Source organism: Monodelphis domestica, chromosome 4 (genome assembly GCF_027887165.1).
Source record: "Monodelphis domestica isolate mMonDom1 chromosome 4, mMonDom1.pri, whole genome shotgun sequence".
Classification (NCBI taxonomy): domain Eukaryota; kingdom Metazoa; phylum Chordata; class Mammalia; order Didelphimorphia; family Didelphidae; genus Monodelphis; species Monodelphis domestica.
This window is the reverse complement of record NC_077230.1, coordinates 427,952,773-428,094,196: the sequence shown is the minus strand read 5'-3', so window position 1 is coordinate 428,094,196 and position 141,424 is coordinate 427,952,773. Positions and strand designations below refer to the sequence as shown.

At 38.8% G+C, this 141,424-nt stretch overlaps 2 protein-coding genes across 2 annotated transcripts; both read left to right on the top strand.

Annotated features, from left to right (window-relative positions):
* The first annotated feature begins 36,674 nt into the window (after positions 1-36,674).
* Positions 36,675-57,630, top strand: LOC103092857 (carcinoembryonic antigen-related cell adhesion molecule 5-like). Its single transcript, XM_056825367.1, has 4 exons — positions 36,675-36,920; positions 43,970-44,245; positions 44,616-44,867; positions 57,332-57,630. Exons 1-4 carry the CDS (start codon positions 36,716-36,718, stop codon positions 57,613-57,615), a joined length of 1,017 nt encoding a protein of 338 aa, XP_056681345.1. The 5' UTR covers positions 36,675-36,715; the 3' UTR covers positions 57,616-57,630.
* A 19,008-nt stretch (positions 57,631-76,638) lies between these two features.
* Positions 76,639-140,821, top strand: LOC103102789 (carcinoembryonic antigen-related cell adhesion molecule 5-like). Its single transcript, XM_056826231.1, has 6 exons — positions 76,639-76,908; positions 83,955-84,230; positions 84,601-84,852; positions 104,394-104,669; positions 105,049-105,300; positions 140,622-140,821. The coding sequence occupies exons 1-6, from the start codon at positions 76,899-76,901 to the stop codon at positions 140,819-140,821; spliced, it is 1,266 nt and encodes a 421-aa protein (XP_056682209.1). The 5' UTR covers positions 76,639-76,898.
* Positions 140,822-141,424: the final 603 nt, after the last annotated feature.

Sequence of the window (141,424 nt, the reverse complement as noted above, 5' to 3'; positions counted from 1 at the left end):
CAAAGAGATTCACCATTGGACATATATTTTCCTCTTTGTGGCATTAAATGCCACATGGAAGCATGTCTCTTGTGAGGCCTGGTTCTGATCTATTGCCTTTAGCATTCAGTAGCTGGATCCACTGTAGAATTCCTGCTGCCCAATTAATTCACTGGCCTGACTTTCCTATGTACAGATGACAGACCCTCCATTCCCATAATCACATTAATGTACAGCAGGACCAGAGAGAGATCATCTCTGGCCTTAGTTTCCTTTTATTTCATGTAGTTTTATTGTTACAAAACTTAGGGGTATCCCAACTTCCTGTCCCTGCCTCTAGGAATGTTCTGAATGGAGAGCAGGGGGGAGAGATAGAATTGTGAAGTGGGGAAGTGACCTTGGGGAAGTCAGACACCAACAGGATATACTTTAGAGCTGGAATGATTTTTTATTGGCCTCAATCTGTACATGGGGATGATGAAAGCACACATTTTAAATGATCATATAATTATCTGTTTGTCATTTTCTTTTGTTAACTATTTTCCAATTACCTTTTCCCCTGGTTCATACAGCACCTGAGAATGTTGCAGGCTATGTATTTGACACCCATGGTTGAAAAGAGCTTTTTCTTAATTTATTTCTTTCCAATTAACTAAAATCTATTTTCCGTCCCCCTTCTGCCTTCTACCAGTAATGAAAACTAAAATCTTTGGGACAGAGATGAGTTGTGTCTGCCTGTAGCCACAAATTAATATATTCCTAGGTGGACACCTGAGAAGGAGAGTTAGAAACTGAGAGAAAATGGGTGAAGGGGATATAGAGAAAGAGGAAATAGAACAAAGGAAGAGAGACTCAGAGACAAGGCTTCAAGAGCTTGGGATCCAGCCTGTGTGCTCCTCTGATGGTGGTAGAGAGAAAGAGAGAGTGAACTATATATGTCCTCAATCTTTTATTGGAGGATCAAGGAATGGGGAATGGAGGTAGCTAATGATCATTTTACAAGGCACAAGACTTAACATTGGTTCAACTGACTACCACAAGATCAAATAGGAGGGGTTTATTCAAACATGTGACCTGGTATGGAATCTGGTCAGACAAGGTGTGAACTAGGACCCTATGGCAGCTTACCCGGGAATTCTTCTTATTTTTGGACTGTAGATTTGGAGAGTAGTCAGAATTAATACAGTACCTATTAAATGCAATGATCAAGACTAATAAGCCTATGAATCCGGTACATGAGCACATAAGTTGCAATATTTACATATTAATAATTGTTTCAAGATTAAAATACATGTATGATGCCGCATGGACAATCAAGGAAAACTAATTTCAGAGCTCAAAAAATATGTGTTGCAACTTACACCCTCAGTCCATCCCATTTCTGAAGAGAGGCAGCTGATTTCATAGGAAGTCTATAGCTTTTTGTAGAAACTGAGTAACTTATTTCATCATGGGTCTTCTGCAGTCCTGGTTGGTCAGTGCAGTGATGAGAGGTCCCATGGGTTTCCAAGTTGTTTGCCTTCAGAACAATGTTGGTATTGTATATATTATCTCTTGGTTCTACTCACTTCATTCTGTATCAGTTCAGATAAATCTTCTGAAGTTTCTTTTCTTGAACTCATTCTGTTCAATGTTTCTATGAGTGACTTGGATCAAATGCAATAATATCTGTAAAGAGTTTTGTAAATCATGACCATTAATGTTCTACTAATTCTACAGACAAGCAGAAGGCATAATTTTGAAACTGGAAAGAAAAAAAGAAATAATGAGAAAATTGGCAGGATAGGGATTGTTGAAACAGGTAGGATGCAGAAGTAGTTTAGGATGCTGGCACAGTAGACATAATGTGATAAGATGAATGTCATTGGGGATTGATATCAGGTCCTATCCTTGAGTAGAAAAAGTCCAAAACACAAAAAAGCATTGGCCTCGATGGGACAGTGACTGGTACCTATGCCATAGAAAAGAGTTGAAGTAATGGGGTATGGTTGATTTAAAAAAGGGGAAATTGGAGACAGACTATTAATGCCAATTTGGATTGCATAAAGAGATGTTGGGGATTATTGAGAGATCCACAAACTTATTATAAGTGGGAAAGGTAACAGGGTAGTTGAAAAAGCATAATGCATACTTTTTTTAACCCTTCCCTTTTAGCCTTAGAATCCATACTGTGCAATGGAGGTTAAATGAGTGGCCTAGGGTTATATATCTTTGAATTATTTGAGGTCAGATTTCATCCCAGAACCTCTGATCTCTAGGCCTGGCTCTTAATCCACTGAGCTACACAACTACCACAACCACCAATGCAGTCTTAAGAGAAGCATGTCCATTTCCAAGAATAAGGAGAAAGCTGCCCTTCTGTACTATCAGATGGCACTTGGATTATTGTATTTGGTTCTAGATGACTATTTACAAGTGGCAACAGTGAACTGGGGAATGTTCAGCCAGATTGGTGAGGAGTCTGGAGTCTCTGAAGATCAATTGAGGGAACTACATATTAGAAAAATGCCTGGGACTTCTACTGAGTCACAATAGGGGGCTGCTAAAGAGTTGTAAGAAAGAAAGACTGCAACATTATCAAAGCAGGGATAATTAACATTTATTTTATGTAGCACACAAGGTTATCCTCAAGAAAAAGGTTGGGGATGTAATATGGAGGCCTCGAAGGAGCAGAAGTTCAGACCTCTGAATACCCTTCCTAATGGATCACAAACTGAATGCTCCCAGGGGATTGAAAATCAAACTTAACAACAAGTCTGAGCCAAGGAACCATCCTGCTGGACTTAATTCAAAAGGTACACCCCCCTCCCCCCATAAAGCCAGAATCAGAGAACACTCAGGGTTAAGGGGAAGACTGAAGGAAGGTCCCAGGACCCATCCCCCCACCCACCCAGAGTGCTGAGATTCCAATGGCAGTGGGAACTTCTGGGTGGTCAAAGGTGCTGGTCTGAAAGGCATAACTTGCAAGCAGAGCTGTGCCAAGTTCAGAGTGTCCAACACAGATGTCGGGGAAGGAGCTAGAGAGGGAGCATAGACCTGGCAGCCTTGTCAGAGTGGTGGAGATCCTCCATATTTGCTCCAGCCCTCCAGAAAGTTTTGGACTCAGAGCACACCCATCCCAACTAAGCTGAACTTAATCTCATCAAAAGACTCCAGAGTTCAGGGAAACCCAAGCTCCATATCCATCCTCATTGACTGCTGGACTTTAATGCAATCAAAAGCCTCCAGAGGTCAGGGAAGCTCAAACCCCACCAGAGGCTACACTGAGAGATCTCCTATTAAAGCTCCAAGAGGGGAGACTGACTGAAGCCCCCAAAACCAAAAAAAAAAAATGAGAGGAGTAAGAGCACAGACAAATATGGGGAGTAAAGAAGGGGTGAATTTCAGCAAACAACAGATAAAGAAGAAAGAAACTACAATAGACAGCTTCTACTCAGCAAATGGAACAGAGGGGGAGAGATCAGCAAACGATAAATCAGAAATCCCAGTGAATTGGATACAGGCTGTGGAAGAATTCAAAACAAAATCAAAAGAAGCTGAAGACAACTGGGAAAATAACTTAAAAATTAAGATAAGTCATCTGGAAACAGAGGCACTTGAACTAAAATGAGAAAATAGTGTCTTGAAAGCCAAAATCAACCAGCTGGAAAATGAGGCAAAGGAGATGAAAGATGAGGCAAAGAAGATGAAAGATGGGACAAAGGAGAAGAAAGACAAGGTAAAGAGGATGAAAGAAGACCTTCAAAGAAAATCAGATCAGAAGGAAAAGGAGGACCAAAAAGCTAGGGATGAAATTCAGTCTTTAAGAATCAGAATACAACAACTGGATTTAAGTGACCTCACAAGGCAACAGGACACTATAAAACTAAACAAAAAGAATGAAAAAATTGAGGAAAATATGAAGCCTCTCATTCACAAAACAGACAATTTAGAAAATCGTTTGAGAAGAGATAATTTAAGAATCATTGGTCTACCAGAAGACCATGAGAAAAGAAAAAGCCTGGACATAATACTACAGGAAATTATTCAGGAAAACTGTCACAATATCCTAGAACAAGAGGGGAAAGTGGAGACTGAAAGAATCCACAGATCACCTCCTGTATTTAATCCCAAACTGATAACACCCAGGAATGTTATAGCCAAATTTAAAAACTATCAATCAGACTAAAGAAAAGATATTACAAGCTGTAAAGATGATGCCATTCAGGTACAATGGAAACACAGTGAGGATAACACAAGATCTGGTTACATCCACACTGAAGGACTGAAAGGCATGGAATATGATATTCTGGAAAGCAAAGAACTCTGGAACTAGGTCTACAACCAAGAATCAAATACCCATCAAAACTGACTATATTCTTACAGCGGAAAGTATGGTCATTCAACACAATAGAAGAATTCCAAGCATTTGTAAAGAAATGATCAGACCTGAACAGAAAATTTTATGTCCAAGCATAGAACTCAAGAGAATCATCAAAAGGTAATTAAAAAAGAGGGGGAAAAGAAAAACAAAAAAAAGAAGAAAAACATGTTTAAGAGACTCAATAAGTTAAAATTATATGTATCCCTATAAGAAAGAGAGGTCATTGGTAACTCTTAAAAACTGTTGCTATCACCTGGGCAGCTAGTAGAATTACACTTAGAGGGAACAGTGACAAACTGTATAGGATGAAAGGACAAGACACAATAGGTATATAGATATATGCATGCATAAATACATATACGTGTGTGTGTGTGTGTGTATACAACCAGACCTAAAAAAAAGAGGTTAATACTAAAATAAACAGGAAAAGAAACAAATGGGGGTAAATTTATATGTCACAAAGAAGCTCATGGGAGGAGGGGAGAGAACATCGATACACTGGAAGGGTAAAGAGGGTGGAGATAGGAATTACTCACCACTTATGTGCTTTGAAACTGACCTAAAGAGGGAAGAATAATCCAATTCATTGAGGCAGAGAATAGATTTGCACCCTATATGGAAATAGAAGGGTAAAAAGTGGACTGGTGGTGAGGGAAAGAAATACAAGGGAGGGAGAGGGTGAGGGGGAAATTTATAAAAAGATTACAGGGGAAAATAAGGGGGGGGATAAAAAGGGAAGGGGGGTAGAAAGGGAAGTAAAATAAGGGTGGTAACTATGGGGACTGATTATAAATAAACATTAGTGTAGAAGGAAATAGTGAAAGAAGAAAAGACAGGACCAGGAGTAGAAATCAAAATACTGGGAAATACACAGCTAGTAATCATAACTCTGAATGTGAATGGAATGAATTCACCCAGAAAATGCAAGTGGATAGCAGAGTGGATTAGAATCCAAAACCCTAACATATGCTGTCTGCAAGAAACACACATGAGGAAGATAGATACGCATAGGGTGAAAGTTAGAGGATGGTCCAAATCTATTGGGCATCTACTGATAAAAAGAAGGCAGGAGTCACAATCATGATATCTGACAAAGCCAAAGTAAAAATAAATCTAGTTAAAAGAGATAGGGAAGGTAATTACATCCTGATAAAAGGCAGTATAGACAACAAGGAAATATTTGTACTCAACATGTATGCACCAAATGGCATAGTATCCAAATTTCTAAAGGAGGAACTAGAGGAGCTCAAGGATGAAATAGATAGAAAAAGTATATTAGTGGGAGACCTGAACCTTCCTCTATCTGTACTAGATAAATCAAACCAAAAAATAAATAAGAAAGAGGTGATAGAAGCGAATGAAATCTTAGAAAAATTAGAGTTAGTAGACATGTGGAGAAAAATAAATAGGGACAAAAAGGAATACACCTTATTTTCAGCAGCACATCGTACACTCACAAAAATTGACTATGTATTAGGGCACAAAAACATTGCAAACAAATGCAAAAGGGTAGAAATAATAAATGCAAACTTCTCAGACCACAATGCAATGAAAATAAAAATTACTAAGGGTACATGGAGATGTAAACCAAAAATTAATTGGAAATTATACAATATGATTCTCCAAAACCAGCTAGTTAAAGAACAAATCATAGAAACAATTAATAACTTCATTGAAGAAAAAGACATTGGTGAGACATCCTTTCAAAACCTATGGGATGCAGCCAAAGCAGTACTCAGGGGGAAATTTATATCCTTGAGTTTATATATAACAAATTAAGAAGGACAGAGGTCAATGAATTGGACATGCAAATTAAAAAACTAGAAATTGAACAAATTAAAAATCCTCAGAAGAAGACTAAATTAGAGATCCTAAAAATCAAAGGAGAAATCAATAAAATTGAAAGCCAAAGAACTATTGATTTAATAAATAAGACTAGAAGCTGGTACATTGAAAAAAAAACAAATAAAATAGACAAAGTACTAATCAGTCTAATTAAAAAAAGGAAAGAAAAAAAGAAATTGACAGTATCCAAGATGAAAAGGCAGACCTCACCTCTAATGAAGAGGAAATTAAGGTAATCATGAAAAACTACTATGCCCAATTATATGGCAAAAATATGGCAATCTAGGTGATATGGATGAATACTTAGAAAAATATAAATTGCCTAGACTAAAAGAAGAAGAAATAAATTACCTAAACAACCCCATATCAGAAAAAGAAATTGAAAAAGCCATCAAAGAACTCCCTAAGAAAAAATCCCCAGGTCCAGATGGATTCACAAATGAATTCTATCAAACATTCAAAGAACAACTAATCCCAATGTTATACAAAGTATTTTACAGAATAAGCCAAGAAGGGGTTCTACCAAGTTCTTTTTACGCCACAAACATGGTACTGATCCCAAAGCCAAGCAGGTTAAAAACAGAGAAAGAAAATTATAGGCCAATCTCCCTAATGAATATAGATGCAAAAATATTAAATAGGATACTAGCAAAAAGACTCCAGCAAGTCATCACAAGGGTTAGCTACTACAGGTAGAATTCATACCAGGAATGCAAGAATGGTTCAATATTAGGAAAACCATCTACATAATTGATCATATTAAGAAGCAAACCAACAAAAATCACATGATTATCTCAAAAGATGCAGAAAACAAGCCTTTGATAAAATTCAGCACCCATTCCTATTGAAAACACCAGAAAGTATAGGAATAGAAGGGCCTTTCATAAAAATAATAAACTGTACATATCTAAAACCTTCAGCAAACATCATCTGTAATGGGGATAAACTCGAAGCCTTCCCAATAAGATCAGGAGTCAAACAAGGATGCCCATTATCACCTTTATTATTTAATATTGTACTAGAAACACTAGCAGTAGCAATTAGAGAAGAAAAAGAAATTGAAGGTATTAAAATTGGCAATGAGGATACCAAGCTGTAACTCTTTGCAAATGATATGATGGTCTATTTAAAGTATCCTAGAGAATCAACTAAAAAGCTAGTGGAAATAATCAACAACTTTACCAAAGTTTCAGGATACAAAATAAACCCACATAAGTCATCAGCATTTCTATATCTTTTCAACACATCTCAACAGCAAGAATTAGAAAGAGAAATTTCATTTAAAATCACTCTAGACAATATAAAATACTTAGGAATCTATCTCCCGAGACAAACACGGGAACTATATGAACACAACTACGAAACACTCTCCACACCATTAAAACTAGATCTAAACAATTGGAAAAACATTGATTCCTCATGGGTGGGATGGGATAACATAATAAAAATGATCATCCTATCCAAACTTATCTATCTATTTAGTGTCATACCCATGGAACTTCCAAAAACCTTTTTTTTACCGAATTAGAGAAAACCATAACAAAGTTCATTTGGAAGAACAAAGGATCAAGGATATCCAGGGAAATAATGAAAAAAAAAATACATAGGAAAGTGGCCTTGCCGTCCCCAATCTCAAACTATATTACAAAGCAGTGGTCATCAAAACAATTTGGTACTGGCTAAGAGACAGAAAGGAGTATCAGTGGAATAGACTTGGGGTAAATGACCTCAGCAAGACAGTCTATGACAAACCCAAAGACCCCTGTTTTTGGGACAAAAATCCACTATTTGATAAAAACTGCTGGGGAAATTAGAAGACAGTGTGGGTAAGATTAGGTTTGGATCAACAAATCACACCCTACACCAAGATAAATTCAGAATGGGTGAATGACTTGAATATAAAGAAGGAAACTATTAGTAAATTAGGTGAACACAGAATGGTATACATGTCAAATCTTTGAGAAGGGAAAGATTTTAAAACCAAGCAAGACTTATAAATAGTCACAAAATGTAAAACAAATACTTTTGACTAAATCAAATTAAAAAGATTTTGTACAAACAAAACCAATGTAACTAAAATTAGAAGAGAAGCAACAAATTGGGAAACAATCTTCATAACATAAAGCTCTGACAAAGGTCTAATTACTCAAATTTATAAAGAGCTAAACCAATTGTAGAAAAAGTCAAGCCATTATCCAATTGAAAAATGGGCAAGGGACATGAATCGGCAATTTTCAGTTAAAGAAATCAAAACTATTCATAAGCACGTGAAAAATTGTTCTAAATCTCTTATAATCAGAGAGATGCAAATCAAAACAACTCTGAGGTATCACCTTACACCTAGCAGATTGGCCAACATGACAGCAAAGGAAAGTAATGAATGCTGGAGGGGATGTCGCAAAATTTGGGACATTAATGCATTGCTGGTGGGGCTGTGAACTGATCCAACCATTCTGGAAGGTAATTTGGAACTATGTCCAAAGGGCACTAAAAGATTGTCTGCCCTTTGATCCCGCTATAGCACTTCTGGGTTTGTACCCCAAATAAGGAAAAAGACATGTACAAGAATATTCATAGCTGTGCTCTTTGTGCTGGCAAAAAAAAATGGAAAATGAGGGGATGCTCTTCAATTGGGGAACGGCTAAACAAATTGTGGTATATGTTAGTGATGGAATACTATTGTGCTAAAAGGAATAATAAAGTGCAGGAATTCCATGGAGACTGGAACGACCTCCAGGAAGTGATGCAGAGTGATAGGAGCAGAGCCAGGAGAACATTGTACACAGAGACTGAGACACTGTGGCACAATTGAATGTAATGGATTTCTCCATTAATGGTAATGCAATGTCCCTGAACAATCTGCAGGGATCTATGAGTAAAAACGGTATCCTTAGGCAGAAGACAAAGTGTGGGAGTAAAAACACGGAGGAAAGGCAACTGCTTGACTACAGTTGTTGAGGGGATATGATTGGGGAGAAATGCTAAATGAGCACCCTAATGCAAATACCAACAGCAAGGAATAGGGTTCGGAGCAAGGGCACATGTGATACCCAGTGGAATCACACGTTGACTTGGGGAGGGTTGGTGGAAGGGGAGGTGAGGAAAAGAAAATGATCTCTGATTCCAATGAATAATGTATGAAAATGACCAAATAAAGTAATGTTTAAAAACTAAAAACTAAAAAAAAAAAAGAGAGAAATTGGATACAGACTATTAATGCCATGTTGGATTGCATAAAGAGATGTTGGGGATGATTGAGAGATCCACAAACTTATTATCAGTGGGAAGGTAACAGGGTAGTTGAAAAAACATAATGTATACTTTTTTTAATCCTTCCCTATTAGCATTAGAATCCATGCTGTGCAATGGAGGTTAAATGAGTGGCCCAAGGTCATATATCTTTGAATTATTTGAGGTCAGATTTGATCCCAGAACTTCTGATCTCTAGGCCTGGCTCTCAATCCACTGAGCTACACAACTACCCCAACCACCAATGCAGTCTTAAGAGAAGCATGTCCAATTCGAAGAATAAGGAGATAGCTGTCCTTCTGTACAATCAGATGGCACTTGGATTATTGTATTTGGTTCTAGATGACACAATTAACAAGTGGCAACAGTGAACTGGGGAATGTTCAGCCAGATTGGTGAGGGGTCTGGAGTCTCTGAAGATCAATTGAGGGAACTGCGTATTAGAAAACTGCCTGGGACTTCTAAGGAGTTGCAATAGGGGACTGCTAAAAAGTTTCAAGAAAGAAAGACTGCAACATTATCAAAGCAGGGATAATGAACGTTTATTGTATGCAGCACGCAAGATTTAAAGTTCTCCTCAAGAGAAACAATCTATTCTCCCCAATCCTCCCCAGAATGTGAACAGGGGAGTTAACCCGTTCTCAGGAGATCTTGGAATTGTTTATGCAGCCTTGAACTGAGATTTCTATGTTTTGGTGTACTCAGCAGGAATAGTTTGTGTCAAACACCTGGGAAGAGGAATTTTTTCTCATGGGTTCCTGGAAGGTTCACTGCAATTCCCCATTTATTTTTAAGACATCAAATTCCTTTTGGTACAGGATCCCATTAATAGTTTTTTTGCAATTCAGCAAAACTAGTAATTAAAGCTTTTAGCAAACAAGGCAAGCATAAGCAGATAAACAAAATCACAAGTGCACCAACTACAAGAAGAGTCATATCATGAAATAAGGAGGAAAACAATCCTTTTTATGTTTCAATCCAATTATACAAAGAATCTGCGATATGCTGTGGTTAGAGATCCTCCTGAAAGGATGAATCAATATTCTGAATTAATATACTGAGATTGTTAATATATTTGGTGATGTTTTCATGGTCCCATAATTCCTGTAATTGTAATTTAATTTTTTTCCAATGTTTTTGTGTCATTATTTACTCTTATATAGTAAGCAAAATGCAGTATATCTATAATCACATTTCATGTGTGTTTTCAATGACACATTCTACTTCATTTGTTACATCAGTCATATTTTTCTGTAACATCATAATACTTTTGTAAAAACTTGTATCAATTTCTTTTTCTCTTTCTAATGCTGAGGTTACATTTGTAGCCAATGCTTTCAAATGATTGGCGTCATTCTCCAGAGAATGTAAGTTAGATACTGATTGTGCTAAAGATACAGAATCTATTATAGTAGAAGCCAATGAAGAAACTAATGCTACTATGCCTAATGCAATACAAGTAATACATCGTTTATGTTGTGGTCTTATTTTTTGTTGTAATACATAAAGAATTTGATCCCCTGGGCTACCATACCATGAATCTTTATGTTCAGTGGCAAAAAGGGCCATGCGTGGTCACTTAATGATTAAGACAGGCCCATCCACCTGTGATCCTACACAGTAACTGACCCTACAGTTGCTACAGGTTACATTCCAATATTCAAATATCTAACTCTTTTGCTTGTTATTTCAGTAATGTTCAGCTTCAGGATGATTATTTACTGTAAGTATAAAAGCATATCCCCCTGTTAGGCAAGTCTGAATGTCTAATGTAACACTTGTATTTACTGGTTTTTGGACTTTTCCATTATTAGAAACATTAACATAGTGATACATATTTACTTTATCCAATGCCAGGGCTGTCTTTCCATAATCAATCAAAATCTGTATGAAATTAGCAGAACGTAACCAATTAGCTCTGGGGGCATCACCCACAAAGGCAAGCTGTATCCTCCTATAAAACTATGATGAAATTTATAAGAATCCAGTTTCTTTCCAATACACCTTGTGTCGTTATGCCAAGATACGCAAATCATATTTTTCCAATGAATACATGGCACCCTTTTAGATCTACACAATAGCAAGGGAGGAAACATATTAACAGTGTCTCTTTGTTCATATTCCATCACAGAAGGACAAATAGGTATTTCTTGTCCCCAAGTACCATCACAAGATTCCCCTAGCCAAACTAAATATTGCAGTTGGCTGTACCCTTTGTATTTTATCCCTTTGTCTACACGATAAGATCCTATCCAGAAAGAGTCTGACAGGTCAGGATGACCATAATAATGCGCCTGCAGAGATCTGAGGGGCAGGCATTCAGGATGGTCTCGTGTGAGGCACACTGGGGGTGCCTCAACTAGTCCAGTCCAATTGAAAGACACAAACAATTATTGGCCTGATTATTGTCCTTAGCTTGTCTCTCAAAATGGTAAATGCCAGGAATATCAGAATTAGTTTTTGTATATAAGATGACTTACGGTAAAGTGTGTCCCATGCCGACATACTCTACCCAAGGTGGTTGTTCCCAAAAAACCCATCTCTTTATTCCAGGAGCTGTACTTAAATTCTGGAATAGAAGTAGAAGAGTCAGTATCTTATTGAGACGTAGTCGAGTCTCCTTGTGAGGCTTCCGGAGTCCTCTTCTCGTCCTTCTCTTTATGGTCAGTCAGTCTCTTGAACTCAGCAGGAAGGGAGCCATACACTGTCTTTACCTGTGGAGCCACAAACAAAGCCTTGGCCTTGCAGGACCACTGGGTGAGGTCCTTGCCAGGATTGATCATCATCTTTCCATATGACAAATTTTTCTTCTGTAGCAGGGAATACAGGAGTAGTGGTACCTCAATTTCGTTCATAAGAAAATGCAGAGAAAACATTTTCAGCTCTGGATATATTATTGGAAGTAAAGATCAAATTATTTATAGTATATACAGTTATTGCCGATCGTTGATGTGGGGTGCTGTCTCCCCCTTTTTGTTTTAAAAGAAACATTTTTAGTATTTGATTACTATGCTCCACAATAGCTTGTCCTTGTGGAATGTATGGGATACCTGTGAGGTGTTGAATATCCCAAGTTTTACAAAAAAGAAAAAGTTGTTTGGAAGTATAAGCAGGTCCATTATCTGTTTTAAATGTTCTGGGGGGACCAGGCATCTGAAAAGTAAGCCCATAAAAACCCTGAATAAGTATCCACAGTGACATGGATATATTTAAGTCGTCCAAAGGACGGTTTGTGAGTCACATCCATTTGCCGTATATCTGTACTACTTAAGCCTCTGGGATTCACACCAATATACATTGGGGGATGGTTTGGAACACAATTAGGACACTTTTTCACAATACTCCTGGCTTGATCTTTAGTGAGTTGCAACATTTGGCCTAAAGCAGTACTATTTTGGTGAAATCTATGATGGATTCCTCAGCTAATTGCATATCAGTTAGATAACATTGAGCAATCAAAGCTTGATCTATGATATCATTTCCTTTAAAAATAGGTCCAGGTAAATTGGTATGACTGCGTACATGCATGGCATACACTGGATGTGTCCTTTGTCATATGACAGTTTGTAATTTACAGAATAACATTTGTACATTGCTTTGAGTAGATCTGATGACAGCTTGTTCTACACCTTGCAAAGACTGAAAAACATATTTAAAGTCCATTATGAGGTTGAAAGGCTCCTGAAATAACCAAAATTCTAGCAAAACAGCTGTTAATTCATTTTGTTGGGTAGAAGAAAAAGGAGTGGTAAAAATGACAGGTAGCTACCTTCCTTGTATACTCCTGCCTTATAACTAGCATTCGCATCAACATAAACATTAGGTCCTGATACTGGAAGATCTCTTAGAACACTAGGAAAAACAACAGGATGTTGGGACAAAAAAGAAAATTAACCTTGTGGAGTGTAGGTGGTAATAGTAATGGGGTATGCTAATAGTAAAGACTAAATATTTCTGTAGTATATCTTTAGCAATGGGTACCCAGATTTCATGAGGATACCATCCTAAACCTGAAACCACATATTCTATGCCTTTCCATATTAATTGAGCCATAAGACAATCCACAATTATAACTTTGTAAAGCCTTTCCCGATTTGCTTTTTAGATGTAACCCTTCAATGACTCTTTGTTTCTGAGTTATGGCTGGTACATAATTGCTCAAAATAATTGCTCAGAATTTCCTTAATTTCAACTTCATTGCTAACTCATTCATCCTTTTCATTTTTGCTTTTGGTAATTATGTTTTCCTCTTTCTTTAATGAAATTAACCAATGGGTCATCTATTTAGTTGTATTTTTATTAAAAAAAGAAAAAAACAGATCCTAGATTTATTTAATTCTGCATTTTTTCTTTTGATTTTATTAAATTCTCTTTGGATTTTCAGGATTTTCTGTTTAATTGGACATTTCCTGATCTTTCCAGGGAACTGAAGTCAGTTGTATCCACAGACAGCCCTAGAGAGGTTAAGATGCCCTAGATCACATTAGGTGTCAACTGCTACTCTGAAACTTTTTTTGAGCCAGAGTTCTTCCTGTCCTGTGTAAACCTCAAAATTTCTTAGACTTATAAATGTTGGAAATTTCACCATTGGGAAATTTCATACTTGAAAAATTCCCTATTGATAGTGGGTCTTGGCTATTGGAATGTGAACCCCATTGGCATGGGAGTTTCCTCCTCTTCCCTTCTTAAGATTACTTTAGGACAGAAACCTTTTGCTGAACAATGGAAAGGACTTTGACCTATGCTTAAAGCATAGAACAGGAATTTCTTTGAGTCATGATTGATTTTAGAATTGATACAATGGAGATACTTGGAATCAATCTCCACCCTATTCAGTCCTAACAGGATTGAGTAAGGGCTGCAGCCTAGATCAAAATTAATTATTCCAATCTCTATCCTCCTCAGGTTAACAGGATTTAGAAAGGGCTGTAGCAAAGGATCAAAGATTTAATTATTTGAAAATATGACCTTCAACAGACATGTGCAAAGGCCAGAGACCTCTGGGTGGTCCTGGGTTAAGCTAGAGCCTCCATTGGCACAGGGAAATTGATGGACAGGTGATTGGGAGATGTGGGGACTGAGGGGAGGGAACTTGGAGGGTTTTCCTGAAGGATAGGAGGATCTGAAGACTGGGGGTGATTGAGGAGTTTGTCGGAGTGGTTGTGGTGTGCTCTGAGAAGCTTGCACTGAAGGAAGCTAAAGGTGGGGGCCCCCGGAGACTGTTTCTCCATATTTGGTCACGTGAGTAATAGGGACTGATCTCCTTTCATTGCCCCAGCTATCTAAGGGCTTGGGCCTGTTGGCCCAGCCTAAACAGAAGGGGTATTCAAGCCCTATTCCCTTCTCTCCCCTTTCTCTCTCCCTCTATCTCTCTATCTCTAATTCCTTTCTTCCTCCTGTTTGTAATTAAAACTCCATAAAAGGTTGAAGACTGACTTGAGTTTTCATTAAGGAATTACATAGCTGAATTCCTTGGCGACCTTAAATTAATATATATCAGTCTTTTAAAAGTGATTTCCTTGTCACACCTGGTAGTTCCACCTAGTGGACAGAAGGAGACCAATAGCAAGAGAGGAATATCTGAGGCCAGGGATGATTGAGCCAGCCTGATTTGCATCTGATGATAGAGGGGCAAATGTTGGAGTCCATCCTCACCCATGAAGGGATTGTGTTGGATGTGGACCTGTTTATTGGTCTCAGCACTGTTGCAGAGTCAGGCCAGGAATCCTGCTCAGTTAGTTCCCCAAGGCATCCCAAATCATTTTTGGAAGAGAAATGATCAGGGAGTCAAGTCCATTAAAACTGGATCCTGTTTGGCTCTGTGACCTTGAGCTAGTTACTTAACCCCCATTGCCTGGCCCTTTTGCTCTGGAAACAATACATAGTATTGATTCTAATGCAGAAGGTAAGGGTTAAAAAAAGGGTTGTTCTGTGATAGACAAGAGATAAAAGGCTACCTGAATGTTGCTGTAAGGAGAAAGGAAAATAGTCCCCGCCTGATCAATGTAAGCCACTGAACATCCCCTGGCAGGGGCACAGAACCCATTATAACTCCACAATCCATGGAGACACGTCCCCTCTCCCACTCAAGTCTTCTCTTCTTTGGGCTAAGCATCTCTAGTGCCCTCAATTGGTCCTTCAATTAAATATGTGTGTGCTCTAGTCTCTTCTCTGCTCATGACTCTCTATTGCCTACAGACTATCCTTGAGTGTTCTTGGTCTGTCATTAAACCTTAGCCATTCACAAAAGGGCATCAGGCCTTTCAGATACTTCTGGCCATGCATTGTGTGCTCAGACAGCATGAGTCTACATTTGGTACTCAGACTCACACTCTGTACTTTCCTTCCTCTGAACCGTTGTTTGGGCTATTTTCAGGATTTATACAGAACTTCTATATATGTTCTCATTTGGTCCAATAACACTAGGACTGAGAGATTATTTTACCCATTTAACAGATCAGGAGACTGAGACACAGATAGGGACTTGCTAGTAAGACACACAGCCAGTAACATTTTGAGACAGAATTTGAACATAGGTCTTTCTCCCACTTAGGCTACCACTAGTCACTATGTCATGTCAGGCACTGTATCCATTGATGCTGCCAAAACACCTTCCAAAAAGTCCTACCATGGCCTTCATGCCCAGGAGAATGCTCACTGTTCCTTCATATTCTCCCCCCACTACAAAAGGTAGCTAGCTGACCTCAGATTTGTCACTGTCCTGGCCAGTGTCACTTGGCTTTACTGGATACAAATGGGAGGCTCACTCTTCCTCACATTAAACTTCCCAATGGAGACCCAGGGATGGAGTGCAAGCTCTACCAAAATAACAAGGAGAAAGGTCAAGGAAGCTGAAATATTTCTAACTTATGACTATCAATTTGGAAATTATTTTTAAGACAGCTGGCCATGGATGACCCAGGACAGAGGCCTGACGATCCTCATGCATGTGCCCCAGAGATTCCTCTGGCATACATATCTCTCTCAGTGGCAAGGCCTTACTTCCAACTAGAGATAAGGAAAGGTCTCTCCTTGGGCCATGAAGACTCTGGGAAAATTATTCCCTATTAGTTTAGATTCCCAGCATAAAACCATATCTGAGCTTGAAGATCACCTTCAACATTCTCATTCTTATCTTATAGGGTAGGAAACACCTAAGGAAAAGGGAGAGGCCAAAGCAGGGAATTCCAGAATCTTCTGTAAAGGGTAGGAACTACTTCCTGTGGACAAATCATGTCCTAGGCACCAGAGATGTTATTGTGGGTTTGAAATCTCCAGACTTGAACCAGGTCTGACCTGACTCCCAGCCTGAGGCTCTTCCTTTTGTTCCCTGATACTAACTGATCTATTTCCACTCTCTGCCTTTCCTTTTCTTTTCTCTTCAGAATTAAAGTAATGTTTCCCTTTCTGAGCACAGTCTCCCTGTGGCCTGTCCCTAGTCTATCCACACCAACCTCTCCCAATATCCTTATCAAGCTGTCAAGGTAAGGAACACTGGCTTCCGAAAGCCCAGGCCAAGGAATCATAAACTCTTGGTGGTTCTGCCAAGCTATAAAGGCCTCAAATCCAAGCCCAGGTGCTGGATGAAGGGGTCTGTCATCCCCAGTCCTGCTTGCCTCAGCCCAGAAAGACTGAGCACCCGGGGCTTGGACCCCATGTGAATGTCTTTGTCAGTCACAGGAACTGAAGCTGAACTTTTCCTAAGGCCTGGAGGAGATGAGATCTGCACCAGAGAAAGGGGGGAGCTTTGCTATTGAAATCACAGGTTCTTGGTGTCTGGCCTCCAGCCTGCCAAGGTCTTAGACAGGCCACTTCCAAACCACTTATTTGGTTATAAGGTAAGAAAAAGAACCAACACAGTCATTTTCTGTCTATTCTCTGCGCAGCGCCACTGTCCAAACCTACCATTTTCACCTCCAACATTACTGCAGTGGAGACCAAGGACTTCTCATTGACATGCCAGGCTACAGGTCAAAATCACACTTACCAGTGGTTAATAAACAGAGTTGCCACAGCTGGTAGCAGGATACAGCTGTCGCCAGATAAGAGGACACTCACTCTCAGCAGGCTCACAAGAAGAGATAACAAAGGGCCATATGAGTGTGAAATCCGGAATCCATTATATAGCAATAGGAGTGATCCATTCACACTGGATGTTGCCTGTAAGTATATTGCTTCTTCCTATATGTTGCATGCTTATAGCCTGGTGGTGTGTTCCCAGAGGCCAGGCTAATTCAGTCCCTTCTCTGAGAACTAAAGAGCTAGGCTCTGATGTTCCCAAAACCCTTCATCTTTAGGGAGCCCAGATTGGCCTTGTCATGTGTTCTGGTGGAGGGTGGCCATCCAGGGTGCTAAACTGGAGAAAGCCCTAAGATCTTCCAAGTTCAGATCCAAACTGTAAAAGTAGAGGAGGAGCTGTGAATTTCCCAGCTCAAAGGAGCATCACAGTGGTCCCTGGTGATGGGTTACAGACTAGGAGATGCCCTTCTTTTCTGCCATAATCTAAATATGGAATCCTTCTTTTTCCCCCAGATGGCCCAGATATTGCCACAATTGACCATATAAGCGATCAGTTCGCAACGGGGATAAATGTTACCTTGAGCTGTGTTGCTGATTCTAACCCACCAGCACAATTCACTTGGTTACAGAATGGACAACCTGTCAGCAACTCAGCCTCATTTTCTATTATTACATCCCTGAATGATATCGGAAACTATACCTGTATAGCAACTAACTCATTTACTGGCTTGACGCGCACTGCAAACAAGACTCTTATGATCTATGGTGAGTAGCTTGATTGGGCCCCCAACTTTGTGTTGGGCTCTCTCTTTCCCTGGCAGAAATAGACATGGAGAGAAATAGACATAAGTGACATTCTGCCTCCGTGGTCCCATGGCACATTGCATTGTGGTAGAAGGAACCTTCTACTCAGAATCATGAAACTTGGATTTAATCATTCCTCCTCTGTCTATTATCTGTGTGGTAAGTGTGTCTCCTCCTTTCACATCCTCAGCTTCTTCATCTGGAAAAGTGAATAATATTTGCTCTGTATATAATAGGATTTTATGTGGGGAAAGTACTTTTTACATGTTAGGCACAAAAACATGTGAATTGTCATCATCATCCTTGTTATTGATATTGTATTATTCTCTTCTGTCCTAGTAGCATACAACCTTCTTTTTCTCCCAACTTCTAGGACTGCAGGTTCAATGACTGCTCCATAATCTTTCCTTCCATCCCTTTCCCTTGGTGCTATGGACCCACAGAATGTTTTTAATTCTTGGTTGGTGTATAAGCTATGGTCATGCAACAGGGCTGGCCTTGATCCTGTTTGGCAGGGATATTCTGGAGATGGAAAGGAGGATGTAAACTTTGTCTCCTTTCACACACAGAGATTCACCATTGCACCTATATTTTTCCTCTTTGTGGCATAAAAAGTCACATGAAAGTATGGCTGCTATGAAACCTGATTCTTATCCATGTAAAGGGATGATTGGCTTTAGCCTCCAGTAACTGGGTCCACAGTAGAATTCCTGATGCCCAATTAATTCACTGGTCTGACTTTCCTATGTATCGATGACAAAACCTTCAGTCTCATAATCACACTAATGGGCAGCAGGTTCATAGAGAGATCATCTCTGGCCTTAGTTTCCTTTTATTTCATGCAATTTTATTGTTACAAACCTTAGGGGTATCCCAACTTCCTCTCCTAGACTATGGGGATGTTCTGAATGGAGAGCAGCGGGGAGACATAGAATTGTGAAGTGGGGAAGTGATCTTGGGGAAGTCAGACACCAACAGCATATACTTTAGACGAGGGATGATTTTTTATTCGCCTCAATCTGTACATGAGGATGCCTAAAGCTCACATTTTAAAATATCATATAATTATTTGTTTGTCATTTTTTTTTGTTAACTATTTTCCAATTACCTTTTCCCCTGGTTCATGCAGCACCTGAGAATGTTGCAGGCTATGTATTTGACACCCGTGGTTGAAAAGAGCTTTTTCTTAATTTATTTTTTTCCAATTAACTAAAATCTATTTTCTGTCCCCCTTCTACCTTCTACCAGTAATGAAAACTAAAATCTTTGGGACAGGTATGAGTTGTGCCTGCCTGTAGCCACAAATTAATATATTCCTAGGTGGACACCTGAGAAGGCGAGTTAGAAACTGAGAGAAAATGGGTGAAGTGGATATAGAGAAAGAGGAAATAGAACAAAGGAAGAGAGACTCAGAGACAAGGCTTCAAGAGCTTGGGATCCAGCCTGTGTGCTCCTCTGATGGTGGTAGAGAGAAAGAGAGAGTGAACTATATATGTCCTCAATCTTTTATTGGAGGATCAAGGAAAGGGGAATGGAGGTAGCTAAAGATCATTTTACAAGGCACAAGACTTAACATTGGTTCAACTGACTACCACAAGATCAAATAGGAGGGGTTTATTCAAACATGTGACCTGGTATGGAATCTGGTCAGACAAGGTGTGAACTAGGACCCTATGGCAGCTTACCCGGGAATTCTTCTTATTTTTGGACTGTAGATTTGGAGAGTAGTCAGAATTAATACAGTACCTATTAAATGCAATGATCAAGACTAATAAGCCTATGAATCCGGTACATGAGCACATAAGTTGCAATATTTACATATTAATAATTGTTTCAAGATTAAAATACATGTATTATGCCGCATGGACAATCAAGGAAAACTAATTTCAGAGCTCAAAAAATATGTGTTGCAACATACACCCTCAGTCCATCCAATTTCTGAAGAGAGGCAGCTGATTTCATAGGAAGTCTATAGCTTTTTGTAGAAAGTGAGTAACTTATTTCATCATGGGTCTTCTGCAGTCCTGGTTGGTCAGTGCAGTGATGAGAGGTCCCATGGGTTTCCAAGTTGTTTGCCTTCAGAACAATGTTGGTATTGTATATATTATCTCTTGGTTCTACTCACTTCATTCTGTATCAGTTCAGATAAATCTTCTGAAGTTTCTTTTCTTGAACTCATTCTGTTCAATGTTTCTATGAGTGACTTGGATCAAATGAAATAATATCTGTAAAGAGTTTTGTAAATCATGACCATTAATGTTCTACTAATTCTACAGACAAGCAGAAGGCATAATTTTGAAACTGGAAAGAAAAAAAGAAATAATGAGAAAATTGGCAGGATAGGGATTGTTGAAACAGGTAGGATGCAGAAGTAGTTTAGGATGCTGGCACAGTAGACATAATGTGATAAGATGAATGTCATTGGGGATTGATATCAGGTCCTATCCTTGAGTAGAAAAAGTCCAAAACACAAAAAAGCATCGGCCTCGATGGGACAGTGACTGGTACCTATGCCATAGAAAAGAGTTGAAGTAATGGGGTATGGTTGATTTAAAAAAGGGGAAATTGGAGACAGACTATTAATGCCAATTTGGATTGCATAAAGAGATGTTGGGGATTATTGAGAGATCCACAAACTTATTATAAGTGGGAAAGGTAACAGGGTAGTTGAAAAAGCATAATGCATACTTTTTTTAACCCTTCCCTTTTAGCCTTAGAATCCATACTGTGCAATGGAGGTTAAATGAGTGGCCTAGGGTTATATATCTTTGAATTATTTGAGGTCAGATTTCATCCCAGAACCTCTGATCTCTAGGCCTGGCTCTTAATGCACTGAGGTAAACAACTACCCCAACCAATGCAGTCTTAAGAGAAGCATGCCCATTTCCAAGAATAAGGAGAAAGCTGCCCTTCTGTACTATCAGATGGCACTTGGATTATTGTATTTGGTTCTAGATGACTATTTACAAGTGGCAACAGTGAACTGGGGAATGTTCAGCCAGATTGGTGAGGAGTCTGGAGTCTCTGAAGATCAATTAAGGGAACTACATATTAGAAAAATGCCTGGGACTTCTACTGAGTCACAATAGGGGGCTGCTAAAGAGTTGTAAGAAAGAAAGACTGCAACATTATCAAAGCAGGGATAATTAACATTTATTTTATGTAGCACACAAGGTTATCCTCAAGAAAAAGGTTGGGGATGTAATATGGAGGCCTCGAAGGAGAAGAAGTTCAGACCTCTGAATACCCTTCCTAATGGATCACAAACTGAATGCTCCCAGGGGATTGAAAATCAAACTTAACAACAAGTCTGAGCCAAGGAACCATCCTGCTAGACTTAATTCAAAAGGTACGCCCCCTTCCCCCATAAATCCAGATTCTGAGAACACTCAGGGTTAAGGGGAAGACTGAAGGAAAGTCCCAGGACCCATCCGCCCACCCACCCAGAGTGCTGAGATTCCAATGGCAGCAGGAACTTCTGGTTGGTCAAAGGTGCTGGTCTGAAAGGCATAACTTGCAAGCAGAGCTGTGCCAAGTTCAGAGTGTCCAACACAGGTGTCGGGGAAGGAGCTAGAGAGGGAGCATAGACCTGGCAGCCTTGTCAGAGTGGTGGAGATCCTCCATATTTGCTCCAGCCTTCCAGGAAGTTTTGGACTCAGAGCACATCCAGCCCAACTAAGCTGAACTTAATCTCATCAAAAGACTCCAGAGTTCAGGGAAACCCAAGCTCCATATCCATCCTCATTGACTGCTGGACTTTAATGCAATCAAAAGCCTCCAGAGGTCAGGGAAGCTCAAACCCCACCAGAGGCTACACTGAGAGATCTCCTATTAAAGCTCCAAGAGGGGAGACTGACAGAAGCCCCCAAAACCAAAAAAAAAATGAGAGGAGTAAGAGCACAGAGAAATATGGGGAGTAAAGAAGGGGTGAATTTCAGCAAACAACAGATAAAGAAGAAAGAAACTACAATAGACAGCTTCTACTCAGCAAATGGAACAGAGGGGGAGAGAACAGCAAACGATAAATCAGAAATCCCAGTGAATTGGATACAGGCTGTGGAAGAATTCAAAACATAATCAAAAGAAGCTGAAGACAACTGGGAAAATAACTTAAAAATTAAGATAAGTCATCTGGAAACAGAGGCACTTGAACTAAAATGAGAAAATAGTGTCTTGAAAGCCAAAATCAACCAGCTGGAAAATGAGGCAAAGGAGATGAAAGATGAGGCAAAGAAGATGAAAGATGGGACAAAGGAGAAGAAAGATAGGTAAAGAGGATGAAAGAAGACCTTCAAAGAAAATCAGATCAGAAGGAAAAGGAGGACCAAAAAGCCAGGGATGAAATTCAGTCTTTAAGAATCAGAATACAACAACTGGAATTAAGTGACCTCACAAGGCAACAGGACACTATAAAACTAAACAAAAAGAATGAAAAAATTGAGGAAAATATGAAGCCTCTCATTCACAAAACAGACAATTTAGAAAATCGTTTGAGAAGAGATAACTTAAGAATCATTGGTCTACCAGAAGACCATGAGAAAAGAAAAAGCCTGGACATAATACTACAGGAAATTATTCAGGAAAACTGTCACAATATCCTAGAACAAGAGGGGAAAGTGGAGAATGAAAGAATCCACAGATCACCTCCTGTATTTAATCCCCAACTGATAACACCCAGGAATGTTATAGCCAAATTTAAAAACTATCAGACCAAAGAAAAGATATTACAAGCTGCCAAGATGACGCCATTCAGATACAATGGATACACAGTGTGGATAACACAAGATCTGGCTACATCCACACTGAAGGACTGAAAGGCATGGAATATGATATTCTGGAAAGCAAGGAACTCTGGAACTAGGTCTACAACCAAGAATCAAATACCCATCAAAACTGACTATATTCTAACAGCAGAAAGTATGGTCATTCAACACAATAGAGGAATTCCAAGCATTTGTAAAGAAAAGATCAGACCTGAACAGAAAATTTTATGTCCAAACATAGAACTCAAGAGAATCATCAAAAGGTAATTAAAAAAGAGGGGGAAAAGAAAAACAAAAAAAGAAGAAAAACATGTTTAAGAGACTCAATAAGTTAAAATTATATGTATCCCTATAAGAAAGAGAGGTCATTGGTAACTCTTAAAAACTGTTGCTATCACCTGGGCAGCTAGTAGAATTACACTTAGAGGGAACTGTGACAAACTGTATAGGATGAAAGGACAAGACACAATAGGTATATAGATATATGCATGCATAAATACATATACGTGTGTGTGTGTGTGTGTGTGTGTATACAACCAGACCTAAAAAAAGAGGTTAATACTAAAAGAAACAAGGAAAGAAACAAATGGGGGTAAATTTATATGTCACAAAGAAGCTCATGGCAGGAGGGGAGAGAACATCGATACACTGGAAGGGTAAAGAGGGTGGAGATAGGAATTACTCATCGCTTATGTGCTTTGAAACTGACCTAAAGAGGGAAGAATAATCCAATTCATTGAGGCAGAGAATAGATTTGCACCCTATATGGAAATAGAAGGGTAAAAAATGGACTGGTGGTGAGGGAAAGAAATACAAGGGAGGCAGAGGGTGGGGGGCGAATTTAAAAAGATTACAGGGGAAAATAAGGGGGGGATAAAAAGGGAAGGGGGGTAGAAAGGGAAGTAAAATAAGGGTGGTAACTATGTGGACTGATTATAAATAAACATTAGTGTAGGAGGAAATAGTGAAAGAAGAAAAGACAGGACCAGGAGTAGAAATCACACACGAGGAAGGTAGATAGGCATAGGGTGAAAGTTAGAGGATGGATCCAAATCTATTGGGCATCTACTGATAAAAAGAAGGCAGGAGTCACAATCATGATATCTGACAAAGCCAAAGTAAAAATAAATCTAGTTAAAAGAGATAGGGAATGTAATTACATCCTGATAAAAGGCAGTATAGACAACAAGGAAATATTTGTACTCAACATGTATGCACCAAATGGCATAGTATCCAAATTTCTAAAGGAGGAACTAGAGGAGCTCAAGGATGAAATAGATAGAAAAAGTATATTAGTGGGAGACCTGAACCTTCCTCTATCTGTACTAGATAAATCAAACCAAAAAATAAATAAGAAAGAGGTGATAGAAGCGAATGAAATCTTAGAAAAATTAGAGTTAGTAGACATGTGGAGAAAAATAAATAGGGACAAAAAGGAATACACCTTATTTTCAGCAGCACATGGTACATTTACAAAAATTGACTATGTATTAGGGCACAAAAACATTGCAAACAAATGCAAAAGGGTAGAAATAATAAATGCAAACTTCTCAGACCATAATGCAATGAAAATAAAAATTAGTAAGGGAAAATGGAGAAGTAAACCAAAATTTAATTGGAAATTATACAGTATGATTCTCCAAAACCAGCTAGTTAAAGAACAAATCATAGAAACAATTAATAACTTCATTGAAGAAAAAGACATTGGTGAGACATCCTTTCAAAACCTATGGGATGCAGCCAAAGCAGTACTCAGGGGGAAATTTATATCCTTGAGTTTATATATAACAAATTAAGAAGGACAGAGGTCAATGAATTGGACATGCAAATTAAAAAACTAGAAAGTGAACAAATTAAAAATCCTCAGAAGAAGACTAAATTAGAGATCCTAAAAATCAAAGGAGAAATCAATAAAATTGAAAGCCAAAGAACTATTGATTTAATAAATAAGACTAGAAGCTGGTACATTAAAAAAAAACAAATAAAATAGACAAAGTACTAATCAGTCTAATTAAAAAAAGGAAAGAAAAAAACAAATTGACAGTATCCAAGATGAAAAGGCAGACCTCACCTCTAATGAAGAGGAAATTAAGGTAATCATGAAAAACTACTATGCCCAATTATATGGCAAAAATATGGCTATCTAGGTGATATGGATGAATACTTAGAAAAATATAAATTGCCTAGACTAAAAGAAGCAGAAATAAATTACCTAAACAACCCCATATCAGAAAAAGAAATTGAAAAAGCCATCAAAGAACTCCCTAAGAAAAAATCCCCAGGTCCAGATGGATTCACAAATGAATTCTATCAAACATTCAAAGAACAACTAATCCCAATGTTATACAAAGTATTTTACAGAATAAGCCAAGAAGGGGTTCTACCAAGTTCTTTTTACACCACAAACATGGTACTGATCCCAAAGCCAGGCAGGTTAAAAACAGAGAAAGAAAATTATAGGCCAATCTCCCTAATGAATATAGATGCAAAAATATTAAATAGGATACTAGCAAAAAGACTCCAGCAAGTCATCACCAGGGTTAGCTACTACAGGTAGAATTCATACCAGGAATGCAAGGATGGTTCAATATTAGGAAAACTATCTACATAATTGATCATATTAACAAGCAAACCAACAAAATCACATAATTATCTCAAAAGATGCAGAAAAAAAGCCTTTGATAAAATTCAGCACCCATTCCTATTGAAAACACCAGAAAATATAGGAATAGAAGGGCCTTTCATAAAAATAATAAACTGTATATATCTAAAACCTTCAGCAAACGTCATCTGTAATGGGGATAAACTCGAAGCCTTCCCAATAAGATCAGGAGTCAAACAAGGATGCCAATTATCACCTTTATTATTTAATATTGTACTAGAAACACTAGCAGTAGCAATTAGAGAAGAAAGAGAAATTGAAGGTATTAAAATTGGCAATGAGGATACCAAGCTGTAACTCTTTGCAAATGATATGATGGTCTATTTAAAGTATCCTAGAGAATCAACTAAAAAGCTAGTGGAAATAATCAACAACTTTACCAAAGTTTCAGGATACAAAATAAACCCACATAAGTCATCAGCATTTCTATATCTTTTCAACACATCTCAACAGCAAGAATTAGAAAGAGAAATTTCATTTAAAATCACTCTAGACAATATAAAATACTTAGGAATCTATCTCCCGAGACAAACACGGGAACTATATGAACACAACTACGAAACACTATCCACACCATTAAAACTAGATCTAAACAATTGGAAAAACATTGATTCCTCATGGGTGGGATGTGATAACATAATAAAAATGATCATCCTATCCAAACTTATCTATCTATTTAGTGTCATACCCATGGAACTTCCAAAAAACTTTTTTTTACCGAATTAGAGAAAACCATAACAAAGTTCATTTGGAAGAACAAAGGTTCAAGGATATCCAGGGAAATAATGAAAAAAAAATACATAGGAAAGTGGCCTTGCCTTCCCCAATCTCAAACTATATTACAAAGCAGTGGTCATCAAAACAATTTGGTACTGGCTAAGAGACAGAAAGGAGTATAAGTGGAATAGACTTGGGGTAAATGACCTCAGCAAGACAGTCTATGACAAACACAAAGGCCCCTGTTTTTGGGACAAAAATCAGCTATTTAATAAAAACTGCTGGGGAAATTAGAAGAGAGTGTGGGTAAGATTAGGTTTGAATCAACAAATCACACCCTACACCAAGATAAATTTAGAATGGGTGAATGACTTGAATATAAAGAAGGAAACTATTAGTAAATTAGGTGAACACAGAATGGTATACATGTCAAACCTTTGAGAAGGGAAAGAATTTAAAACCAAGCAAGACTTATAAATAGTAACAAAATGTAAAACAAATATTTTTGACTACATCAAATTAAAAAGATTTTGTATAAACAAAACCAATGTAACTAAAATTAGAAGAGAAGCAACAAATTGGGAAACAATCTTCATAACATAAAGCTCTGACAAAGGTCTAATTACTCAAATTTATAAAGAGCTAAACCAATTGTAGAAAAAGTCAAGTCATTATCCAATTGAAAAATGGGCAAGGGACATGAATCGGCAATTTTCAGTTAAAGAAATCAAAACTATTCATAAGCACGTGAAAAATTGTTCTAAATCTCTTATAATCAGAGAGATGCAAATCAAAACAACTCTGAGGTATCACCTTACACCTAGCAGATTGGCCAACATGACAGCAAAGGAAAGTAATGAATGCTGGAGGGGATGTCGCAAAATTTGGGACATTAATGCATTGCTGATGGGGCTGTGTACTGATCCAACCATTCTGGAAGGTAATTTGGAACTATGTCCAAAGAGCACTAAAAGATTGTCTGCCCTATGATCCCGCTATAGCACTTCTGGGTTTGTACCCCAAATAAGGAAAAAGACATGTACAAGAATATTCATAGCTGTGCTCTTTGTGCTGGCAAAAAAAAAAAAAAATTGGAAAATGAGGGGATGCCCTTCCATTGGGGAATGACTAAACAAATTGTGGTATATGTTGGTGATGGAATACTATTGTGCTAATAGGAATAATAAAGTGGAGGAATTCCATGGAGACTGGAACGACCTCCAGGAAGTGATGCAGAGTGATAGGAGCAGAGCCAGGAGAACATTGTACACAGAGACTGAGACACTGTGGCACAATTGAATGTAATGGATTTCTCCATTAATGGTAATGCAATGTCCCTGAACAATCTGAAGGGATCTATGAGAAAAAAAAACGGTATCCTTAAGCAGAAGAGAAAGTGTGGGAGTAAAAACACGGAGGAAAGGCAACTACTTGACTACAGTTGTTGAGGGGATATGATTGAGGAGAAATGCTAAATGAGCACCCTAATGCAAATACCAACTTCAAGGAATAGGGTTCGGAGCAAGGGCACATGTGATACCCAGTGGAATCACAAGTTGACTTGGGGAGGGTTGGTGGAAGGGGAGGTGAGGAAAAGAAAATGATCTCTGATTCCAATGAATAATGTATGAAAATGACCAAATAAAGTAATGTTTAAAAACTAAAAACTTAAAAAAAAAGGGAAATTGGATACAGACTATTAATGCCATGTTGGATTGCATAAAGAGATGTTGGGTATGATTGAGAGGTCCACAAACTTATTATCAGTGGGAAGGTAACAGGGTAGTTGAAAAAACATAATGTATACTTTTTTTTATCCTTCACTATTAGCATTAGAATCCATGCTGTGCAATGGAAGTTAAATGAGTGGCCCAAGGTCATATATCTTTGAATTATTTGAGGTCAGATTTGATCCCAGAACTTCTGATCTCTAGGCCTGGCTCTCAATCCACTGAGCTACACAACTACCCCAACCACTAATGCAGTCTTAAGAGAAGCATGTCCACTTCGAAGAATAAGGAGATAGCTGTCTTTCTGTACAATCAGATGGCACTTGGATTATTGTATTTGGTTCTAGATGACACAATTTACAAGTGGCAACAGTGAACTGGGGAATGTTCAGCCAGATTGGTGAGGGTTCTGGAGTCTCTGAAGATCAATTGAGGGAACTGCATATTAGAAAACTGCCTGGGGCTCCTAAGGAGTTGCAATAGGGGACTGCTAAAAAGTTTCAAGAAAGAAAGACTGCAACATTATCAAAGCAGGGATAATGAACGTTTATTGTATGCAGCACGCAAGATTTAAAGTTCTCCTCAAGAGAAACAATCTATTCTCCCCAATCCTCCCCAGAATGTGAACAGGGGAGTTAACCCGTTCTCAGGAGATCTTGGAATTGTTTATGCAGCCTTGAACTGAGATTTCTATGTTTTGGTGTACTCAGCAGGAATAGTTTGTGTCAAACACCTGGGAAGAGGAATTTTTTCTCATGGGTTCCTGGAAGGTTCACTGCAATTCCCCATTTATTTTTAAGACATCAAATTCCTTTTGGTACAGGATCCCATTAATAGTTTTTTTGCAATTTAGGAAAACTAGTAATTAAAGCTTTTAGCAAACAAGGCAAGCATAAGCAGATAAACAAAATCACAAGTGCACCAACTACAAGAAGAGTCATATCATGAAATAAGGAGGAAAACAATCCTTTTTATGTTTCAATCCAATTATACAAAGAATCTGCAATATGCTGTGGTTAGAGATCCTCCTGAAAGGATGAATCAATATTCTGAATTAATATACTGAGATTGTTAATATATTTGGTGATGTTTTCATGGTCCCATAATTCCTGTAATTGTAATTTAATTTTTTTCCAATGTTTTTGTGTCATTATTTACTCTTATATAGTAAGCAAAATGCAGTATATCTATAATCACATTTCATGTGTGTTTTCAATGACACATTCTACTTCATTTGTTAGATCAGTCATATTTTTCTGTAACATCATAATACTTTTGTAAAAACTTGTATCAATTTCTTTTTCTCTTTCTAATGCTGAGGTTACATTTGTAGCCAATGCTTTCAAATGATTGGCGTCATTCTCAAGAGAATGTAAGTTAGATACTGATTGTGCTAAAGATACAGAATCTATTATAGTAGAAGCCAATGAAGAAACTAATTCTACTATGCCTAATGCAATACAAGTAATACATCGTTTATGTTGTGGTCTTATTTTTTGTTGTAATACATAAAGAATTTGATCCCCTGGGCTACCATACCATGAATCTTTATGTTCAGTGGCAAAAAGGGCCATGCGTGGTCACTTAATGATTAAGACAGGCCCATCCACCTGTGATCCTACACAGTAACTGACCTTACAGTTGCTACAGGTTACATTCCAATATTCAAATATCTAACTCTTTTGCTTGTTATTTCAGTAATGTTCAAAGCTTAAGGATGATTATTTACTGTAGGTATAAAAGCATATCCCCCTGTTAGGCAAGTCTGAATGTCTAATGTAACACTTGTATTTACTGGTTTTTGGACTTTTCCATTATTAGAAACATTAACATAGTGATACATATTTACTTTATCCAATGCCAGGGCTGTCTTTCCATAATCAATCAAAATCTGTATGAAATTAGCAGAACGTAACCAATTAGCTCTGGGGGCATCACCCACAAAGGCAAGCTGTATCCTCCTATAAAACTATGATGAAATTTATAAGAATCCAGTTTCTTTCCAATACACCTTGTGTCGTTATGCCAAGATACCCAAATCATATTTTTCCAATGAATACATGGTGCCCTTTTAGATCTACACAATAGCAAGGGAGGAAACATATTAACAGTGTCTCTTTGTTCATATTCCATCACAGAAGGACAAATAGGTATTTCTTGTCCCCAAGTACCATCACAAGATTCCCCTAGCCAAACTAAATATTGCAGTTGGCTGTACCCTTTATATTTTACCCCTTTGTCTACACGATAAGATCCTATCCAGAAAGAGTCTGACAGGTCAGGATGACCATAATAATGCACCTGCAGAGATCTGAGGGGCAGGCATTCAGGATGGTCTCGTGTGAGGCACACTGGGGGTGCCTCAACTAGTCCAGTCCAATTGAAAGACACAAACAATTATTGGCCTGATTATTGTCCTTAGCTTGTCTCTCAAAATGGTAAATGCCAGGAATATCTGAATTAGTTTTTGTATATAAGATGACTTACGGTAAAGTGTGTCCCATGCCGACATACTCTACCCAAGGTGGTTGTTCCCAAAAAACCCATCTCTTTATTCCAGGAGCTGTACTTAAATTCTGGAATAGAAGTAGAAGAGTCAGTATCTTATTGAGACGTAGTCGAGTCTCCTTGTGAGGCTTCCGGAGTCCCCTTCTCGTCCTTCTCTTTATGGTCAGTCAGTCTCTTGAACTCAGCAGGAAGGGAGCCATACACTGTCTTTACCTGTGGAGCCACAAACAAAGCCTTGGCCTTGCAGGACCACTGGGTGAGGTCCTTGCCAGGATTGATCATCATCTTTCCATATGACAAATTTTTCTTCTGTAGCAGGGAATACAGGAGTAGTGGTACCTCAATTTCATTCATAAGAAAATGCAGAGAAAACATTTTCAGCTCTGGATATATTATTGGAAGTAAAGATCAAATTATTTATAGTATATACAGTTATTGCCGATCGTTGATGTGGGGTGCTGTCTCCCCCTTTTTGTTTTAAAAGAAACATTTTTAGTATTTGATTACTATGCTCCACAATAGCTTGTCCTTGTGGAATGTATGGGATACCTGTGAGGTGTTGAATATCCCAAGTTTTACAAAAAAGAAAAAGTTGTTTGGAAGTATAAGCAGGTCCATTATCTGTTTTAAATGTTCTGGGGGGACCAGGCATCTGAAAAGTAAGCCCATAAAAACCCTGAATAAGTATCCACAGTGACATGGATATATTTAAGTCGTCCAAAGGACGTTTTGTGAGTCACATCCATTTGCCTTATATCTGTACTACTTAAGCCTCTGGGATTCACACCAATATACATTGGGGGATGGTTTGGAACACAATTAGGACACTTTTTAACAATACTCCTGGCTTGATCTTTAGTGAGTTGCAACATTTGGCCTAAAGCAGTACTATTTTGGTGAAATCTATGATGGATTCCTCAGCTAATTGCATATCAGTTAGATAACATTGAGCAATCAAAGCTTGATCTATGATATCATTTCCTTTAAAAATAGGTCCAGGTAAATTGGTATGACTGCGTACATGCATGGCATACACTGGATGTGTCCTTTGTCATATGACAGTTTGTAATTTACAGAATAACATTTGTACATTGCTTTGAGTAGATCTGATGACAGCTTGTTCTACACCTTGCAAAGACTGAAAAACATATTTAAAGTCCATTATGAGGTTGAAAGGCTCCTGAAATAACCAAAATTCTAGCAAAACAGCTGTTAATTCATTTTGTTGGGTAGAAGAAAAAGGAGTGGTAAAAATGACAGGTAGCTACCTTCCTTGTATACTCCTGCCTTATAACTAGCATTCGCATCAACATAAACATTAGGTCCTGATACTGGAAGATCTCTTAGAACACTAGGAAAAACAACAGGATGTTGGGACAAAAAAGAAAATTAACCTTGTGGAGTGTAGGTGGTAATAGTAATGGGGTATGCTAATAGTAAAGACTAAATATTTCTGTAGTATATCTTTAGCAATGGGTACCCAGATTTCATGAGGATACCATCCTAAACCTGAAACCACATATTCTATGCCTTTCCATATTAATTGAGCCATAAGACAATCCACAATTATAACTTTGTAAAGCCTTTCCCGATTTGCTTTTTAGATGTAACCCTTCAATGACTCTTTGTTTCTGAGTTATGGCTGGTACATAATTGCTCAAAATAATTGCTCAGAATTTCCTTAATTTCAACTTCATTGCTAACTCATTCATCCTTTTCATTTTTGCTTTTGGTAATTATGTTTTCCTCTTTCTTTAATGAAATTAACCAATGGGTCATCTATTTAGTTGTATTTTTATTAAAAAATGAAAAAAAAAGATCCTAGATTTATTTAATTCTGCATTTTTTCTTTTGATTTTATTAAATTCTCTTTGGATTTTCAGGATTTTCTGTTTAATTGGACATTTCCTGATCTTTCCAGGGAACTGAAGTCAGTTGTATCCACAGACAGCCCTAGAGAGGTTAAGATGCCCTAGATCACATTAGGTGTCAACTGCTACTCTGAAACTTTTTATGAGCCAGAGTTCTTCCTGTCCTGTGTAAACCTCAAAATTTCTTAGACTTATAAATGTTGGAAATTTCACCATTGGGAAATTTCATACTTGAAAAATTCCCTATTGATAGTGGGTCTTGGCTATTGGAATGTGAACCCCATTGGCATGGGATTTTCCTCCTCTTCCCTTCTTAAGATTACTTTAGGACAGAAACCTTTTGCTGAACAATGGAAAGGACTTTGACCTATGCTTAAAGCATAGAACAGGAATTTCTTTGAGTCATGATTGATTTTAGAATTGATACAATGGAGATACTTGGAATCAATCTCCACCCTATTCAGTCCTAACAGGATTGAGTAAGGGCTGCAGCCTAGATCAAAATTTAATTATTCCAATCTCTATCCTCCTCAGGTTAACAGGATTTAGAAAGGGCTGTAGCAAAGGATCAAAGATTTAATTATTTGAAAATATGACCTTCAACAGACATGTGCAAAGGCCAGAGACCTCTGGGTGGTCCTGGGTTAAGCTAGAGCCTCCATTGGCACAGGGAAATTGATGGACAGGTGATTGCGAGATGTGAGGACTGAGGGGAGGGAACTTGGAGGGTTTTCCTGAAGGATAGGAGGGTCTGAAGACTGGGGGTGATTGAGGAGTTTGTCTGAGTGGTTGCAGTGTGCTCTGAGAAGCTTGCACTGAAGGAAGCTGAAGGTGGGGGCCCCGGAGACTGTTTCTCCATATTTGGTCATGTGAGTAATAGGGACTGATCTCCTTTCATTGCCCCAGCTATCTAAGGGCTTGGGCCTTTTGGCCCAGCCTAAACAGAAGGGGTATTCAAGCCCTATTCCCTTCTCTCCCCTTTCTCTCTCCCTCTATCTCTCTATCTCTAATTCCTTTCTTCCTCCTGTTTGTAATTAAAACTCCATAAAAGGTTGACAACTGACGAGTTTTCATTAAGGAATTACATAGCTGAATTCCTTGGCGACCTTAAATTAATATATATCAGTCTTTTAAAAGTGATTTCCTTGTCACACCTGGTAGTTCCACCTAGTGGACAGAAGGAGACCAATAGCAAGAGAGGAATATCTTAGGCCAGGGATGATTGAGCCAGCCTGATTTGCATCTGATGATAGAGGGGCAAATGTTGGAGTCCATCCTCACCCATGAAGGGATTGTGTTGGATGTGAACCTGTTTATGGGTCTCAGCACTGTTGCAGAGTCAGGCCAGGAATCCTGCTCAGTTAGTTCCCCAAGGCATCCCAAATCATTTTTGGAAGAGAAATGATCAGGGAGTCAAGTCCATTAAAACTGGATCCTCTTTGGCTCTGTGACCTTGAGCTAGTTACTTAACCCCCATTGCCTGGCCCTTTTGCTCTGGAAACAATACATAGTATTGATTCTAATGCAGAAGGTAAGGGTTAAAAAAAGGGTTGTTCTGTGATAGACAAGAGATAAAAGGGTACCTGAATGTTGCTGTAAGGAGAAAGGAAAATAGTCCCCACCTGATCAATGTAAGCCACTGAACATCCCCTGGCAGGGGCACAGAACCCATTATAACTCCACCAGTCCATGGAGACACGTCTCCTCTCCCACACAAGTCTTCTCTTCTTTGGGCTAAGCATCTCTAGTGCCCTCAATTGGTCCTTCAATTAAATATGTGTGTGCTCTAGTCTCTTCTCTGCTCATGACTCTCTATTGCCTACAGACTATCCTTGAGTGTTCTTGGTCTGTCATTAAACCTTAGCCATTCACAAAAGGGCATCAGGCCTTTCAGATACTTCTGGCCATGCATTGTGTGCTCAGACAGCATGAGTCTACATTTGGTACTCAGACTCACACTCTGTACTTTCCTTCCTCTGAACCGTTGTTTGGGCTATTTTCAGGATTTATACAGAACTTCTATATATGTTCTCATTTGGTCCAATAACACTTGGACTGAGAGATTATTTTACCCATTTAACAGATCAGGAGACTGAGACACAGATAGGGACTTGCTAGTAAGACACACAGCCAGTAACATTTTGAGACAGAATTTGAACATAGGTCTTTCTCCCACTTAGGCTACCACTAGTCACTATGTCATGTCAGTCACTGTATCCATTGATGCTGCCAAAACACCTTCCAAAAAGTCCTACCATGGCCTTCATGGCAGGAGAATGCTCACTGTTCCTTCATATTCTCCCCCCACTACAAAAGGTAGCTAGCTGACCTCAGATTTGTCACTGTCCTGGCCAGTGTCACTTGGCTTTACTGGATACAAATGGGAGGCTCACTCTTCCTCACATTAAACTTCCCAATGGAGACCCAGGGATGGAGTGCAAGCTCTACCAAAATAACAAGGAGAAAGGTCAAGGAAGCTGAAATATTTCTAACTTATGACTATCAATTTGGAAATTATTTTTAAGACAGCTGGCCATGGATAACCCAGGACAGAAGCCTGACGATCCTCATGCATGTGCCCCAGAGATTGCTCTGGCATACATATCTCTCTCAGTGGCAAGGCCTTACTTCCAACTAGAGATAAGGAAAGGTCTCTCCTTGGGCCATGAAGACTCTGGGAAAATTATTCCCCATTAGTTTAGATTCCCAGCATAAAACCATATCTGAGCTTGAAGATCACCTTCAACATTCTCATTCTTATCTTATAGGGTAGGAAACACCTAAGGAAAAGGGAGAGGCCAAAGCAGGGAATTCCAGAATCTTCTGTAAAGGGTAGGAACTACTTCCTGTGGACAAATCATGTCCTAGGCACCAGAGATGTTATTGTGGGTTTGAAATCTCCAGACTTGAACCAGGTCTGACCTGACTCCCAGCCTGAGGCTCTTCCTTTTGTTCCCTGATACTAACTGATCTATTTCCACTCTCTGCCTTTCCTTTTCTTTCCTCTTCAGAATTAAAGTAATGTTTCCCTTTCTGAGCACAGTCTCCCTGTGGCCTGTCCCTGGTCTATCCACACCAACCTCTCCCAATATCCTTATCAAGCTGTCAAGGTAAGGAACACTGGCTTCCGAAAGCCCAGGCCAAGGAATCATAAACTCTTGGTGGTTCTGCCAAGCTATAAAGGCCTCAAATCCAAGCCCAGGTGCTGGATGAAGGGGTCTGTCATCCCCAGTCCTGCTTGCCTCAGCCCAGAAAGAATGAGCACCCGGGGCTTGGACTCCATCTGAATGTCTTTGTCAGTCACAGGAACTGAAGCTGAACTTTTCCTAAGGCCTGGAGGAGATGAGATCTGCACCAGAGAAAGGGGGGAGCTTTGTTATTGAAATCACAGGTTCTTGGTGTCTGGCCTCCAGCCTGCCAAGGTCTTAGACAGGCCACTTCCAAACCACTTATTTGGTTATAAGGTAAGAAAAAGAACCAACACAGTCATTTTCTGTCTATTCTCTGCACAGCGCCAGTGTCCAAACCTACCATTGTCACCTCCAACATTACTGCAGTGGAGACCAAGGACTTCTCATTGACATGCCAGGCTACAGGTCAAATTCACGCTTACCAGTGGCTCATAAACGGAGTTGCCCCAGCTGGTAGCAGGATACAGCTGTCGCCAGATAAGAGGACACTCACTGTCAGCAGGCTCACAAGAAGAGATAACAAAGGGCCATATGAGTGTGAAATCCGGAATCCATTTTATAGCAATAGGAGTGATCCATTCACACTGGATGTTGCCTGTAAGTATATTGCTTCTTCCTATATGGTGCATGCTTATGGCCTGGTGGTGTGTTCCCAGAGGCCAGGCTAATTCAGTCCCTTCTCTGAGAACTAAAGAGCTAGGCTCTGAGGTTCCCAAACCCCTTCATCTTTAGGGAGCCCAGATTGGCCTTGTCATGTGTTCTGGTGGAGGGTGGCCATCCAGGGTGCTGAACTGGAGAAAGCCCTAAGATCTTCCAAGTTCAGATCCAAACTGTAAAAGTAGAGGAGGAGCTGTGAATTTCCCAGCTCAAAGGAGCATCACAGTGGTCCCTGGTGATGGGTTACAGACTAGGAGAAGCCCTTCTTTTCTGCCATAATCTAAATATGGAATCCTTCTTTTTCCCCCAGATGGCCCAGATATTGCCACAATTGACCATATAAGTGATCAGTTCGCAATGGGGATAAATGTTACCTTGAGCTGTGTTGCTGATTCTAACCCACCAGCACAATTCACTTGGTTACATAATGGACAATCTGTCAGCAACTCAGCCTCATTTTCTATTATTACATCCCTGAATCATATCGGAAACTATACCTGTATTGCAACTAACTCATTTACTGGCTTGACGCGCACTGCAAACAAGACTCTTATGATCTATGGTGAGTAGCTTGATTGGGCCCCCAACTTTGTGTTGGGCTCTCTCTTTCCCTGGCAGAAATAGACATGGAGAGAAATAGACATAAGTGGCATTCTGCCTCCGTGGTCCCATGGCACAATGCATTGTGGTAGAAGGACCTTCTACTCAGAATCATGAAACTTGGATTTAATCATTCCTCCTCTGTCTATTATCTGTGTGGTAAGTGTGTCTCCTCCTTTCACATCCTCAGCTTCTTCATCTGGAAAAATGAATAATATTTGCTCTGTATATAATAGGATTTTAGGATATATAGGAATGTTTTTGTGTCATTATTTACTCTTATATAGTAAGCAAAATGCAGTATATCTATAATCACATTTCATGTGTGTTTTCAATGATATATTCTACTTCATTTGTTAGATCAGTCATATTTTTCTGTAACATCATAATACTTTTGTAAAAACTTGTATCAATTTCTTTTTCTCTTTCTAATGCTGAGGTTACATTTGTAGCCAATGCTTTCAAATGATTGGCGTCATTCTCAAGAGAATGTAAGTTAGATACTGATTGTGCTAAAGATACAGAATCTATTATAGTAGAAGCCAATGAAGAAACTAATGCTACTATGCCTAATGCAATACAAGTAATACATCATTTATGTTGTGGTCTTATTTTTTGTTGTAATACATAAAGAATTTGATCCCCTGGGCTACCATACTATGAATCTTCATGTTCAGTGGCAAAAAGGGCCATGCGTGTTCACTTAATGATTAAGACAGGCCCATCCACCTGTGATCCTACACAGTAACTGACCCTACAGTTGCTACAGGTTACATTCCAATATTCAAATATTTAACTCTTTTGCTTGTTATTTCAGTAATGTTCAAAGCTTAAGGATGATTATTTACTGTAGGTATAAAAGCATATCCCCCTGTTAGGCAAGTCTGAATGTCTAATGTAACACTTGTATTTACTGGTTTTTGGACTTTTCCATTATTAGAAACATTAACATAGTGATACATATTTACTTTATCCAATGCCAGGGCTGTCTTTCCATAATCAATCAAAATCTGTATGAAATTAGCAGAACGTAACCAATTAGCTCTGGGGGCATCACCCACAAAGGCAAGCTGTATCCTCCTATAAAACTATGATGAAATTTATAAGAATCCAGTTTCTTTCCAATACACCTTGTGTCGTTATGCCAAGATACCCAAATCATATTTTTCCAATGAATACATGGTGCCCTTTTAGATCTACACAATAGCAAGGGAGGAAACATATTAACAGTGTCTCTTTGTTCATATTCCATCACAGAAGGACAAATAGGTATTTCTTGTCCCCAAGTACCATCACAAGATTCCCCTAGCCAAACTAAATATTGCAGTTGGCTGTACCCTTTATATTTTACCCCTTTGTCTACACGATAAGATCCTATCCAGAAAGAGTCTGACAGGTCAGGATGACCATAATAATCCGCCTGCAGAGATCTGAGGGGCAGGCATTCAGGATGGTCTTGTGTGAGGCACACTGGGGGTGCCTCAACTAGTCCAGTCCAATTGAAAGACACAAACAATTATTGGCCTGATTATTGTCCTTAGCTTGTCTCTCAAAATGGTAAATGCCAGGAATATCTGAATTAGTTTTTGTATATAAGATGACTTACGGTAAAGTGTGTCCCATGCCGACATACTCTACCCAAGGTGGTTGTTCCCAAAAAACCCATCTCTTTATTCCAGGAGCTGTACTTAAATTCTGGAATAGAAGTAGAAGAGTCAGTATCTTATTGAGACGTAGTCGAGTCTCCTTGTGAGGCTTCCGGAGTCCCCTTCTCGTCCTTCTCTTTATGGTCAGTCAGTCTCTTGAACTCAGCAGGAAGGGAGCCATACACTGTCTTTACCTGTGGAGCCACAAACAAAGCCTTGGCCTTGCAGGACCACTGGGTGAGGTCCTTGCCAGGATTGATCATCATCTTTCCATATGACAAATTTTTCTTCTGTAGCAGGGAATACAGGAGTAGTGGTACCTCAATTTCGTTCATAAGAAAATGCAGAGAAAACATTTTCAGCTCTGGATATATTATTGGAAGTAAAGATCAAATTATTTATAGTATATACAGTTATTGCCGATCGTTGATGTGGGGTGCTGTCTCCCCCTTTTTGTTTTAAAAGAAACATTTTTAGTATTTGATTACTATGCTCCACAATAGCTTGTCCTTGTGGAATGTATGGGATACCTGTGAGGTGTTGAATATCCCAAGTTTTACAAAAAAGAAAAAGTTGTTTGGAAGTATAAGCAGGTCCATTATCTGTTTTAAATGTTCTGGGAGGACCAGGCATCTGAAAAGTAAGCCCATAAAAACCCTGAATAAGTATCCACAGTGACATGGATATATTTAAGTCGTCCAAAGGACGGTTTGTGAGTCACATCCATTTGCCTTATATCTGTACTACTTAAGCCTCTGGGATTCACACCAATATACATTGGGGGATGGTTTGGAACACAATTAGGACACTTTTTAACAATACTCCTGGCTTGATCTTTAGTGAGTTGCAACATTTGGCCTAAAGCAGTACTATTTTGGTGAAATCTATGATGGATTCCTCAGCTAATTGCATATCAGTTAGATAACATTGAGCAATCAAAGCTTGATCTATGATATCATTTCCTTTAAAAATAGGTCCAGGTAAATTGGTATGACTGCGTACATGCATGGCATACACTGGATGTGTCCTTTGTCATATGACAGTTTGTAATTTACAGAATAACATTTGTACATTGCTTTGAGTAGATCTGATGACAGCTTGTTCTACACCTTGCAAAGACTGAAAAACATATTTAAAGTCCATTATGAGGTTGAAAGTCTCCTGAAATAACCAAAATTCTAGCAAAACAGCTGTTAATTCATTTTGTTGGGTAGAAGAAAAAGGAGTGGTAAAAATGACAGGTAGCTACCTTCCTTGTATACTCCTGCCTTATAACTAGCATTCGCATCAACATAAACATTAGGTCCTGATACTGGAAGATCTCTTAGAACACTAGGAAAAACAACAGGATGTTGGGACAAAAAAGAAAATTAACCTTGTGGAGTGTAGGTGGTAATAGTAATGGGGTATGCTAATAGTAAAGACTAAATATTTCTGTAGTATATCTTTAGCAATGGGTACCCAGATTTCATGAGGATACCATCCTAAACCTGAAACCACATATTCTATGCCTTTCCATATTAATTGAGCCATAAGACAATCCACAATTATAACTTTGTAAAGCCTTTCCCGATTTGCTTTTTAGATGTAACCCTTCTATTACTCTTTGTTTCTGAGTTATGGCTGGTACATAATTGCTTAAAATAATTGCTCAGAATTTCCTTAATTTCAACTTCATTGCTAACTCATTCATCCTTTTCATTTTTGCTTTTGGTAATTATGTTTTCCTCTTTCTTTAATGAAATTAACCAATGGGTCATCTATTTAGTTGTATTTTTATTAAAAAAAGAAAAAAAAAGATCCTAGATTTATTTAATTCTGCATTTTTTCTTTTGATTTTATTAAATTCTCTTTGGATTTTCAGGATTTTCTGTTTAATTGGACATTTCCTGATCTTTCCAGGGAACTGAAGTCAGTTGTATCCACAGACAGCCCTAGAGAGGTTAAGATGCCCTAGATCACATTAGGTGTCAACTGCTACTCTGAAACTTTTTATGAGCCAGAGTTCTTCCTGTCCTGTGTAAACCTCAAAATTTCTTAGACTTATAAATGTTGGAAATTTCACCATTGGGAAATTTCATACTTGAAAAATTCCCTATTGATAGTGGGTCTTGGCTATTGGAATGTGAACCCCATTGGCATGGGAGTTTCCTCCTCTTCCCTTCTTAAGATTACTTTAGGACAGAAACCTTTTGCTGAACAATGGAAAGGACTTTGACCTATGCTTAAAGCATAGAACAGGTATTACTTTGAGTCATGATTGATTTTAGAATTGATTCAATGGAGATACTTTGAATCAATCTCCACCCTATTCAGTCCTAACAGGATTGAGTAAGGGCTGCAGCCTAGATCAAAATTTAATTATTCCAATCTCTATCCTCCTCAGGTTAACAGGATTTAGAAAGGGCTGTAGCAAAGGATCAAAGATTTAATTATTTGAAAATATGACCTTCAACAGACATGTGCAAAGGCCAGAGACCTCTGGGTGGTCCTGGGTTAAGCTAGAGCCTCCATTGGCAAAGGGAAATTGATGGACAGGTGATTGGGAGATGTGAGGACTGAGGGGAGGGAACTTGGAGGGTTTTCCTGAAGGATAGGAGGGTCTGAAGACTGGGGGTGATTGAGGAGTTTGTCTGAGTGGTTGAGGTGTGCTCTGAGAAGCTTGCACTGAAGGAAGCTGAAGGTGTGGGCCCAGGAGACTGTTTCTCCATATTTGGTCACGTGAGTAATAGGGACTGATCTCCTTTCATTGCCCCAGCTATCTAAGGGCTTGGGCCTTTTGGCCCAGCCTAAACAGAAGGGGTATTCAAGCCCTATTCCCTTCTCTCCCCTTTCTCTCTCCCTCTATCTCTCTATCTCTAATTCCTTTCTTCCTCCTGTTTGTAATTAAAACTCCATAAAAGGTTGACAACTGACGAGTTTTCATTAAGGAATTACATAGCTGAATTCCTTGGCGACCTTAAATTAATATATATCAGTCTTTTAAAAGTGATTTCCTTGTCACACCTGGTAGTTCCACCTAGTGGACAGAAGGAGACCAATAGCAAGAGAGGAATATCTGAGGCCAGGGATGATTGAGCCAGCCTGATTTGCATCTGATGATAGAGGGGCAAATGTTGGAGTCCATCCTCACCCATGAAGGGATTGTGTTGGATGTGAACCTGTTTATGGGTCTCAGCACTGTTGCAGAGTCAGGCCAGGAATCCTGCTCAGTTAGTTCCCCAAGGCATCCCAAATCATTTTTGGAAGAGAAATGATCAGGGAGTCAAGTCCATTAAAACTGGATCCTCTTTGGCTCTGTGACCTTGAGCTAGTTACTTAACCCCCATTGCCTGGCCCTTTTGCTCTGGAAACAATACATAGTATTGATTCTAATGCAGAAGGTAAGGGTTAAAAAAAGGGTTGTTCTGTGTTAGACAAGAGATAAAAGGGTACCTGAATGTTGCTGTAAGGAGAAAGGAAAATAGTCCCCACCTGATCAATGTAAGCCACTGAACATCCCCTGGCATGGGCACAGAACCCATTATAACTCTACCAGTCCATGGAGACACGTCTCCTCTCCCACTCAAGTCTTCTCTTCTTTGGGCTAAGCATCTCAAGTGCCCTCAATTGGTCCTTCAATTAAATATGTGTGTGCTCTAGTCTCTTCTCTGCTCATGACTCTCTATTGCCTACAGACTATCCTTGAGTGTTCTTGGTCTGTCATTAAACCTTAGCCATTCACAAAAGGGCATCAGGCCTTTCAGATACTTCTGGCCATGCATTGTGTGCTCAGACAGCATGAGTCTACATTTGGTACTCAGACTCACACTCTGTACTTTCCTTCCTCTGAACCGTTGTTTGGTCTATTTTCAGGATTTATACAGAACTTCTATATATGTTCTCTTTTGGTCCAATAACACTTGGACTGAGAGATTATTTTACCCATTTAACAGATCAGGAGACTGAGACACAGATAGGGACTTGCTAGTAAGACACACAGCCAGTAACATTTTGAGACAGAATTTGAACATAGGTCTTTCTCCCTCTTAGGCTACCACTAGTCATTATGTCATGTCAGTCACTGTATCCATTGATGCTGCCAAAACACCTTCCAAAAAGTCCTACCATGGCCTTCATGGCAGGAGAATGCTCACTGTTCCTTCATATTCTCCCCCCACTACAAAAGGTAGCTAGCTGACCTCAGATTTGTCACTGTCCTGGCCAGTGTCACTTGGCTTTACTGGATACAAATGGGAGGCTCACTCTTCCTCACATTAAACTTCCCAATGGAGACCCAGGGATGGAGTGCAAGCTCTACCAAAATAACAAGGAGAAAGGTCAAGGAAGCTGAAATATTTCTAACTTATGACTATCAATTTAGAAATTATTTTTAAGACAGCTGGCCATGGATGACCCAGGACAGAGGCCTGACGATCCTCATGCATGTGCCCCAGAGATTGCTCTGGCATACATATCTCTCTCAGTGGCAAGGCCTTACTTCCAACTAGAGATAAAGAAAGGGCTCTCCTTGGGTCCATGAAGACTCTCGGAAAATTATTCCCCATTAGTTTAGATTCCCACCATAAAACCATATCTGAGCTTGAAGATCACCTTCAACATTCTCATTCTTATCTTATAGGGTAGGAAACACCTAAGGAAAAGGGAGAGGCCAAAGCAGGGAATTCCAGAATCTTCTGTAAAGGGTAGGCACTACTTCCTGTGGACAAATCATGTCCTAGGCACCAGAGATGTTATTGTGGGTTTGAAATCTCCAGACTTGAACCAGGTCTGACCTGACTCCAAACCTGAGGCTCTTCCTTTTGTTCCCTGATACTAACTGATCTATTTCCACTCTCTGCCTTTCCTTTTCTTTCCTCTTCAGAATTAAAGTAATGTTTCCCTTTCTGAGCACAGTCTCCCTGTGGCCTGTCCCTGGTCTATCCACACCAACCTCTCCCAATATCCTTATCAAGCTGTCAAGGTAAGGAACACTGGCTTCCGAAAGCCCAGGCCAAGGAATCATAAACTCTTGTTGGTTCTGCCAAGCTATAAAGGCCTCAAATCCAAGCCCAGGTGCTGGATGAAGGGGTCTGTCATCCCCAGTCCTGCTTGCCTCAGCCCAGAAAGACTGAGCACCCGGGGCTTGGACTCCATCTGAATGTCTTTGTCAGTCACAGGAACTGAAGCTGAACTTTTCCTAAGGCCTGGAGGAGATGAGATCTGCACCAGAGAAAGGGGGGAGCTTTGCTATTGAAATCACAGGTTCTTGGTGTCTGGCCTCCAGCCTGCCAAGGTCTTAGACAGGCCACTTCCAAACCACTTATTTGGTTATAAGGTAAGAAAAAGAACCAACACAGTCATTTTCTGTCTATTCTCTGCGCAGCGCCAGTGTCCAAACCGACCATTGTCAACTCCAACATTACTGCAGTGGAGACCAAGGACTTCTCATTGACATGCCAGGCTACAGGCCAAATTCACGCTTACCAGTGGTTCATAAACGGAGTTGCCCCAGCTGGTAGCAGGATACAGCTGTCGCCAGATAAGAGGACACTCACTCTCAGCAGGCTCACAAGAAGAGATAACAAAGGGCCATATGAGTGTGAAATCCGGAATCCATTTTCTAGCAATAGGAGTGATCCATTCACACTGGATGTTGCCTGTAAGTATATTGCTTCTTCCTATATGGTGCCTGCTTATAGCCTGGTGGTGTGTTCCCAGAGGCCAGGCTAATTCAGTCCCTTCTCTGAGAACTAAAGAGCTAGGCTCTGAGGTTCCCAAACCCCTTCATCTTTAGGGAGCCCAGATTGGCCTTGTCATGTGTTCTGGTGGAGGGTGGCCATCCAGGGTGCTGAACTGGAGAAAGCCCTAAGATCTTCCAAGTTCAGATCCAAACTGTAAAAGTAGAGGAGGAGCTGTGAATTTCCCAGCTCAAAGGAGCATCACAGTGGTCCCTGGTGATGGGTTACAGACTAGGAGATGCCCTTCTTTTCTGCCATAATCTAAATATGGAATCCTTCTTTTTCCCCCAGATGGCCCAGATATTGCCACAATTGACCATATAAGTGATCAGTTCGCAACTGGGATAAATGTTACCTTGAGCTGTGTTGCTGATTCTAACCCACCAGCACAATTCACTTGGTTACATAATGGACAATCTGTCAGCAACTCAGCCTCATTTTCTATTATTACATCCCTGAATCATATCGGAAACTATACCTGTATTGCAACTAACTCATTTACTGGCTTGACGCGCACTGCAAACAAGACTCTTATGATCTATGGTGAGTAGCTTGATTGGGCCCCCAACTTTGTGTTGGGCTCTCTCTTTCCCTGGCAGAAATAGACATGGAGAGAAATAGACATAAGTGACATTCTGCCTCCGTGGTCCCTGGCACATTGCATTGTGGTAGAAGGAACTTTGTACTCAGAATCATGAAACTTGGATTTAATCTTTCCTTCTCTGTCTATTATCTGTGTGGTAAGTGTCTCCTCCTTTCACATCCTCAGCTTCTTCATCTGGAAAAGTGCATAATGTTTGCTCTGTATATAATAGGATTTTATGTGGGGAAAGTACTTTTTACATGTTAGGCACAAATCATGTGAATTGTCATCATCATCCTTGTTATTGATAATGTATTATTCTCTTCTGTCCCAGTAGCATACAACCTTCTTTGTGTCCCACCTTCTAGGACTGCAGTTTCAATGACTGCCCCATACTCTTTCCTTCAGTCCCTTTCCCTTGGTGCTGTGAAACCACAGAATATTTCTAGTCTTGGTTGGAGTATAAGCTCTGGTCATGCAACGGGGTTGGTCTTGGTCCTCTTTGGCAGGGAAATTCTGGAGATGGAAAGGAGAATGTAAACTTTGTCTCCTTTCACACACAGAGATTCACTATTGCACCTATATTTTTCCTCTTTGTGGCATAAAAAGTCACATGAAAGTATGGCTGCTATGAAACCTGATTCTTATCCATGTAAAGGGATGATTGGCTTTAGCCTCCAGTAACTGGGTCCACAGTAGAATTCCTGATGCCCAATTAATTCACTGGTCTGACTTTCCTATGTATCGATGACAAAACCTTCAGTCTCATAATCACACTAATGGGCAGCAGGTTCATAGAGAGATCATCTCTGGCCTTAGTTTCCTTTTATTTCATGCAATTTTATTGTTACAAACCTTAGGGGTATCCCAACTTCCTCTCCTAGACTATGGGGATGTTCTGAATGGAGAGCAGCGGGGAGAGATAGAATTGTGAAGTGGGGAACTGACCTTGGGGAAGTCAGACACCAACAGCATATACTTTAGAGGAGGGATGATTTTTTATTCGCCTCAATCTGTACATGAGGATGCCTAAAGCTCACATTTTAAAATATCATATAATTATCTGTTTGTCATTTTCTTTTGTTAACTATTTTCCAATTACCTTTTCCCCTGGTTCATGCAGCACCTGGGAATGTTGCAGGCTATGTATTTGACACCTGTGGTTGAAAAGATCTTTTTCTTAATTTATTTATTTTTCCAATTAACTAATATCTATCTTCTGTCCCCCTTCTACCTTCTACCACTAATGAAAACTAAAATCTTTGGGACAGGTATGAGTTGTGCCTGCCTGTAGCCATGAATTAATCTATTCCTAGGTGGACACCTGAGAAAGAGAGTTAGGATCTGAGGGAAAATGGGTGAAGGGGATATAGAGAAAGAGGGAATATAATAAAAGAAGAAAGACTCAGAGACAGTGCTTAAAAAGCCTTAATGTGTGCTCCTCTGATTCTAGTAGAGAGAGAGAAAGAGTAAACTACATATTTCCTCAATCTTTTATTGGAGGATCAAGGAATGGGGAATGGAGGTAGCTAATGATCATGTAACATGGCATAAGAGTTAACATTGGCTCAACTGACAACCATTAGATCAAGGAGGAGGAGTTTATTCAAACATGTGACCTGGTATGGAATCTGGTCTGACAAGGGGGGAACCAGGTCCCTGTGGCAGCCTACCCAGGAATTCTTCTGACTTTTGGACTGTAGATTTGGAGAGTGGTCAGAATTAATCCAGTACCTATTAAATACAATGATCAAGAACTACTTGCCCATGAATCTGGTATATAATAATATAGGTTGCACTATTGATATATTAATAATTGTTTCAAGATTAAAATACACCTATGATGCCACATGGACAATCAAGGAAAACAAATTCTGATGCTCAAAAAATATCTGTTGCAACATACACCCTGACTGCATCCCATTTCTGAAGTGAGGCAGCTGATTTCATAGGAAGTCTGTAGGTTTTTGTAAGAAGTGAGTAACCCATTATCATGGGTTTTCTGCAATCCTTGTTAGCCACTGCATTGATCAGAGGTCCCAAGTTTTTCAAAGTTCTTTGACTTCGGAACACTGTTGTTATTGTATAAATCACCCTCTTGGTTCTACTCACTTCATTCTGCATTAATTCAGAGAAATCTGAAGTTTCTTTTTTTGAACTCATTCTGTTCAGTGTTTCTTTAAGTGACTTGGGATCAAATGGAATAATATCTGTAAAGAGCTTGGTAAATCATGACCATTAATGTTCTACTAATTCTTTTTTCCTTAATTTTTCTTTTGTATTTTTATTTTGTACAAAACACTCCATTTGGGACATTGTAGTAAGAGCACATTTATACGTAACCAAATTCCAAAATAAAACCACAAATATACTAATATGAAAGGAAACTCCAATAGTTTTTTTCTCTGGAAGTGGATAACATTCCCTGTCATAAATCTTTCAGGATTGTCCCAGATTATTACATTACTGAGAGTAGCCAAGTTTTCACAGATGATCCTTGTACAATATTGCTGTTACTGTGTATATTTCTTCCAGATTTGAACCCAGGACCTCCCATCTCTAGTCCTAGTTCTCAATGCACTGAGCTACCCAGCTGCCCCTTGTTTATCGTTTCTTTTTTTATTAATTTAATTTTTTTTTGGTTACAATAATCTCTTTATTTCCCTCCCTCCCCTCTACCTACCCTTCCCACAGCTGATGTGAAATTTCATTGGGTCTTACTTGTGTCCTTGATCAGAACCTATTTCCATGTTGTTGTTTGCACAAGGATGTTAATTTAGAGTCTACATCCCCAACCATATCCCTTCATCCCATGTATTCAAGCAGTTGTTTTTCTTGGGTGTTTTTACTCCCATAGTGTTTCCTCTGAATGTGGATAGTGTTTTTTTCTCGTAGATTCCTCCAAGTTGTTCAGAATCACTGCTGACTGTTCTTTAATGCCCTTTGGGCATAGTTCCAAATTGCCCTCTAGAATGGTTGGATCAATTCACAACTCCATCAGCAATGCATTAATGCCCCAACTTTGCCACACCCCCACCAGCATTCATTACTTTGCTTTGCTGTCATATGAGCCAATCTGCTAGGTGTGAGTTGATAACTCAGAGTTGTTTTGATTTGCATTTCTCTGATTGTAAGTGATATAGAAAACTTTTTCATGTGCTTAATAATAGTTTTGATTTCTTCATATGGAAGATGCTTACTCATGTTCCTTGCCCATTTATCAATTGGAGAATGGCTTGATTTTTTGTACAATTGATTTAGCTCTTTATAAATTTGAGTAATTAGTCCTTTGTCAGAGGTTTTTGTAATGAAGATTTTTTCCCAATTTGTTGCTTCCATTATAATTTTGGATGCATAAGTTTTGTTTGTACAAAAACTTTTTAACTTGATGTAATCAAAATTATTGATTTTACATTTTGTGATTTTTTCTAGCTCTTACTTGGTTTTAAAGTCTTTCCTTTCCCAAAAATCTGACAAATATACTATTCTGTGTGCACCTAATTTACTTATAGTTTCCTTCTTTATATTCAGGTCATTCACCCATTCTGAGTTTACCTTGGTGTAGAGTGTGAGATGTTGATCTAAACCTAATCTCTCCCATACAGTCTTCCAATTTTGCCAGCAGTTTTTTTATCAAATAGTGGGTTTTGGTCCCCAAAACTGGGACCTTTGGACTTATCATAGACTGTCTTGCTGAGGTCATTTACCCCTAGTCTATTCCATTGATCCTACTTTCTGTCTCTTAGCCAGTACCAACTTGTTTTGATGACCCCTGCTTTATAATATAGTTTTAGATCTACGACTGCAAATGCTCCTTTCTTTGCATTTTTTTTCATGATTTCCCTGGATATCTTTGATCTTTTGTTCTTCCAAATGAATTTTATGTTTTTTTTTCTAACTCAGTAAAAATTTTTTTTGGGTATGGAACTAAATAAGTAAATTAATTTGGGCAGAATTGTCATTTTGATTATGTTAGCTTATCCTACCCATGAGCAACCAATGATTTTCCAATTGTTTAGATCTATTTTTAATTGTGTGGAGAGTGTGTTTTAGTTGTGTTCATAAAGTTCCTGTGTTTATCTCAGCAGATAGATTCCTAAGTATTTTATATTGTCTAAGGTGATTTTAAATGGTATTTCTCTTTCTAATTCTTGCTGCTGAGATGTGTTGGAGATATATAGAGAAATGTTGATGACTTATGTGGGTTTATTTTGTATCCTGCAACTTTGGTAAAGTTGTTGATTATTTCCACTAGCTTTTTGGTTGATTCTCTAGGATACTTAAGGTAGACCATCATATCATCTGCAAAGAGTGATAGCTTGGTCTCCTCATTGCCAATTTTAATACCTTCAATTTCTTTTTCTTCTCTAATTGCTACTGTTAGTGTTTCTAGTATAATGTTAAATAATAGAAGTGATAATGGGCATCCATGTTTCACTCCTGATCTTATTGGGAATGCTTCTAGTTTATCTCCATTGCAGATGATGTTGCTGATGATTTTAGATCTATACTGTTTTTTATTTTTAGGAAAGGCCCTTCTATCCTATACTTTCTAGTGTTTTCAATAGAAATGGGTGCTGTATTTTATCAAAGGCTTTTTCTGCATCTTTTGAGATAACCATGTGATTTTTATTGGTTTGCTTGTTAACGTGGTCAGTTATGTGGATGGTTTTTGTTACCATCAAAATGTGGGTTCAAGACTGTGAATTGCCAAAACTGTAGAAATAATTTTAGTGTCTTGATTTTATATCAAAAATAAGTTGTTGCCATGGGAAAAACCCCAAATATGAAATACCCAAGTCAATTGGGTTTTATAGAGATTTTAATTAAAATGAATGAAGGAATTAAGGGAAAGGAGAGACAGAGTAAGAGGAAATAGTAGGAAAAGGCCTAGGGCCTAGGCCAAATGGCCTCGGCCTTTCTCTTTTAGAGAGAAAACTAAGTCAGTCTTTTATCCACTCACCACAAGATTTTGTTCCAAGCAAGATTCCAACTAAGTTCAGAGACCCAGCTACTCCAACGAGTCTGAGATCCAACTAACTCCTAAGTTGAGAGAACCATCTCCTTTTAAAGAAAAATTTCTCTTATGTCAGCTCCCCTAAATTTTCACATCTACTAATCACAGTAGATGCTTTCCACAGGACTTACCATTCTTAATTCACATATTCTTTTGTTATCACCTTCTCTGAGTAGACTAAAACTTCACACCTCTTTTGTTATGCTTTCCTTTTGTAAGTTGCTTGACCTTTTACTGATTAATTTAACCTTTATAGGAACTTAGTACCTTTTTGTATTAGATCTAAAAATAGACCTAGCTTAAGGTTTTGGACTCACTGTAAGTATGAATTAGGGACTTTTTCATTGTTCCAGTAAGGAGTTTTACAACTTTATCTTCCCCTAAAGTATGCCTAAGTATGGGTGGAGTAATGTTAAAATTCCCAGTACATTCCTGATCAAGTACCTCCATTTTTAAATGGGGAATAGCCTTAACCAAATGTTCCAAGGTAGAGTCTGAGCAGTTTTAAGATTCATATTTTCCTAATATTGAACCATTCTTGCATTCCTGGTATGAATCCTACCTGGTCATAGTGAATAACCCTTGTGATGACTGGATGGAGTATTTTTGCTAGGATCCTATTTAAGAGTTTTGCATCTATATTCATTAGCGAGATTCATCTATATGTTTCTTTCTCTGTTTTTGACCTGCCTGGTTTTGGGATCAGTACCATATTTGTGTCGTAAAATGAATTTGGTAGAACTCCTTCTTTGCTTATTCTGCCAATTAGTTTGTATAATATTGGGATACGTTGTTTTTTGAATGTTTGATAGAATTCATTTGTGAATCCTTCTGGACCTGGGGATTTTACTTAGGAAATTATTTGATGGCTTGTTCAATATTTTTCTGATGTGGGGTTGTCTAGGTAACCAATTTCTTCCTCTGTTAGTCTAGGTAATTTATATTTTTCTAAGTATTCATCCATATCACCTAGATTGCCACATTTGCTGCCATATAATTGGGCATAATGATTCTTTTAATGATTGCCTTAATTTCCTCTTCATTAGAGGTGAGGTCTCCCTTTTCATCTTGGATGCTGTCAATTTGGTTTTCTTCTTTCCTTTTTTAAATTAGATGGTCTAGTACTTTGTGTATTTTGTTTTTTCAAAGTATCAGCGTCTAGTCTTATTTATTAAATCAACAGTTCTTTGACTTTCAATTTTACTAATTTCTCCTTTGATTTTTAGGATCTCTAATTTAGTCTTCATCTGAGGATTTTTAATTTGTTCACTTTCTAGTTTTTTTAATTTGCATGCCCAATTCATTGACCTCTGCCCTCCCTAATTTGTTAATATATGAACTCAAGGATATAAATTTCCCCCTGAGTATTGCTTTGGCTGCATCCCATAGGTTTTGAAAGGATGTCTCATCATTGTCATTTTCTTCAATGAAATTAATTGTTTCTATGATTTGTTCTTTGACTAACCAGTTTTGGAGACTCGTATTGTTTAATTTCCAATTAATTTTTGATTTACCTCTCCATGTACCCTTACTAATTATTATTTTCATTGCATTGTGATCTGAGAAGGTTGCATTTATTATTTCTGCTCTTTTGTACTTGTTTGCAATGTTTTTGTGCCCTAATACATAGTCAATTTTTGTGAATGTATCATGTGCTGCTGAAAAGAATGTGTATTCCTTTTTGCCCCCATTTATTTTTCTCCACATGTCTACTAACTCTAATTTTTCTAGGATTTCATTCACTTTTCTTACCTCTTTCTCATTTATTTTTTGTTTTGATTTATCTAGTTCAGATAGAGGAAGGTTCAGGTCTCCCACTAGTATAGTTTTCCTATCTATTTCATCCTTGAGCTCCACTAGTTTCTGCTTTAGAAATTTGGATACTATGCCATTTGGTGCATATATGTTGAGTACTGAAATTTCCTCGTTGTCTATACTGCCTTTCATCTGGATGTAATTACCTTCCCTATCTCTTTTAACTAGATTTATTTTTGCTTTGGCTTTGTCAGATATCATGATTGCGACTCCTGCCTTCTTTTTATCAGTTGATGCCCAATAGATTTGGCTCCATCCTCTTACTTTCACCCTATGCGTATCTATCTTCCTCATGTGTGTTTCTTGTAGACAGCATATGGTAGGGTTTTGGATTCTAATCCACTCTACTATTTGCTTCTGTTTTATGGATTTGTTCATTCCATTCACATTCAGAGTTATGATTGCCAGATATGTATTTCCCAACATTTTGCTTTCTACTTGTAGTTCTGCATTTTCTTCGTTCACTATTTCCTTCTATAATCTACTTTTAATCAGCCCTCCTAGTTTCCACCCTTATTTCACTACCCTTTCTACCCCATCCCTTCTTATTTCCCTCCTTATTTTTTGAAGTCTTTTAAAACTACCTCCCAACCCTCTCCATCCCTTATACTGCTTCCCTCCCCACCAGTCCATTTTGTAATATAAGAGATAATCTGTGTAAATATTTCTGGTTGTGGTAACTGGATATTCTGGCTTGTGACTAGAGAGCTGCTACAAGGGGACACCTGAGGTTGCCTAGTTATAATGGAGATAGATGAGAGATAAGGCTAGAGAGATAGATACTGCTAGAGGGGATTACTCTGGAGCTGCCTAAAGATCACTAAAGGCTAATAAATCAAACTATTTTCTACTCTCCACCCTTCACCTCCCAGTCTTCCACCTGAAGCCCTCCCGCTACCCTTTCCACTCCCCTGGTCTTAGTCAGCCACCTTCTAAGTAACCCAGGGGAACTATGCGATTTCAGAGAAATATTCTTTACTCTTCTTTTCTCAGGTAAAGGGTTTATTGGTAACAAACAGAATGTGGATTGAGGTGAGAGGGATGAAGTTTGTCCCTAACCTACAAGGAGAATTAAGAAGGGTTTAGGAAATGTCAGTCTAGTCACAATTGTGACACTCTGGCTACAGCCAGAGAGATGGAAGATAACTGTTAAATCTTCCTTCTCCAGTCAGATAATCTCTGCTTGAGTAATTCAAGTCCAGACTCTTTCAAAAAACCACAAAGGTCTTTCTCTCTGCCTGTCAGGAAAAGCCAGGCTCTCTTGATCAGGAATCCAGAGAAGAGATTTCTCTCTTGGTCAGTCACTCCCAGAGAGAACCCCAAAGTCCCAGTTTCTCTCCTCTGTCCAGGCTCCCAACTGCCTCCTCCTGGGAACATTCCTTTTGGAATCTTCACCTTGATTTTGCAGATCATGTCCCCAGTTTGGTCTGCATGCTTGGCTTGTCCTGCAAATCCTCTCTTTCTTCATGCCTCTTCCACAATCCCCCCTTTTATTCTCCAAAAAAATCAACTTGCATTTTTCAATGATACTTACACTTATTAATTCTATCTATCTATTCTTCACCCTGTGCTATCTTAAGTATTCCCTTAGCCACCCCCAGATAAAAAAATCCTAACTTAACTATTCTATCTACATAGATGTTAAGCTAAGAATCGTATAGGAAAATGGTTTAGGTAAGGGATTTACATGAATATAGTTTCACATAACAAATCCTGTAACATTTGTCAAATCAATCCAACAATTTCACTAACATTAAGAATATGCAAATGTCCTAATTCCTAATGTCTATACAGTCACTAAGAAAAGTTTACTATCATTAACAAATGCTAACCTACAATCATAATGCAATGTAAATTCTATACTTCAGAACTTCTATGTCTACTTTCCTAAGACTTAAACAAATTCACTAGGCTGTCACTAATGTTAGTAGTTAGAATATTAATAAATTACTCAAATAAAGTTAGCTCATTAGTCAATAGTAATTTACATGTGTACATAGGATCCATACACATTGACATATGTACATCATACTATATTTCTGTGCAAACTCATACAGAAAAGAAATCTTTGAATTTTCCACAGAAATTTGTATCAATGTGTCTTTTGTTATGCCACTATGCATGTTTTGTACTTACCCATTCTATGAGATATCTTACTAAAGTGTATTCTATGTAGGATGTGTGCATATATGTGCATATATGTGAGGTAACATGTATTATGCATTCTTACATACCCTCATGATCAAAAGTTCCAAAATTCCAAAGTTCCAAAGTCCTACCATGTCCTTTAACGATGTTTGCATAAAATCTTTCTTACGCTCTGGTCCTCTGTCTGGTCTGCATGCCAGTTGCCATCTTCCAGTCTTGATTGAAGATGTGGTCTTCAAATCAGGATCCACTGGAATAATCAATCAGGAACCCAGAACACACGAACAAACCACAAACATGTATGCATGTGACATTTTTATGTGTGTACAAATAAGAGTGAAAAGTATATTTGCATGGAAGTAAGTTGAAATCTTCATGAATGTTTGTCAGAATTTATCAATCTTTATGTCTGCAGGTAAGATTTACATGTATTCTCTTCGTGCATGGAGGTAAGCTTTGCATATGTATACCTTCGTGAAAAGCAAGTAAGGTCTACATATGTTTTTTCACAGATGGGTGTGACCATTATGCATAGGGTCTCAGGATTTTGTTAAAAATAGTGATTTCAAGTTTGCTAATTCTTGTTCTTTCACTTTTCACTAGAAGATTTATTGATTATCTACCGTAGCAGTGTCACTTTTCTTGGATGGACATGCCTCAACCCATCTAGTCAATTTATCCATAATCACCAATGCATATTTGTATCCCTTGTCTCTAGGCATGTTGATATAATCAATTTGAATACACTGAAAAAGCATATAGCTGAGTGGTCTGCTTCCCAATGCACCACTCTTAAAATGTCCTTGATTATATCTCTTGCATGTTTCACATGCCTGACAAGTTCTAATGGTATTTTTTGTAATTCCTGGTGCTGTCCAATATCTCTTTATGGTATCCAGAATCCCTTGCACTCCATAATGTCCTTCTGCATGACTTACAGTGCATAGATGTTGATATAACTTTTTAGGGAGAATAGGTTTACCCCCTTGAGCAATCCAGACACCCTTGATTAGTTTAGTACCTAGCTGCTCTTTCCATGACTGCATCTCTTCTCCATCCTAGGCTTCAGTGAGATCCTGCCTTTTGATCAGAGAGAAATTCAGCACATGGTGAGGATCGAACCTAGCAGCGTACTTTGATGTTGTGCCTGCTCAGTCATTCCCTAGGGGTATTCTGTCCTTCCCATGAGTGTGTGCCTTAAAATGGATTATGGCCACCTCTTTAGGAAAGTCTACAGCACTTATGATATGATCTATCAGATTGCGATATGCAATTGGTTTCCCAGCTGAAGTTTTATGCCCTCTGTTTTACCATATGTATGATGACCAATGCACCGTGGAGAAAGCATATTGTGAATCCAGAAAAATATTAACTCTTTTCCCTCTAGCTAATTCTAGGGCCATGATCCTCCCTAAGCGCCGACATGGCTTGGCAGTGATGCATGCCAAAGAGTTTTGTCATTGTCAACAACTGCTGCCCCTGTGAATTTTCTCCCATCATGAACATAAGAGGATTCATCCATGTATAACTCTATTTCTGGATCCATAAGAGGTGTATCTTTAAGGCATTCATTTGGCCTATGCATGAGTTCCACTATCTGATCCCAATCATGCAATACTTCTCCATCCATTGGCAAATCAGGGATCAGAGATTCTGGGTTCGATGGTGCATATCTATGAATTGTGATGTTATAATTGCCTAACAAAATGACTTCATACTGGGATATTCTTGCATCGGTGAATGAATGCATATTCTGCGACCACAACAGTTTTTCAATTTGATGTGCGGAATACACATGCAATTTACATCCTAGTACTATATCATATGACTTCTTGACCATTAGAGCTGTAGCTACTAAGCTCCTGAGGCAATGAACCATTCCTTGTGCAACCGTGTCAAGGATAGGACTGTAAAATGCAATAGCCCTCAGATTTAACCCAAAATACTGTGCTAATATTCCAGAAGCAACACCTTTTGCTTCATGGACATACAAGTGGAATTCTTTCATATAATCAAATATTCCCAAAATTGGAACTGATAAAATAGCTCCTCTCAACTGTGACAAAGCATGTAAATGTTCTTTATTTAATTGCAATGGTTCTTTAATATCTTTCTTTGTCATATCAATCAAGCACTTGGAAATATGAGAATATCCTACTATGTACTGCCTTGAGAAACCAGCAACCGCCAGAAAAGCTCTTAAGTTCTTTCTTAGTTCTAGGGGTGCCTAGCTTCTGTATGTCTGCCCTCCTTTTATTAGATATTTTCCTGGTGTCCCCCTCCAGGACTAATCCTAAATATTCAACTGTTGGTAGGACCCATTGAATCTTCTTTTTAGAAACTTTATGTCCCCTCTTATAAGGTTCTATCAATTATTTCTTTGAATCTTCCAAACATGTTTTAGGGTCAGGAGATGCTAGCAACAAATCATCCACATAGTGTATCAATCTGCTATGTTTGAAAGTTATGGTACCTAGATCTCTCTGCAACAGTTGACAAAATATTGAAGCAGACTCGCAACATCCTTGCACTAATCTTGCATAGCACAGCTGGGTTTGTCTCCATTGGAAAGCAAAAATATTTTGAGAATCAAGGTGCAATAGTATAGTGAAGCAAGTGTTGCTCAGGTCCAACATTGTGTACCACCTAGACTCTGCAGGTATTTGAGTTGTGATATTGTCTGGAGATGGTGTTATAGTGTGTTTTTTTTTCATATAAAATTATTCACAGCCCTTAAATCCATCACAAATCTCCAGGCAGGAGTTCCATCTTCATTTAGCTTATTCTTTTTAATAGCTAATATTGGGTAAATGTATTCAGATACCATAGGTCTCAATATACCTTGCTCAAGCAAACTATTTATGATAGGTGTTATCTCTTCTCTCGCTTCTCTACTCAATTTGTATTGTGGTATCTTAGATGGTATTCCTTCCCTGACCTCAGTCCTAACAGGAGTAATAGATTTAATCTAACTCATATCATTTTGATATTTTGCAAACACCCCTTGTGGTATATCTGTGGGTATGTCACACATAGAAGTTACAACTTGAATCTTTTCAGGTTCTTCTTCAAGTTGTTCTAATAGTGATAGTGCTTCAGTGAATTCCTGGATAGATGCAATTAAATCTCCCCAGATTTTTCTGTCTGGGGTCTGTCATCCCCAGTCCTACTTGCCTCAGCCCAGAAAGACTGAGCACCCGGGGCTTGGGCTCCATGTGAATGTCTTTGTCAGCCACAGGAACTGAAGCTGAACTTTTCCTAAGGCCTGGAGGAGTTGTGATCTGCACCAGAGAAAGGGGTGTCCTTGCCATTGAAATCACAGGTTTTTGGTCTCTGGCCTCCTGCCTTGCCAAGGTCTTAAACAGGCCACTTCCAAACCACTTATTTGGTTATAAGGTAAGAAAAAGAACCAACACAGTCATTTTCTGTCTATTCTCTGCACAGCGCCACTGTCCAAACCTACCATTCTCACCTCCAACAATACTGCAGTGGAGACCAAAGACTTCTCATTGACCTGCAATGCTACAGGTCAAATTCACGCTTACAAGTGGTTCATAAACGGAGTTGCCCCAGCTGGTCGCAGGATACAGCTGTCGCCAGATAGGAGGACACTGACTCTCCGCAGTCTCACAAGAAGAGATAACAAAGGGCCCTATGTGTGTGAAATCGAGAACCCATTTTATCGCAATAGGAGTGATCCATTCACACTGGATGTTGCCTGTGAGTAAATTTGTTCATCCTATATCGTGCCTGCTTATAGCTTGGTGGTGTGTTCCTAGAGGCCAGGCTAATTCCATCCCTCCTCAGAGAGCTAAAGAGCTAGGCTCTGAGGCTCCCAACCCCTTTCATCTTTAGGGAGCCCAAATTGGCCTTGTCATGTGTTCTGGTGGAGGGTGGCCATCCAGGGTGCTGAACTGGAGAAAGCCCTAAGATCTTCCAAGTTCAGATCCACACTGGAAAAGTAGAAGATGAGTTGTGAATTTCCCAGCTCAAAGGAGGATCAGGGAGACACAGTGGTCCTTGGTGATGGGTTACAGACTAGGAGATGCCCCCTTATTTCTGCCATAATCTCAATATGGAATCCTTCTCTTTCTTCCAGATGGCCCAGATATCGCCACAATTGTACATTCCCCCGATGAGTACCCTACTGGGGCAAATATTACCTTGATCTGTGTTGCTGATTCTAACCCTGCAGCACAATTCACTTGGTTACACAATGGACAACCAGTCAGCAACTCAGCCACATTTTCTATTATTGCATCCCTGAGTGATGCTGGCACTTATACCTGTACTGCATCTAACTCATTCACTGGTTTGACGCGTACTGCAACCAAGAATATTATAATCTATGGTGAGTATCTGGATTGGGCCCCCAACTTTGTGTGGGGCTCTCTCTTTCCCTGGCATGACAGAAATAGACAAAAGTGACTCTCTCCCCCCCCCTGGTCCCATGGCACAGTGCATTGTGGTAGAAAGAGCCCTGAGCTCAGAATCATAAAACTTGGATAGAATCCTTTCTTTTCTGTCTACTCTCCGTGTAGTAAATGACTCCTCCTTTTGAGGCCTCAGTTTCTTTATCTGGAAAAATGAATTACATTTTCTCTGTATATAATAGCATTCTATGAGTAAAGGTCCTTTTTATATGGTAGGTATAAAAAGCATGTGAGTTGTCTTCATCATCCTTGTTATTGATATTGTATTATTCTCTTCTGTCCTAGTGATATACAACCTTCTTCATCTCCCAAATTCTAGGACCGCAGGTTCAATGACTGCCCAATACTCTTTCCTTCAATCCCTTTCCCTTGGTGCTGTGGAACCACGGAATATTTCTAGTCTTGGTTGGAGTATAAGCTATGGTCATGCAATGGGGCTGGCCTTGATTCCCCTTGGTAGGGAAATTCTGGAGATGGAAAGGAAGATATAAACTTTGTCTCCTTTCACACAAAGAGATTCACCATTGGACATATATTTTCCTCTTTGTGGCATTAAATGCCACATGGAAGCATGTCTCTTGTTAAGCCTGGTTCTGATCTATTGGCTTTAGCATTCAGTAGCTGGATCCACTGTAGAATTCCTGCTGCCCAATTAATTCACTGGTCTGACTTTCCTATGTACAGATGACAGACCCTCCATTCCCATAATCACATTAATGTACAGCAGGACCATAGAGAGATCATCTCTGGCCTTAGTTTCCTTTTATTTCATGTAGTTTTATTGTTACAAACCTTAGGGGTATCCCAACTTCCTGTCCCTGCCTCTAGGAATGTTCTGAATGGAGAGCAGGGGGGAGAGATAGAATTGTGAAGTGGGGAACTGACCTTGGGGAAGTCAGACACCAACAGGATATACTTTAGAGGTGGAATGATTTTTTATTGGCCTCAATCTGTACATGAGGATGATGAAAGCACACATTTTAAATGATCATATAATTATCTGTTTGTCATTTTCTTTTGTTAACTATTTTCCAATTACCTTTTCCCCTGGTTCATGCAGCACCTGAGAATGTTGCAGGCTATGTATTTGACTCCCGTGGTTGAAAAGAGCTTTTTCTTAATTTATTTTTTTCCAATTAACTAAAATCTATTTTCTGTCACCCTTCTACCTTCTACCAGTGATGAAAACTAAAATCTTTGGGACAGAGATGAGTTGTGTCTGCCTGTAGCCACAAATTAATATATTCCTAGGTGGACACCTGAGAAGGAGAGTTAGAAACTGAGAGAAAATGGGTGAAGGGGATATAGAGAAAGAGGAAATAGAACAAAGGAAGAGAGACTCAGAGACCTGGCTTCAAGAGCTTGGGATCCAGCCTGTGTGCTCCTCTGATGGTGGTAGAGAGAAAGAGAGAGTGAACTATATATGTCCTCAATCTTTTATTGGAGGATCAAGGAATGGGGAATGGAGGTAGCTAATGATCATTTTACAAGGCACAAGACTTAACATTGGTTCAACTGACTACCACAAGATCAAATAGGAGGGGTTTATTCAAACATGTGACCTGGTATGGAATCTGGTCAGACAAGGTGTGAACTAGGACCCTATGGCAGCTTACCCGGGAATTCTTCTTATTTTTGGACTGTAGATTTGGAGAGTAGTCAGAATTAATACAGTACCTATTAAATGCAATGATCAAGACTAATAAGCCTATGAATCCGGTACATGAGCACATAAGTTGCAATATTTACATATTAATAATTGTTTCAATATTAAAATACATGTATGATGCCGCATGGAAAATCAAGGAAAACTAATTTCAGAGCTCAAAAAATATGTGTTGCAACATACACCCTCAGTCCATCCCATTTCTGAAGAGAGGCAGCTGATTTCATAGGAAGTCTATAGCTTTTTGTAGAAAGTGAGTAACTTATTTCATCATGGGTCTTCTGCAGTCCTGGTTGGTCAGTGCAGTGATGAGAGGTCCCATGGGTTTCCAAGTTGTTTGCCTTCAGAACAATGTTGGTATTGTATATATTATCTCTTGGTTCTACTCACTTCATTCTGTATCAGTTCAGATAAATCTTCTGAAGTTTCTTTTCTTGAACTCATTCTGTTCAATGTTTCTATGAGTGACTTGGATCAAATGAAATAATATCTGTAAAGAGTTTTGTAAATCATGACCATTAATGTTCTACTAATTCTACAGACAAGCAGAAGGCATAATTTTGAAACTGGAAAGAAAAAAAGAAATAATGAGAAAATTGGCAGGATAGGGATTGTTGAAACAGGTAGGATGCAGAAGTAGTTTAGGATGCTGGCACAGTAGACATAATGTGATAAGATGAATGTCATTGGGGATTGATATCAGGTCCTATCCTTGAGTAGAAAAAGTCCAAAACACAAAAAAGCATCGGCCTCGATGGGACAGTGACTGGTACCTATGCCATAGAAAAGAGTTGAAGTAATGGGGTATGGTTGATTTAAAAAAGGGGAAATTGGAGACAGACTATTAATGCCAATTTGGATTGCATAAAGAGATGTTGGGGATTATTGAGAGATCCACAAACTTATTATAAGTGGGAAAGGTAACAGGGTAGTTGAAAAAGCATAATGCATACTTTTTTTAACCCTTCCCTTTTAGCCTTAGAATCCATACTGTGCAATGGAGGTTAAATGAGTGGCCTAGGGTTATATATCTTTGAATTATTTGAGGTCAGATTTCATCCCAGAACCTCTGATCTCTAGGCCTGGCTCTTAATGCACTGAGGTAAACAACTACCCCAACCAATGCAGTCTTAAGAGAAGCATGCCCATTTCCAAGAATAAGGAGAAAGCTGCCCTTCTGTACTATCAGATGGCACTTGGATTATTGTATTTGGTTCTAGATGACTATTTACAAGTGGCAACAGTGAACTGGGGAATGTTCAGCCAGATTGGTGAGGAGTCTGGAGTCTCTGAAGATCAATTGAGGGAACTACATATTAGAAAAATGCCTGGGACTTCTACTGAGTCACAATAGGGGGCTGCTAAAGAGTTGTAAGAAAGAAAGACTGCAACATTATCAAAGCAGGGATAATTAACATTTATTTTATGTAGCACACAAGGTTATCCTCAAGAAAAAGGTTGGGGATGTAATATGGAGGCCTCGAAGGAGCAGAAGTTCAGACCTCTGAATACCCTTCCTAATGGATCACAAACTGAATGATCCCAGGGGATTGAAAATCAAACTTAACAACAAGTCTGAGCCAAGGAACCATCCTGCTAGACTTAATTCAAAAGGTACGCCCCCCTCCCCCATAAAGCCAGATTCTGAGAACACTCAGGGTTAAGGGGAAGACTGAAGGAAGGTCCCAGGACCCATCCGCCCACCCACCCAGAGTGCTGAGATTCCAATGGCAGCAGGAACTTCTGGTTGGTCAAAGGTACTGGTCTGAAAGGCATAACTTGCAAGCAGAGCTGTGCCAAGTTCAGAGTGTCCAACACAGGTGTCGGGGAAGGAGCTAGAGAGGGAGTATAGACCTGGCAGCCTTGTCAGAGTGGTGGAGATCCTCCATATTTGCTCCAGCCTTCCAGGAAGTTTTGGACTCAGAGCACATCCAGCCCAACTAAGCTGAACTTAATCTCATCAAAAGACTCCAGAGTTCAGGGAAACCCAAGCTCCATATCCATCCTCATTGACTGCTGGACTTTAATGCAATCAAAAGCCTCCAGAGGTCAGGGAAGCTCAAACCCCACCAGAGGCTACACTGAGAGATCTCCTATTAAAGCTGCAAGAGGGGAGACTGACAGAAGCCCCCAAAACCAAAAAAAAATGAGAGGAGTAAGAGCACAGACAAATATGGGGAGTAAAGAAGGGGTGAATTTCAGCAAACAACAGATAAAGAAGAAAGAAACTACAATAGACAGCTTCTACTCAGCAAATGGAACAGAGGGGGAGAGAACAGCAAACGATAAATCAGAAATCCCAGTGAATTGGATACAGGCTGTGGAAGAATTCAAAACATAATCAAAAGAAGCTGAAGACAACTGGGAAAATAACTTAAAAATTAAGATAAGTCATCTGGAAACAGAGGCACTTGAACTAAAATGAGAAAATAGTGTCTTGAAAGCCAAAATCAACCAGCTGGAAAATGAGGCAAAGGAGATGAAAGATGAGGCAAAGAAGATGAAAGATGGGACAAAGGAGAAGAAAGACAAGGTAAAGAGGATGAAAGAAGACCTTCAAAGAAAATCAGATCAGAAGGAAAAGGAGGACCAAAAAGCCAGGGATGAAATTCAGTCTTTAAGAATCAGAATACAACAACTGGAATTAAGTGACCTCACAAGGAAACAGGACACTATAAAACTAAACAAAAAGAATGAAAAAATTGAGGAAAATATGAAGCCTCTCATTCACAAAACAGACAATTTAGAAAATCGTTTGAGAAGAGATAACTTAAGAATCATTGGTCTACCAGAAGACCATGAGAAAAGAAAAAGCCTGGACATAATACTACAGGAAATTATTCAGGAAAACTGTCACAATATCCTAGAACAAGAGGGGAAAGTGGAGATTGAAAGAATCCACAGATCACCTCCTGTATTTAATCCCCAACTGATAACACCCTGGAATGTTATAGCCAAATTTAAAAACTATCAGACCAAAGAAAAGATATTACAAGCTGCCAAGATGACGCCATTCAGATACAATGGATACACAGTGTGGATAACACAAGATCTGGCTACATCCACACTGAAGGACTGAAAGGCATGGAATATGATATTCTGGAAAGCAAGGAACTCTGGAACTAGGTCTACAACCAAGAATCAAATACCCATCAAAACTGACTATATTCTAACAGCTGAAAGTATGGTCATTCAACACAATAGAGGAATTCCAAGCATTTGTAAAGAAAAGATCAGACCTGAACAGAAAATTTTATGTCCAAACATAGAACTCAAGAGAATCATCAAAAGGTAATTAAAAAAGAGGGGGAAAAGAAAAACAAAAAAGAAGAAAAACATGTTTAAGAGACTCAATAAGTTAAAATTATATGTATCCCTATAAGAAAGAGAGGTCATTGGTAACTCTTAAAAACTGTTGCTATCACCTGGGCAGCTAGTAGAATTACACTTAGAGGGAACTGTGACAAACTGTATAGGATGAAAGGACAAGACACAATAGGTATATAGATATATGCATGCATAAATACATATACGTGTGTGTGTGTGTGTGTGTATACAACCAGACCTAAAAAAAGAGGTTAATACTAAAAGAAACAAGGAAAGAAACAAATGGGGGTAAATTTATATGTCACAAAGAAGCTCATGGCAGGAGGGGAGAGAACATCGATACACTGGAAGGGTAAAGAGGGTGGAGATAGGAATTACTCATCGCTTATGTGCTTTGAAACTGACCTAAAGAGGGAAGAATAATCCAATTCATTGAGGCAGAGAATAGATTTGCACCCTATATGGAAATAGAAGGGTAAAAAATGGACTGGTGGTGAGGGAAAGAAATACAAGGGAGGGAGAGGGTGGGGGGGGGAATTTAAAAAGATTACAGGGGAAAATAAGGGGGGGATAAAAAGGGAAGGGGGGTAGAAAGGGAAGTAAAATAAGGGTGGTAACTATGTGGACTGATTATAAATAAACATTACTGTAGGAGGAAATAGTGAAAGAAGAAAAGACAGGACCAGGAGTAGAAATCACACACGAGGAAGGTAGATAGACATAGGGTGAAAGTTAGAGGATGGATCCAAATCTATTGGGCATCTACTGACAAAAAGAAGGCAGGAGTCACAATCATGATATCTGACAAAGCCAAAGTAAAAATAAATCTAGTTAAAAGAGATAGGGAAGGTAATTACATCCTGATAAAAGGCAGTATAGACAACAAGGAAATATTTGTACTCAACATGTATGCACCAAATGGCATAGTATCCAAATTTCTAAAGGAGGAACTAGAGGAGCTCAAGGATGAAATTGATAGAAAAAGTATATTAGTGGGAGACCTGAACCTTCCTCTATCTGTACTAGATAAATCAAACCAAAAAATAAATAAGAAAGAGGTGATAGAAGCGAATGAAATCTTAGAAAAATTAGAGTTAGTAGACATGTGGAGAAAAATAAATAGGGACAAAAAGGAATACACCTTATTTTCAGCAGCACATGGTACATTCACAAAAATTGACTATGTATTAGGGCACAAAAACATTGCAAACAAATGCAAAAGGGTAGAAATAATAAATGCAAACTTCTCAGACCATAATGCAATGAAAATAAAAATTAGTAAGGGAAAATGGAGAAGTAAACCAAAAATTAATTGGAAATTATACAGTATGATTCTCCAAAACCAGCTAGTTAAAGAACAAATCATAGAAACAATTAATAACTTCATTGAAGAAAAAGACATTGGTGAGACATCCTTTCAAAACCTATGGGATGCAGCCAAAGCAGTACTCAGGGGGAAATTTATATCCTTGAGTTTATATATAACAAATTAAGAAGGACAGAGGTCAATGAATTGGACATGCAAATTAAAAAACTAGAAAGTGAACAAATTAAAAATCCTCAGAAGAAGACTAAATTAGAGATCCTAAAAATCAAAGGAGAAATCAATAAAATTGAAAGGCAAAGAACTATTGATTTAATAAATAAGACTAGAAGCTGGTACATTAAAAAAAAACAAATAAAATAGACAAAGTACTAATCAGTCTAATTAAAAAAAGGAAAGAAAAAAACAAATTGACAGTATCCAAGATGAAAAGGCAGACCTCACCTCTAATGAAGAGGAAATTAAGGTAATCATGAAAAACTACTATGCCCAATTATATGGCAAAAATATGGCTATCTAGGTGATATGGATGAATACTTAGAAAAATATAAATTGCCTAGACTAAAAGAAGAAGAAATAAATTACCTAAACAACCCCATATCAGAAAAAGAAATTGAAAAAGCCATCAAAGAACTCCCTAAGAAAAAATCCCCAGGTCCAGATGGATTCACAAATGAATTCTATCAAACATTCAAAGAACAACTAATCCCAATGTTATACAAAGTATTTTACAGAATAAGCCAAGAAGGGGTTCTACCAAGTTCTTTTTACACCACAAACATGGTACTGATCCCAAAGCCAGGCAGGTTAAAAACAGAGAAAGAAAATTATAGGCCAATCTCCCTAATGAATATAGATGCAAAAATATTAAATAGGATACTAGCAAAAAGACTCCAGCAAGTCATCACCAGGGTTAGCTACTACAGGTAGAAATCATACCAGGAATGCAAGGATGGTTCAATATTAGGAAAACCATCTACATAATTGATCATATTAACAAGCAAACAACAAAATCACATGATTATCTCAAAAGATGCAGAAAAAAAAGCCTTTGATAAAATTCAGCACCCATTCCTATTGAAAACACCAGAAAATATAGGAATACAAGGGCCTTTCATAAAAATAATAAACTGTATATATCTAAAACCTTCAGCAAATGTCATCTGTAATGGGGATAAACTCGAAGCCTTCCCAATAAGATCAGGAGTCAAACAAGGATGCCCATTATCACCTTTATTATTTAATATTGTACTAGAAACACTAGCAGTAGCAATTAGAGAAGAAAGAGAAATTGAAGGTATTAAAATTGGCAATGAGGATACCAAGCTGTCACTCTTTGCAAATGATATGATGGTCTATTTAAAGTATCCTAGAGAATCAACTAAAAAGCTAGTGGAAATAATCAACAACTTTACCAAAGTTTCAGGATACAAAATAAACCCACATAAGTCATCAGCATTTCTATATCTTTTCAACACATCTCAACAGCAAGAATTAGAAAGAGAAATTTCATTTAAAAATCACTCTAGACAATATAAAATACTTAGGAATCTATCTCCCGAGACAAACACGGGAACTATATGAACACAACTACGAAACACTATCCACACCATTAAAACTAGATCTAAACAATTGGAAAAACATTGATTCCTCATGGGTGGGATGGGATAACATAATAAAAATGATCATCCTATCCAAACTTATCTATCTATTTAGTGTCATACCCATGGAACTTCCAAAAAACTTTTTTTTACCGAATTAGAGAAAACCATAACAAAGTTCATTTGGAAGAACAAAGGTTCAAGGATATCCAGGGAAATAATGAAAAAAAAATACATAGGAAAGTGGCCTTGCCTTCCCCAATCTCAAACTATATTACAAAGCAGTGGTCATCAAAACAATTTGGTACTGGCTAAGAGACAGAAAGGAGTATAAGTGGAATAGACTTGGGCTAAATGACCTCAGCAAGACAGTCTATGACAAACACAAAGGCCCCTGTTTTTGGGACAAAAATCAGCTATTTAATAAAAACTGCTGGGGAAATTAGAAGAGAGTGTGGGTAAGATTAGGTTTGGATCAACAAATCACACCCTACACCAAGATAAATTTAGAATGGGTGAATGACTTGAATATAAAGAAGGAAACTATTAGTAAATTAGGTGAACACAGAATGGTATACATGTCAAACCTTTGAGAAGGGAAAGAATTTAAAACCAAGCAAGACTTATAAATAGTAACAAAATGTAAAACAAATATTTTTGACTACATCAAATTAAGAAGATTTTGTATAAACAAAACCAATGTAACTAAAATTAGAAGAGAAGCAACAAATTGGGAAACAATCTTCATAACATAAAGCTCTGACAAAGGTCTAATTACTCAAATTTATAAAGAGCTAAACCAATTGTAGAAAAAGTCAAGTCATTATCCAATTGAAAAATGGGCAAGGGACATGAATCGGCAATTTTCAGTTAAAGAAATCAAAACTATTCATAAGCACGTGAAAAATTGTTCTAAATCTCTTATAATCAGAGAGATGCAAATCAAAACAACTCTGAGGTATCACCTTACACCTAGCAGATTGGCCAACATGACAGCAAAGGAAAGTAATGAATGCTGGAGGGAATGTCGCAAAATTTGGGACATTAATGCATTGCTGATGGGGCTGTGTACTGATCCAACCATTCTGGAAGGTAATTTGGAACTATGTCCAAAGAGCACTAAAGATTGTCTGCCCTTTGATCCAGCTATAGCACTTCTGGGTTTGTACCCCAAATAAGGAAAAAGACATGTACAAGAATATTCATAGCTGTGCTCTTTGTGCTGGCAAAAAAAAAAAATTGGAAAATGAGGGGATGCCCTTCCATTGGGGAATGACTAAACAAATTGTGGTATATGTTGGTGATGGAATACTATTGTGCTAATAGGAATAATAAAGTGGAGGAATTCCATGGAGACTGGAACGACCTCCAGGAAGTGATGCAGAGTGATAGGAGCAGAGCCAGGAGAACATTGTACACAGAGACTGAGACACTGTGGCACAATTGAATGTAATGGATTTCTCCATTAATGGTAATGCAATGTCCCTGAACAATCTGAAGGGATCTATGAGAAAAAAAAAACGGTATCCTTAAGCAGAAGAGAAAGTGTGGGAGTAAAAACATGGAGGAAAGGCAACTACTTGACTACAGTTGTTGAGGGGATATGATTGAGGAGAAATGCTAAATGAGCACCCTAATGCAAATACCAACAGCAAGGAATAGGGTTCGGAGCAAGGGCACATGTGATACCCAGTGGAATCACACGTTGACTTGGGGAGGGTTGGTGGAAGGGGAGGTGAGGAAAAGAAAATGATCTCTGATTCCAATGAATAATGTATGAAAATGACCAAATAAAGTAATGTTTAAAAACTAAAAACTAAAAAAAAAAAAGGGAGAAATTGGATACAGACTATTAATGCCATGTTGGATTGCATAAAGAGATGTTGGGGATGATTGAGAGATCCACAAACTTATTATTAGTGGGAAGGTAACAGGGTAGTTGAAAAAACAAAATCTATACTTTTTTTAATCCTTCACTATTAGCATTAGAATCCATGCTGTGCAATGGAAGTTAAATGAGTGGCCCAAGGTCATATATCTTTGAATTATTTGAGGTCAGATTTGATCCCAGAACTTCTGATCTCTAGGCCTGGCTCTCAATCCACTGAGCTACACAACTACCCCAACCACTAATGCAGTCTTAAGAGAAGCATGTCCACTTCGAAGAATAAGGAGATAGCTGTCTTTCTGTACAATCAGATGGCACTTGGATTATTGTATTTGGTTCTAGATGACACAATTTACAAGTGGCAACAGTGAACTGGGGAATGTTCAGCCAGATTGGTGAGGGTTCTGGAGTCTCTGAAGATCAATTGAGGGAACTGCATATTAGAAAACTGCCTGGGGCTCCTAAGGAGTTGCAATAGGGGACTGCTAAAAAGTTTCAAGAAAGAAAGACTGCAACATTATCAAAGCAGGGATAATGAACGTTTATTGTATGCAGCACGCAAGATTTAAAGTTCTCCTCAAGAGAAAGAATCTATTCTCCCCAATCCTCCCCAGAATGTGAACAGGGGAGTTAACCCGTTCTTAGGAGATCTTGGAATTGTTTATGCAGCCTTGAACTGAGATTTCTATGTTTTGGTGTACTCAGCAGGAATAGTTTGTGTCAAACACCTGGGAAGAGGAATTTTTTCTCATGGGTTCCTGGAAGGTTCACTGCAATTCCCCATTTATTTTTAAGACATCAAATTCCTTTTGGTACAGGATCCCATTAATAGTTTTTTTGCAATTCAGCAAAACTAGTAATTAAAGCTTTTAGCAATCAAGGCAAGCATAAGCAGATAAACAAAATCACAAGTGCACCAACTACAAGAAGAGTCATATCATGAAATAAGGAGGAAAACAATCCTTTTTATGTTTCAATCCAATTATACAAAGAATCTGCGATATGCTGTGGTTAGAGATCCTCCTGAAAGGATGAATCAATATTCTGAATTAATATACTGAGATTGTTAATATATTTGGTGATGTTTTCATGGTCCCATAATTCCTGTAATTGTAATTTAATTTTTTTCCAATGTTTTTGTGTCATTATTTACTCTTATATAGTAAGCAAAATGCAGTATATCTATAATCACATTTCATGTGTGTTTTCAATGACACATTCTACTTCATTTGTTAGATCAGTCATATTTTTCTGTAACATCATAATACTTTTGTAAAAACTTGTATCAATTTCTTTTTCTCTTTCTAATGCTGAGGTTACATTTGTAGCCAATGCTTTCAAATGATTGGCGTCATTCTCAAGAGAATGTAAGTTAGATACTGATTGTGCTAAAGATACAGAATCTATTATAGTAGAAGCCAATGAAGAAACTAATGCTACTATGCCTAATGCAATACAAGTAATACATCGTTTATGTTGTGGTCTTATTTTTTGTTGTAATACATAAAGAATTTGATCACCTGGGCTACCATACCATGAATCTTTATGTTCAGTGGCAAAAAGGGCCATGCGTGGTCACTTAATGATTAAGACAGACCCATCCACCTGTGATCCTACACAGTAACTGACCCTACAGTTGCTACAGGTTACATTCCAATATTCTAATATCTAACTTTTTTGCTTGTTATTTCAGTAATGTTCAAAGCTTCAGGATGATTATTTACTGTAGGTATAAAAGCATATCCCCCTGTTAGGCAAGTCTGAATGTCTAATGTAACACTTGTATTTACTGGTTTTTGGACTTTTCCATTATTAGAAACATTAACATAGTGATACATATTTACTTCATCCAATGCCAGGGCTGTCTTTCCATAATCAAAATCTGTATGAAATTAGCAGAACGTAACCAATTAGCTCTGGGGGCATCACCCACAAAGGCAAGCTGTATCCTCCTATAAAACTATGATGAAATTTATAAGAATCCAGTTTCTTTCCAATACACCTTGTGTCGTTATGCCAAGATACGCAAATCATATTTTTCCAATGAATACATGGCGACCTTTTAGATCTACACAATAGCAAGGGAGGAAACATATTAACAGTGTCTCTTTGTTCATATTCCATCACAGAAGGACAAATAGGTATTTCTTGTCCCCAAGTACCATCACAAGATTCCCCTAGCCAAACTAAATATTGCAGTTGGCTGTACCCTTTATATTTTACCCCTTTGTCTACACGATAAGATCCTATCCAGAAAGAGTCTGACAGGTCAGGATGACCATAATAATGCGCCTGCAGAGATCTGAGGGGCAGGCATTCAGGATGGTCTCGTGTGAGGCACACTGGGGGTGCCTCAACTAGTCCAGTCCAATTGAAAGACACAAACAATTATTGGCCTGATTATTGTCCTTAGCTTGTCTCTCAAAATGGTAAATGCCAGGAATATCAGAATTAGTTTTTGTATATAAGATGACTTACGGTAAAGTGTGTCCCATGCCAACATACTCTACCCAAGGTGGTTGTTCCCAAAAAACCCATCTCTTTATTCCAGGAGCTGTACTTAAATTCTGGAATAGAAGTAGAAGAGTCAGTATCTTATTGAGACGTAGTCGAGTCTCCTTGTGAGGCTTCCGGAGTCCTCTTCTCGTCCTTCTCTTTATGGTCAGTCAGTCTCTTGAACTCAGCAGGAAGGGAGCCATACACTGTCTTTACCTGTGGAGCCACAAACAAAGCCTTGGCCTTGCAGGACCACTGGGTGAGGTCCTTGCCAGGATTGATCATCATCTTTCCATATGACAAATTTTTCTTCTGTAGCAGGGAATACAGGAGTAGTGGTACCTCAATTTCGTTCATAAGAAAATGCAGAGAAAAAATTTTCAGCTCTGGATATATTATTGGAAGTAAAGATCAAATTATTTATAGTATATACAGTTATTGCCGATCGTTGATGTGGGGTGCTGTCTCCCCCTTTTTGTTTTAAAAGAAACATTTTTATTATTTGATTACTATGCTCCACAATAGCTTGTCCTTGTGGAATGTATGGGATACCTGTGAGGTGTTGAATATCCCAAGTTTTACAAAAAAGAAAAAGTTGTTTGGAAGTATAAGCAGGTCCATTATCTGTTTTAAATGTTCTGGGGGGACCAGGCATCTGAAAAGTAAGCCCATAAAAACCCTGAATAAGTATCCACAGTGACATGGATATATTTAAGTCGTCCAAAGGACGGTTTGTGAGTCACATCCATTTGCCTTATATCTGTACTACTTAAGCCTCTGGGATTCACACCAATATACATTGGGGGATGGTTTGGAACACAATTAGGACACTTTTTCACAATACTCCTGGCTTGATCTTTAGTGAGTTGCAACATTTGGCCTAAAGCAGTACTATTTTGGTGAAATCTATGATGGATTCTTCAGCTAATTGCATATCAGTTAGATAACATTGAGCAATCAAAGCTTGATCTATGATATCATTTCCTTTAAAAATAGGTCCAGGTAAATTGGTATGACTGCGTACATGCATGGCATACACTGGATGTGTCCTTTGTCATATGACAGTTTGTAATTTACAGAATAACATTTGTACATTGTTTTGAGTAGATCTGATGACAGCTTGTTCTACACCTTGCAAAGACTGAAAAATATATTTAAAGTCCATTATGAGGTTGAAAGGCTCCTGAAATAACCAAAATTCTAGCAAAACAGCTGTTAATTCATTTTGTTGGGTAGAAGAAAAAGGAGTGGTAAAAATGACAGGTAGCTACCTTCCTTGTATACTCCTGCCTTATAACTAGCATTCGCATCAACATAAACATTAGGTCCTGATACTGGAAGATCTCTTAGAACACTAGGAAAAACAACAGGATGTTGGGACAAAAAAGAAAATTAACCTTGTGGAGTGTAGGTGGTAATAGTAATGGGGTATGCTAATAGTAAAGACTAAATATTTCTGTAGTATATCTTTAGCAATGGGTACCCAGATTTCATGAGGATACCATCCTAAACCTGAAACCACATATTCTATGCCTTTCCATATTAATTGAGCCATAAGACAATCCACAATTATAACTTTGTAAAGCCTTTCCCGATTTGCTTTTTAGATGTAACCCTTCAATGACTCTTTGTTTCTGAGTTCTGGCTGGTACATAATTGCTCAAAATAATTGCTCAGAATTTCCTTAATTTCAACTTCATTGCTAACTCATTCATCCTTTTCATTTTTGCTTTTGGTAATTATGTTTTCCTCTTTCTTTAATGAAATTAACCAATGGGTCATCTATTTAGTTGTATTTTTATTAAAAAAAGAAAAAAACAGATCCTAGATTTATTTAATTCTGCATTTTTTCTTTTGATTTTATTAAATTCTCTTTGGATTTTCAGGATTTTCTGTTTAATTGGACATTTCCTGATCTTTCCAGGGAACTGAAGTCAGTTGTATCCACAGACAGCCCTAGAGAGGTTAAGATGCCCTAGATCACATTAGGTGTCAACTGCTACTCTGAAACTTTTTATGAGCCAGAGTTCTTCCTGTCCTGTGTAAACCTCAAAATTTCTTAGACTTATAAATGTTGGAAATTTCACCAATGGGAAATTTCATAGTTGAAAAATTCCCTATTGATAGTGGGTCTTGGCTATTGGAATGTGAACCCCATTGGCATGGGAGTTTCCTCCTCTTCCCTTCTTAAGATTACTTTAGGACAGAAACCTTTTGCTGAACAATGGAAAGGACTTTGACCTATGCTTAAAGCATAGAACAGGAATTTCTTTGAGTCATGATTGATTTTAGAATTGATACAATGGAGATACTTGGAATCAATCTCCACCCTATTCAGTCCTAACAGGATTGAGTAAGGGCTGCAGTCTAGATCAAAATTTAATTATTCCAATCTCTATCCTCCTCAGGTTAACAGGATTTAGAAAGGGCTGTAGCAAAGGATCAAAGATTTAATTATTTGAAAATATGACCTTCAACAGACATGTGCAAAGGCCAGAGACCTCTGGATGGTCCTGGGTTAAGCTAGAGCCTCCATTGGCACAGGGAAATTGATGGACAGGTGATTGGGAGATGTGAGGACTGAGGGGAGGGAACTTGGAGGGTTTTCCTGAAGGATAGGAGGGTCTGAAGACTGGGGGTGATTGAGGAGTTTGTCTGAGTGGTTGAGGTGTGCTCTGAGAAGCTTGCACTGAAGGAAGCTGAAGGTGGGGGCCCCAGAGACTGTTTCTCCATATTTGGTCACGTGAGTAATAGGGACTGATCTCCTTTCATTGCCCCAGCTATCTAAGGGCTTGGGCCTTTTGGCCCAGCCTAAACAGAAGGGGTATACAAGCCCTATTCCCTTCTCTCCCCTTTCTCTCTCCCTCTATCTCTCTATCTCTAATTCCTTTCTTCCTCCTGTTTGCAATTAAAACTCCATAAAAGGTTGACGACTGACTTGAGTTTTCATTAAGGAATTACATAGCTGAATTCCTTGGCGACCTTAAATTAATATATATCAGTCTTTTAAAAGTGATTTCCTTGTCACACCTGGTAGTTCCACCTAGTGGACAGAATGAGACCAATAGCAAGAGAGGAATATCTGAGGCCAGGGATGATTGAGCCAGCCTGATTTGCATCTGATGATAGAGGGGCAAATGTTGGAGTCCATCCTCACCCATGAAGGGATTGTGTTGGATGTGAACCTGTTTATGGGTCTCTGCACTGTTGCAGAGTCAGGCCAGGAATCCTGCTCAGTTAGTTCCCCAAGGCATCCCAAATCATTTTTGGAAGAGAAATGATCAGGGAGTCAAGTCCATTAAAACTGGATCCTCTTTGGCTCTGTGACCTTGAGCTAGTTACTTAACCCCCATTGCCTGGCCCTTTTGCTCTGGAAACAATACATAGTATTGATTCTAATGCAGAAGGTAAGGGTTAAAAAAAGGGTTGTTCTGTGATAGACAAGAGATAAAAGGGTACCTGAATGTTGCTGTAAGGAGAAAGGAAAATAGTCCCCACCTGATCAATGTAAGCCACTGAACATCCCCTGGCAGGGTCACAGAACCCATTATAACTCCACCAGTCCATGGAGACACGTCTCCTCTCCCACTCAAGTCTTCTCTTCTTTGGGCTAAGCATCTCTAGTGCCCTCAATTGGTCCTTCAATTAAATATGTGTGTGCTCTAGTCTCTTCTCTGCTCATGACTCTCTATTGCCTACAGACTATCCTTGAGTGTTCTTGGTCTGTCATTAAACCTTAGCCATTCACAAAAGGGCATCAGGCCTTTCAGATACTTCTGGCCATGCATTGTGTGCTCAGACAGCATGAGTCTACATTTGGTACTCAGACTCACACTCTGTACTTTCCTTCCTCTGAACCGTTGTTTGGGCTATTTTCAGGATTTATACAGAACTTCTATATATGTTCTCATTTGGTCCAATAACACTTGGACTGAGAGATTATTTTACCCATTTAACAGATCAGGAGACTGAGACACAGATAGGGACTTGCTAGTAAGACACACAGCCAGTAACATTTTGAGAGAGAATTTGAACATAGGTCTTTCTCCCACTTAGGCTACCACTAGTCACTATGTCATGTCAGGCACTGTATCCATTGATGCTGCCAAAACACCTTCCAAAAAGTCCTACCATGGCCTTCATGGCAGGAGAATTCTCACTGTTCCTTCATATTCTCCCCCCACTACAAAAGGTAGCTAGCTGACCTCAGATTTGTCACTGTCCTGGCCAGTGTCACTTGGCTTTACTGGATACAAATGGGAGGCTCACTCTTCCTCACATTAAACTTCCCAATGGAGACCCAGGGATGGAGTGCAAGCTCTACCAAAATAACAAGGAGAAAGGTCAAGGAAGCTGAAATATTTCTAACTTATGACTATCAATTTGGAAATTATTTTTAAGACAGCTGGCCATGGATAACCCAGGACAGAAGCCTGACGATCCTCATGCATGTGCCCCAGAGATTGCTCTGGCATACATATCTCTCTCAGTGGCAAGGCCTTACTTCCAACTAGAGATAAGGAAAGGGCTCTCCTTGGGCCATGAAGACTCTGGGAAAATTATTCCCCATTAGTTTAGATTCCCAGCATAAAACCATATCTGAGCTTGAAGATCACCTTCAACATTCTCATTCTTATCTTATAGGGTAGGAAACACCTAAGGAAAAGGGAGAGGCCAAAGCAGGGAATTCCAGAATCTTCTGTAAAGGGTAGGAACTACTTCCTGTGGACAAATCATGTCCTAGGCACCAGAGATGTTATTGTGGGTTTGAAATCTCCAGACTTGAACCAGGTCTGACCTGACTCCCAGCCTGAGGCTCTTCCTTTTGTTCCCTGATACTAACTGATCTATTTCCACTCTCTGCCTTTCCTTTTCTTTCCTCTTCAGAATTAAAGTAATGTTTCCCTTTCTGAGCACAGTCTCCCTGTGGCCTGTCCCTAGTCTATCCACACCAACCTCTCCCAATATCCTTATCAAGCTGTCAAGGTAAGGAACACTGGCTTCCGAAAGCCCAGGCCAAGGAATCATAAACTCTTGGTGGTTCTGCCAAGCTATAAAGGCCTCAAATCCAAGCCCAGGTGCTGGATGAAGGGGTCTGTCATCCCCAGTCCTGCTTGCCTCAGCCCAGAAAGACTGAGCACCCGGAGCTTGGACTCCATCTGAATGTCTTTGTCAGTCACAGGAACTGAAGCTGAACTTTTCCTAAGGCCTGGAGGAGATGAGATCTGCACCAGAGAAAGGGGGGAGCTTTGTTATTGAAATCACAGGTTCTTGGTGTCTGGCCTCCAGCCTGCCAAGGTCTTAGACAGGCCACTTCCAAACCACTTATTTGGTTATAAGGTAAGAAAAAGAACCAACACAGTCATTTTCTGTCTATTCTCTGCACAGCGCCAGTGTCCAAACCTACCATTGTCACCTCCAACATTACTGCAGTGGAGACCAAGGACTTCTCATTGACATGCCAGGCTACAGGTCAAATTCACGCTTACCAGTGGTTCATAAACAGAGTTGCCCCAGCTGGTAGCAGGATACAGCTGTCGCCAGATAAGAGGACACTCACTGTCAGCAGGCTCACAAGAAGAGATAACAAAGGGCCATATGAGTGTGAAATCCGGAATCCATTTTATAGCAATAGGAGTGATCCATTCACACTGGATGTTGCCTGTAAGTATATTGCTTCTTCCTATATGTTGCATGCTTATAGCCTGGTGGTGTGTTCCCAGAGGCCAGGCTAATTCAGTCCCTTCTCTGAGAACTAAAGAGCTAGGCTCTGAGGTTCCCAAACCCCTTCATCTTTAGGGAGCCCAGATTGGCCTTGTCATGTGTTCTGGTGGAGGGTGGCCATTCAGGGTGCTGAACTGGAGAAAGCCCTAAGATCTTCCAAGTTCAGATCCAAACTGTAAAAGTAGAGGAGGAGCTGTGAATTTCCCAGCTCAAAGGAGCATCACAGTGGTCCCTGGTGATGGGTTACAGACTAGGAGATGCCCTTCTTTTCTGCCATAATCTAAATATGGAATCCTTCTTTTTCCCCCAGATGGCCCAGATATTGCCACAATTGACCATATAAGTGATCAGTTCGCAACGGGGATAAATGTTACCTTGAGCTGTGTTGCTGATTCTAACCCACCAGCACAATTCACTTGGTTACAGAATGGACAATCTGTCAGCAACTCAGCCTCATTTTCTATTATTACATCCCTGAATCATATCGGAAACTATACCTGTATTGCAACTAACTCATTTACTGGCTTGACGCGCACTGCAAACAAGACTCTTATGATCTATGGTGAGTAGCTTGATTGGGCCCCCAACTTTGTGTTGGGCTCTCTCTTTCCCTGGCAGAAATAGACATGGAGAGAAATAGACATAAGTGACATTCTGCCTCCGTTGTCCCATGGCACAATGCATTGTGGTAGAAGGAACCTTCTACTCAGAATCATGAAACTTGGATTTAATCATTCCTCCTCTGTCTATATTATCTGTGTGGTAAGTGTGTCTCCTCCTTTCACATCCTCAGCTTCTTCATCTGGAAAAGTGAATAATATTTGCTCTGTATATAATAGGATTTTAGGATATATAGGAATGTTTTTGTGTCATTATTTACTCTTATATAGTAAGCAAAATGTAGTATATCTATAATCACATTTCATGTGTGTTTTCAATGATATATTCTACTTCATTTGTTAGATCAGTCATATTTTTCTGTAACATCATAATACTTTTGTAAAAACTTGTATCAATTTCTATTTCTCTTTCTAATGCTGAGGTTACATTTGTAGCCAATGCTTTCAAATGATTGGCGTCATTCTCAAGAGAATGTAAGTTAGATACTGATTGTGCTAAAGATACAGAATCTATTATAGTAGGAGCCAATGAAGAAACTAATGCTACTATGCCTAATGCAATACAAATAATACATCATTTATGTTGTGGTCTTATTTTTTGTTGTAATACATAAAGAATTTGATCCCCTGGGCTACCATACTATGAATCTTCATGTTCAGTGGCAAAAAGGGCCATGCGTGGTCACTTAATGATTAAGACAGGCCCATCCACCTGTGATCCTACACAGTAACTGACCCTACAGTTGCTACAGGTTACATTCCAATATTCAAATATCTAACTCTTTTGCTTGTTATTTCAGTAATGTTCAAAGCTTCAGGATGATTATTTACTGTAGTTATAAAAGCATATCCCCCTGTTAGGCAAGTCTGAATGTCTAATGTAACACTTGTATTTACTGGTTTTTGGACTTTTCCATTATTAGAAACATTAACATAGTGATACATATTTACTTTATCCAATGCCAGGGCTGTCTTTCCATAATCAATCAAAATCTGTATGAAATTAGCAGAACGTAACCAATTAGCTCTGGGAGCATCACCCACAAAGGCAAGCTGTATCCTCCTATAAAACTATGATGAAATTTATAAGAATCCAGTTTCTTTCCAATACACCTTGTGTCGTTATGCCAAGATACCCAAATCATATTTTTCCAATGAATACATGGTGCCCGTTTAGATCTACACAATAGCAAGGGAGGAAACATATTAACAGTGTCTCTTTGTTCATATTCCATCACAGAAGGACAAATAGGTATTTCTTGTCCCCAAGTACCATCACAAGATTCCCCTAACCAAACTAAATATTGCAGTTGGCTGTACCCTTTATATTTTACCCCTTTGTCTACACGATAAGATCCTATCCAGAAAGAGTCTGACAGGTCAGGATGACCATAATAATGCGCCTGCAGAGATCTGAGGGGCATGCATTCAGGATGGTCTCGTGTGAGGCACACTGGGGGTGCCTCAACTAGTCCAGTCCAATTGAAAGACACAAACAATTATTGGCCTGATTATTGTCCTTAGCTTGTCTCTCAAAATGGTAAATGCCAGGAATATCAGAATTAGTTTTTGTATATAAGATGACTTACGGTAAAGTGTGTCCCATGCCGACATACTCTACCCAAGGTGGTTGTTCCCAAAAAACCCATCTCTTTATTCCAGGAGCTGTACTTAAATTCTGGAATAGAAGTAGAAGAGTCAGTATCTTATTGAGACGTAGTCGAGTCTCCTTGTGAGGCTTCCGGAGTCCCCTTCTCGTCCTTCTCTTTATGGTCAGTCAGTCTCTTGAACTCAGCAGGAAGGGAGCCATACACTGTCTTTACCTGTGGAGCCACAAACAAAGCCTTGGCCTTGCAGGACCACTGGGTGAGGTCCTTGCCAGGATTGATCATCATCTTTCCATATGACAAATTTTTCTTCTGTAGCAGGGAATACAGGAGTAGTGGTACCTCAATTTCGTTCATAAGAAAATGCAGAGAAAAAATTTTCAGCTCTGGATATATTATTGGAAGTAAAGATCAAATTATTTATAGTATATACAGTTATTGCCGATCGTTGATGTGGGGTGCTGTCTCCTCCTTTTTGTTTTAAAAGAAACATTTTTAGTACTTGATTACTATGCTCCACAATAGCTTGTCCTTGTGGAATGTATGGGATACCTGTGAGGTGTTGAATATCCCAAGTTTTACAAAAAAGAAAAAGTTGTTTGGAAGTATAAGCAGGTCCATTATCTGTTTTAAATGTTCTGGGGGGACCAGGCATCTGAAAAGTAAGCCCATAAAAACCCTGAATAAGTATCCACAGTGACATGGATATATTTAAGTCGTCCAAAGGACGGTTTGTGAGTCACATCCATTTGCCGTATATCTGTACTACTTAAGCCTCTGGGATTCACACCAATATACATTGGGGGATGGTTTGGAACACAATTAGGACACTTTTTCACAATACTCCTGGCTTGATCTTTAGTGAGTTGCAACATTTGGCCTAAAGCAGTACTATTTTGGTGAAATCTATGATGGATTCCTCAGCTAATTGCATATCAGTTAGATAACATTGAGCAATCAAAGCTTGATCTATGATATCATTTCCTTTAAAAATAGGTCCAGGTAAATTGGTATGACTGCGTACATGCATGGCATACACTGGATGTGTCCTTTGTCATATGACAGTTTGTAATTTACAGAATAACATTTGTACATTGCTTTGAGTAGATCTGATGACAGCTTGTTCTACACCTTGCAAAGACTGAAAAACATATTTAAAGTCCATTATGAGGTTGAAAGGCTCCTGAAATAACCAAAATTCTAGCAAAACAGCTGTTAATTCATTTTGTTGGGTAGAAGAAAAAGGAGTGGTAAAAATGACAGGTAGCTATCTTCCTTGTATACTCCTGCCTTATAACTAGCATTCGCATCAACATAAACATTAGGTCCTGATACTGGAAGATCTCTTAGAACACTAGGAAAAACAACAGTATGTTGGGACAAAAAAGAAAATTAACCTTGTGGAGTGTAGGTGGTAATAGTAATGGGGTATGCTAATAGTAAAGACTAAATATTTCTGTAGTATATCTTTAGCAATGGGTACCCAGATTTCATGAGGATACCATCCTAAACCTGAAACCACATATTCTATGCCTTTCCATATTAATTGAGCCATAAGACAATCCACAATTATAACTTTGTAAAGCCTTTCCCGATTTGCTTTTTAGATGTAACCCTTCAATTACTCTTTGTTTCTGAGTTATGGCTGGTACATAATTGCTTAAAATAATTGCTCAGAATTTCCTTAATTTCAACTTCATTGCTAACTTATTCATCCTTTTCATTTTTGCTTTTGGTAATTATGTTTTCCTCTTTCTTTAATGAAATTAACCAATGGGTCATCTATTTAGTTGTATTTTTATTTAAAAAAAAACAGATCCTAGATTTATTTAATTCTGCATTTTTTCTTTTGATTTTATTAAATTCTCTTTGGATTTTCAGGATTTTCTGTTAAATTGGACATTTCCTGATCTTTCCAGGGAACTGAAGTCAGTTGTATCCACAGACAGCCCTAGAGAGGTTAAGATGCCCTAGATCACATTAGGTGTCAACTGCTACTCTGAAACTTTTTATGAGCCAGAGTTCTTCCTGTCCTGTGTAAACCTCAAAATTTCTTAGACTTATAAATGTTGGAAATTTCACCATTGGGAAATTTCATACTTGAAAAATTCCCTATTGATAGTGGGTCTTGGCTATTGGAATGTGAACCCCATTGGCATGGGAGTTTCCTCCTCTTCCCTTCTTAAGATTACTTTAGGACAGAAACCTTTTGCTGAACAATGGAAAGGACTTTGACCTATGCTTAAAGCATAGAACAGGTATTTCTTTGAGTCATGATTGATTTTAGAATTGATTCAATGGAGATACTTTGAATCAATCTCCACCCTATTCAGTCCTAACAGGATTGAGTAAGGGCTGCAGCCTAGATCAAAATTTAATTATTCCAATCTCTATCCTCCTCAGGTTAACAGGATTTAGAAAGGGCTGTAGCAAAGGATCAATGATTTAATTATTTGAAAATATGACCTTCAACAGACATGTGCAAAGGCCAGAGACCTCTGGGTGGTCCTGGGTTAAGCTAGAGCCTCCATTGGCAAAGGGAAATTGATGGACAGGTGATTGGGAGATGTGAGGACTGAGGGGAGGGAACTTGGAGGGTTTTCCTGAAGGATAGGAGGGTCTGAAGACTGGGGGTGATTGAGGAGTTTGTCTGAGTGGTTGAGGTGTGCTCTGAGAAGCTTGCACTGAAGGAAGCTGAAGGTGTGGGCCCAGGAGACTGTTTCTCCATATTTGGTCACGTGAGTAATAGGGACTGATCTAGTTTCATTGCCCCAGCTATCTAAGGGCTTGGGCCTTTTGGCCCAGCCTAAACAGAAGGGGTATTCAAGCCCTATTCCCTTCTCTCCCCTTTCTCTCTCCCTCTATCTCTCTATCTCTAATTCCTTTCTTCCTCCTGTTTGTAATTAAAACTCCATAAAAGGTTGACAACTGACGAGTTTTCATTAAGGAATTACATAGCTGAATTCCTTGGCGACCTTAAATTAATATATATCAGTCTTTTAAAAGTGATTTCCTTGTCACACCTGGTAGTTCCACCTAGTGGACAGAAGGAGACCAATAGCAAGAGAGGAATATCTGAGGCCAGGGATGATTGAGCCAGCCTGATTTGCATCTGATCATAGAGGGGCAAATGTTGGAGTCCATCCTCACCCATGAAGGGATTGTGTTGGATTTGAACCTGTTTATGGGTCTCAGCACTGTTGCAGAGTCAGGCCAGGAATCCAGCTCAGTTAGTTCCCCAAGGCATCCCAAATCATTTTTGGAAGAGAAATGATCAGGGAGTCAAGTCCATTAAAATTGGATCCTGTTTGGCTCTGTGACCTTGAGCTAGTTACTTAACCCCCATTGCCTGGCCCTTTTGGTCTGGAAACAATACATAGTATTGATTCTAATGCAGAAGGTAAGGGTTAAAAAAAGGGTTGTTCTGTGATAGACAAGAGATAAAAGGGTACCTGAATGTTGCTGTAAGGAGAAAGGAAAATAGTCCCCACCTGATCAATGTAAGCCACTGAACATCCCCTGGCATGGGCACAGAACCCATTATAACTCTACCAGTCCATGGAGACACGTCTCCTCTCCCACTCAAGTCTTCTCTTCTTTGGGCTAAGCATCTCTAGTGCCCTCAATTGGTCCTTCAATTAAATATGTGTGTGCTCTAGTCTCTTCTCTGCTCATGACTCTCTATTGCCTACAGACTATCCTTGAGTGTTCTTGGTCTGTCATTAAACCTTAGCCATTCACAAAAGGGCATCAGGCCTTTCAGATACTTCTGGCCATGCATTGTGTGCTCAGACAGCATGAGTCTACATTTGGTACTCAGACTCACACTCTGTACTTTCCTTCCTCTGAACCGTTGTTTGGGCTATTTTCAGGATTTATACAGAACTTCTATATATGTTCTCTTTTGGTCCAATAACACTTGGACTGAGAGATTATTTTACCCATTTAACAGATCAGGAGACTGAGACACAGATAGGGACTTGCTAGTAAGACACACAGCCAGTAACATTTTGAGACAGAATTTGAACATAGGTCTTTCTCCCTCATAGGCTACCACTAGTCACTATGTCATGTCAGTCACTGTATCCATTGATGCTGCCAAAACACCTTCCAAAAAGTCCTACCATGGCCTTCATGGCAGGAGAATGCTCACTGTTCCTTCATATTCTCCCCCCACTACAAAAGGTAGCTAGCTGACCTCAGATTTGTCACTGTCCTGGCCAGTGTCACTTGGCTTTACTGGATACAAATGGGAGGCTCACTCTTCCTCACATTAAACTTCCCAATGGAGACCCAGGGATGGAGTGCAAGCTCTACCAAAATAACAAGGAGAAAGGTCAAGGAAGCTGAAATATTTCTAACTTATGACTATCAATTTGGAAATTATTTTTAAGACAGCTGGCCATGGATGACCCAGGACAGAGGCCTGACGATACTCATGCATGTGCCCCAGAGATTGCTCTGGCATACATATCTCTCTCAGTGGCAAGGCCTTACTTCCAACTAGAGATAAGGAAAGGGCTCTCCTTGGGCCATGAAGACTCTGGGAAAATTATTCCCCATTAGTTTAGATTCCCAGCATAAAACCATATCTGAGCTTGAAGATCACCTTCAACATTCTCATTCTTATCTTATAGGGTAGGAAACACCTAAGGAAAAGGGAGAGGCCAAAGCAGGGAATTCCAGAATCTTCTGTAAAGGGTAGGCACTACTTCCTGTGGACAAATCATGTCCTAGGCACCAGAGATGTTATTGTGGGTTTGAAATCTCCAGACTTGAACCAGGTCTGACCTGACTCCAAACCTGAGGCTCTTCCTTTTGTTCCCTGATACTAACTGATCTATTTCCACTCTCTGCCTTTCCTTTTCTTTCCTCTTCAGAATTAAAGTAATGTTTCCCTTTCTGAGCACAGTCTCCCTGTGGCCTGTCCCTGGTCTATCCACACCAACCTCTCCCAATATCCTTATCAAGCTGTCAAGGTAAGGAACACTGGCTTCCGAAAGCCCAGGCCAAGGAATCATAAACTCTTGTTGGTTCTGCCAAGCTATAAAGGCCTCAAATCCAAGCCCAGGTGCTGGATGAAGGGGTCTGTCATCCCCAGTCCTGCTTGCCTCAGCCCAGAAAGACTGAGCACCCGGGGCTTGGACTCCATCTGAATGTCTTTGTCAGTCACAGGAACTGAAGCTGAACTTTTCCTAAGGCCTGGAGGAGATGAGATCTGCACCAGAGAAAGGGGGGAGCTTTGCTATTCAAATCACAGGTTCTTGGTGTCTGGCCTCCAGCCTGCCAAGGTCTTAGACAGGCCACTTCCAAACCACTTATTTGGTTATAAGGTAAGAAAAAGAACCAACACAGTCATTTTCTGTCTATTCTCTGCACAGCGCCAGTGTCCAAACCTACCATTGTCACCTCCAACATTACTGCAGTGGAGACCAAGGACTTCTCATTGACATGCCAGGCTACAGGCCAAATTCACGCTTACCAGTGGTTCATAAACGGAGTTGCCCCAGCTGGTAGCAGGATACAGCTGTCGCCAGATAAGAGGACACTCACTCTCAGCAGGCTCACAAGAAGAGATAACAAAGGGCCATATGAGTGTGAAATCCGGAATCCATTTTTTAGCAATAGGAGTCATCCATTCACACTGGATGTTGCCTGTAAGTATATTGCTTCTTCCTATATGGTGCCTGCTTATAGCCTGGTGGTGTGTTCCCAGAGGCCAGGCTAATTCAGTCCCTTCTCTGAGAACTAAAGAGCTAGGCTCTGAGGTTCCCAAACCCCTTCATCTTTAGGGAGCCCAGATTGGCCTTGTCATGTGTTCTGGTGGAGGGTGGCCATCCAGGGTGCTGAACTGGAGAAAGCCCTAAGATCTTCCAAGTTCAGATCCAAACTGTAAAAGTAGAGGAGGAGCTGTGAATTTCCCAGCTCAAAGGAGCATCACAGTGGTCCCTGGTGATGGGTTACAGACTAGGAGATGCCCTTCTTTTCTGCCATAATCTAAATATGGAATCCTTCTTTTTCCCCCAGATGGCCCAGATATTGCCACAATTGACCATATAAGTGATCAGTTCGCAACGGGGATAAATGTTACCTTGAGCTGTGTTGCTGATTCTAACCCACCAGCACAATTCACTTGGTTACAGAATGGACAATCTGTCAGCAACTCAGCCTCATTTTCTATTATTACATCCCTGAATCATATCGGAAACTATACCTGTATTGCCACTAACTCATTTACTGGCTTGACGCGCACTGCAAACAAGACTCTTATGATCTATGGTGAGTAGCTTGATTGGGCCCCCAACTTTGTGTTGGGCTCTCTCTTTCCCTGGCAGGAATAGACATGGAGAGAAATAGACATAAGTGACATTCTGCCTCCGTGGTCCCTGGCACATTGCATTGTGGTAGAAGGAACCTTGAACTCAGAATCATGAAACTTGGATTTAATCATTCCTCCTCTGTCTATTATCTGTGTGGTAAGTGTGTCTCCTCCTTTCACATCCTCAGCTTCTTCATCTGGAAAAGTGCATAATGTTTGCTCTGTATATAATAGGATTTCATGTGGGGAAAGTACTTTTTACATGTTAGGCACAAAAACATGTGAATTGTCATCATCATCCTTGTTATTGATATTGTATTATTCTCTTCTGTCCCAGTAGCATACAACCTTCTTTGTGTCCCACCTTCTAGGACTGCAGTTTCAATGACTGCCCCATACTCTTTCCTTCAGTCCCTTTCCCTTGGTGCTGTGAAACCACAGAATATTTCTAGTCTTGGTTGGAGTATAAGCTCTGGTCATGCAACGGGGCTGGTCTTGGTCCTCTTTGGCAGGGAAATTCTGGAGATGGAAAGGAGAATGTAAACTTTGTCTCCTTTCACACACAGAGATTCACCATTGCACCTATATTTTTCCTCTTTGTGGCATAAAAAGTCACATGAAAGTATGGCTGCTATGAAACCTGATTCTTATCCATGTAAAGGGATGATTGGCTTTAGCCTCCAGTAACTGGGTCCACAGTAGAATTCCTGATGCCCAATTAATTCACTGGTCTGACTTTCCTATGTATCGATGACAAAACCTTCAGTCTCATAATCACACTAATGGGCAGCAGGTTCATAGAGAAATCATCTCTGGCCTTAGTTTCCTTTTATTTCATGCAATTTTATTGTTACAAACCTTAGGGGTATCCCAACTTCCTCTCCTAGACTATGGGGATGTTCTGAATGGAGAGCAGCGGGGAGAGATAGAATTGTGAAGTGGGGAACTGACCTTGGGGAAGTCAGACACCAACAGCATATACTTTAGAGGAGGGATGATTTTTTATTCGCCTCAATCTGTACATGAGGATGCCTAAAGCTCACATTTTAAAATATCATATAATTATCTGTTTGTCATTTTCTTTTGTTAACTATTTTCCAATTACCTTTTCCCCTGGTTCATGCAGCACCTGGGAATGTTGCAGGCTATGTATTTGACACCTGTGGTTGAAAAGATCTTTTTCTTAATTTATTTATTTTTCCAATTAACTAATATCTATTTTCTGTCCCCCTTCTACCTTCTACCACTAATGAAAACTAAAATCTTTGGGACAGGTATGAGTTGTGCCTGCCTGTAGCCATGAATTAATCTATTCCTAGGTGGACACCTGAGAAAGAGAGTTAGGAACTGAGGGAAAATGGGTGAAGGGGATATAGAGAAAGAGGAAATATAATAAAAGAAGAAAGACTCAGAGACAGTGCTTAAAAAGCCTTAATGTGTGCTCCCCTGATTCTAGTAGAGAGAGAGAAAAAGTAAACTACATATTTCCTCAATCTTTTTTTTTTAAATATATTTTATTTGATCATTTCCAAGCATTATTCGTTAAAGACATAGATCATTTTCTTTTCCTCCCCCCCACCCCCCATAGCCGACGCGTAAGTCCACTGGGCATTAGATGTTTTCTTGATTTGAACCCATTGCTTTGTTGATAGTATTTGCATTAGAGTGTTCATTTAGAGTCTCTCCTCTGTCATGTCCCCTCAACCTCTGTATTCAGGCAGTTGCTTTTTCTCGGTGTTTCCACTCCCATAGTTTATCCTTTGCTTATGAATGGTGTTTTTTGCTCCTGGATCCCTGAAAGTTGTTCAGGGACATTACACCGCCCCTAATGGAGAAGTCCATTACGTTCGATTATACCACAGTGTATTAGTCTCTGTGTACAATGTTCTCCTGGTTCTGCTCCTCTCGCTCTGCATCACTTCCTGGAGGTTGTTCCAGTCTCCATGGAACTTCTCCACTTTATTATTCCTTTGAGCACAATAGTACTCCATCACCAACATATACCACAGTTTGTTCAGCCATTCCCCAATTGATGGGCATCCCTTCATTTTCCAGTTTTGGGCCACCACAAAGAGCGCAGCTATGAATATTTTTGTACAAGTCTTTGTGTCCATTATCTCTTTGGGGTACAGACCCAGCAGTGCTATGGCTGGGTCAAAGGGTAGATATTCTTTTGTCGCCCTTTGGGCATAGTTCCAAATTGCCCTCCAGAATGGTTGGATCGGTTCACAACTCCACCAGCAATGAATTAATGTCCCTACTTTGCCACATCCCCTCCAGCATTCATTACTTTCCTTTGCTGTTATGTTAGCCAATCTGCTAGATGTGAGGTGATACCTCAGAGTTGTTTTGATTTGCATCTCTCTGATTATAAGAGATGTGGAACACTTCTTCATGTGCTTGTTAATAGTTTTGATTTCTTTATCTGAGAACTGCCTATCCATTTCCCTTGCCCATTTATCAATTGGAGAATGGCTTGATTTTTTCTACAATTGATTTAGCTCATTATAAATATGAGTAATTAAACCTTTGTCAGAGGTTTCTATGAAGATTTTTTCCCAATTTGTTGTTTCCCTTCTGATTTTAGTTATATTGGTTTTGTTTGTACAAAAGCTTTTTACTTTGATGTAGTCAAAATTATTTATTTTACATTTTGTGATTCTTTCTATATCTTGCTTGGTTTTAAAGCCTTTCCCCTCCCAAAGGTCTGACATGTATACTATTCTGTGTTTACCCAATTTACTTATGGTTTCCTTCTTTATGTTTAAGTCACTCACCCATTTTGAATTTATCTTGGTGTAGGGTGTGAGGTGTTGATCTATTCCTAGTCTTTCCCACACTGTCTTCCAATTTTCCCAGCAGTTTTTATCGAATAGTGGATTTTTGTCCCAAAAGCTGGGATCTTTGGGTTTATCGTATACTGTCTTGCTGAGGTCGTTTTCCCCCAGTCTATTCCACTGATCTTCCTTTCTGTTTCTTAGCCAGTACCAAATTGTTTTGATGACTGCTGCTTTGTAATATAGTTTGAGGTCTGGGACTGCAAGGCCCCCATCATATGTGTTTTTTTTCATTAGTTCCCTGGATATCCTTGATCTTTTGTTCTTCCAAATGAACTTTGTTATGGTTTTTCCTAAATCAGTGAAGAAGTATTTTGGTAGTTCAATGGGTATGGCAATAAATAGATAAATAAGTTTGGGTAGGATGGTCATTTTTATTATATTGGCTCGTCCTATCCATGAGCAGTTAATGTTTTTCCAATTGTTCAAGTCTAGTTTTAGTTGTGTGGCGAGTGTTTTGTAGTTGTGTTCATATAGTTCCTGTGTTTGTCTTGGGAGATAGATTCCTAGGTATTTTATTTTGTCTAAGGTGATTTTGAATGGGATTTCTCTTTCTAGTTCTTGCTGCTGAGCTGTGTTGGAGATATATAGAAAAGCTGATGATTTATGTGGGTTTATTTTGTATCCTGCAACTTTGCTAAAGTTGTTGATTATTTCAATTAGCTTTTTGGTTGAATCTCTAGGATTCTTTAAGTAGACCATCATGTCATCCGCAAAGAGTGATAACTTGGTCTCCTCCTTGCCTATTCTGATACCTTCAATTTCTTTATCTTCTCTAATTGCTACTGCTAGTGTTTCTAGTACAATGTCAAATAGTAGAGGTGATAATGGGCATCCTTGTTTCACTCCTGATCTTATTGGGAATGCATCTAGTTTATCCCCATTGCAGATGATATTAGCTGTTGGTTTTAGATATATACTGTTTATTATTTTTAGGAATGACCCTTCTATTCCTATGCTTTCTAGTGTTTTTAATAGGAATGGGTGTTGTATTTTATCAAAGGCTTTTTCTGCATCTGTTGAGATAATCATGTGGTTCTTGCTAGTTTGCTTGTTGATGTGGTCAATTATGTGGATGGTTTTCCTAATGTTGAACCAGCCCTGCATCCCTGGTATGAATCCTACTTGATCATGGTGAATGATCTTTCTGATCACTTGCTGGAGTCTTTTTGCTAGTATCCTATTTAAAATTTTTGCATCTATATTCATTAGGGAGATTGGCCTATAGTTTTCTTTCTCTGTTTTTGACCTGCCTGGTTTTGGAATCAGTACCATGTTTGTGTCGTAAAAGGAGTTTGGTAGAACTCCCTCTTTGCTTATTATGTCAAATAGTTTGTATAGTATTGGGGTTAACTGTTCTCTGAATGTTTGATAGAATTCACAGGTGAATCCATCAGGCCCTGGGGATTTTTTCTTAGGAAGTTCTTTGATGGCTTGATGGATTTCAATTTCTGATATGGGATTATTTAAGAATTCTATTTCCTCTTCTGTTAGTCTAGGCAGTTTGTATTTTTGTATATATTCATCCATTTCTCCTAAATTGGTGTATTTATTGCCATATAATTGGGCAAAGTAATTTCTAATGATTGCCTTAATTTCCTCCTCATTGGAGGTGCTGTCCCCCTTTTCATCTTTAATGCTGTGAATTTGCTTTTCTTCCTTCCTTTTTTTAATTAGATTGACCAGTACTTTGTCTATTTTGTTTGTTTTTTCAAAGTACCAGCTTCTTGTCTTATTTATTAAATCAATAGTTCTATCACTTTCGATTTTATTAATTTCTCCCTTAATTTTTAGGATTTCTAATTTGGTTTTCTGCTGGGGGTTTTTAATTTGATTGCTTTCGAGTTTTTTCAATTGCATTTCCAATTGATTGATCTCTGCTCTCCCTTGTTTGTTAATATGAGCTTTCAGGGATATGAATTTGCCTCTGATTACCACTTTGGCTGCATCCCAAAAGGTTTGAAAGGATGTTTCGCCATTGTCATTTTCCTTGATAAAATTTTTAATTGTTTCTATGATTTCTTCTTTAACTAAACGGTTTTGGAGTATCATATTGTTTAATTTCCAATTGGTTTTAGATTTGGTTTTCCATGTACCATTACTAATCATTATTTTTATTGCCTTGTGATCTGAGAAGGCTGCATTCATTATTTCTGCTTTTTTGCATTTGTGTGCTATGTTTCTGTGACCTAATGTATGGTCAATTTTTGTGAATGTGCCATGTGGTGCTGAGAAGAAGGTGTATTCCTTTTTATCCCTATTTATTTTTCTCCATATGTCTATTAATTCTAATTTTTCTAAGATTTCATTCACTTCTTTTACCTCTTTCTTATTTATTTTTTGATTTGATTTATCTAAATTTGATAATGGTTGGTTTAAGTCTCCCACTAGTATGGTTTTATTGTCTATTTCTTCCTTCAATTCTCCTAGTTTCTCCATTAGAAATTTGGGTGCTATATTATTTGGTGCATACATGTTGATTAATGATATTTCCTCATTGTCTAGAGTCCCTTTTAACAAAATATAATTACCTTCCCTATCCCTTTTGATCAGGTCTATTTTTGCATTGGCTTTATCAGATATCATGATTACCACTCCTGCCTTCTTTCTATCAGTTGAGGCCCAAAAGGTCTTACTCCATCCTTTAATTCTGACCTTGTGGGTGTCAACCCGCCTCATGTGTGTTTCTTGAAGACAACATATGGTAGGGTTTTGGATTCTAATCCATTCTGCTATTCGTCTACGTTTTATGGGTGAGTTCATCCCATTCACGTTCAAAGTTATGATTGTCATTTGTGGACTCCCTGGCATTTTGATTGCCTTCCCTAATTCTAACCTTTTCTTCTTCGGCTCTACCTTTTAGTCCAGTGATTTACTTTGAATCAGTCCCCCTTGTCCCCTCCCTTGATGTTTCCCTTTTTAGTCCCTCCCTTTTTGTTCCCTCCCCCTACCCCCTCTCTTTCCCTCCCTTTTTGTTCTCCCTCTCCCCCTCCCCCCCTTGGTTTTCCCTTCTCCTTACCCTTGTTGGGTAAGATAGAATTTAAGATCCCAATGGATCTGGATGTTTTTCCCTCTCAGAGTTGATTTCCCTGAGATTGAGGTTTAAGTAAACCCCCCCCCCTCTCTTCCTCTCCTTCTTATAGGAGTTTTCTTCCCCTCCCCTTCCCATGTGAATCTTTGTGTGAGAACCATTATTCTATTTGGTCTTTCTTTTCCCCCTATTTATACATTACATTTTCCCCACATATTAGTATACATAGGTTGATATAAATGTAGTCCTTATAGAAGAGAGTTTGAGTAAAAGAAGAAGATAACATTTTTCCCCTTTCCTTAATATTTACCTTTTCAGGTATTCCTTGCTCTTTGATTTTCGGTATCAAACTTTCCACAGAGCTCTGGTCTTTTCTTTGCAAAAAGTTGGAAGTCTTCTATTTTGTTGAATGCCCATACTTTCCCTTGGAAGTATATAGTCAGTTTTGCTGGGTAGCTGATTCTTGGTTGGAGTCCCAGCTCTCTTGCCTTTCTGAAGATCATGTTCCATGCCTTACGATCATTCAGCGTAGAACTTGCAAGGTTTTGTGTGACCCTGATTGGCATTCCTTTATATCTAAATTGTCTTTTTCTGGCTTCCTGTAGGATTTTTTCTTTTGTTTGATAGCTTTGGAATTTGGCAATTACATTCCTGGGAGTTGTCTTTTGGGGGTTTAGTGTAGAAGGTGTTCTGTGAGCTCTGTCAGTGGATGTGTTGCCCCCTTGTTCTAGAATCTCTGGGCAATTTTCTTTGATTATATCTTGTATCACCATGTCCAGTTTGGTGTTTATTTCTGGCTTTTCTGGGAGTCCAATTATTCTTAAATTTTCTCTTCTCCCCCTGTTTTCCAGATCTATCACCTTGTCGGTGAGATATTTTATGTTCTCTTCTAATTTCTTGGTGTTTTGGCTTTGCTTTATTAGTTCTTGCTTTAAAGCCTGGTTTTCTTTTACAGTTTGGTCAAACTGGTTTTGTAGATGCGTGAATTTCTTTTGCATCATTTCCCACTTTTCCTCCCAGAGGGCTTCCATCTTTTTGGTCCTTTCTGATTCAAATTCTTCATGGGTTTGTGGAGAGTTTCTATTTCCTTTGGAAAATTTTGGAGAATTTTCTTGTATATCTTCTTCTATCTGCTCTGTATTTTGTATTTTAGCTCCATAGAATGTGTCCAGAGTCGCCCCTTTCTTCTTATTTTTCTTGGTATTTTGGGGCTTCTGTGCTTCTGTGGAGTTTGCTGCCATCTCTGAATGTGGAGGATTAGCTTTTCTTATCTCTGTCTGGGGATCAGAGGCTTTAGTCCTGGGCAGATGTTGGTTCTATGAGCGTTCCCTGGGTTAAACTGAATATGCCTCACTGGAACTGGAATGGAAGGGTCGGACCACGAGGCCACACTCTCCCCCTGGCTCGCTTTCCGGAAGTTGCCTTCAGAATCCCTGGCCCTGAGGCTGTTTCGTAGGCCTGCGGGGGGGATGGCCTGCCGCTTCCCCAAGCTCCGAGAGCACAGACATTCACTGAGACTTGGATAGCAGGATCCAGCCCCGTGAGGCTGTCTTGCCCGCCCTGAGGGTTGCTGTTGTTTTGACCAGCTCTCTGCAGTGGAGGCCCCAGGCAGTAACTTTCACCGGGACCGACCAGCTCTTTGCAGCGAAGGCCCCAGGCAGTAACTTTCACCCGGACCAACAGGCTCTCTGCAGCGGAAGCCCCAGGCAGTAACTTTCACCCGGACTGGGACTCGGGTAGAAGACCCTGAGGGTTGTTGTTCCTCAGACCCTGCTCTCTGAGCCCGGCCTCCTCAATCTTTTATTGGAGGATCAAGGAATGGGGAATGGAGGTAGCTAATGATCATGTAACATGGCATAAGAGTTAACATTGGCTCAACTGACAACCATTAGATCAAGGAGGAGGAGTTTATTCAAACATGTGACCTGGTATGGAATCTGGTCTGACAAGGGGGGAACCAGGACCCTGTGGCAGCCTACCCAGGAATTCTTCTGACTTTTGGACTGTAGATTTGGAGAGTGGTCAGAATTAATCCAGTACCTATTAAATACAATGATCAAGAACTACTTGCCCATGAATCTGGTATATAATAATATAGGTTGCACTATTGATATATTAATAATTGTTTCAAGATTAAAATACACCTATTATGCCACATTGACAATCAAGGAAAACAAATTCTGATGCTCAAAAAATATCTGTTGCAACATACACCCTGACTGCATCCCATTTCTGAAGTGAGGCAGCTGATTTCATAGGAAGTCTGTAGGTTTTTGAAGGAAGTGAGTAACCCATTATCATGGGTTTTCTGCAATCCTTGTTAGCCACTGCATTGATCAGAGGTCCCAAGTTTTTCAAAGTTCTTTGACTTCGGAACAGTGTAGTTATTGTATAAATCACCCTCTTGGTTCTACTCACTTCATTCTGCATTAATTCAGAGAAATCTGAAGTTTCTGTTTTTGAACTCATTCTGTTCAGTGTTTCTTTGAGTGACTTGGGATCAAATGGAATAATATCTGTAAAGAGCTTGGTAAATCATGACCATTAATGTTCTACTAATTCTTTTTTCCTTAATTTTTCTTTTGTATTTTTATTGTTGTACAAAACACTCCATTTGGGACATTGTAGTAAGAGCACATTTATACGTAACCAAATTCCAAAATAAAACCACAAATATACTAATATGAAAGGAAACTCCAATAGTTTTTTTCTCTGGAAGTGGATAACATTCCCTGTCATAAATCTTTCAGGATTGTCCCAGATTATTACATTACTGAGAGTAGCCAAGTTTTCACAGATGATCCTTGTACAATATTGCTGTTACTGTGTATATTTCTTCCAGATTTGAACCCAGGACCTCCCATCTCTAGTCCTAGTTCTCAATGCACTGAGCTACCCAGCTGCCCCTTGTTTATCGTTTCTTTTTTTATTAATTTAATTTTTTTTGGTTACAATAATCTCTTTATTTCCCTCCCTCCCCTCTACCTACCCTTCCCACAGCTGATGTGCAATTTCATTGGGTCTTACTTGTGTCCTTGATCAGAACCTATTTCCATGTTGTTGTTTGCACAAGGATGTTAATTTAGAGTCTACATCCCCAACCATATCCCTTCATCCCATGTATTCAAGCAGTTGTTTTTCTTGGGTGTTTTTACTCCCATAGTGTTTCCTCTGAATGTGGATAGTGTTTTTTTCTCGTAGATTCCTCCAAGTTGTTCAGAATCACTGCTGACTGTTCTTTAATGCCCTTTGGGCATAGTTCCAAATTGCCCTCTAGAATGGTTGGATCAATTCACAACTCCATCAGCAATGCATTAATGCCCCAACTTTGCCACACCCCCACCAGCATTCATTACTTTGCTTTGCTGTCATATGAGCCAATCTGCTAGGTGTGAGGTGATAACTCAGAGTTGTTTTGATTTGCATTTCTCTGATTGTAAGTGATATAGAAAATTTTTTCATGTGCTTAATAATAGTTTTGATTTCTTCATATGGAAGATGCTTACTCATGTTCCTTGCCCATTTATCAATTGGAGAATGGCTTGATTTTTTGTACAATTGATTTAGCTCTTTATAAATTTGAGTAATTAGTCCTTTGTCAGAGGTTTTTGTAATGAAGATTTTTTCCCAATTTGTTGCTTCCATTATAATTTTGGATGCATAAGTTTTGTTTGTACAAAAACTTTTTAACTTGATGTAATCAAAATTATTGATTTTACATTTTGTGATTTTTTCTAGCTCTTACTTGGTTTTAAAGTCTTTCCTTTCCCAAAAATCTGACAAATATACTATTCTGTGTGCACCTAATTTACTTATAGTTTCCTTCTTTATATTCAGGTCATTCACCCATTCTGAGTTTACCTTGGTGTAGAGTGTGAGATGTTGATCTAAACCTAATCTCTCCCATACAGTCTTCCAATTTTGCCAGCAGTTTTTATCAAATAGTGGGTTTTGGTCCCCAAAACTGGGACCTTTGGACTTATCATAGACTGTCTTGCTGAGGTCATTTACCCCTAGTCTATTCCATTGATCCTACTTTCTGTCTCTTAGCCAGTACCAACTTGTTTTGATGACCCCTGCTTTATAATATAGTTTTAGATCTACGACTGCAAGTGCTCCTTTCTTTGCATTTTTTTTTCATGATTTCCCTGGATATCTTTGATCTTTTGTTCTTCCAAATGAATTTTATGTTTTTTTTTCTAACTCAGTAAAAATTTTTTTTGGGTATGGAACTAAATAAGTAAATTAATTTGGGCAGGATTGTCATTTTGATTATGTTAGCTTATCCTACCCATGAGCAACCAATGATTTTCCAATTGTTTAGATCTATTTTTAATTGTGTGGAGAGTGTGTTTTAGTTGTGTTCATAAAGTTCCTGTGTTTATCTCAGCAGATAGATTCCTAAGTATTTTATATTGTCTAAGGTGATTTTAAATGGTATTTCTCTTTCTAATTCTTGCTGCTGAGATGTGTTGGAGATATATAGAGAAATGTTGATGACTTATGTGGGTTTATTTTGTATCCTGCAACTTTGGTAAGGTTGTTGATTATTTCCACTAGCTTTTTGGTTGATTCTCTAGGATACTTAAGGTAGACCATCATATCATCTGCAAAGAGTGATAGCTTGGTCTCCTCATTGCCTATTTTAATACCTTCAATTTCTTTTTCTTCTCTAATTGCTACTGTTAGTGTTTCTAGTATAATGTTAAATAATAGAAGTGATAATGGGCATCCATGTTTCACTCCTGATCTTATTGGGAATGCTTCTAGTTTATCTCCATTGCAGATGATGTTGCTGATGATTTGAGATCTATACTGTTTTTTATTTTTAGGAAAGGCCCTTCTATCATATACTTTCTAGTGTTTTCAATAGAAATGGGTGCTGTATTTTATCAAAGGCTTTTTCTGCATCTTTTGAGATAACCATGTGATTTTTATTGGTTTGCTTGTTAACGTGGTCAGTTATGTGGATGGTTTTTGTTACCATGAAAATGTGGGTTCAAGACTGTGAATTGCCAAAACTGTAGAAATAATTTTAGTGTCTTGATTTTATATCAAAAATAAGTTGTTGCCATGGGAAAAACCCCAAATATGAAATACCCAAGTCAATTGGGTTTTATAGAGATTTTAATTAAAATGAATGAAGGAATTAAGGGAAAGGAGAGACAGAGTAAGAGGAAATAGTAGGAAAAGGCCTAGGGCCTAGGCCAAATGGCCTAGGCCTTTCTCTTTAAGAGAGAAAACTAAGTCAGTCTTTTATCCACTCACCACAAGATTTTGTTCCAAGCAAGATTCCAACTAAGTTCAGAGACCCAGCTACTCCAACGAGTCTGAGATCCAACTAACTCCTAAGTTGAGAGAACCATCTCCTTTTAAAGAAAAATTTCTCTTATGTCAGCTCCCCTAAATTTTCACATCTACTAATCACAGTAGATGCTTTCCACAGGACTTACCATTCTTAATTCACATATTCTTTTGTTATCACCTTCTCTGAGTAGACTAAAACTTCACACCTCTTTTGTTATGCTTTCCTTTCGTAAGTTGCTTGACCTTTTACTGATTAATTTAACCTTTATAGGAACTTAGTACCTTTTTGTATTAGATCAAAAAATAGACCTAGCTTAAGGTTTTGGACTCACTGTAAGTATGAATTAGGGACTTTTTCATTGTTCCAGTAAGGAGTTTTACAACTTTATCTTCCCCTAAAGTATGCCTAAGTATGGGTGGAGTAATGTTAAAATTCCCAGTACATTCCTGATCAAGTACCTCCATTTTTAAATGGGGAATAGCCTTAACCAAATGTTCCAAGGTAGAGTCTGAGCAGTTTTAAGATTCATATTTTCCTAATATTGAACCATTCTTGCATTCCTGGTATGAATCCTACCTGGTCATAGTGAATAACCCTTGTGATGACTGGATGGAGTATTTTTGCTAGGATCCTATTTAAGAGTTTTGCATCTATATTCATTAGCGAGATTCATCTATATGTTTCTTTCTCTGTTTTTGACCTGCCTGGTTTTGGGATCAGTACCATATTTGTGTCGTAAAATGAATTTGGTAGAACTCCTTCTTTGCTTATTCTGCCAAATAGTTTGTATAATATTGGGATACGTTGTTTTTTGAATGTTTGATAGAATTCATTTGTGAATCCTTCTGGACCTGGGGATTTTACTTAGGAAATTATTTGATGGCTTGTTCAATATTTTTCTGATGTGGGGTTGTCTAGGTAACCAATTTCTTCCTCTGTTAGTCTAGGTAATTTATATTTTTCTAAGTATTCATCCATATCACCTAGATTGCCACATTTGCTGCCATATAATTGGGCATAATGATTCTTTTAATGATTGCCTTAATTTCCTCTTCATTAGAGGTGAGGTCTCCCTTTTCATCTTGGATGCTGTCAATTTGGTTTTCTTCTTTCCTTTTTTAAATTAGATGGTCTAGTACTTTGTGTATTTTGTTTTTTCAAAGTATCAGCTTCTAGTCTTATTTATTAAATCAACAGTTCTTTGACTTTCAATTTTACTAATTTCTCCTTTGATTTTTAGGATCTCTAATTTAGTCTTCATCTGAGGATTTTTAATTTGTTCACTTTCTAGTTTTTTTAATTTGCATGCCCAATTCATTGACCTCTGCCCTCCCTAATTTGTTAATATATGAACTCAAGGATATAAATTTCCCCCTGAGTACTGCTTTGGCTGCATCCCATAGGTTTTGAAAGGATGTCTCATCATTGTCATTTTCTTCAATGAAATTAATTGTTTCTATGATTTGTTCTTTGACTAACCAGTTTTGGAGACTCGTATTGTTTAATTTCCAATTAATTTTTGATTTACCTCTCCATGTACCCTTACTAATTATTATTTTCATTGCATTGTGATCTGAGAAGGTTGCATTTATTATTTCTGCTCTTTTGTACTTGTTTGCAATGTTTTTGTGCCCTAATACATAGTCAATTTTTGTGAATGTATCATGTGCTGCTGAAAAGAATGTGTATTCCTTTTTGCCCCCATTTATTTTTCTCCACATGTCTACTAACTCTAATTTTTCTAGGATTTCATTCACTTTTCTTACCTCTTTCTCATTTATTTTTTGTTTTGATTTATCTAGTTCAGATAGAGGAAGGTTCAGGTCTCCCACTAGTATAGTTTTCCTATCTATTTCATCCTTGAGCTCCACTAGTTTCTGCTTTAGAAATTTGGATACTATGCCATTTGGTGCATATATGTTGAGTACTGATATTTCCTCATTGTCTATACTGCCTTTCATCTGGATGTAATTACCTTCCCTATCTCTTTTAACTAGATTTATTTTTGCTTTGGCTTTGTCAGATATCATGATTGCGACTCCTGCCTTCTTTTTATCAGTTGATGCCCAATAGATTTGGCTCCATCCTCTTACTTTCACCCTATGTGTATCTATCTTCCTCATGTGTGTTTCTTGTAGACAGCATATGGTAGGGTTTTGGATTCTAATCCACTCTACTATTTGCTTGTGTTTTATGGATTTGTTCATTCCATTCACATTCAGAGTTATGATTACCAGATATGTATTTCCCAACATTTTGCTTTCTACTTGTAGTTCTGCATTTTCTTCGTTCACTATTTCCTTCTATAATCTACTTTTAATCAGCCCTCCTAGTTTCCACCCTTATTTCACTACCCTTTCTACCCCATCCCTTCTTATTTCCCACCTTATTTTTTGAAGTCTTTTAAAACTACCTCCCAACCCTCTCCATCCCTTATACTGCTTCCCTCCCCACCAGTCCATTTTGTAATATAAGAGATAATCTGTGTAAATATTTCTGGTTGTGGTAACTGGATATTCTGGCTTGTGACTAGAGAGCTGCTACAAGGGGACACCTGAGGTTGCCTAGTTATAATGGAGATAGATGAGAGATAAGGCTAGAGAGATAAATACTGCTAGAGGGGATTACTCTGGAGCTGCCTAAAGATCACTAAAGGCTAATAAATCAAACTATTTTCTACTCTCCACCCTTCACCTCCCAGTCTTCCACCTGAAGCCCTCCTGCTACCCTTTCCACTCCCCTGGTCTTAGTCAGCCACCTTCTAAGTAACCCAGGGGAACTATGCGATTTCAGAGAAATATTCTTTACTCTTCTTTTCTCAGGTAAAGGGTTTATTGGTAACAAACAGAATGTGGATTGAGGTGAGAGGGATGAAGTTTGTCCCTAACCTACAAGGAGAATTAAGAAGGGTTTAGGAAATGTCAGTCTAGTCACAATTGTGACACTCTGGCTACAGCCAGAGAGATGGAAGATAACTGTTAAATCTTCCTTCTCCAGTCAGATAATCTCTGCTTGAGTAATTCAAGTCCAGACTCTTTCAAAAAACCACAAAGGTCTTTCTCTCTGCCTGTCAGGAAAAGCCAGGTTCTCTTGATCAGGAATCCAGAGAAGAGATTTCTCTCTTGGTCAGTCACTCCCAGAGAGAACCCCAAAGTCCCAGTTTCTCTCCTCTGTCCAGGCTCCCAACTGCCTCCTCCTGGGAACATTCCTTTTGGAATCTTCACCTTGATTTTGCAGATCATGTCCCCAGTTTGGTCTGCATGCTTGGCTTGTCCTGCAAATCCTCTCTTTCTTCATGCCTCTTCCACAATCCCCCCTTTTATTCTCCAAAAAAATCAACTTGCATTTTTCAATGATACTTACACTTATTAATTCTATCTATCTATCTATTCTTCACCCTGTGCTATCTTAAGTATTCCCTTAGCCACCCCCAGATAAAAAAATCCTAACTTAACTATTCTATCTACATAGATGTTAAGCTAAGAATCGTATAGGAAAATGGTTTAGGTAAGGGATTTACATGAATATAGTTTCACATAACAAATCCTGTAACATTTGTCAAATCAATCCAACAATTTCACTAACATTAAGAATATGCAAATGTCCTAATTCCTAATGTCTATACAGTCACTAAGAAAAGTTTACTATCATTAACAAATGCTAACCTACAATCATAATGCAATGTAAATTCTATACTTCAGAACTTCTATGTCTACTTTCCTAAGACTTAAACAAATTCACTAGGCTGTCACTAATGTTAGTAGTTAGAATATTAATAAATTACTCAAATAAAGTTAGCTCATTAGTCAATAGTAATTTACATGTGTACATAGGATCCATACACATTGACATATGTACATCATACTATATTTCTGTGCAAACTCATACAGAAAAGAAATCTTTGAATTTTCCACAGAAATTTGTATCAATGTGTCTTTTGTTATGCCACTATGCATGTTTTGTACTTACCCATTCTATGAGATATCTTACTAAAGTGTATTCTATGTAGGATGTGTGCATATATGTGCATATATGTGAGGTAACATGTATTATGCATTCTTACATACCCTCATGATCAAAAGTTCCAAAATTCCAAAGTTCCAAAGTCCTACCATGTCCTTTAACGATGTTTGCATAAAATCTTTCTTACTCTCTGGTCCTCTGTCTGGTCTGCATGCCAGTTGCCATCTTCCAGTCTTGATTGAAGATGTGGTCTTCAAATCAGGATCCACTGGAATAATCAATCAGGAACCCAGAACACATGAACAAACCACAAACATGTATGCATGTGACATTTTTATGTGTGTACAAATAAGAGTGAAAAGTATATTTGCATGGAAGTAAGTTGAAATCTTCATGAATGTTTGTCAGAATTTATCAATCTTTATGTCTGCAGGTAAGATTTACATGTATTCTCTTCGTGCATGGAGGTAAGCTTTGCATATGTATACCTTCGTGAAAAGCAAGTAAGGTCTACATATGTTTTTTCACAGATGGGTGTGACCATTATGCATAGGGTCTCAGGATTTTGTTAAAAATAGTGATTTCAAGTTTGCTAATTCTTGTTCTTTCACTTTTCACTAGAAGATTTATTGAATGTTTACTGTACTTAGTTCTTGGCAGAGACTTTGTATAGAAATATATCGAGGCTTTTTCTAAGGCTTCTAATGCTATTCTTTTGGCTGCAACACTGGCTGCATTTCCTCCAGGGGTGCTATCACTTAATCATGTTAACATATGTAGGACTCTCTTGTCTGTATTCTGGTGGCAAGTAGTCATGTCCTTTCATGTGTTGTCAGTAGGGACGGTCATTGCTTATTGATTATATTCCCAGAGCTAATCAACATTATGGGTGTGATGCAATTTCACATGTGAAGTATGGAACTATGGATCTCTTTGATCAACCTTTATAGATGTTGGGATTGTCATTATGACCTTAGTTGGTCTGATCCATCTTGATTCTGTAGGAGATTCTCTATTAAGGTTCTTGACATATACCTTATCACCTGGTTTTATCTCATGCAATGAAAAATCTAGTGGTATTCTTTGCCCAAGCAAACCCAGTTTCCTTAGTTCTTCAATCCTACGTTGTATCTGTTTTAAGTATTCATGAAGAACACATTCCCCTCTTAAGATGGACAAGTAAGGTGGTCTTACTGTCCTACCATGCCAAAGTGGCTGACCATGTAGCATTTCAAAAGGTGATATAATGCAGGTCAGTCCTAAGCCTGGTTCTAATATTGAACAAATCAAGAGGCAAAACATCTGTCCATTTTAAATGTGTTTCTGAACAGAGTTTGCCTATTTATGTTTTCAGTTCTTTGTTCATACGCTTGGCCTGCCTGGAACCTTGGGGTCGATATACTGAATGGTAATTGCACTTAATCCCTAAATTCTTGTAGATTACTTTTAGAATCTGGGAAGTAAAGTGAGACCCCTTGTCCGAATCTATGGTATCAGGAATGCCATGTCTAGGTATAATCTCCTTTAATAGAAATCTCACTACCATAGCAGTGTCACTTTTCTTGGATGGACATGCCTCAACCCATCTAGTCAATTTATCCATAATCACCAATGCATATTTGTATCCCTTGTCTCTAGGCATGTTGATATAATCAATTTGAATACACTGAAAAAGCATATAGCTGAGTGGTCTGCTTCCCAATGCAGCACTCTTAAAATGTCCTTGATTATATCTCTTGCATGTTTCACATGCCTGACAAGTTCTAATGGTATTTTTTGTAATTCCTGGTGCTGTCCAATATCTCTTTATGGTATCCGGAATCCCTTGCACTCCATAATGTCCTTCTGCATGACTTACAGTGCATAGATGTTGATATAACTTTTTAGGGAGAATAGGTTTACCCCCTTGAGCAATCCATACACCCTTGATTAGTTTAGTACCTAGCTGCTCTTTCCATGACTGCATCTCTTCTGCATCCTAGGCTTCAGTGAGTTCCTGCCTTTTGATCAGAGAGAAATTCAGCACATGGTGAGGATCGAACCTAGCAGCGTACTTTGATGATGTGCCTGCTCAGTCATTCCCTAGGGGTATTCTGTCCTTCCCATGAGTGTGTGCCTTAAAATGGATTATGGCCACCTCTTTAGGAAAGTCTACAGCACTTATGATATGATCTATCAGATTGCGATATGCAATTGGTTTCCCAGCTGAAGTTTTATGCCCTCTGTTTTACCATATGTATGATGACAAATGCACCGTGGAGAAAGCATATTGTGAATCCAGAAAAATATTAACTCTTTTCCCTCTAGCTAATTCTAGGGCCATGATCCTCCCTAAGCGCCGACATGGCTTGGCAGTGATGCATGCCAAAGAGTTTTGTCATTGTCAACAACTGCTGCCCCTGTGAATTTTCTCCCATCATGAACATAAGAGGATTCATCCATGTATAACTCTATTTCTGGATCCATAAGAGGTGTATCTTTAAGGCATTCATTTGGCCTATGCATGAGTTCCACTATCTGATCCCAATCATGCAATACTTCTCCATCCATTGGCAAATCAGGGATCAGAGTTTCTGGGTTCGATGGTGCATATCTATGAATTGTGATGTTATAATTGCCTAACAAAATGACTTCATACTGGGATATTCTTGCATCGGTGAATGAATGCATATTCTGCGACCATAACAGTTTTTCAATTTGATGTGCGGAATACACATGCAATTTACATCCTAGTACTATATCATATGACTTCTTGACCATTAGAGCTGTAGCTAATAAGCTCCTGAGGCAATGAACCATTCCTTGTGCAACCGTGTCAAGGATAGGACTGTAAAATGCAATAGCCCTCAGATTTAACCCAAAATACTGTGCTAATATTCCAGAAGCAACACCTTTTGCTTCATGGACATACAAGTGGAATTCTTTCATATAAACAAGTATTCCCAAAATTGGAACTGATAAAATAGCTCCTCTCAACTGTGACAAAGCATGTAAATGTTCTTTATTTAATTGCAATGGTTCTTTAATATCTTTCTTTGTCATATCAATCAAGCACTTGGAAATATGAGAATATCCTACTATGTACTGCCTTGAGAAACCAGCAACCGCCAGAAAAGCTCTTAAGTTCTTTCTTAGTTCTAGGGGTGCCTAGCTTCTGTATGTCTGCCCTCCTTTTATTAGATATTTTCCTGGTGTCGCCCTCCAGGACTAATCCTAAATATTCAACTGTTGGTAGGACCCATTGAATCTTCTTTTTAGAAACTTTATGTCCCCTCTTATAAGGTTCTATCAATAATTTCTTTGAATCTTCCAAACATGTTTTAGGGTCAGGAGATGCTAGCAACAAATCATCCACATAGTGTATCAATCTGCTATGTTTAAAAGTTATGGTAGCTAGATCTCTCTGCAACAGTTGACAAAATATTGAAGCAGACTCGCAACATCCTTGCACTAATCTTGCATAGCACAGCTGGGTTTGTCTCCATTGGAAAGCAAAAATATTTTGAGAATCAAGGTGCAACAGTATAGTGAAGCAAGCGTTGCTCAGGTCCAACACTGTGTACCACCTAGACTCTGCAGGTATTTGAGTTGTGATATTGTCTGGAGATGGTGTTATAGTGTGTTTTTTTCATATAAAATTATTCACAGCCCTTAAATCCATCACAAATCTCCAGGCAGGAGTTCCATCTTCATTTAGCTTATTCTTTTTAATAGCTAATATTGGGTAAATGTATTCAGATACCATAGGTCTCAATATACCTTGCTCAAGCAAACTATTTATGATAGGTGTTATCTCTTCTCTCGCTTCTCTACTCAATTTGTATTGTGGTATCTTAGATGGTATTCCTTCCCTGACCTCAATCCTAACAGGAGTAATAGATTTAATCTAACTCATATCATTTTGATATTTTGCAAACACCCCTTGTGGTATATCTGTGGGTATGTCACACATAGAAGTTACAACTTGAATCTTTTCAGGTTCTTCTTCAAGTTGTTCTAATAGTGATAGTGCTTCAGTGAATTCCTGGATAGATGCAATTAAATCTCCCCAGATTTTTCTGTCTGGGGTCTGTCATCCCCAGTCCTACTTGCCTCAGCCCAGAAAGACTGAGCACCCGGGGCTTGGGCTCCATGTGAATGTCTTTGTCAGCCACAGGAACTGAAGCTGAACTTTTCCTAAGGCCTGGAGGAGTTGTGATCTGCACCAGAGAAAGGGGTGTCCTTGCCATTGAAATCACAGGTTTTTGGTCTCTGGCCTCCTGCCTTGCCAAGGTCTTAAACAGGCCACTTCCAAACCACTTATTTGGTTATAAGGTAAGAAAAAGAACCAACACAGTCATTTTCTGTCTATTCTCTGCACAGCGCCACTGTCCAAACCTACCATTCTCACCTCCAACAATGCTGCAGTGGAGACCAAAGACTTCTCATTGACCTGCAATGCTACAGGTCAAATTCACGCTTACAAGTGGTTCATAAACGGAGTTGCCCCAGCTGGTCTCAGGATACAGCTGTCGCCAGATAGGAGGACACTCACTCTCCGCAGTCTCACAAGAAGCGATAACAAAGGGCCCTATGTGTGTGAAATCGAGAACCCATTTTATCGCAATAGGAGTGATCCATTCACACTGGATGTTGCCTGTGAGTAAATTTGTTCTTCCTATATGGTGCCTGCTTATAGCTTGGTGGTGTGTTCCTAGAGGCCAGGCTAATTCCATCCCTCCTCAGAGAGCTAAAGAGCTAGGCTCTGAGGCTCCCAACCCCTTTCATCTTTAGGGAGCCCAAATTGGCCTTGTCATGTGTTCTGGTGGAGGGTGGCCATCCAGGGTGCTGAACTGGAGAAAGCCCTAAGATCTTCCAAGTTCAGATCCACACTGGAAAAGTAGAAGATGAGTTGTGAATTTCCCAGCTCAAAGGAGGATCAGGGAGACACAGTGGTTCTTGGTGATGGGTTATAGACTAGGAGATGCCCCCTTATTTCTGCCATAACCTCAATATGGAATCCTTCTCTTTCTTCCAGATGGCCCAGATATCACCACAATTGTACATTCCCCCGATGAGTACCCTCCTGGGGCAAATATTACCTTGAGCTGTGTTGCTGATTCTAACCCTGCAGCACAATTCACTTGGTTACACAATGGACAACCAGTCAGCAACTCAGCCACATTTTCTATTATTGCATCCCTGAGTGATGCTGGCACTTATACCTGTACTGCATCTAACTCATTCACTGGTTTGACGCGTACTGCAACCAAGAATATTATAATCTATGGTGAGTATCTAGATTGGGCCCCCAACTTTGTGTGGGGCTCTCTCTTTCCCTGGCATGACAGAAATAGACAAAAGTGACTCTCTCCCCCCACCCCTGGTCCCATGGCACAGTGCATTGTGGTAGAAAGAGCCCTGAGCTCAGAATCATAAAACTTGGATAGAATCCTTTCTTTTCTGTCTACTCTCTGTGTAGTAAATGACTCCTCCTTTTGAGGCCTCAGTTTCTTTATCTGGAAAAATGAATTACATTTTCTCTGTATATAATAGCATTCTATGAGTAAAGGTCCTTTTTATATGGTAGGTATAAAAAGCATGTGAGTTGTCTTCATCATCCTTGTTATTGATATTGTATTATTCTCTTCTGTCCTAGTGATATACAACCTTCTTCATCTCCCAAATTCTAGGACCGCAGGTTCAATGACTGCCCAATACTCTTTCCTTCAATCCCTTTCCCTTGGTGCTGTGGAACCACGGAATATTTCTAGTCTTGGTTGGAGTATAAGCTATGGTCATGCAATGGGGCTGGCCTTGATTCCCCTTGGTAGGGAAATTCTGGAGATGGAAAGGAAGATATAAACTTTGTCTCCTTTCACACAAAGAGATTCACCATTGGACATATATTTTCCTCTTTGTGGCATTAAATGCCACATGGAAGCATGTCTCTTGTGAAGCCTGGTTCTGATCTATTGGCTTTAGCATTCAGTAGCTGGATCCACTTTAGAATTCCTGCTGCCCAATTAATTCACTGGTCTGACTTTCCTATGTACAGATGACAGACCCTCCATTCCCATAATCACATTAATGTACAGCAGGACCATAGAGAGATCATCTCTGGCCTTAGTTTCCTTTTATTTCATGTAGTTTTATTGTTACAAACCTTAGGGTTATCCCAACTTCCTGTCCCTGCCTCTAGGAATGTTCTGAATGGAGAGCAGGGGGGAGAGATAGAATTGTGAAGTGGGGAAGTGACCTTGGGGAAGTCAGACACCAACAGGATATACTTTAGAGGTGGAATGATTTTTTATTGGCCTCAATCTGTACATGAGGATGATGAAAGCACACATTTTAAATGATCATATAATTATCTGTTTGTCATTTTCTTTTGTTAACTATTTTCCAATTACCTTTTCCCCTGGTTCATGCAGCACCTGAGAATGTTGCAGGCTATGTATTTGACTCCCGTGGTTGAAAAGAGCTTTTTCTTAATTTATTTTTTTCCAATTAACAAAAATCTATTTTCTGTCACCCTTCTACCTTCTACCAGTAATGAAAACTAAAATCTTTGGGACAGGTATGAGTTGTGCCTGCCTGTAGCCACAAATTAATATATTCCTAGGTGGACACCTGAGAAGGAGAGTTAGAAACTGAGAGAAAATGGGTGAAGTGGATATAGAGAAAGAGGAAATAGAACAAAGGAAGAGAGACTCAGAGACAAGGCTTCAAGAGCTTGGGATCCAGCCTGTGTGCTCCTCTGATGGTGGTAGAGAGAAAGAGAGAGTGAACTATATATGTCCTCAATCTTTTATTGGAGGATCAAGGAATGGGGAATGGAGGTAGCTAATGATCATTTTACAAGGCACAAGACTTAACATTGGTTCAACTGACTACCACAAGATCAAATAGGAGGGGTTTATTCAAACATGTGACCTGGTATGGAATCTGGTCAGACAAGGTGTGAACTAGGACCCTATGGCAGCTTACCCGGGAATTCTTCTTATTTTTGGACTGTAGATTTGGAGAGTAGTCAGAATTAATACAGTACCTATTAAATGCAATGATCAAGACTAATAAGCCTATGAATCCGGTACATGAGCACATAAGTTGCAATATTTACATATTAATAATTGTTTCAAGATTAAAATACATGTATGATGCCGCATGGACAATCAAGGAAAACTAAATTCAGAGCTCAAAAAATATGTGTTGCAACTTACACCCTCAGTCCATCCCATTTCTGAAGAGAGGCAGCTGATTTCATAGGAAGTCTATAGCTTTTTGTAGAAAGTGAGTAACTTATTTCATCATGGGTCTTCTGCAGTCCTGGTTGGTCAGTGCAGTGATGAGAGGTCCCATGGGTTTCCAAGTTGTTTGCCTTCAGAACAATGTTGGTATTGTATATATTATCTCTTGGTTCTACTCACTTCATTCTGTATCAGTTCAGATAAATCTTCTGAAGTTTCTTTTCTTGAACTCATTCTGTTCAATGTTTCTATGAGTGACTTGGATCAAATGAAATAATATCTGTAAAGAGTTTTGTAAATCATGACCATTAATGTTCTACTAATTCTACAGAAAAGCAGAAGGCATAATTTTGAAACTGGAAAGAAAAAAAGAAATAATGAGAAAATTGGCAGGATAGGGATTGTTGAAACAGGTAGGATGCAGAAGTAGTTTAGGATGCTGGCACAGTAGACATAATGTGATAAGATGAATGTCATTGGGGATTGATATCAGGTCCTATCCTTGAGTAGGAAAAGTCCAAAACACAAAAAAGCATCGGCCTCGATGGAACAGTGACTGGTACCTATGCCATAGAAAAGAGTTGAAGTAATGGGGTATGGTTGATTTAAAAAAGGGGAAATTGGAGACAGACTATTAATGCCAATTTGGATTGCATAAAGAGATGTTGGGGATTATTGAGAGATCCACAAACTTATTATAAGTGGGAAAGGTAACAGGGTAGTTGAAAAAGCATAATGCATACTTTTTTTAACCCTTCCCTTTTAGCCTTAGAATCCATACTGTGCAATGGAGGTTAAATGAGTGGCCTAGGGTTATATATCTTTGAATTATTTGAGGTCAGATTTCATCCCAGAACCTCTGATCTCTAGGCCTGGCTCTTAATGCACTGAGCTACACAACTACCTCAACCACCAATGCAGTCTTAAGAGAAGCATGCCCATTTCCAAGAATAAGGAGAAAGCTGCCCTTCTGTACTATCAGATGGCACTTGGATTATTGTATTTGGTTCTAGATGACTATTTACAAGTGGCAACAGTGAACTGGGGAATGTTCAGCCAGATTGGTGAGGAGTCTGGAGTCTCTGAAGATCAATTGAGGGAACTACATATTAGAAAAATGCCTGGGACTTCTACTGAGTCACAATAGGGGGCTGCTAAAGAGTTGTAAGAAAGAAAGACTGCAACATTATCAAAGCAGGGATAATTAACATTTATTTTATGTAGCACACAAGGTTATCCTCAAGAAAAAGGTTGGGGATGTAATATGGAGGCCTCGAAGGAGCAGAAGTTCAGACCTCTGAATACCCTTCCTAATGGATCACACACTGAATGCTCCCAGGGGATTGAAAATCAAACTTAACAACAAGTCTGAGCCAAGGAACCATCCTGCTAGACTTAATTCAAAAGGTACGTCCCCCTCCCCCATAAAGCCAGATTCTGAGAACACTCAGGGTTAAGGGGAAGACTGAAGGAAGGTCCCAGGACCCATCCACCCACCCACCCAGAGTGCTGAGATTCCAATGGCAGCAGGAACTTCTGGTTGGTCAAAGGTGCTGGTCTGAAAGGCATAACTTGCAAGCAGAGCTGTGCCAAGTTCAGAGTGTCCAACACAGGTGTCGGGGAAGGAGCTAGAGAGGGAGCATAGACCTGGCAGCCTTGTCAGAGTGGTGGAGATCCTCCATATTTGCTCCAGCCTTCCAGGAAGTTTTGGACTCAGAGCACACCCAGCCCAACTAAGCTGAACTTAATCTCATCAAAAGACTCCAGAGTTCAGGGAAACCCAAGCTCCATATCCATCCTCATTGACTGCTGGACTTTAATGCAATCAAAAGCCTCCAGAGGTCAGGGAAGCTCAAACCCCACCAGAGGCTACACTGAGAGATCTCCTATTAAAGCTCCAAGAGGGGAGACTGACAGAAGCCCCGAAAACCAAAAAAAATGAGAGGAGTAAGAGCACAGACAAATATGGGGAGTAAAGAAGGGGTGAATTTCAACAAACAACGGATAAAGAAGAAAGAAACTACAATAGACAGCTTCTACTCAGCAAATGGAACAGAGGGGGAGAGATCAGCAAACAATAAATCAGAAATCCCAGTGAATTGGATACAGGCTGTGGAAGAATTCAAAACAAAATCAAAAGAAGCTGAAGACAACTGGGAAAATAACTTAAAAATTAAGATAAGTCATCTGGAAACAGAGGCACTTGAACTAAAATGAGAAAATAGTGTCTTGAAAGCCAAAATCAACCAGCTGGAAAATGAGGCAAAGGAGATGAAAGATGAGGCAAAGAAGATGAAAGATGGGACAAAGGAGAAGAAAGACAAGGTAAAGAGGATGAAAGAAGACCTTCAAAGAAAATCAGATCAGAAGGAAAAGGAGGACCAAAAAGCCAGGGATGAAATTCAGTCTTTAAGAATCAGAATACAACAACTGGATTTAAGTGACCTCACAAGGCAACAGGACACTATAAAACTAAACAAAAAGAATGAAAAAATTGAGGAAAATATGAAGCCTCTCATTCACAAAACAGACAATTTAAAAAATCGTTTGTGAAGAGATAATTTAAGAATCATTGGTCTACCAGAAGACCATGAGAAAAGAAAAAGCCTGGACATAATACTACAGGAAATTATTCAGGAAAACTGTCACAATATCCTAGAACAAGAGGGGAAAGTGGAGATAGAAAGAATCCACAGATCACCTCCTGTATTTAAACCCAAACTGATAACACCCAGGAATGTTATAGCCAAATTTAAAAACTATCAATCAGACTAAAGAAAAGATATTACAAGCTGCCAAGGTTACGCCATTCAGGTACAATGGAAACACAGTGAGGATAACACAAGATCTGGTTACATCCACACTGAAGGACTGAAAGGCATGGAATATGATATTCTGGAAAGCAAAGAACTCTGGAACTAGGTCTACAACCAAGAATCAAATACCCATCAAAACTGACTATATTCTAACAGCGGAAAGTATGGTCATTCAACACAATAGAGGAATTCCAAGCATTTGTAAAGAAAAGATCAGACCTGAACAGAAAATTTTATGTCCAAGCATAGAACTCAAGAGAATCATCAAAAGGTAATTAAAAAAGAGGGGGAAAAGAAAAACAAAAAAAAGAAGAAAAACATGTTTAAGAGACTCAATAAGTTAAAATTATATGTATCCCTATAAGAAAGAGAGGTCATTGGTAACTCTTAAAAACTGTTGCTATCACCTGGGCAGCTAGTAGAATTACACTTAGAGGGAACAGTGACAAACTGTATAGGATGAAAGGACAAGACACAATAGGTATATAGATATATGCATGCATAAATACATATACGTGTGTGTGTGTGTGTATACAACCAGACCTAAAAAAAAGAGGTTAATACTAAACGAAACAGGAAAAGAAACAAATGGGGGTAAATTTATATGTCACAAAGAAGCTCATGGCAGGAGGGGAGAGAACATCGATACACTGGAAGGGTAAAGAGGGTGGAGATAGGAATTACTCATCGCTTATGTGCTTTGAAACTGACCTAAAGAGGGAAGAATAATCCAATTCATTGAGGTAGAGAATAGATTTGCGCCCTATATGGAAATAGAAGGGTAAAAAATGGACTGGTGGTGAGGGAAAGAAATACAAGGGAGGGAGAGGGTGGGGGAGAAATTTATAAAAAAGATTACAGGGGAAAATAAGGGGGGGATAAAAAGGGAGAGGGGTAGAAAGGGAAGTAAAATAAGGGTGGTAACTATGGGGACTGATTATAAATAAACATTAGTGTAGAAGGAAATAGTGAAAGAAGAAAAGACAGGACCAGGAGTAGAAATCAAAATGCTGGGAAATACACAGCTAGTAATCATAACTCTGAATGTGAATGGAATGAATTCACCCAGAAAATGCAAGTGGATAGCAGAGTGGATTAGAATCCAAAACCCTAACATATGCTGTCTGCAAGAAACACACATGAGGAAGATACATACGCATAGGGTGAAAGTTAGAGGATGGATCCAAATCTATTGGGCATCAACTGATAAAAAGAAGGCAGGAGTCACAATCATGATATCTGACAAAGCCAAAGTAAAAATAAATCTAGTTAAAAGAGATAGGGAAGGTAATTACATCCTGATAAAAGGCAGTATAGACAACAAGGAAATATTTGTACTCAACATGTATGCACCAAATGGCATAGTATCCAAATTTCTAAAGGAGGAACTAGAGGAGCTCAAGGATGAAATAGATAGAAAAAGTATATTAGTGGGAGACCTGAACCTTCCTCTATCTGTACTAGATAAATCAAACCAAAAAATAAATAAGAAAGTGGTGATAGAAGGAATAAAATCTTAGAAAAATTAGAGTTAGTAGACATGTGGAGAAAAATAAATAGGGACAAATAGGAATACACCTTATTTTCAGCAGCACATGGTACATTCACAAAAATTGACTATGTATTAGGGCACAAAAACTTTGCAAACAAATGCAAAAGGGTAGAAATAATAAATGCAAACTTCTCAGACCACAATGCAATGAAAATAAAAATTACTAAGGGTACATGGAGATGTAAACCAAAAATTAATTGGAAATTATACAATATGATTCTCCAAAACCAGCTAGTTAAAGAACAAATCATAGAAACAATTAATAACTTCATTGAAGAAAAAGACATTGGTGAGACATCCTTTCAAAACCTATGGGATGCAGCCAAAGCAGTACTCAGGGGGAAATTTATATCCTTGAGTTTATATATAACAAATTAAGAAGGACAGAGGTCAATGAATTGGACATGCAAATTAAAAAACTAGAAAGTGAACAAATTAAAAATCCTCAGAAGAAGACTAAATTATAGATCCTAAAAATCAAAGGAGAAATCAATAAAATTGAAAGCCAAAGAACTATTGATTTAATAAATAAGACTAGAAGCTGGTACATTGAAAAAAAAAAACAAATAAAATAGACAAAGTACTAATCAGTCTAATTAAAAAAAGTAAAGAAAAAAACAAATTGACAGTATCCAAGATGAAAAGGCAGACCTCACCTCTAATGAAGAGGAAATTAAGGTAATCATGAAAAACTACTATGCCCAATTATATGGCAAAAATATGGCTATCTAGGTGATATGGATGAATACTTAGAAAAATATAAATTGCCTAGACTAAAAGAAGAAGAAATAAATTACCTAAACAACCCCATATCAGAAAAAGAAATTGAAAAAGCCATCAAAGAACTCCCTAAGGAAAAATCCCCAGGTCCAGATGGATTCACAAATGAATTCTATCAAACATTCAAAGAACAACTAATCCCAATGTTATACAAAGTATTTTACAGAATAAGCCAAGAAGGGGTTCTACCAAGTTCTTTTTACGCCACAAACATGGTACTGATCCCAAAGCCAAGCAGGTTAAAAACAGAGAAAGAAAATTATAGTCCAATCTCCCTAATGAATATAGATGCAAAAATATTAAATAGGATACTAGCAAAAAGACTCCAGCAAGTCATCACAAGGGTTAGCTACTACAGGTAGAATTCATACCAGGAATGCAAGAATGGTTCAATATTAGGAAAACCATCTACATAATTGATCATATTAACGAGCAAACCAACAAAAATCACATGATTATCTCAAAAGATGCAGAAAAAAAGCCTTTGATAAAATTCAGCACACATTCCTATTGAAAACACCAGAAAGTATAGGAATAGAAGGGCCTTTCATAAAAATAATAAACTGTACATATCTAAAACCTTCAGCAAACGTCATCTGTAATGGGGATAAACTCGAAGCCTTCCCAATAAGATCAGGAGTCAAACAAGGATGCCCATTATCACCTTTATTATTTAATATTGTACTAGAAACACTAGCAGTAGAAATTAGAGAAGAAAAATAAATTGAAGGTATTAAAATTGGCAATGAGGATACCAAGCTGTCACTCTTTGCAAATGATATGATGGTCTATTTAAAGTATCCTAGAGAATCAACTAAAAAGCTAGTGGAAATAATCAACAACTTTACCAAAGTTTCAGGATACAAAATAAACCCACATAAGTCATCAGCATTTCTATATCTTTTCAACACATCTCAACAGCAAGAATTAGAAAGAGAAATTTCATTTAAAATCACTCTAGACAATATAAAATACTTAGGAATCTATCTCCCGAGACAAACACGGGAACTATATGAACACAACTACGAAACACTCTCCACACCATTAAAACTAGATCTAAACAACTGGAAAAACATTGATTGCTCATAGGTGGGATGGGCTAACATAATAAAAATGATCATCCTATCCAAACTAATCTATCTATTTAGTGCCATACCCATGGAACTTCCAAAAAACTTTTTTTACCGAATTAGAGAAAACCATAACAAAGTTCATTTGGAAGAACAAAGGATCAAGGATATCCAGGGAAATAATGAAAAAAAAATACATAGGAAAGTGGCCTTGACGTCCCCAATCTCAAACTATATTACAAAGCAGTGGTCATCAAAACAATTTGGTACTGGCTAAGAGACAGAAAGGAGTATCAGTGGAATAGACTTGGGGTAAATGACCTCAGCAAGACAGTCTATGACAAACCCAAAGACCCCTGTTTTTGGGACAAAAATCCACTATTTGATAAAAACTGCTGGGGAAATTAGAAGACAGTGGGGGTAAGATTAGGTTTGGATCAACAAATCACACACTACACCAAAATAAATTCAGAATGGGTAAATGACTTGAATATAAAGAAGGAAACTATTAGTAAATTAGGTTTACACAGAATGGTATACATGTCAAATCTTTGAGAAGGGAAAGATTTTAAAACCAAGCAAGACTTATAAATAGTCACAAAATGTAAAACAAATACTTTTGACAAAATCAAATTAAAAAGATTTTGTACAAACAAAACCAATGTAACTAAAATTAGAATAGAAGCAACAAATTGGGAAACAATCTTCATAACATAAAGCTCTGACAAAGGTCTAATTTCTCAAATTTATAAAGAGCTAAACCAATTGTAGAAAAAGTCAAGCCATTATCCAATTGAAAAATGGGCAAGGGACATGAATCGGCAATTTTCAGTTAAAGAAATCAAAACTATTCATAAGCACGTGAAAAATTGTTCTAAATCTCTTATAATCAGAGAGATGCAAATCAAAACAACTCTGAGGTATCACCTTACACCTAGCAGATTGGCCAACATGACAGCAAAGGAAAGTAATGAATGCTGGAGGGGATGTCGCAAAATTTGGGACATTAATGCATTGCTGGTGGGGCTGTGAACTGATCCAACCATTCTGGAAGGTAATTTGGAACTATGTCCAAAGGGCACTAAAAGATTGTCTGCCCTTTGATCCCGCTATAGCACTTCTGGGTTTGTACCCCAAATAAGGAAAAAGACATGGACAAGAATATTCATAGCTGTGCTCTTTGTGCTGGCAAAAAAAAATGGAAAATGAGGGGATGCCCTTCAATTGGGGAACGGCTAAACAAATTGTGGTATATGTTAGTGATGGAATACTATTGTGCTAAAAGGAATAATAAAGTGCAGGAATTCCATGGAGACTGGAACGACCTCCAGGAAATGATGCAGAGTGATAGGAGCAGAGCCAGGAGAACATTGTACACAGAGACTGAGACACTGTGGCACAATTGAATGTAATGGATTTCTCCATTAATGGTAATGCAATGTCCCTGAACAATCTGCAGGGATCTATGAGAAAAAACGGTATCCTTAGGCAGAAGACAAAGTGTGGGAGTAAAAACACGGAGGAAAGGCAACTGCTTGACTACAGTTGTTGAGGGGATATGATTGGGGTGAAATGCTAAATGAGCACCCTAATGCAAATACCAACAGCAAGGAATAGGGTTCGGAGCAAGGGCACATGTGATACCCAGTGGAATCACACGTTGACTTGGGGAGGGTTGGTGGAAGGGGAGGTGAGGAAAAGAAAATGATCTCTGATTCCAATGAATAATGTATGAAAATGACCAAATAAAGTAATGTTTAAAAACTAAAAACTAAAAAAAAAAAGAGAGAGAAATTGGATACAGACTATTAATGCCATGTTGGATTGCATAAAGAGATGTTGGGGATGATTGAGAGATCCACAAACTTATTATTAGTGGGAAGGTAACAGGGTAGTTGAAAAAACAAAATCTATACTTTTTTTAATCCTTCCCTATTAGCATTAGAATCCATGCTGTGCAATGGAGGTTAAATGAGTGGCCCAAGGTCATATATCTTTGAATTATTTGAGGTCAGATTTGATCCCAGAACTTCTGCTCTCTAGGCCTGGCTCTCAATCCACTGAGCTACACAACTACCCCAACCACCAATGCAGTCTTAAGAGAAGCATGTCCACTTCGAAGAATAAGGAGATAGCTGTCCTTCTGTACAATCAGATGGCACTTGGATTATTGTATTTGGTTCTAGATGACACAATTAACAAGTGGCAACAGTGAACTGGGGAATGTTCAGCCAGATTGGTGAGGGTTCTGGAGTCTCTGAAGATCAATTGAGGGAACTGTGTATTAGAAAACTGCCTGGGACTTCTAAGGAGTTGCAATAGGGGACTGCTAAAAAGTTTCAAGAAAGAAAGACTGCAACATTATCAAAGCAGGGATAATGAACGTTTATTGTATGCAGCACGCAAGATTTAAAGTTCTCCTCAAGAGAAACAATCTATTCTCCCCAATCCTCCCCAGAATATGAACAGGGGAGTTAACCCGTTCTCAGGAGATCTTGGAATTGTTTATGCAGCCTTGAACTGAGATTTCTATGTTTTGGTGTACTCAGCAGGAATAGTATGTGTCAAACACCTGGGAAGAGGAATTTTTTCTCATGGGTTCCTGGAAGGTTCACTGCAATTCCCCATTTATTTTTAAGACATCAAATTCCTTTTGGTACAGGATCCCATTAATAGTTTTTTTGCAATTCAGCAAAACTAGTAATTAAAGCTTTTAGCAAACAAGGCAAGCATAAGCAGATAAACAAAATCACAAGTGCACCAACTACAAGAAGAGTCATATCATGAAATAAGGTGGAAAACAATCCTTTTTATGTTTCAATCCAATTATACAAAGAATCTGCGATATGCTGTGGTTAGAGATCCTCCTGAAAGGATGAATCAATATTCTGAATTAATATACTGAGATTGTTAATATATTTGGTGATGTTTTCATGGTCCCATAATTCCTGTAATTGTAATTTAATTTTTTTCCAATGTTTTTGTGTCATTATTTACTCTTATATAGTAAGCAAAATGCAGTATATCTATAATCACATTTCATGTGTGTTTTCAATGACACATTCTACTTCATTTGTTAGATCAGTCATATTTTTCTGTAACATCATAATACTTTTGTAAAAACTTGTATCAATTTCTTTTTCTCTTTCTAATGCTGAGGTTACATTTGTAGCCAATGCTTTCAAATGATTGGCGTCATTCTCAAGAGAATGTAAGTTAGATACTGATTGTGCTAAAGATACAGAATCTATTATAGTAGAAGCCAATGAAGAAACTAATGCTACTATGCCTAATGCAATACAAGTAATACATAGTTTATGTTGTGGTCTTATTTTTTGTTGTAATACATAAAGAATTTGATCCCCTGGGCTACCATACTATGAATCTTCATGTTCAGTGGCAAAAAGGGCCATGCGTGGTCACTTAATGATTAAGACAGGCCCATCCACCTGTGATCCTACACAGTAACTGACCCTACAGTTGCTACAGGTTACATTCCAATATTCAAATATCTAACTCTTTTGCTTGTTATTTCAGTAATGTTCAGCTTCAGGATGATTATTTACTGTAGGTATAAAAGCATATCCCCCTGTTAGGCAAGTCTGAATGTCTAATGTAACACTTGTATTTACTGGTTTTTGGACTTTTCCATTATTAGAAACATTAACATAGTGATACATATTTACTTTATCCAATGCCAGGGCTGTCTTTCCATAATCAATCAAAATCTGTATGAAATTAGCAGAACGTAACCAATTAGCTCTGGGGGCATCACCCACAAAGGCAAGCTGTATCCTCCTATAAAACTCTCATGAAATTTATAAGAATCCAGTTTCTTTCCAATACACCTTGTGTCGTTATGCCAAGATACCCAAATCATATTTTTCCAATGAATACATGGTGCCCTTTTAGATCTACACAATAGCAAGGGAGGAAACATATTAACAGTGTCTCTTTGTTCATATTCCATCACAGAAGGACAAATAGGTATTTCTTGTCCCCAAGTACCATCACAAGATTCCCCTAGCCAAACTAAATATTGCAGTTGGCTGTACCCTTTATATTTTACCCCTTTGTCTACACGATAAGATCCTATCCAGAAAGAGTCTGACAGGTCAGGATGACCATAATAATGCGCCTGCAGAGATCTGAGGGGCAGGCATTCAGGATGGTCTCGTGTGAGGCACACTGGGGGTGCCTCAACTAGTCCAGTCCAATTGGAAGACACAAACAATTATTGGCCTGATTATTGTCCTTAGCTTGTCTCTCAAAATGGTAAATGCCAGGAATATCAGAATTAGTTTTTGTATATAAGATGACTTACGGTAAAGTGTGTCCCATGCCGACATACTCTACCCAAGGTGGTTGTTCCCAAAAAACCCATCTCTTTATTCCAGGAGCTGTACTTAAATTCTGGAATAGAAGTAGAAGAGTCAGTATCTTATTGAGACGTAGTCGAGTCTCCTTGTGAGGCTTCCGGAGTCCTCTTCTCGTCCTTGTCTTTATGGTCAATCAGTCTCTTGAACTCAGCAGGAAGGGAGCCATACACTGTCTTTACCTGTGGAGCCACAAACAAAGCCTTGGCCTTACAGGACCACTGGGTGAGGTCCTTGCCAGGATTGATCATCATCTTTCCATATGACAAATTTTTCTTCTGTAGCAGGGAATACAGGAGTAGTGGTACCTCAATTTCGTTCATAAGAAAATGCAGAGAAAACATTTTCAGCTCTGGATATATTATTGGAAGTAAAGATCAAATTATTTATAGTATATACAGTTATTGCCGATCGTTGATGTGGGGTGCTGTCTCCCCCTTTTTGTTTTAAAAGAAACATTTTTAGTATTTGATTACTATGCTCCACAATAGCTTGTCCTTGTGGAATGTATGGGATACCTGTGAGGTGTTGAATATCCCAAGTTTTACAAAAAAGAAAAAGTTGTTTGGAAGTATAAGCAGGTCCATTATCTGTTTTAAATGTTCTGGGGGGACCAGGCATCTGAAAAGTAAGCCCATAAAAACCCTGAATAAGTATCCACAGTGACATGGATATATTTAAGTCGTCCAAAGGACGGTTTGTGAGTCACATCCATTTGCCGTATATCTGTACTACTTAAGCCTCTGGGATTCACACCAATATACATTGGGGGATGGTTTGGAACACAATTAGGACACTTTTTCACAATACTCCTGGCTTGATCTTTAGTGAGTTGCAACATTTGGCCTAAAGAAGTACTATTTTGGTGAAATCTATGATGGATTCCTCAGCTAATTGCATATCAGTTAGATAACATTGAGCAATCAAAGCTTGATCTATGATATCATTTCCTTTAAAAATAGGTCCAGGTAAATTGGTATGACTGCGTACATGCATGGCATACACTGGATGTGTCCTTTGTCATATGACAGTTTGTAATTTACAGAATAACATTTGTACATTGCTTTGAGTAGATCTGATGACAGCTTGTTCTACTCCTTGCAAAGACTGAAAAACATATTTAAAGTCCATTATGAGGTTGAAAGGCTCCTGAAATAACCAAAATTCTAGCAAAACAGCTGTTAATTCATTTTGTTGGGTAGAAGAAAAAGGAGTGGTAAAAATGACAGGTAGCTACCTTCCTTGTATACTCCTGCCTTATAACTAGCATTCGCATCAACATAAACATTAGGTCCTGATACTGGAAGATCTCTTAGAACACTAGGAAAAACAACAGGATGTTGGGACAAAAAAGAAAATTAACCTTGTGGAGTGTAGGTGGTAATAGTAATGGGGTATGCTAATAGTAAAGACTAAATATTTCTGTAGTATATCTTTAGCAATGGGTACCCAGATTTCATGAGGATACCATCCTAAACCTGAAACCACATATTCTATGCCTTTCCATATTAATTGAGCCATAAGACAATCCACAATTATAACTTTGTAAAGCCTTTCCCGATTTGCTTTTTAGATGTAACCCTTCAATGACTCTTTGTTTCTGAGTTATGGCTGGTACATAATTGCTCAAAATAATTGCTCAGAATTTCCTTAATTTCAACTTCATTGCTAACTCATTCATCCTTTTCATTTTTGCTTTTGGTAATTATGTTTTCCTCTTTCTTTAATGAAATTAACCAATGGGTCATCTATTTAGTTGTATTTTTATTAAAAAAAAAAACAGATCCTAGATTTATTTAATTCTGCATTTTTTCTTTTGATTTTATTAAATTCTCTTTGGATTTTCAGGATTTTCTGTTTAATTGGACATTTCCTGATCTTTCCAGGGAACTGAAGTCAGTTGTATCCACAGACAGCCCTAGAGAGGTTAAGATGCCCTAGATCACATTAGGTGTCAACTGCTAATCTGAAACTTTTTATGAGCCAGAGTTCTTCCTGTCCTGTGTAAACCTCAAAATTTCTTAGACTTATAAATGTTGGAAATTTCACCATTGGGAAATTTCATACTTGAAAAATTCCCTATTGATAGTGGGTCTTGGCTATTGGAATGTGAACCCCATTGGCATGGGAGTTTCCTCCTCTTCCCTTCTTAAGATTACTTTAGGACAGAAACCTTTTGCTGAACAATGGAAAGGACTTTGACCTATGCTTAAAGCATAGAACAGGAATTTCTTTGAGTCATGATTGATTTTAGAATTGATACAATGGAGATACTTGGAATCAATCTCCACCCTATTCAGTCCTAACAGGATTGAGTAAGGGCTGCAGCCTAGATCAAAATTTAATTATTCCAATCTCTATCCTCCTCAGGTTAACAGGATTTAGAAAGGGCTGTAGCAAAGGATCAAAGATTTAATTATTTGAAAATATGACCTTCAACAGACATGTGCAAAGGCCAGAGACCTCTGGGTGGTCCTGGGTTAAGCTAGAGCCTCCATTGGCACAGGGAAATTGATGGACAGGTGATTGGGAGATGTGAGGACTGAGGGGAGGGAACTTGGAGGGTTTTCCTGAAGGATAGGAGGGTCTGAAGACTGGGGGTGATTGAGGAGTTTGTCTGAGTGGTTGCTGTGTGCTCTGAGAAGCTTGCACTGAATGAAGCTGAAGGTGTGGGCCCGGGAGACTGTTTCTCCATATTTGGTCACGTGAGTAATAGGGACTGATCTCCTTTCATTGCCCCAGCTATCTAAGGGCTTGGGCCTTTTGGCCCAGCCTAAACAGAAGGGGTATTCAAGCTCTATTCCCTTCTCTCCCCTTTCTCTCTCCCTCTATCTCTCTATCTCTAATTCCTTTCTTCCTCCTGTTTGTAATTAAAACTCCATAAAAGGTTGACAACTGACGAGTTTTCATTAAGGAATTACATAGCTGAATTCCTTGGCGACCTTAAATTAATATATATCAGTCTTTTAAAAGTGATTTCCTTGTCACACCTGGTAGTTCCACCTAGTGGACAGAAGGAGACCAATAGCAAGAGAGGAATATCTGAGGCCAGGGATGATTGAGCCAGCCTGATTTGCATCTGATGATAGAGGGGCAAATGTTGGAGTCCATCCTCACCCATGAAGGGATTGTGTTGGATGTGGACCTGTTTATGGGTCTCAGCACTGTTGCAGAGTCAGGCCAGGAATCCTGCTCAGTTAGTTCCCCAAGGCATCCCAAATCATTTTTGGAAGAGAAATGATCATGGAGTCAAGTCCATTAAAACTGGATCCTGTTTGGCTCTGTGACCTTGAGCTAGTTACTTAACCCCCATTGCCTGGCCCTTTTGCTCTGGAAACAATACATAGTATTGATTCTAATGCAGACGGTAAGGGTTAAAAAAAGGGTTGTTCTGTGATAGACAAGAGATAAAAGGGTACCTGAATGTTGCTGTAAAGAGAAAGGAAAATAGTCCCCACCTGATCAATGTAAGCCACTGAACATCCCCTGGCAGGGGCACAGAACCCATTATAACTCCACCAGTCCATGGAGACAGGTCTCCTCTCCCACTCAAGTCTTCTCTTCTTTGGGCTAAGCATCTCTAGTGCCCTCAATTGGTCCTTCAATTAAATATGTGTGTGCTCTAGTCTCTTCTCTGCTCATGACTCTCTATTGCCTACACACTATCCTTGAGTGTTCTTGGTCTGTCATTAAACCTTAGCCATTCACAAAAGGGCATCAGGCCTTTCAGATACTTCTGGCCATGCATTGTGTGCTCAGACAGCATGAGTCTACATTTGGTACTCAGACTCACACTCTGTACTTTCCTTCCTCTGAACCGTTGTTTGGGCTATTTTCAGGATTTATACAGAACTTCTATATATGTTCTCATTTGGTCCAATAACACTAGGACTGAGAGATTATTTTACCCATTTAACAGATCAGGAGACTGAGACACAGATAGGGACTTGCTAGTAAGACACACAGCCAGTAACATTTTGAGACAGAATTTGAACATAGGTCTTTCTCCCACTTAGGCTACCACTAGTCACTATGTCATGTCAGGCACTGTATCTATTGATGCTGCCAAAACACCTTCCAAAAAGTCCTACCATGGCCTTCATGCCCAGGAGAATGCTCACTGTTCCTTCATATTCTCCCCCCACAACAAAAGGTAGCTAGCTGACCTCAGATTTGTCACTGTCCTGGCCAGTGTCACTTGGCTTTACTGGATACAAATGGGAGGCTCACTCTTCCTCACATTAAACTTCCCAATGGAGACCCAGGGATGGAGTGCAAGCTCTACCAAAATAACAAGGAGAAAGGTCAAGGAAGCTGAAATATTTCTAACTTATGACTATCAATTTGGAAATTATTTTTAAGACAGCTGGCCATGGATGACCCAGGACAGAGGCCTGACGATCCTCATGCATGTGCCCCAGAGATTGCTCTGGCATACATATCTCTCTCAGTGGCAAGGCCTTACTTCCAACTAGAGATAAAGAAAGGGCTCTCCTTGGGTCCATGAAGACTCTGGGAAAATTATTCCCCATTAGTTTAGATTCCCAGCATAAAACCATATCTGAGCTTGAAGATCACCTTCAACATTCTCATTCTTATCTTATAGGGTAGGAAACACCTAAGGAAAAGGGAGAGGCCAAAGCAGGGAATTCCAGAATCTTCTGTAAAGGGTAGGAACTACTTCCTGTGGACAAATCATGTCCTAGGCACCAGAGATGTTATTGTCGGTTTGAAATCTCCAGACTTGAACCAGGTCTGACCTGACTCCCAGCCTGAGGCTCTTCCTTTTGTTCCCTGATACTAACTGATCCATTTCCACTCTCTGCCTTTCCTTTTCTTTTCTCTTCAGAATTAAAGTAATGTTTCCCTTTCTGAGTACAGTCTCCCTGTGGCCTGTCCCTAGGCTATCCACACCAACCTCTCCCAATATCCTTATCAAGCTGTCAAGGTAAGGAACACTGGCTTCGAAAGCCCAGGCCAAGGAATCATAAACTCTTGGTGGTTCTGCCAAGCTATAAAGGCCTCAAATCCAAGCCCAGGTGCTGGATGAAGGGGTCTGTCATCCCCAGTCCTGCTTGCCTCAGCCCAGAAAGACTGAGCACCCGGGGCTTGGACCCCATGTGAATGTCTTTGTCAGTCACAGGAACTGAAGCTGAACTTTTCCTAAGGCCTGGAGGAGATGAGATCTGCACCAGAGAAAGGGGGGAGATTTGCTATTGAAATCATAGGTTCTTGGTGTCTGGCCTCCAGCCTGCCAAGGTCTTAGACAGGCCACTTCCAAACCACTTATTTGGTTATAAGGTAAGAAAAAGAACCAACACAGTCATTTTCTGTCTATTCTCTGCACAGCGCCACTGTCCAAACCTACCATTGTCACCTCCAACATTACTGCAGTGGAGACCAAGGACTTCTCATTGACATGCCAGGCTACAGGCCAAATTCCTGCTTACCAGTGGTTCATAAACGGAGTTGCCCCAGCTGGTAGCAGGATACAGCTGTCGCCAGATAAGAGGACACTCACTGTCAGCAGGCTCACAAGAAGAGATAACAAAGGGCCATATGAGTGTGAAATCCGGAATCCATTTTATAGCAATAGGAGTGATCCATTCACACTGGATGTTGCCTGTAAGTATATTGCTTCTTCCTATATGGTGCATGCTTATAGGCTGGTGGTGTGTTCCCAGAGGCCAGGCTAATACAGTCCCTTCTCTGAGAACTAAAGAGCTAGGCTCTGATGTTCCCAAAACCCTTCATCTTTAGGGAGCCCAGATTGGCCTTGTCATGTGTTCTGGTGGAGGGTGGCCATCCAGAGTGCTGAACTGGAGAAAGCCCTAAGATCTTCCAAGTTCAGATCCAAACTGTAAAAGTAGAGGAGGAGCTGTGAATTTCCCAGCTCAAAGGAGCATCACAGTGGTCCCTGGTGATGGGATACAGAATAGGAGATGCCCTTCTTTTCTGCCATAATCTAAATATGGAATCCTTCTTTTTCCCCAGATGGCCCAGATATTGCCACAATTGACCATATAAGCGATCAGTTTGCAACGGGGATAAATGTTACCTTGAGCTGTGTTGCTGATTCTAACCCACCAGCACAATTCACTTGGTTACAGAATGGACAATCTGTCAGCAACTCAGCCTCATTTTCTATTATTACATCCCTGAATCATATCGGAAACTATACCTGTATTGCAACTAACTCATTTACTGGCTTGACGCGCACTGCAAACAAGACTCTTATGATCTATGGTGAGTAGCTTCATTGGGCCCCCAACTTTGTGTTGGGCTCTCTCTTTCCCTGTGTAAAGATTAAAATTTAGGGGAGAGGGGGAGCCTGAGGCAGGTAGAAATTAGTTTCTCTCTGCAAGGAGTATTATATTTTTTAGAGGTTTATTAAAGTTTAAAGATTAAGAATATACAAGTAAGAAACATGTGCCTAGGCCAGAGGCCTAGACAAAAAATCTCACATCATGGAAGAGACGCCTCTGCTCCAAACGGAAGTCCAAAAGGCCGAGCCCTTCAAAAGCCTTTGCTTAAATATCTTCTCGATCTCGGCCCAGGTGAGATTACAAGGCATTCTGGGGAAGTGGAGCAAAGGCTCATGGGGATTGTAGTCCTGTATTCGAGTCTATTTTTTACATCCCCCCGTGTGATCATTTGTGGAAAAATTAATTTTTCCCCAAAAGGATCATAAAAACATAATAAACTTAAAAGATTACAATAGTGTGAGGATAAGAGAAAAAAGAATAAAACCAATAATTTCTGAACACATTGACAAAAAGCCGTTAGGGGGCAGTCCCCTTTGGCATAAAAGTATACATACAAATAAATGTTCAATCAACCACACCCAAAGTTCAATTTTGTGCAACTTGTGGTCTGGAGGCTTCTTCATGGTGGCTTCTCCAACAGTTCAGTTCTGGATTCAGAGACGTAGCATCTTCTTTACCTAAAATTCTTCTCAAAAGGAATTTAAACTTGCAATTTAAATAATGATATTTTTTTACATTCCCCCGTGTTGTGGGTGATTGAAAGATTCAGAATCAGTTAGGGATGCATGGCTGAGGTATGAGGTATATGAATCAATTGGCAAGAAATATTTAAAAGACATCAGAAAATCCAAAAGAAAAATTTCTGGATGAAAATATAGACTATCAAAGTCTTATGTGTAAAAATTCCAAGTAGAAGAAAAATAAATCTATAACAGGTCCTTGAATCAAGGCCCAATCAAAATGATCTAAGTAATGATGCATTTACCCAGTCAGTGCCAGGACTACAGAAAGTTACCGCACTATGAGAGGCAGAAAAGGGAACCAGAGTATATAAGCCAAGGTTCCGGGAGCCAAGGTTAACAATTTTTCATCTTTAAAAATACAGTAGTACAAATATGTAGTATCAATATCCCCAAAATTCTCAATAGTCCAATTAATTACAATAGCAAACAAACACACTTTCATATTTCACATAAGTTGCTGTATGACATTTTTAAAACCTATGAATTGATGGACATTTGTCACAATTTTTACAAATGTAGCAATCCTTCAACCTTGGTATTTAAACATATTTTTTTAAACAAAGTAAAACTCATCTTGGGTTTAGAACATAATCAAGAAATCTATATATCATCCTGGTAGAAGTAAAATAGTGAGCTGAAGAGCATAAATAAAGGGGTGCTCCTTGTTCTTGGAGGCTTTTCCCAAGGGTACAAATGCCCTGAAATTAACTGTCCAACTTCCATTCACATGTGGGAAGGTTGGGGGTTATAAAATACATTTCACTTCAGCTACTAGAATGGGCCTTACCTCGTGGTAGGGGCAGGCAAAAATAACCAGACTGTTAAAATAAATTCCAAAAATCATATTTAAAAAAACCCTTAAAATCAAATCATTTGAGGTATTTAGCACATTAAATTTTCAAAGGTTGTTAATACAATTATAACCAGTTCTGAAGTCCATCTATCCTCAGCAAAATAGAAAAAAGCTGTTTTTTTTTCATATATGGGCTTATTCACAACAATATTTGTTCAACACAGTTATAGGGGGAAAACAACAGAATTTCAAAACTCAGTACATTCAAAATAAATTCAATCAACCTTCAGTTCACAGAATAATATTCAATCCAGTAATATATGAACTTAAAATCACAAAGTTAAACCTTAAACAAAAAATGCAATAGAATACAGAGATTTTTTAATAAACCATTGGAGTCTGAAATGCCTTAGAGCCTTTAGTCTCTTCAAAGTTCCTTGGGTTGTTTTTTCTTGTTTGTTTGTTTTTAGTTATCCATTTAAATGTCTATTGTCCGAAGGTAGAGTAGTAAAGGCTAGGCTACGGGGTTCAAGGGATCCGTCCAGGGCCCCATAGCTGGGAAGCATCGGAGGCCAGATTTTAACTAGAGACCTCCCGTCTCTGGGCCTGGCTTCCAGTTCGCTGGGCCACCCATTTTCCTCCCCAAAGTTAAAGTTGAATCTTTGGGCTGAGTCTGCTCCCAGACAGGCAGGTAAAATCAATGAAACTGCCAGAAGAGTCAAAAATCCTTTTAAACAGCCCATTGCTATTAAGTTTCTGTTTGAAAAGATCTGTTTCTTCTCTTTAGTCTTTTCTGTCTTTCCCCCCTCTGATACCCCTGTGGCCAATACCCCCAGCCACGTGGAGGCTTAGCCTAAGGGAAAATTGCCCGGTCTCCTTTCCCTCTGGTCTCTCCCCTCCGCCCATGTGGCCAATACTGTTACAAGCTGGTCGAAATGAGTCCTCAGCGATCTGCTCCAAGGATCTGGGTGATGGCTGGGGTCAGAAGCCAGATGGGTGAGAGACAGACTGCCGGGGTGGGTCGGGCTGGGAGCTGGAGCACAGCTCAGGCACCAGGTGAGAGGCCAGGAGCAGAAGCAGGAGCCGGAGAGGGCCACAGGCAGGAGCTGATCAAGATGGTTTTCTAAAGAGCATCTCGGAGAACCTTGGCTTTAAAAAAAAATTCTCTAGGCTAAAATTTTTTTGAGAAGTTCTCATCCAATCTAGTGGTCGCCAAAAACTGTAAAGATTAAAATTTAGGGGAGAGGGGGAGACTGAGGCAGGTAGAAATTAGTTTCTCTCTGCAAGGAGTATTATATTTTTTAGAGGTTTATTAAAGGTTAAAGATTAAGAATATACAAGTAAGAAACATGTGCCTAGGCCAGAGGCCTAGACAAAAAATCTCACATCATGGAAGAGACGCCTCTGCTCCAAACGGAAGTCCAAAAGGCCGAGCCCTTCAAAAGCTTTTGCTTAAATATCTTCTCGATCTCGGCCCAGGTGAGATTACAAGGCATTCTGGGGAAGTGGAGCAAAGGCTCATGGGGATTGTAGTCCTGTATTCGAGTCTATTTTTTACACCTGGCAGAAATAGACATGGAGAGAAATAGACATAAGTGACATTCTGCCTCCGTGGTCCCATGGCACATTGCATTGTGGTAGAAGGAACCTTCTACTCAGAATCATGAAACTTGGATTTAATCATTCCTCCTCTGTCTATTATCTGTGTGGTAAGTGTGTCTCCTCCTTTCACATCCTCAGCTTCTTCATCTGGAAAAGTGAATAATATTTGCTCTGTATATAATAGGATTTTATGTGGGGAAAGTACTTTTTACATGTTAGGCACAAAAACATGTGAATTGTCATCATCATCCTTGTTATTGATATTGTATTATTCTCTTCTGTCCTAGTAGCATACAACCTTCTTTTTCTCCCAACTTCTAGGACTGCAGGTTCAATGACTGCTCCATAATCTTTCCTTCCATCCCTTTCCCTTGGTGCTATGGACCCACAGAATGTTTTTAATTCTTGGTTGGAGTATAAGCTATGGTCATGCAACAGGGCTGGCCTTGATCCTGTTTGGCAGGGATATTCTGGAGATGGAAAGGAGGATGTAAACTTTGTCTCCTTTCACACACAGAGATTCACCATTGCACCTATATTTTTCCTCTTTGTGGCATAAAAAGTCACATGAAAGTATGGCTGCTATGAAACCTGATTCTTATCCATGTAAAGGGATGATTGGCTTTAGCCTCCAGTAACTGGGTCCACAGTAGAATTCCTGATGCCCAATTAATTCACTGGTCTGACTTTCCTATGTATCGATGACAAAACCTTCAGTTTCATAATCACACTAATGGGCAGCAGGTTCATAGAGAGATCATCTCTGGCCTTAGTTTCCTTTTATTTCATGCAATTTTATTGTTACAAACCTTAGGGGTATCCCAACTTCCTCTCCTAGACTATGGGGATGTTCTGAATGGAGAGCAGCGGGGAGAGATAGAATTGTGAAGTGGGGAAGTGACCTTGGGGAAGTCAGACACCAACAGCATATACTTTAGAGGAGGGATGATTTTTATTTGCCTCAATCTGTACATGAGGATGCCTAAAGCTCACATTTTAAAATATCATATAATTATCTGTTTGTCATTTTCTTTTGTTAACTATTTTCCAATTACCTTTTCCCCTGGTTCATGCAGCACCTGGGAATGTTGCAGGCTATGTATTTGACACCTGTGGTTGAAAAGATCTTTTTCTTAATTTATTTTTTTTCCAATTAACTAAAATCTATTTTCTGTCCCCCTTCTACCTTCTACCACTAATGAAAACTAAAATCTTTGGGACAGGTATGAGTTGTGCCTGCCTGTAGCCATGAATTAATCTATTCCTAGGTGGACACCTGAGAAAGAGAGTTAGGAACTGAGGGAAAATGGGTGAAGGGGATATAGAGAAAGAGGGAATATAATAAAAGAAGAAAGACTCAGAGACAGTGCTTAAAAAGCCTTAATGTGTGCTCCTCTGATTCTAGTAGAGAGAGAGAAAGAGTAAACTACATATTTCCTCAATCTTTTATTGGAGGATCAAGGAATGGGGAATGGGAGGTAGCTAATGATCATGTAACATGGCATAAGAGTTAACATTGGCTTAACTGACAACCATTAGATCAAGGAGGAGGAGTTTATTCAAACATATGACCTGGTATGGAATCTGGTCTGACAAGGTGGGAACCAGGACCCTGTGGCAGCCTACCCAGGAATTCTTCTGACTTTTGGACTGTAGATTTGGAGAGTGGTCAGAATTAATCCAGTACCTATTAAATACAATGATCAAGAACTACTTGCCCATGAATCTGGTATATAAGAATATAGGTTGCACTATTGATATATTAATAATTGTTTCAAGATTAAAATACACCTATGATGCCACATTGACAATCAAGGAAAACAAATTCTGATGCTCAAAAAATATCTGTTGCAACATACACCCTGACTGCATCCCATTTCTGAAGTGAGGCAGCTGATTTCAAAGGAAGTCTGTAGGTTTTTGTAGGAAGTGAGTAACCCATTATCATGGGTTTTCTGCAATCCTTGTTAGCCACTGCATTGATCAGAGGTCCCAAGTTTTTCAAAGTTCTTTGACTTCGGAACACTGTAGTTATTGTATAAATCACCCTCTTGGTTCTACTCACTTCATTCTGCATTAATTCAGAGAAATCTGAAGTTTCTGTTTTTGAACTCATTCTGTTCAGTGTTTCTTTGAGTGACTTGGGATCAAATGGAATAATATCTGTAAAGAGCTTGGTAAATCATGACCATTAATGTTCTACTAATTCTTTTTTCCTTAATTTTTCTTTTGTATTTTTATTGTTGTACAAAACACTCCATTTGGGACATTGTAGTAAGAGCACATTTATACGTAACCAAATTCCAAAATAAAACCACAAATATACTAATATGAAAGGAAACTCCAATAGTTTTTTTCTCTGGAAGTGGATAACATTCCCTGTCATAAATCTTTCAGGATTGTCCCAGATTATTACATTACTGAGAGTAGCCAAGTTTTCACAGATGATCCTTGTACAATATTGCTGTTACTGTGTATATTTCTTCCAGATTTGAACCCAGGACCTCCCATCTCTAGTCCTAGTTCTCAATGCACTGAGCTACCCAGCTGCCCCTTGTTTATCGTTTCTTTTTTTATTAATTTAATTTTTTTTGGTTACAATAATCTCTTTATTTCCCTCCCTCCCCTCTACCTACCCTTCCCACAGCTGATGTTCAATTTCATTGGGTCTTACTTGTGTCCTTGATCAGAACCTATTTCCATGTTGTTGTTTGCACAAGGATGTTAATTTAGAGTCTACATCCCCAACCATATCCCTTCATCCCATGTATTCAAGCAGTTGTTTTTCTTGGGTGTTTTTACTCCCATAGTGTTTCCTCTGAATGTGGATAGTGTTTTTTTCTCGTAGATTCCTCCAAGTTGTTCAGAATCACTGCTGACTGTTCTTTAATGCCCTTTGGGCATAGTTCCAAATTGCCCTCTAGAATGGTTGGATCAATTCACAACTCCATCAGCAATGCATTAATGCCCCAACTTTGCCACACCCCCACCAGCATTCATTACTTTGCTTTGCTGTCATATGAGCCAATATGCTAGGTGTGAGTTGATAACTCAGAGTTGTTTTGATTTGCATTTCTCTGATTGTAAGTGATATAGAAAACTTTTTCATGTGCTTAATAATAGTTTTGATTTCTTCATATGGAAGATGCTTACTCATGTTCCTTGCCCATTTATCAATTGGAGAATGGCTTGATTTTTTGTACAATTGATTTAGCTCTTTATAAATTTGAGTAATTAGTCCTTTGTCAGAGGTTTTTGTAATGAAGATTTTTTCCCAATTTGTTGCTTCCATTATAATTTTGGATGCATAAGTTTTGTTTGTACAAAAACTTTTTAACTTGATGTAATCAAAATTATTGATTTTACATTTTGTGATTTTTTCTAGCTCTTACTTGGTTTTAAAGCCTTTCCTTTCCCAAAAATCTGACAAATATACTATTCTGTGTGCACCTAATTTACTTATAGTTTCCTTCTTTATATTCAGGTCATTCACCCATTCTGAGTTTACCTTGGTGTAGAGTGTGAGATGTTGATCTAAACCTAATCTCTCCCATACAGTCTTCCAATTTTGCCAGCAGTTTTTATCAAATAGTGGGTTTTGGTCCCCAAAACTGGGAACTTTGGACTTATCATAGACTGTCTTGCTGAGGTCATTTACCCCTAGTCTATTCCATTGATCCTACTTTCTGTCTCTTAGCCAGTACCAACTTGTTTTGATGACCCCTGCTTTATAATATAGTTTTAGATCTACGACTGCAAGTGCTCCTTTCTTTGCATTTTTTTTTTCATGATTTCCCTGGATATCTTTGATCTTTTGTTCTTCCAAATGAATTTTATGTTTTTTTTCTAACTCAGTAAAAAAATTTTTTTGGGTATGGAACTAAATAAGTAAATTAATTTGGGCAGGATTGTCATTTTGATTATGTTAGCTTATCCTACCCATGAGCAACCAATGATTTTCCAATTGTTTAGATCTATTTTTAATTGTGTGGAGAGTGTGTTTTAGTTGTGTTCATAAAGTTCCTGTGTTTATCTCAGCAGATAGATTCCTAAGTATTTTATATTGTCTAAGGTGATTTTAAATGGTATTTCTCTTTCTAATTCTTGCTGCTGAGATGTGTTGGAGATATATAGAGAAATGTTGATGACTTATGTGGGTTTATTTTGTATCCTGCAACTTTGGTAAAGTTGTTGATTATTTCAACTAGGTTTTTGGTTGATTCTCTAGGATACTTAAGGTAGACCATCATATCATCTGCAAAAAGTGATAGCTTGGTCTACTCATTGCCAATTTAATGCCTTCAATTTCTTTTTCTTCTCTAATTGCTACTGTTAGTGTTTCTAGTATAATGTTAAATAATAGAAATGATAATGGGCATCCATGTTTCACTCCTGATCTTATTGGGAATGCTTCTAGTTTATCTCCATTGCAGATGATGTTGCTGATGATTTGAGATCTATACTGTTTTTTATTTTTAGGAAAGGCCCTTCTATCCTATACTTTCTAGTGTTTTCAATAGAAATGGGTGCTGTATTTTATCAAAGGCTTTTTCTGCATCTTTTGAGATAACCATGTGATTTTTATTGGTTTGCTTGTTAACGTGGTCAGTTATGTGGATGGTTTTTGTTACCATGAAAATGTGGGTTCAAGACTGTGAATTGCCAAAACTGTAGAAATAATTTTAGTGTCTTGATTTTATATCAAAAATAAGTTGTTGCCATGGGAAAAACCCCAAATATGAAATACCCAAGTCAATTGGGTTTTATAGAGATTTTAATTAAAATGAATGAAGGAATTAAGGGAAAGGAGAGACAGAGTAAGAGGAAATAGTAGGAAAAGGCCTAGGGCCTAGGCCAAATGGCCTAGGCCTTTCTCTTTAAGAGAGAAAACTAAGTCAGTCTTTTATCCACTCACCACAAGATTTTGTTCCAAGCAAGATTCCAACTAAGTTCAGAGACCCAGCTACTCCAACGAGTCTGAGATCCAACTAACTCCTAAGTTGAGAGAACCATCTCCTTTTAAAGAAAAATTTCTCTTATGTCAGCTCCCCTAAATTTTCACATCTACTAATCACAGTAGATGCTTTCCACAGGACTTACCATTCTTAATTCACATATTCTTTTGTTATCACCTTCTCTGAGTAGACTAAAACTTCACACCTCTTTTGTTATGCTTTCCTTTTGTAAGTTGCTTGACCTTTTACTGATTAATTTAACCTTTATAGGAACTTAGTACCTTTTTGTATTAGATCAAAAAATAGACCTAGCTTAAGGTTTTGGACTCACTGTAAGTATGAATTAGGGACTTTTTCATTGTTCCAGTAAGGAGTTTTACAACTTTATCTTCCCCTAAAGTATGCCTAAGTATGGGTGGAGTAATGTTAAAATTCCCAGTACATTCCTGATCAAGTACCTCCATTTTTAAATGGGGAATAGCCTTAACCAAATGTTCCAAGGTAGAGTCTGAGCAGTTTTAAGATTCATATTTTCCTAATATTGAACCATTCTTGCATTCCTGGTATGAATCCTACCTGGTCATAGTGAATAACCCTTGTGATGACTGGATGGAGTATTTTTGCTAGGATCCTATTTAAGAGTTTTGCATCTATATTCATTAGCGAGATTCATCTATATGTTTCTTTCTCTGTTTTTGACCTGCCTGGTTTGGGGATCAGTACCATATTTGTGTCGTAAAATGAATTTGGTAGAACTCCTTCTTTGCTTATTCTGCCAAATAGTTTGTATAATATTGGGATACGTTGTTTTTTGAATGTTTGATAGAATTCATTTGTGAATCCTTCTGGACCTGGGGATTTTACTTAGGAAATTATTTGATGGCTTGTTCAATATTTTTCTGATGTGGGGTTGTCTAGGTAACCAATTTCTTCCTCTGTTAGTCTAGGTAATTTATATTTTTCTAAGTATTCATCCATATCACCTAGATTGCCACATTTGCTGCCATATAATTGGGCATAATGATTCTTTTAATGATTGCCTTAATTTCCTCTTCATTAGAGGTGAGGTCTCCCTTTTCATCTTGGATGCTGTCAATTTGGTTTTCTTCTTTCCTTTTTTAAATTAGATGGTCTAGTACTTTGTGTATTTTGTTTTTTCAAAGTATCAGCTTCTAGTCTTATTTATTAAATCAACAGTCCTTTGACTTTCAATTTTACTAATTTCTCCTTTTATTTTTAGGATCTCTAATTTAGTCTTCATCTGAGGATTTTTAATATGTTCACTTTCTAGTTTTTTTTTAATTTGCATGCCCAATTCATTGACCTCTGCCCTCCCTAATTTGTTAATATATGAACTCAAGGATATAAATTTCCCCCTGAGTACTGCTTTGGCTGCATCCCATAGGTTTTGAAAGGATGTCTCACCATTGTCATTTTCTTCAATGAAATTAATTGTTTCTATGATTTGTTCTTTGACTAACCAGTTTTGGAGACTCGTATTGTTTAATTTCCAATTAATTTTTGATTTACCTCTCCATGTACCCTTACTAATTATTATTTTCATTGCATTGTGATCTGAGAAGGTTGCATTTATTATTTCTGCTCTTTTGTACTTGTTTGCAATTTTTTTGTGCCCTAATACATAGTCAATTTTTGTGAATGTATCATGTGCTGCTGAAAAGAATGTGTATTCCTTTTTGCCCCCATTTATTTTTCTCCACATGTCTACTAACTCTAATTTTTCTAGGATTTCATTCACTTTTCTTACCTCTTTCTCATTTATTTTTTGTTTTGATTTATCTAGTTCAGATAGAGGAAGGTTCAGGTCTCCCACTAGTATAGTTTTCCTATCTATTTCATCCTTGAGCTCCACTAGTTTCTGCTTTAGAAATTTGGATACTATGCCATTTGGTGCATATATGTTGAGTACTGATATTTCCTCGTTGTCTATACTGCCTTTCATCTGGATGTAATTACCTTCCCTATCTCTTTTAACTAGATTTATTTTTGCTTTGGCTTTGTCAGATATCATGATTGCGACTCCTGCCTTCTTTTTATCAGTTGATGCCCAATAGATTTGGCTCCATCCTCTTACTTTCACCCTATGCGTATCTATCTTCCTCATGTGTGTTTCTTGTAGACAGCATATGGTAGGGTTTTGGATTCTAATCCACTCTACTATTTGCTTGTGTTTTATGGATTTGTTCATTCCATTCACATTCAGAGTTATGATTACCAGATATGTATTTCCCAACATTTTGCTTTCTACTTGTAGTTCTGCATTTTCTTCGTTCACTATTTCCTTCTATAATCTACTTTTAATCAGCCCTCCTAGTTTCCACCCTTATTTCACTACCCTTTCTACCCCATCCCTTCTTATTTCCCTCCTTATTTTTGGAAGTCTTTTAAAACTACCTCCCAACCCTCTCCATCCCTTATACTGCTTCCCTCCCCACCAGTCCATTTTGTAATATAAGAGATAATCTGTGTAAATATTTCTGGTTGTGGTAACTGGATATTCTGGCTTGTGACTAGAGAGCTGCTACAAGGGGACACCTGAGGTTGCCTAGTTATAATGGAGATAGATGAGAGATAAGACTAGATAGATAGATACTGCTAGAGGGGATTACTCTGGAGCTGCCTAAAGATCACTAAAGGCTAATAAATCAAACTATTTTCTACTCTCCACCCCTCACCTCCCAGTCTTCCACCTGAAGTCCTCCTGCTACCCTTTCCACTCCCCTGGTCTTAGTCAGCCACCTTCTAAGTAACCCAGGGGAACTATGCGATTTCAGAGAAATATTCTTTACTCTTCTTTTCTCAGGTAAAGGGTTTATTGGTAACAAACAGAATGTGGATTGAGGTGAGAGGGATGAAGTTTGTCCCTAACCTACAAGGAGAATTAAGAAGGGTTTAGGAAATGTCAGTCTAGTCACAATTGTGACACTCTGGCTACAGCCAGAGAGATGGAAGATAACTGTTAAATCTTCCTTCTCCAGTCAGATAATCTCTGCTTGAGTAATTCAAGTCCAGACTCTTTCAAAAAACCACAAAGGTCTTTCTCTCTGCCTAAGTCAGGAAAAGCCAGGCTCTCTTGATCAGGAATCCAGAGAAGAGATTTCTCTCTTGGTCAGTCACTCCCAGAGAGAACCCCAAAGTCCCAGTTTCTCTCCTCTTTCCAGGCTCCCAACTGCCTCCTCCTGGGAACATTCCTTTTGGAATCTTCACCTTGATTTTGCAGATCATGTCCCCAGTTTGGTCTGCATGCTTGGCTTGTCCTGCAAATCCTCTCTTTCTTCATGCCTCTTCCACAATCCCCCCTTTTATTCTCCAAAAAAATCAACTTGCATTTTTCAATGATACTTACACTTATTAATTCTATCTATCTATTCTTCACCCTGTGCTATCTTAAGTATTCCCTTAGCCACCCCCAGATAAAAAAATCCTAACTTAACTATTCTATCTACATAGATGTTAAGCTAAGAATCGTATAGGAAAATGGTTTAGGTAAGGGATTTACATGAATATAGTTTCACATAACAAATCCTGTAACATTTGTCAAATCAATCCAACAATTTCACTAACATTAAGAATATGCAAATGTCCTAATTCCTAATGTCTATACAGTCACTAAGAAAAGTTTACTATCATTAACAAATGCTAACCTACAATCATAATGCAATGTAAATTCTATACTTCAGAACTTCTATGTCTACTTTCCTAAGACTTAAACAAATTCACTAGGCTGTCACTAATGTTAGTAGTTAGAATATTAATAAATTACTCAAATAAAGTTAGCTCATTAGTCAATAGTAATTTACATGTGTACATAGGATCCATACACATTGACATATGTACATCATACTATATTTCTGTGCAAACTCATACAGAAAAGAAATCTTTGAATTTTCCACAGAAATTTGTATCAATGTGTCTTTTGTTATGCCACTATGCATGTTTTGTACTTACCCATTCTATGAGTTATCTTACTAAAGTGTATTCTATGTAGGATGTGTGCATATATGTGCATATATGTGAGGTAACATGTATTATGCATTCTTACATACCCTCATGATCAAAAGTTCCAAAATTCCAAAGTTCCATAGTCCTACCATGTCCTTTAACGATGTTTGCATAAAATCTTTCTTACGCTCTGGTCCTCTGTCTGGTCTGCATGCCAGTTGCCATCTTCCAGTCTTGATTGAAGATGTGGTCTTCAAATCAGGATCCACTGGAATAATCAATCAGGAACCCAGAACACACGAACAAACCACAAACATGTATGCATGTGACATTTTTATGTGTGTACAAATAAGAGTGAAAAGTATATTTGCATGGAAGTAAGTTGAAATCTTCATGAATGTTTGTCAGAATTTATCAATCTTTATGTCTGCAGGTAAGATTTACATGTATTCTCTTCGTGCATGGAGATAAGCTTTGCATATGTATACCTTCGTGAAAAGCAAGTAAGGTCTACATATGTTTTTTCACAGATGGGTGTGACCATTATGCATAGGTTCTCAGGATTTTGTTAAAAATAGTGATTTCAAGTTTGCTAATTCTTGTTTCACTTTTCACTAGAAGATTTATTGAATGTTTACTGTACTTAGTTCTTGGCAGAGACTTTGTATAGAAATATATCGAGGCTTTTTCTAAGGCTTCTAATGCTATTCTTTTGGCTGCAACACTGGCTGCATTTGCTCCAGGGGTGCTATCACTTAATCATGTTAACATATGTAGGACTCTCTTGTCTGTATTCTGGTGGCAAGTAGTCATGTCCTTTCATGTGTTGTCAGTAGGGACGGTCATTGCTTATTGATTATATTCCCAGAGCTAATCAACATTATGGGTGTGATGCAATTTCACATGTGAAGTATGGAACTATGGATCTCTTTGATCAACCTTTATAGATGTTGGGATTGTCATTATGACCTTAGTTGGTCTGATCCATCTTGATTCTGTAGGAGATTCTCTATTAAGGTTCTTGACATATACCTTATCACCTGGTTTTATCTCATGCAATGAAAAATCTAGTGGTATTCTTTGCCCAAGCAAACCCAGTTTCCTTAGTTCTTCAATCCTACGTTGTATCTGTTTTAAGTATTCATGAAGAACACATTCCCCTCTTAAGATGGACAAGTAAGGTGGTCTTACTGTCCTACCATGCCAAAGTGGCCGACCATGTAGCATTTCAAAAGGTGATATAATGCAGGTCAGTCCTAAGCCTGGTTCTAATATTGAACAAATCAAGAGGCAAAACATCTGTCCATTTTAAATGTGTTTCTGAACAGAGTTTGCCTATTTATGTTTTCAGTTCTTTGTTCATACGCTTGACCTGCCTGGAACCTTGGGGTCGATATACTGAATGGTAATTGCACTTAATCCCTAAATTCTTGTAGATTACTTTTAGAATCTGGGAAGTAAAGTGAGACCCCTTGTCCGAATCTATGGTATCAGGAATGCCATGTCTAGGTATAATCTCCTTTAATAGAAATCTCACTACCGTAGCAGTGTCACTTTTCTTGGATGGACATGCCTCAACCCATCTAGTCAATTTATCCATAATCACCAATGCATATTTGTATCCCTTGTCTCTAGGCATGTTGATATAATCAATTTGAATACACTGAAAAAGCATATAGCTGAGTGGTCTGCTTCCCAATGCAGCACTCTTAAAATGTCCTTGATTATATCTCTTGCATGTTTCACATGCCTGACAAGTGCTAATGGTATTTTTTGTAATTCCTGGTGCTGTCCAATATCTCTTTATGGTATCCAGAATCCCTTGCACTCCATAATGTCCTTCTGCATGACTTACAGTGCATAGATGTTGATATAACTTTTTAGGGAGAATAGGTTTACCCCCTTGAGCAATCCAGACACCCTTGATTAGTTTAGTACCTAGCTGCTCTTTCCATGACTGCATCTCTTCTCCATCCTAGGCTTCAGTGAGATCCTGCCTTTTGATCAGAGAGAAATTCAGCACATGGTGAGGATCGAACCTAGCAGCGTACTTTGATGATGTGCCTGCTCAGTCATTCCCTAGGGGTATTCTGTCCTTCCCATGAGTGTGTGCCTTAAAATGGATTATGGCCACCTCTTTAGGAAAGTCTACAGCACTTATGATATGATCTATCAGATTGCGATATGCAATTGGTTTCCCAGCTGAAGTTTTATGCCCTCTGTTTTACCATATGTATGATGACCAATGCACCGTGGAGAAAGCATATTGTGAATCCAGAAAAATATTAACTCTTTTCCCTCTAGCTAATTCTAGGGCCATGATCCTCCCTAAGCGCCGACATGGCTTGGCAGTGATGCATGCCAAAGAGTTTTGTCATTGTCAACAACTGCTGCCCCTGTGAATTTTCTCCCATCATGAACATAAGAGGATTCATCCATGTATAACTCTATTTCTGGATCCATAAGAGGTGTATCTTTAAGGCATTCATTTGGCCTATGCATGAGTTCCACTATCTGATCCCAATCATGCAATACTTCTCCATCCATTGGCAAATCAGGGATCAGAGTTTCTGGGTTCGATGGTGCATATCTATGAATTGTGATGTTATAATTGCCTAACAAAATGACTTCATACTGGGATATTCTTGCATCGGTGAATGAATGCATATTCTGCGACCATAACAGTTTTTCAATTTGATGTGCGGAATACACATGCAATTTACATCCTAGTACTATATCATATGACTTCTTGACCATTAGAGCTGTAGCTACTAAGCTCCTGAGGCAATGAACCATTCCTTGTGCAACCGTGTCAAGGATAGGACTGTAAAATGCAATAGCCCTCAGATTTAACCCAAAATACTGTGCTAATATTCCAGAAGCAACACCTTTTGCTTCATGGACATACAAGTGGAATTCTTTCATATAATCAAGTATTCCCAAAATTGGAACTGATAAAATAGCTCCTCTCAACTGTGACAAAGCATGTAAATGTTCTTTATTTAATTGCAATGGTTCTTTAATATCTTTCTTTGTCATATCAATCAAGCACTTGGAAATATGAGAATATCCTACTATGTACTGCCTTGAGAAACCAGCAACCGCCAGAAAAGCTCTTAAGTTCTTTCTTAGTTCTAGGGGTGCCTAGCTTCTGTATGTCTGCCCTCCTTTTATTAGATATTTTCCTGGTGTCCCCCTCCAGGACTAATCCTAAATATTCAACTGTTGGTAGGACCCATTGAATCTTCTTTTTAAAAACTTTATGTCCCCTCTTATAAGGTTCTCTCAATAATTTCTTTGAATCTTCCAAACATGTTTTAGGGTCAGGAGATGCTAGCAACAAATCATCCACATAGTGTATCAATCTGCTATGTTTGAAAGTTATGGTAGCTAGATCTCTCTGCAACAGTTGACAAAATATTGAAGCAGACTCGCAACATCCTTGCACTAATCTTGCATAGCACAGCTGGGTTTGTCTCCATTGGAAAGCAAAAATATTTTGAGAATCAAGGTGCAACAGTATAGTGAAGCAAGCGTTGCTCAGGTCCAACACTGTGTACCACCTAGACTCTGAAGGTATTTGAGTTGTGATATTGTCTGGAGATGGTGTTATAGTGTGTTTTTTTTTCATATAAAATTATTCACAGCCCTTAAATCCATCACAAATCTCCAGGCAGGAGTTCCATCTTCATTTAGCTTATTCTTTTTAATAGCTAATATTGGGTAAATGTATTCAGATACCATAGGTCTCAATATACCTTGCTCAAGCAAACTATTTATGATAGGTGTTATCTCTTCTCTCACTTCTCTACTCAATTTGTATTGTGGTATCTTAGATGGTATTCCTTCCCTGACCTCAATCCTAACAGGAGTAATAGATTTAATCTAACTCATATCATTTTGATATTTTGCAAACACCCCTTGTGGTATATCTGTGGGTATGTCACACATAGAAGTTACAACTTGAATCTTTTCAGGTTCTTCTTCAAGTTGTTCTAATAGTGATAGTGCTTCAGTGAATTCCTGGATAGATGCAATTAAATCTCCCCAGATTTTTCTGTCTGGGGTCTGTCATCCCCAGTCCTACTTGACTCAGGCCAGAAAGACTGAGCACCCGGGGCTTGGGCTCCATGTGAATGTCTTTGTCAGCCACAGGAACTGAAGCTGAACTTTTCCTAAGGCCTGGAGGAGTTGTGATCTGCACCAGAGAAAGGGGTGTCCTTGCCATTGAAATCACAGGTTTTTGGTCTCTGGCCTCCTGCCTTGCCAAGGTCTTAAACAGGCCACTTCCAAACCACTTATTTGGTTATAAGGTAAGAAAAAGAACCAACACAGTCATTTTCTGTCTATTCTCTGCACAGCGCCACTGTCCAAACCTACCATTCTCACCTCCAACAATACTGCAGTGGAGACCAAAGACTTCTCATTGACCTGCAATGCTACAGGTCAAATTCACACTTACAAGTGGTTCATAAACGGAGTTGCCCCAGCTGGTCGCAGGATACAGCTGTCGCCAGATAGGAGGACACTCACTCTCCGCAATCTCACAAGAAGAGTTAACAAAGGGCCCTATGTGTGTGAAATCGAGAACCCTTTTTATCGCAATAGGAGTGATCCATTCACACTGGATGTTGCCTGTGAGTAAATTTGTTCTTCCTATATGGTGACTGCTTATAGCTTGGTGGTGTGTTCCTAGAGGCCAGGCTAATTCCATCCCTCCTCAGAGAGCTAAAGAGCTAGGCTCTGAAGCTCCCAACCCCTTTCATCTTTAGGGAGCCCAAATTGGCCTTGTCATGTGTTCTGGTGGAGGGTGGCCATCCAGGGTGCTGAACTGGAGAAAGCCCTAAGATCTTCCAAGTTCAGATCCACACTGGAAAAGTAGAAGATGAGTTGTGAATTTCCCAGCTCAAAGGAGGATCAGGGAGACACAGTGGTTCTTGGTGATGGGTTATAGACTAGGAGATGCCCCCTTATTTCTGCCATAATCTCAATATGGAATCCTTCTCTTTCTTCCAGATGGCCCAGATATCGCCAAAATTGTACATTCCCCCGATGAGTACCCTCCTGGGGCAAATATTACCTTGAGCTGTGTTGCTGATTCTAACCCTGCAGCACAATTCACTTGGTTACACAATGGACAACCAGTCAGCAACTCAGCCACATTTTCTATTATTGCATCCCTGAGTGATGCTGGCACTTATACCTGTACTGCATCTAACTCATTCACTGGTTTGACGCGTACTGCAAC

Coding starts and splice junctions, on each gene's coding strand:
- LOC103102789 (XM_056826231.1), top strand. Junction 84,231..84,600: donor ATTCACACTGGATGTTGCCT/GTAAGTATATTG, acceptor TTTTTCCCCCAG/ATGGCCCAGATATTGCCACA. Junction 84,853..104,393: donor CAAGACTCTTATGATCTATG/GTGAGTAGCTTG, acceptor TTCTCTGCACAG/CGCCACTGTCCAAACCTACC.
- LOC103092857 (XM_056825367.1), top strand. CDS start 36,716: ATGGGGATAAATGTTACCTTGAGCTGTGTTGCTGATTCTAACCCACCA. Junction 36,921..43,969: donor CAAGACTCTTATGATCTATG/GTGAGTAGCTTG, acceptor TTCTCTGCGCAG/CGCCAGTGTCCAAACCGACC. Junction 44,246..44,615: donor ATTCACACTGGATGTTGCCT/GTAAGTATATTG, acceptor TTTTTCCCCCAG/ATGGCCCAGATATTGCCACA.